The sequence below is a fragment of the Rhinoraja longicauda genome, unplaced genomic scaffold (genome assembly GCF_053455715.1).
Source record: "Rhinoraja longicauda isolate Sanriku21f unplaced genomic scaffold, sRhiLon1.1 Scf000049, whole genome shotgun sequence".
Taxonomy (NCBI): Eukaryota; Metazoa; Chordata; class Chondrichthyes; order Rajiformes; family Arhynchobatidae; genus Rhinoraja; species Rhinoraja longicauda.
Window position 1 is genome coordinate 479,629 of NW_027601267.1, and position 132,897 is coordinate 612,525.

The window sequence follows — 132,897 nt, forward strand, 5'->3', positions numbered from 1 at the left end:
GCTGATCACTCTCAATCAGTACCCCGTTCCTGCCTTCTCCCCATACCCCCTCACTCCGCTATCCTTAAGAGCTCTATCCAGCTCTCTCTTGAAAGCATCCAACGAACTGGCCTCCACTGCCTTCTGAGGCAGAGAATTCCACACCTTCACCACTCTCTGACTGAAAAAGTTCTTCCTCATCTCCGTTCTAAATGGCCTACCCCTTATTCTTAAACTGTGGCCCCTTGTTCTGGACTCCCCCAACATTGGGAACATGTTTCCTGCCTCTAATGTGTCCAATCCCCTAATTATCTTATATGTTTCAATAAGATCCCCCCTCATCCTTCTAAATTCCAGTGTATACAAGCCCAATCGCTCCAGCCTTTCAACATACGACAGTCCCGCCATTCCGGGAATTAACCTAGTGAACCTACGCTGCACGCCCTCCATAGTAAGAATATCCTTCCTCAAATTTGGAGACCAAAACTGCACACAGTACTCCAGGTGCGGTCTCACCAGGGCCCGGTACAACTGTAGAAGGACCTCTTTGCTCCTATACTCAACTCCTCTTGTTATGAAAGCCAACATTCCATTGGCTTTCTTCACTGCCTGCTGTACCTGCATGCTTCATTTCATTGACTGATGCACTAGGACACCCAGATCTCGTTGAACTCCCCCTCCTCCTAACTTGACACCATTCAGATAATAATCTGTCTTTCTATTCTTACTTCCAAAGTGAATAACCTCACACTTATCTACATTAAACTGCATCTGCCATGTATCCGCCCACTCACACAACCTGTCCAAGTCACCCTGCAGCCTTATTGCATCTTCCTCACAATTCACACTACCCCCCCAGCTTAGTATCATCTGCAAATTTGCTAATGGTACTTTTAATCCCTTCATTCACAAAATGCTGGAGTAACTCAGCAGGTCAGGCAGCATCTCGGGAGAGAAGGAATGGGTGACGTTTCGGGTCGAGACCCTTCTTCAGACTGATGTCGGGGGTGGGACAAAGGAAGGATATAGGTCGAGACAGGAAGATGGAGGGAGATCTGGGAAGGAGGAGGGGAAGGGAGGGACAGAGGAGCTATCTGAAGTTGGAGAAGTCGACGTTCATACCACCGGGCTGCAAACTGCCCAGGCGAAATATGAGGTGCTGCTCCTCCAATTTCCGGCGGGCCTCACTATGGCACTGGAGGAGGCCCATGACAGAGAGGTCAGACTGGGAATGGGAGGGGGAGTTAAAGTTCTGGGCCACCGGGAGATCGGTTTTGTTAATGCGGACCGAGCGCAGGTGTTCAGCGAAGCGATCGCCGAGCCTGCGCTTGGTTTCACCGATATAAATAAGTTGACATCTAGAGCAGCTTCGTCTAAGTCATTAATGTATATCGTAAATATCATATCATATATATACAGCCGGAAACAGGCCTTTTCGGCCCACCAAGTCCGTGCCGCCCAGCGATCCCCGTACATTAACACTATCCTACACCCACTAGGGACAATTTTTACATTTACCCAGCCAATTAACCTACATACCTGTACGTCTTTGGAGTGTGGGAGGAAACCGAAGATCTCGGAGAAAACCCACTGCACATTTGTCCATACTCTCCCATCTATTGCCAGTTCAGATATCTATCTTCAGTGCGTTATGATGTTTGGGACAAAGACCCATCATTTATTTATTTGCCTCTGTACTCCACAATTTGAGATTTGTAATAGAAAAAATCACATGTGGTTAAAGTGATCATTGTCAGATTTTATTAAAGGGTATTTTTTTACATTTTGGTTTCACCATGTTAAAATTACAGCTGTGTTTATACATAGTCCCCCCATTTCAGGGCACCACAATGTTTGGGACAATAGACAATAGGTGCAGGATTGGCCATTCAGCCCTTCGAGCCAGCACCACCATTCAATGTGATCATGGCTGATCATTCTCAATCAGTACCCCGTTCCTGCCTTCTCCCCATACCCCCTGGCTCCGCTATCCTTAAGAGCTCGATCTAGCTCTCTCTTGAATGCATTCAGAGAATTGGCCTCCACTGCCTTCTGAGGCAGAGAATTCCACAGATTTACAACTCTCTGACTAAAAAAAGTGACACATGGCTTCATGGGTGCTTGTAATTGCTCAGCAGTGTTTAATTGCCTTCTTAATGCAGGTATAAGAGCTCTCAGCACCTAGTCTTTCCTCCAGTCTTTCCATCACCGTTGGAAACTTTTATTGTTGTTTATCAACATGAGGACCAAAGTTTTGCCAATGAAAGTCATATAAGCCATTATGAGACTGCGAAACAAAAATAAAACTGTTAGAGACATCAGCCGAACCTTAGGCTTACCAAAATCTTCTTAATGATGGTTGGAACATCATTAAGAAGAAAGAGAGCACTGGTGAGCTTACTAATCGCAAAGGGACTGGCAGGCCAAGGAAGACCTCCACAGCTGATGACAGAAGAATTCTCTATATAATAAAGAAAAATCCCCAAACACCTGTCCGATAGATCAGAAACACTCTTCATGAGTCAGGTGTGGATTTGTCAATGACCACCACTGTCCGCAGAAGACTTCATGAACAGAAATACAGAGGCTACACTGCAAGATGCAAACGACTGGTTAGCTGCAAAAATTGGATGGCCAGGTTAGTTTGCCAAGAAGTACTTAAAAGAGCAACCACAGTTCTGGAAAAAGGTCTTGTGGACAGATGAGATGCAGATTAACTTATATCAGAGTGATGGCAAGGGCAAAGTATGGAGAAGAGAAGGAATTGCCCAAGATCCAAAGCATACCACCTCATCCGTGAATCAGCAAGACAATGATTCCAAACATACTGCTAAAACAACAAAGGAGTTTTTCTAAGCTAAAATATGGTCAATTCTTGAATGGCCAAGTCAATCACCCGATCTGAACCCAATTGAGCATGCTTTTTATGTGCTGAAGAGAAAACTGAAGGGGACTAGCCCCCAAAAAACAAGCATAAGCTAAAGATGGCTGCAATACAGGCCTGGCAGAGCATAACCAGAGAATACACCCAGCAACTGGTGATGTCCATGAATCGCAGACTTCAAGCAGTCTTTGCATGCAAAGGATATGCAACAAAATACTAAACATGACTACTTTCATTTGCATGACACTGCTGTGTCCCAAATGTTATGGTGCCCTGAAATGGGGGGACTTTGTTATTATCCACAGAGGACGCCATCTCTCTGGCTCTTCACACTGTCCTGACTCTCCTGGAGAGACAGGGCACGTACGTGAGGATGCTATTCATAGACTATACCTCTGCCTTCAACACGGTCATCCCCACCAAGCTCACCACCAAACTCCACCAGCCAGGCCTCAGCTCGTCGTTATACGACTGGATCCTGAATTTCCTGACGGAGCGACTGCAGGCAGTGAGACTGGGCCCGCACCTGTCCTCCACTATCACCCTGAGTACCGGCACACCACAGGGCTGTGTATTGAGCCCCATGCTCTACTCCCTCTTCACACACGACTGTGTTCCTGCATTCGCCATCAACACCATTGTTAAGTTTGCAGACGACACAAAGGTGATCGGGCTGATCACCAACGATGATGAAACACACTACACAGCGGAGGTGCAGAACCTGGCGGACTGGTGCTCAGATAACAACCTGTCTCTAAACACCTCTAAGACTAAGGAGCTGATCATCAACTTCAGAAGGTCACATAATGGGGAATACGCTCTGATTTGTATCAACGGGGACAGTGTGGAGTGTCCAGCTTCAGGTTCTGGGCACACACATTTCGGAAGACCTCACATGGTCCACTAACACCGCTGCGCTGGTCAAGAAGGCACAGCAACAACTGCTTTTCCTAAGAACACTGAAAAAGACTGATCTGTCCCAACAGCTGCTGACGACCTTCTACCGCTGTACCACAGAGAGCATCCTAACGCATGGCATCTCTGTGTGGTATCTCAGCTGCACGGAGGCGGAGAGGAGAGCTCTTCAGCGGGTAGTCTACAGAGCTCAGAAGATTATCGGGATGCAGCTTCCACCCTTGGAGGGCATCTACAATACACGATGCCTCAGGAAAGCCACCAGCGTTCATAAAGACTCCTCACACCCCTGCAACAGTCTATTCGAACTTCTACCATCCGGCAGACGTTACAATGCCTTCTACGCCCACACCTCCAGACTTAGGAACAGCTTCATCCCCAGAGCCATAGCTGCTCTGAACCGGTCCTGCTGAGTGCCCCCCCCCCATGAACTGTCTCCTTCGGATGGTCACGTCGCACAGCGACCCGGCACAGACCTACTTGCACTTTATACTGTTTTAACTGTTTTCTAATTTTGTTTCTCTGGGTTGTCTAAATTTCTCTTGATTAGCTAACTAATTTATTACATCGAATGGAAGTCGCATTCCCAATCTCGTTGTACCCCTGTACAATGACAATAAAGATATATTGTATTGTATATTGTGTTGTATTGTATTGTAAACACAGCTGTAAACACATGGTGAAACCAAAATGTATAAAAATGGCCTTTATTAAAATCTGACAATGTGCACTTTAACCACATGTGATTTTTTTCTATTACAAATCTCAAATTGTGCAGTACAGAGGCAAATAAATAAATGATGGGTCTTTGTCCCAAACATTATGGAGGGCACTGTCAGTCTCTTAAACATTGCTATCATATCTGCTTCCACCACCTCCCCCACAGCACGTTGCAAGCAGTGACCTCTGTGTAAAAAATCTTGCCGAACCCATCTCCTTAAACTTTCTCTTTATCTTTCAACCTCTGCTGGAAATGAATAGATGTTAATTGCACCACAGCTCAATTACTGCACATAATTATGGTCACCACAAGATGTTACAGCATGTGCAAAGCTGCTGGGGATCTACAAAGGTATGTGGAGACTGGGAATTGTGGCCATAAGGTCAGATTGGGATGTTTTCTATGGAATAGAGGAGACAGAAGGAGATTTACAACATTGTGAGATGCTTAGATCCAGTAAAACAGGAAGGAACTATTTCCTTGGCACAGTCAAAAGCCCTGGTAGGGATTTAAAGTAATTACCACAAGCATTCAAGGGGAAAAAATATGAAAAACAATTCACTCAAAGCATCTCATATTTGACTTGGGCAGCTTACAATCCAGTGGTATATTGATTTCTCTAACTTCACGTAACCCTTGCATCCCCTGTCTCCGTCCCTCCCCCACTCTAGTTGTCATACTAGCTTCACTGTCGTTCTGTTGAGTTCTGTCCGTATAACTCGTTATCACCAATCCCACAGCCAACAATGGACCATTGTGGGCTCAACCTTTTCTTGATTATTGTTGCTTTCTGCATTTCTTTCATTCATTTGCCCTAAGTACCATCTATATCTATTGTTCCCCTTTCCCCTGACTCTCAGTCAGAAGGGCCACGACCTGCAGTCACCTATTCCTTTTCTCCAGATGTTGCCTGATCCAGCTTTTTGTGTCTGTCTTCACCGAAAAAAACACATTTCCCAGAAATCCTATGCAATAACCAAGTAACCGTATTGAGCGCCGACTGAAGATGAGGTAGCTCATGCTGGGAACAGGATGAAGCACACAGCTCCGTCAACAAGCACAGACACAAACAACCGCACAGCCCACATGTCAAACTTCCTTCCACTCAACACAAACATTCCAGCATTTAAGATGTTTAACATCTTGCTTCAGTATTACCTCTCGTGTGCTGTCTCTCTGTTCATGAGATCCATTCCTTCTTCCTGCATAAAAAAGAAACCAAAGATTGTTTGAGTTGGGTTTGAGAAACAGGGCTCCCTGTTCACCTACTTTCACTTCACGGATCGCGATTCACAGTGGTGCAGCAGTAGAGTTGCTGCCTTACAGTGCCAGAGACCCAGGTTCCACCCTCATTATTGGTGCTGTCTGTGGAGTTTGCATGTTTGCCTGTGACCATGTGGGTTTACTATGGGTGCTCTGCTTTAACATACAACTAGTGTATAGGTATTTAGTTGGTCGGAGCAGACTTGGTGGACCAGAGGGCCCATTTCCATTCTGCATCTCAAAACAAAACTTCCATTACAATGAAGAGCTTTATATATTAGTCACTAGGAATGCTTCACTTGCTACAGGGAAATATAGGGCCCAGCTGGGATATATATTTTCAAATAGAGGTCCGTGAAATACAAACACTGTTTGCTTGGGTGGCATCTCTGAAATACCCAAGCCACAAATTCTTAAAAATGCATGTTTTGCTTTTCATTTATTGCATCTTTCTGACCTCTCAGAGTTATACAGCACAAAATCAGCCCTTTGGCCCAACTCACCCATGCTGACCAAGATGTCAATTCTGAGCTAGCCCCACTTGCCTGCGTTTGGCCCATAATTCCTGTAAATCTTTCCTATCCATGTACCTGTCTTTTAAATGCTGTTATTGTATCTGCCTCAAGTACCTCCTCTGGCAGCTCGTTCCATATACCCACCATCCTGTGTGAAAGAATTGTCCCTCAGGACCCTTTTTAATCTTGCTCCCTCTTCCTAGCATCCACAGCAGCCCTGCGATTCCTGACCTATTTCATGAATGCTCATGTCAGGAAGGGTTCTTTAGGAACCTAAACCTTTGTTATCTGGGGAGACCTACATCTGAACATAATAAGCTACGGGAAATATATCAATGTGAAGGGAGTCTGTGCAATGGGTCAGGTAGCTCATGAAGGATTTTAACAAGTACATTTAAGTCCATTGCACTCTAGACTTCTCAATATCCGATCAACAAACATTGTGGAAGTCAGTTTCATTCATTGTCTCTAAAATCTGTTGGTCTCTGACTGACTGTTGGAAAGGACAGCATTTTAACTTAATAATTTTGAAGGATTGCGCTGTTTTAATGACAACTGTAGAAAGTACAAGTTTGTAGGTTAATTGGCTTCAGACAAACTCTACATTTAACATGAAGGCAATTTATGGATTTCAAATGAGTCGGGGTATTCAACAAATCTACCAACATTTCATGATAGGCAAAAATGTCTTCTGACACTGCCAGAGTCTGAATCATTATTATATTCAACGTTGACATATTGTTGTATTGCAGGAGAATCAACGGGGAAAGGGATCAGGTAAAATGTTGAGCTGAGACCAATGATCAGGTCAGCCACAATCTCACTGGACGATGGAGTGAGATTGTCCAGTCTCATGATGTTGCAGTCATGTGGTCAACTCTGGCCACACTGTACTGTGACTGAGAGAAATGTGAAGCAACACATCAGCCACTGTCCCAGGGCATCTCAGATCTGGAGAATCAAATAACCCCATCCCTTGAATAAATGAATTTCTTTATTTCAACACATTGGAACAACTAACCAGAGCAGTGCCCTAATGCTGCCTGTCTCGCTGAGTTACTCCAGCATTTTGTATCTCTCTTTGGTGTAAACCAGCGTCTGCAATTCCTTTCTACACTGTGGACTGCTCACATGCTGAACCCAAATGTGACTGAACACTTGTTGCCAGGACTGAACCTTCTTGGCTTTGAGATGGTGTTGAAGTGTACCTGTTCCACTTTACCTGTTTGATCTGATGCAGCCTGCTGCTTGGGATACGAACAGGTGATGAAGGGACGATCTGGAAAAAGTAAATGTGAATACCCCAAATCTTTATTACAAATTATACAGAACACGTAATATTTAAAAATATATATATTCTTAGAGGATCTCATGCTGAGTAAGTGGAGAAAGGTTCAGGCTGGGGACAGAGCAGGTATTAACTTGAGATAAACAATTACACGGCCAAATAATCTCAAATGCAGCTCAGCAAAGAGCCGTCATTAAGCACAACTTCTCAACTCCGCCAACGCTGCTCCATTCATCTCCTCGGCCCTTCACTGCATTTCTGGCCCTGGTGTCTCTGGACAGCCACTTTGTGCTGCTCCCATGCTCACTGTGACCCGCACAGAAGGAATTTACTCTAATTTTGTCAATTGGTGGCTAAGATGACTGGATCTCATTACCAGATGTGCCTGGGGGAGAACATGATAGATGATAAAGGTTGATAAAGACACTGCGGCAATGTCTTTTAAATGAACTTTTGAAATGAATAAATGGGCAGGTGAAATTTAATGGTGAGTTGTGAAGTGGTATACCCTCGGCAGAGAGAATAACAAAAGACAACAAAGTCGAAATGGCAAAGATCTTCAGTGTGCAGGAACTGGATGAGTTCTAAATCTTGAAGGGCAGGTGCAAGTAAAGTTCATAAAGTGAACGAGATCTTGGGATTTATGTGGAGCAAGAAAATACAATGTTTTGTTACAAAACACGCGATAGACCACAGCTTTGGTCACCACATCCTTTGGTAAGACTTCTACAGGAGATGCAGAAAAGGATATTTCTTGGGATGAGGGAGTCAGCGAAAAGGTGAAGCGAGGTTGTTCCCCTTGGAACAAAGATGGTTGGGAGGAGGCGTATGAAATCATTACTGGTTTAACGACGGTACAGGAAAGGATGTTGTTCCATTAGCTAATGGTTCAAGGTCTGTAGGCACATATTTTAAACTCAGGGCAAAGGATACTTGTGAAATGCGATTAATTTATTTCTAAAAAGTAATTCTTTATAATTTGGAACTCATAATCTCTGTTATTTATAAAACATAAGTGGTCCAATTAGTAAGTTTGCAGGTAACATAAGCATTGGTGTTGTGGATGGTAAAGGCCATCAAAGATTACAGCAGGATATCGATCGATTGGAAATTTGAACAGAGAAATGGCACGGAATTTAATCCATACGTGTGAGGTGATGCAGATTGGGAGGTCAATGCCAGTCAACCCCAAGTTAGAGAGAGAGGGTGGGGGGTATGCTTCCGAGAAAATAGTCATGTCATGCTTGGATTTATATGAAAAAAATTGAGTTTATTTATTCTTTTAATTTTACATGTTCCGTGAGAGTGGATTTTATTCCTTATCTCAAATTTTGGGATAGTGATTTCTGAATTCTGCAAGAATTCCATAACCCAGATGGCCAAAATGCAGCAGTTGCCTGTCTACAGTAAATGGCAGGACCCTTGGGAACATTGATCTTAAGATGCAAGTCCATAGTTTCCTGATAGTGGCAACGCAATAGATAGGATGCCAATGAAGGCATATGGCATTCTTTCAAAAATAAAATTGATAAATAGATCAGTCCGATGAAGTGGCCTCACTGGAAAAGTCGCCTATCCATTTTCTCCAGGGATGCTGCCTGACCCGCTGAGTTACTCCAGCCTTTAGTGCTCATTTTGTCCAACCTCTCCTTCTAGCTAATCATTCCAATCCAGGCAACATTTTGGTAAACCTCTTCTGCTGAAGTCTGAAGAAGGATCTTGACCCGAAACGTCACCCATTCCTTCTCTCCAGAGATGCTGCCTGTCCCACTAAGTTACTCCAGCATTTTGTGTCTATCTTCGGTTTAAACAAGCATTTGCAGTTCCTTCCTACACATCGAGTATAAGAGATGTAGTTGTATAAAAGTTTAGTTAGGCCACATTTGGACTATTGCGTGCAGTTCTGATCATCACATTAAAGCTTTGGAGAAGGTGCAGAAGGGGTTTATTTCCATTTTTCCTATCATCTTTCTATCATTTCCCATCCATTTTCTTCAAAGATGCTGCCTAACCTGCTGAGTTACTCTAGCATTTTTTTTTCCGATCTAACCAGCATCTGCAATTCTTTTTTATTCCATTTGGACAAAATGGAATTATTTTTCCTCGTGCTTGATAAAGTATTTAAAATTATGAGGGTAGACAATCAAAGTCTTTGTCCCAGAGTGAATGCCAATACTAGAAAGCACAGGTTTAAGGTGAGATATGTGCTTTTTCCTCTGGGAGGTGTCTGGAATGCAGGGGAAAGTGATGGAAGTTGATATGACAGAATCATTTAAGAGGCATTAGGTCAGGTACAGTGCTCTCCATAATGTTTGGGACCAAGACCCATCATTTATTTATTTGCCACTGTCCTCCATAATTTGAGATTTGTAATAGAAAACAATCACATGTGGTTAAAGTGCACATTGTCAGATTTTAATAAAGACCATTTTAATATATTTTGGTTTCACCATGTAGAAATTACAGCAGTGTTGATACATAGTCCCGTCTCCCCCCCCCCCCCCCCCCCCCCCCAATTTCAGGGCACCATAACGTTTGGGACACAGCAGTGTCATGTAAATGAAAGTAGTCATGTTTAGTATTTTGTTGCATATCCTTTGCATGCAATGACTGCTTGAAGTCTGCAATTCATGGACATCACCAGTTGCTGGGTATATTCTCTGGTGATGCTCTGCCAGGCCTGTATTGCAGCCATCTTTAGCTTATGCTTGCTTTGGGGGCTAGTCCCCTTCAGTTTTCTCTTCAGCATATGAAAGACATGCTCAATTGGGATCAGATCGAGTGGTGATTGACTTAGCCACTTAAGAAGTGACCATTTTTTAGCTTTGAAAAACTCCTTTGTTGCTTTAGCAGTATGTTTGGAATCATTGTCTTGCTGTAGAATGAACCACTGGCCAATGGGTTTTGAGGCATTTGTTTGAACTTGAGTAGATAGGATGTGTCTATACCCTTCAGAATTCATTCTGCTACTCCCATCAGCAGTTGTATCGCAATGAAGATAAGTGAGCCAGTACCTTCAGCACCCATACATGCCCAGGCCATAACAGCCCCACCACCATGTTTCACAGATGAGGTGGTATGCTTTGGATCTTGGGCAGTTCCTTCTCTCCTCCATACTTTGCTCTTGCCATCACTCTGATATAAGTTAATCCCTTGAAGACAGAAGCAGGGGAATTTATTATGGGTAACAAAGAAATGGCAGACAAGTTAAACCGTTACTTTGGATCTGTCTTCACTGAGGAAGATACACACAATCTCCCAAATGTTCTAGGGGCCGGAGAACCTAGGGTGATGGAGGAACTGAAGGAAATCCACATTCGGCAGGAAATGGTTTTGGGTAGACTGATGGGACTGAAGGCTGATAAATCCCCAGGGCCTGATGGTCTGCATCCCAGGGTACTTAAGGAGGTGGCTCTAGAAATAGTGGAAGCATTGGAGATAATTTTTCAATGTTCTATACATTCAGGATCAGTTCCTGTGGATTGGAGGATAGCAAATGTTATCCACTTTTTAAGAAAGGAGGGAGAGAGAAAACGGGTAATTATAGACCAGTTAGTCTGACATCAGTGGTGGGGAAGATGCTGGAGTCAATTATAAAAGATGAAATTGCTGAGCATTTGGATAGCAGTAACAGGATCATTCCGAGTCAGCATGGATTTACGAAGGGGAAATCATGCTTGACAAATCTACTGGAATTTTTTGAGGATGTAACTAGGAAAATTGACATGGGAGAGTCAGTGGATGTGGTGCACCTCGACTTTCAGAAAGCCTTCGACAAGGTCCCACATAGGAGATTAGTGGGCAAAATTAGAGCACATGGTATTGGGGGTAGGGTACTGACATGGATAGAAAATTGGTTGACAGACAGAAAGCAAAGAGTGGGGATAAATGGGTCCCTTTTGGAATGGCAGGCAGTGACCAGTGGGGTACCGCAAGGTTCGGTGCTGGGACCCCAGCTATTTACGATATACATTAATGACTTAGATGAAGGGATTAAAAGTACCATTAGCAAATTTGCAGATGATACTAAGCTGGGGGGTAGTGTGAATTGTGAGGAAGATGCAATAAGGCTGCAGGGTGACTTGGACAGGTTGTGTGAGTGGGCGGATACATGGCAGATGCAGTTTAATGTAGATAAGTGTGAGGTTATTCACTTTGGAAGTAAGAATAGAAAGGCAGATTATTATCTGAATGGTGTCAAGTTAGGAAGAGGGGATGTTCAACGAGATCTGGGTGTCCTAGTGCATCAGTCACTGAAAGGAAGCATGCAGGTGCAGCAGGCAGTGAAGAAAGCCAATGGAATGTTGGCCTTCATAACAAGAGGAGTTGAGTATAGGAGCAAAGAGGTCCTTCTACAGTTGTACCGGGCCATGGTGAGACCGCACCTGGAGTACTGTGTGCAGTTTTGGTCTCCAAATTTGAGGAAGGATATTCTTGCTATTGAGGGCGTGCAGCGTAGGTTCACTAGGTTAATTCCCGGAATGGCGGGACTGTCATATGTTGAAAGGCTGGAGCAATTAGGCTTGTATACACTGGAATTTAGAAGGATGAGGGGGGATCTTATTGAAACATATAAGATAATTAGGGGATTGGACACATTAGAGACAGGAAACATGTTCCCAATGTTGGGGGAGTCCAGAACAAGGGGCCACAGTTTAAGAATAAGGGGTAGGCCATTTAGAACGGAGATGAGGAAGAACTTTTTCAGTCAGAGAGTGGTGAAGGTGTGGAATTCTCTGCCTCAGAAGGCAGTGGAGGCCAGTTCGTTGGATGCTTTCAAGAGAGAGCTGGATAGAGCTCTTAAGGATAGCGGAGTGAGGGGGTATGGGGAGAAGGCAGGAACGGGGTACTGATTGAGAGTGATCAGCCATGATCGCATTGAATGGCGGTGCTGGCTCGAAGGGCTGAATGGCCTACTCCTGCACCTATTGTCTATTGTCTCATCTGTCCACAAGATCTTTTTCCAGAACTGTGGTTGCTCTTTTAAGTACCTCTTGGCAAACTGTAACCTGGCCATCCTATTTTTGTGGCTAACCAGTGGTTTGCATCGTGCAGTGTAGCCTCTGTATTTCTGTTCATGAAGTCTTCTGCGGAAAGTGGTCATTGATAAATCCACACTTGACTCCTGAAGAGTGTTTGTGATCTGTCGGACAGGTTTGGGGATTTTTCTTTATTATAGAGAGAATTTAATGTAGTTTAATGTAGATAAGTGTGAGGTTATTCACTTTGGAAGTAAGAATAGAAAGGCAGATTATTATCTGAATGGTGTCAAGTTAGGAGGAGGGGGAGTTCAACGAGATCTGGGTGTCCTAGTGCATCAGTCAATGAAAGGAAGCATGCAGGTTCAGCAGGCAGTGAAGAAAGCCAATGGAATGTTGGCCTTCGTAACAAGAGGAGTTGAGTATAGGAGCAAAGAGGTCCTTCTACAGTTGTACCGGGCCCTGGTGAGACCGCACCTGGAGTACTGTGTGCAGTTTTGGTCTCCAAATTTGAGGAAGGATATTCTTGCTATGGAGGGCGTGCAGCGTAGGTTCACTAGATTAATTCCCGGAATGGCGGGACTGTCGTATGTTGAAAGGCTGGAGCGATTGGGCTTGTATACACTGGAATTTAGAAGGATGAGGGGGGATCTTATTGAAACATATAAGATAATTAGGGGATTGGACACATTAGAGGCAGATAACATGTTCCCAATGTTGGGGGAGTCCAGAACAAGGGGCCACAGTTTGAGAATAAGGGGTAGGCCATTTAGAACGGAGATGAGGAAGAACTTTTTCAGTCAGAGGGTGGTGAAGGTGTGGAATTCTCTGCCTCAGAAGGCAGTGGAGGCCAGTTCGTTGGATGCTTTCAAGAGAGAGCTGGATAGAGCTCTTAAGGATAGCGGAGTGAGGGGGTATGGGGAGAAGGCAGGAACGGGGTACTGATTGATAGTGATCAGCCATGATCGCATTGAATGGCGGTGCTGGCTCGAAGGGCTGAATGGCCTACTCCTGCACCTATTGTCTATTGTCTATTGTCTATAATTCTTCTGTCATCAGCCGAGGAGGTCTTCCTTGGCATGTCAGTCCCCAGAATTCTTCTGTCATCAGCCGTGGAGGTCTTCCTTGGCATGTCAGTCCCTTTGCGATTAGTAGGCTCACCAGTGCTCTCTTTCTTCTTAATGATGTTCGAACCAGTTGATTTTGGTAAGCCTAAGGTTTGGCTGATGTCTCTAACAGTTTTATTTTTGTTTCTCAGTCTCATAATGGCTTCTTTGACTTTCACTTGCACAACTTTGGTCCTCATGTTGATAAACAGCAATAAAAGTTTCCAAAGGTGATGGAAAGACTGGAGGAAAGATTAGGTGCTGAGAGCTAGAAACATAAAAATTATACATAGAGCTAAACAAAGCTCTCTTACACCTGCATGAAGGAGGCATTTAAACACACCTGAGCAATTACAAACACATGCAAAGCCATGTGTCCCAAACATTAAAGTGCCCTGAAATGGGGGGACTATGTATAAACACAGCTGTAATTTCTACATGGTGAAACCAAAATGTATAAAAATGGCCTTTAATAAAATCTGACAATGTGCACTTTAACTGCATATGATTTTTTCTATTAGAAGTCTCAAATTGTGGAGTACAGAGGCAAATAAATAAATGATGGGTCTTTGCCCCAAACATTGTGGAGGGCACTGTCTATGAACAAGCAGGACTGGAGGGCTGTGCACACTCACTGCAGCCTTGTGTTTCTGGGCACTGGAATTACCATACCAAGCCGTGGCACAACCAGTGAGGCCTCTAGTGCACCTCAATAGTCAATAGTCAATAGTCGTTTATTTGTTACATACACATAAATGTGTAGTAAAATGAAACATTACCCGCAGTTGAACAATAAGACCAATAAGATTAATCAATAAAAATGCAATAACACATACAATCACAACTAACACCAAACAAAAAGAAACATCCATCACAGTGAGTCTCCTCCAGTCCCTTCTCACTGTGATGGAAGGCCAGAATGTCTTTTTCTCTTCCCTGCCGTCTTGTCCCGCGGTCAGGCTGTTGGAGTTGCCACGTCGGGGCAGTCGGGGCTCCCGATATTGAAGCCCCCGCTGGGCGGTGAAAGGTCCGTGGCGGGCCGACCCAAGCCCCGCGATTTGGGGCGGGCGAACACGTTGCCTCTGCCACTGCCGGAGCTCCCGATGTCGGCCCCCAACCAGGGGCCTGCGGGCTTCCGACGTCCACACGGCCCGCGCCGGAGCCTCCGGAGACGAGTCGCAGCCGTTCCCGCAGCATTCGCAGGCAGCCAGCGCCGCAGGTGGTGAGTCCGGTCCGTGGGCTCTGCGAACCAGAGCCCCAGGTGGTCCCAGGAACATGCTGAACCTCCGCAAAATTAGAGTGCTGGCAAACCTTCTTTGTGATTACATCGACATGCTGAGCCCAAGACAAATCATCAGATAAAACACCCAGGAATTTGAAGCTGCTACCCTCCACCGCCAAACCACCAATGAAAACTACCATGTAGTGTCCGACATCGATTCTTCTCCATGGATTGTCACTTGTCGTTGTGGGAAAGCTTGTGTGGTCATACAAAATGGTTATACAAAATGGCGGCACTGCCCTAGCAGCTGCCGCTCACCTGCGGTCCATTTGTCTTTGTGTTTTTGTTGTTTGTTTTTTTTTTGTCTTAATTGTAGTTGTGATGTGGTGTTTTTGTGTTTGTGTACTGTGTGTGTATGTAGGGGGAGGGGGAAACTAACACTGTAAATATGTGTCCCTTCCGAACGGAGACCCGACCTTTGTTTTCTGGGCCGTGTCTCCGTTCCTGCTGCGGCCTACCATCGGCCCAACTCCTGGAGCTGTCAGCCTCCAGGGCTCTGGTTCGCAGAGCCCGCGGATCGGACTTACCACCACCGGAGCCGGCCGTCTTCGGAGGCTGCGGGAGCAGCTGCGACTCGCCTTAGGCTCGGGCCGCGTGGATGCCGACATCGGGAGCTCCGGCAGCGGCAGCGTGTTCGCCCGCCCCGGATCGCGGGGCATGGGGCGCGGACATTTCACCGTCCGGCGCGGCCTAGGATGGCCGCGGGATATTTCTCTGCTGGGCGGGGGCTTCAATGTCGGGAGCCACGACCGCCCCGACGTGCAACAACAGCGGCAGCAGCGTGTGCGCCCGCCCCGGATCGGACTTATCATCGGCGGAGCCGGCCGTCTTCGGAGGCTGCGGGAGCGGCTGCGACGCGACGCGCCTTGGGCTCGGCCCGCTGTGGACCGTCCGGTGCGGCCTGCAACCACAACAACCTGACTGCGGGCGAGGACAGCGGGAGAAGGGAAAGACATTGTGGCCTTCCATCACAGTGAGGAGAGAGAGGACTGGAGGAGACTCACTGTGATGGATGTTTCTTTGATGGATGTTTCTTTTTTTGTGTGTTTTTGGGGTTGGGTGGTTTGAGTGCCTGTTTGATGCTTTTATTGTTGGACTGTGTTTTTGGGGGTTTTGGGGTGTGTGATTTGAATGCCTATTTAATGCTTTTATTGTTGGACTGTGTTTTGGGGGGTTTTTGGGGTTGGGTAATTTTGGGTGCCTGTTTAGTGCTTTTATTGTTGGACTGTGGGTGATTGAATTAACATTTTGTTCAAGATGGCCGCGCCGTTGTGTTTGGCTGCCTGCCACTGTATGTTTCTTTTTTTTCCTGGTCAGATGTGCAGCACTTTGGTCAACGTGGGTTGTTTTTAAATGTGCTATACAAATAAATTGACTTGACTTGACTTGACTTGGTCCTGAGATCCTGAGAGCGATGCCGTCTGGAGCTATGCTCCTGGTAGGGTCACCTATGGTGGTATGGTCGAGGGGGAGGTCCCTGACAAAGAGCAGTTCAACCAAGACCACACGGTGGAACAGGTGGAGGATGATGGCTGACTTTATTGGAGAGTCACAAAAGCTGGGAAGGCAGATTAAGGCTGCAGCAGAAAAGGGTCCCCCAGGTCGTCTTGGACTCCATGCCACTGGATCCTGACTCAGATCCATCAAGGACCCTGTGGTGGCTGTCTGTGCACCAGTCTCCCCACGTTAAACAAAGTCACGCACAGGCATCCGACCCTATGGAGAGGCCAGTCATACTCGCTTCGAGTGACCGCCAATGATGATAGAATAGAATAGTTAGAATAGTTCCTTTATTGTCATTGTAACATGAGCCATGTACAACGAAATTGTAAAATGTCAGCCAGTCAGTGCACCATTCAAACATTTCTAAAAGCTAACGATACATACAAGGTAAAATATTTTAAAAAAGATAAACAACTAAAATAAATATCATGAAAATAGCACGCATAAACACCCAACCCTACATCCTTCTGTCGATTCCACAGTCTCTTATTATGTATCGCCCCTGCGTTCCTTGGCGGCTACATTTAGTGCCTTTATAGCAGTGGGGTAAAAACTATTTTTAAGTCTGTTTGTCCTTGTCCTTGTAGATCTGTACCGTCTGCCTGACGGTAACAGTTCAAACAGGGAGTGTCCGGGGTGGGAAATGTCCTTTATAATACTCTGGGATTTTTTGATGCAGCGGGAACTGTGTAAGTCCTCCAAGGTAAGTAGAGGGCAGCCGACAATCCTCTGGGCGTTGTCAATGGCCCTCTGGAGCGCTTTCCTCTGAGCCGCTGTGCAGCTGGTGTACCATACGCATACACAGTATGTTAGGATGCTCTCAATGTAGCACCGATAAAAGGACAACAGCAGTCTCTGAGTGATGTTATTCTTCCTGAGCACCCTCAGGAAGTGCAGTCTCTGCTGGACCTTTTTCAGCAGCGCAGAGGTGTTCACGCTCCACGTCAGGTCCTCCTCAATATGGATTCCCAGGAAGCGGAAATCCGCCACCCTCTCCACACAGTCCCCTCTGATAGTTAATGGTACCATGTCCGTTTTATTCTTTCTGAAGTCTATTATTATTTCCTTTGTCTTTAAGGTGTTGAGGAGCAGGTTATTTTCTCCACACCACACTGTCAGCTGCTCCGCCTCATCCCGGTAGGCGTACTCGTCCCCCCCGGTGATGAGTCCCACCACCGTAGTGTCATCCGCAAATTTGACAATGGTGTTGCTGTGGTGGGCGGGGGTGCAGTCATGTGTATAGATGGTGTAGAGCAGGGGGCTCAGCACGCAGCCCTGTGGAGAGCCGGTACTGAGGCTGAGGGCCGTGGATGTGTGATGGCCCACTCTGACTCTCTGGCTGCGAGCTGACAGGAAGCTATTTATCCACATGCAGGTGGAGTGTGGAAGTCCCAAGTCCCCCAGTTTGTCCACCAGTTTATGGGGAAGGATGGTATTAAAGGCAGAGCTGTAGTCCACAAAGAGCATCCGCACGTAGCTCCCCGGCTGCTCCAGGTGGAACAGTGCAGCATGGAGGGCTGTGGCTATAGCGTCCTCTGTGGATCTATTCGCTCTGTACGCAAACTGGTGGGGGTCAAAGCTTCGGGGCAGGAGTGATGTGATATGACCCCGGACCAGTTTTTCAAAACACTTCATCACCACTGGTGTGAGTGCGACTGGCCGGTAGTCGTTGAGGCTGGAAATGTGGGGTTTTTTGGGCAAGGGGACTATGATTGCGGACTTCAGACAGGATGGAACAGTGGACTGGGCCAGAGACTGGTTGAAAATCCTCGTACAGACTCCAGCCAGCTGGTCAGCGCAGTCCTTCAGCACGCGTCCAGAGACGCCGTCGGGTCCAGTAGCCTTCCTTGGATTGATGGCCCGCAGCGTGCGCCTCACCTCATGCTCCTCTATCTTGAGGGTTAGGCTGCTGTGGACCATGTGGTGTGATATGGCTGTCTCGGGTGGCTCCACTTCAAAGCGAGCAAAGAAGAGGTTCAGCTCCTCTGCCAACGAGGCGTCACCTTCAGCAGCTCCAAGGTTGGTCTTATAGTTGGTTAGATACTGGATCCCCTGCCACACCTGCCTGCTGTTGTTACTGTCCAGGTGGTCCTCTATCTTCCTCCTGTAGTCTAATTTGGCCTCTCTGATGCCTCTCTTCAGGTTAGCTCGGGCCATGCTGTATAAAGCCCTATCGCCAGACCTAAAAGCAGTGTTCCTCTCTTTTAACAGCCGCTGGACCTCCCGGGTCATCCAGGGCTTCTGGTTGGGGTAGACCCGGATGCGTTTGTCCACTGTGACAGTGTCCATGCAGTTTTTAATGTAACATAGTACACTGTCTGTGAACACCTCCAGGTCCCGGTGTTCAAACACATCCCAGTTGGTCCTGTCGAAGCAGTCCTGCAGCTGCTGAGATGCACCATCAGGCCAAGTTGTGATGGTCTTTGTGATGGTAGGAGCGGTTTTCCTGAGGGGGGCATATGCAGGAATTAAAAACAGGGACATATGGTCCGACTGACCCAGGTGTGGTAGTTGTCTAGCCCTGTAGCCCAGCTTGATGTTGGAGTAGACCTTGTCCAGTGTGTTAGCTCCTCTTGTAGCACATTTAACATGCTGATAGAATTTGGGGAGCATTTTCTTCAAGTCCGCGTGGTTAAAGTCCCCTGCTATGATGTGAACACCGTCAGGATATATGCTCTGTTGACTGCTAGTGCTACCATACAAATATCCGATAGCCGAGTTAGCATTAGCATCCGGTGGTATGTACACAGCAGTTATCATGACAACAGTAAACTCTCTAGGGAGATAAATGGGCCTGCATTTAACAGTCACATACTCCAGGTCCGGGGAGCAGTGACTGTCTACAATCACTGTGTTTGTACACCAGGTGTTGTTCACGTACACACAGAGCCCTCCACCTCTGCTCTTACCAGAGTCTCTTGTCCTGTCATGACGCTGTGCTGTGTAGCCTGCTAGCTCGATAGCAGAGTCCGGAATGAAAGAATGAAGCCAGGTCTCCGTGATCAACAGGATACAGCTGTCCTTCACGGCGTTGTTAGCTGCAGTCTGCAGCCTAAGTTCATCCATCTTGTTAGCGAGGGATCTGGCGTTCGTTAGAAACAGGCTGGGAAGCGGTGGTTTCAGTGGCTGCCTCCGTAGCCTGACCAGAGCGCCGGCCCTGCCGCCTCGCTTTTGCCTTCTCTCTCTGCGCCGCCTTCGCCTCCTCCCCGCGGGGATGGTGATCCACGGAGAGTCGGGGCTCCTCGCTATGTCCGCCGGGATCTTGTATGAGCGGACAAACTCGGCGGTAACCCCCCATTCGCGACCGGCTCCAATCCTAAGAAGATCCTGCCGGCCGTAGACGTTGTTCGCCCGACAGTAAGTACACAGGGCACAAAACAACACGCACACATACACACACACATACACAAAAAACACGAGCACTGACCGGGAGGACATCGAGCCGCTGCAACTGTGTGCGCCGCCAAAAACTGGACTCCGACATCCCTTTTCTGAAGTCAATGATCCTTGGTTTTGTTGATGTGGTACCACTCAACCAGATGTTCTATCTCTCTCCTGTACACTGATTCATCAGCACCCTTCAGCAATGCTGTTAGTGAATTTGTAATTGGCATTGGAGCTGTGCTTAGCTACAGTCGGGGTGAAAGCATAGAGCAGACGCATAAAAACACAGAATGAGCTGCAACTGTGTTGATGGTCCGTGAGAAGATGCTTGTTATATATCCGCACTGATCGGTAACAACATTTCACTGAGTGTGAGGGTCGGTTTAATTTAATTTGGTTTATTAATTGTCACATGTACGGAGGTACAGTGAAAAGGTTTTGTTGCATGTTAACCAGTCAGCGGAAATACACGATTATAATTGTGATTGGGGCGTGGCTGTGTTCTGCAGCTGCGGCTCACCGGCAGTCTCTCCGTTTTTTTTTTGTGTTTTTTTTGTCATTGTTGATGTTAAATGTACGTTTTGTTTTATTTTTAATTCTGTGTATGTAGGGGGGTGGTGGGGGGGTTGGGGGAAACCTTTTTTTAAATCTCCTCCTCAACGGAGATGCGACCTTTACCGTGTCGTATCTCCGTTCGCGCAACGGCCTAACAACGTGGAGTCGGCGGCCTCCAGCTGGGATCGACCTCGAAGACTCCGGTCGCAGGGCCTGGACTTACCATCTCGGAGGTTTCGGCCGTGGGCCCTGCAGACCGCAACATCTGGAGTTCGCAGGTCCCTGGCTGGCGACCGGCTTTTGGGAGCTCCAGCCGTAGCAGCTTCGACCGCCCCGAAGCACGAGGCACGATCAACCCGCCCGCAGGCCCTTCATCGCCCTGCGTGGCCTGGCCGTGGCACTTTACATCGCCCGGTGGGGGCTCAGGACTCTCATCGCCCTGCGTGGCTCGGCCGCGGCATTTTCCATCGCCCGGTGGGGGCTCAGGACTTTCATCGGCCTGCTCGGCTCGACCCTGGGACTTTCCATCGCCCGGTGGGGGCTTCAAGGGGTTGGGAGCCTCGATCGCCTCGTGGCGCCACGGGAGAAGAACGAGGAGGAGATAAGACTTTGCCTTCCATCACAGTGAGGGTATGCCTAGAGCAATCACTGTGATGGCTGTTTTGTGTAAAAAATTGTATCTGTGTGTCTTGTGTTCTTTAATGTCTACTGCCGGACCCTGACGTGAGAGGACGCTGGCGTTGATTATTCGCCGCTTTTCCGTCAGGATAGTTTGTCTGTTTGTCTGTTTGTTTCTATGTTAATTGTATTTGTAAAGCGCTTTGTGCATGTGTTAAGGCGCTATATAAAATAAATATATTATTATTATTATTATTATAATCGAGCCATTCACAGTGTACAGATACATGATAAAGGGAATAAAGACCTTTGAGTTCCTACATCAATGGGCTCAAGAACGTTTTTTTAGATATGTATAGCAATGACTTGAATTTCAAATATGACCAATGAACACACGGGAAATAAAGCTGTGTGTCAGGTGAATAAATCTCTGTTCTCTCAGAGGCTTTACCTGACTGTGTCTGTCTTTACCTGACATGTCTCTCAGTGTCTTTACCTGGACGTGTCTGGCTTTACCTGGCCGTGTCTGGCGTGATCTGGCCGTGTCTGGCTTTACCTGGCCGTGTCTGACGTGACCTGGCCGTGTCTGGCTTTACCTGGCCGTGTCTGATGTGATCTGGCCATGTCTGGATTTACCTGTCCGTGTCTGGCATGAACTGGCCGTGTCTGGCATGATCTGACCGTGTCTGCCATGATCTGGCCGTGTCTGGCTTTACCTGGCCGTCTGGCTTTACCTGGCCGTCTGGCTTTACCTGGCCGTCTGGCTTTACCTGGTCGTCTGGCTTTACCTGACTGTCTGGCTTTACCTGACTATGTCTGTTCACCACCGTTGTGCTGTTCCTCCGGTTGCGCAGAACGTCTGGTTGAAAAATCTGAGAGTTGTCACTAATGAAAAGAAACAAGGAAACATGAGGAGGATATCACACACACGTCACCAAACCCTACAAATAGTTCGGATTCACTTACCGGTTGACCAACGTTAAAAGAAAGTTCATAAGTGATAGGAGCAGAATTAGGCCATTCGGCCCTTCAAGTCTACTCCGCCATTCAATCATGGCTGATCTATCTTTCCCTCTCAACTCCATTCTCCTGCCTTCTCCCCATCACCCCTGGCACCCATACTAATCAAGAATCTAACTATCTTTGCCGTAAAAATATCCATTGACTTGGCCTCCACAGCCTTCTGTGGCAATGAATTCGACAGATTCACCATCCTCTGACTAAAGAAATTTTTCCTGATCTTCTTCCCATAGGAACGTCCTTTAATTCTGTAGCTATGACCTCTGGTCCTAGACTCTCCCACTAGTGGAAACATCCTCTCCACATCCACTCTATCCAGGATTAAGGTTGGATTTAAGGCCTGGTGTATTCACATCAATCTGAAACAAAATACTTTTAAAAGGACTTCAAATAAGTGGCAAAAGCTGAGCTCTGTGGAGATATTGTCATCAGTGCAGTGGCAGACCACTGATATACAAGTCCCTGAGAAACAGTAGGATGAAGCCACTCTGCCCCTTATGTCCACTCTACCATTGAAATGTTGAAAGATAACTTTCTCCATGACAACCATCTTCACCTCGAGATGTTTGTTATCAGGATTCGTGGATTTATCATCTTTCAATTCCATTCATTTTTTAACTAGTGCTAACGTCTTTGGTCTTCCTCCCGAAGAACTTGTACATCTTCAATGAAGACAGAAAAAATACGATTAATTTTTCTGCCATTTCCTTTTACGCTAATATAATTTTTATTAATCAATCACTAAACAAATGCAATATTCATGAAATTTCCAGTCCAAGAATAATGCGTTAAATCTATAGATGATTAAAACCTGGCCATGGACACTAACTGAATGAGTGATGGTCAATTGGCACCTGTGTCCAAGGTAGAAGGACATTTAAGGAAAAGGGTTATAAAGTTATCTGGAAACACAGATGGTCTGAGTCTTAGGTCGTAAAGTCGTAGCTAAACTGCACAGAAACATGGCAATTACTAAGCCAAATGTGTATCTAATTTGTCAACCTGCCTCGGATTGCAAGGATTTTCCTTCGGGAGCAGCGTCCCGTGAATCCAAGTCTCGGTCCTTACTGCAGTCCACAAAGATCAAACTTGAATTGGTCTGATTTCCCCAACAAAGCCACAACACCACAAAATAACCCCCCCCCCCCCCCCCCCCCCCCCTCTGTGGTAACATGTTCCAGTACTGCACCATCCCCTCTCTGAATTGTTCAACTACAATGGCATTTTTTTATTTTCCTCCCAATATGGACATTTCCACATGTCCCCACATAGCCCGATATTCCAGATCTTTGCCCACTCACATAACCCGTTTACATCTCTTGCTTCTTTACAACTTTCAAGCTTCTTTACAACTTTATTTTCTAACTTGTAGCTTCAGCTAATTTAGAACCATACATCCATTCAGCTTAAATCTAATGAATAAACAGTGTTAGAAATTGTTTTATAGGATGTTCAAAATTGAATTGTTGCCTGGAATTTAAAACCCTCCCCAGACCAAAGTCTCAGCTGAACATACACAATGATTTAATCCCAACACCTCTTGTCTGGAGGATTTCAAGATTCATTATACTTAGAAACATAGAAAATAAGTACAGGAGTAAGCCATTCGGCCCTTCGAGCCTACACCACCATTCAATATGATCATGGCTGATCATCCAGCTCAGTAACCTGTACCTGCCTTCTCTCCATACCCCCTGATCCCTTAAGCCACAAGAGCCTCATCTAACTCCCTCTTAAATATAGCCATTGAACTGGTCTCAACTACCTTCTGTGGCAGAGAATTCCACAGACTCACCACTCTCTGTGTGAAGAAATGTTTTCTCATCTCGGTCCTAAAAGACTTCCCCCTTATCCTTAAGCTGTGACCCCTGGTTCTGGACTTCCCCAACATCGGGAACAATCTTCCCGCATCTAGCCTCTCCAACCCCTTAAGAATTTTATATGTTTCTATAAGATCCCCCCTCAGTCTTCTAAATTCCAGCGAGTATAAGCCTAGTCTATCCAGTCTTTCTTCATATGAAAGTCCTGCCATCCCAGGGATCAATCTGGTGAACCTTCTCTGTACTTCCTCTAAGGCTAGAATGTCTTTCCTCAGATTAGGAAACCAAAACTGCACACAATACTCCAGGTGTGGTCTCACCAAGGCTCTGCACAACTGCAGCAGAACCTCCCTGCTCCTATACTCAAATCCTCTTGCTATGAATGCTAACATACCATTCGCTTTCTTCACTGCCTGCTGCACCTGCACGCTTGCTTTCAATGACTGGTGCACCATGACACCCAGGTCACGTTGCATCTCCCCTTTTCCTAATTGGCCACCATTCAGGTAATACTCTGCTTTCCTGTTCTTGCCGCCAAAGTGGATAACCTCACATTTATCCACATTATATTGCATCTGCCATGCATTTGCCCACTCGCCTAATCTATCCATGTCACTCTGCAGCCTCCTAGCATCCTCCTCGCAGCTAACACTGCCACCCAGCTTCGTGTCATCTGCAAACTTAGAGATGTTGCATTCAATTCCCTCGTCCAAATCATTAATATATATTGTAAATAACTGGGGTCCCAGCACTGAGCCTTGCGGTACCCCACTAGTCACTGCCTGCCATTCCTAATCTTTGCTTCCTGTCCGCCAACCAATTCTCTATCCACCTCAACGCTGAACCCCCAATACCGTGTGCTTTAACTTTGTACACCAATCTCCTATGTGGGACCTTGTCGAAGGCCTTCTGAAAGTCCAGATATAACACATTGGCTGGTTCTCCCTTATCCACTCTACTAGTCACATCCTCGAAAAATTCTATAAGATTCGTCAGACATGATTTGCCTTTCATAAATCCATGCTGACTTTGTCCGATGATTTCACCACTTTCCAAATGTGATGCTATCACATCTTTAATAACTGACTCTAGCATTTTCCCCACTACCGATGTTAGGCTAACTGGTCTATAATTCCCCGTTTTCTCTCTCCCTCCCTTTTTAAAAAGTGGGGTTACATTAGCTACCCTCCAATCCTCAGGAACTACTCCAGAATCTAAAGAGTTTTGAAAAATTATCACTAATGCATCCACTATATCTGGGGCTACTTCCTTAAGCACTGGGATGCAGCCTATCTGGCCCTGGGGATTTATCTGCCTTTAATCCATTTAATTTACCTAACACCACTTCCCGACTAACCTGGATTTCCCTCAGTTCCTCCATCTCATTAGATCCCCGGTCCCCTGCTATTTCCGGCAGATTGTTTATGTCTTCCTTAGTGAAGACAGAACCAAAGTAGTTGTTCAATTGGTCTGCCATCTCCTTGTTCCCTATGATCAATTCACCTGTTTCCGACTGCAAGGGACCTACATTTGTCTTAACTAGTCTTTTTCTCTTCACATATCTATAAAAGCTTTTGCAGTCAGTTTTTATGTTCCCTGCCAGTTTTCTCTCATAATCTATTTTCCCTTACCTAATTAAGCCCTTTGTCTGCCTCTGCTGGACTCTGAATTTCTCCCAGTCCTCTGGTATGCTACTTTTTCTGGCTAATTTATATGCTTCATCTTTTGTTTTAATACTATCCTTGATTTCCCTTGTTAGCCACGAATGCACTACCTTTCCTGGTTTCCCCACCGACCAACACCAGACCTTTATCAGCAGCACCATCACGGACCTCATCACCTCCGGCGATCTACCCCCCAGTGCCTCCAATCTCATAGTTCCCCAGCCCCGCACGGCCCGATTCTACCTCCTACCCAAAATCCACAAACAGAACTGTCCCGGCAGACCCATTGTCTCTGCCTGCTCATGCCCCACCGAACTTATCTCTACCTACCTCGACTCCATCCTATCCCCCCCCCTGGTTAAATCCCTCCCCACCTACGTCCAAGACACCTCACACGCTCTCCATCTCCTCGATAACTTCCGGTTCCCAGGCCCCCACTCCCTCATCTTCACCATGGATGTCCAGTCACTCTACACTTCCATCCCCCACAAGGATGGTCTCGAAGCCCTCCGTTTCTTCCTCGACCGTAGAACCAGCCAATCCCCATCGACCAACACTCTCCTCCGCCTAGCAGAGCTGGTTCTTACCCTCAACAACTTCTCCTTTGACTCCTCCCACTTCCTCCAAACCAGAGGCGTAGCTATGGGCACTCGCATGGGCCCTAGCTACGCCTGCCTCTTTGTCGGGTACGTCGAACAATCCCTGTTCCAGACGTACACTGGCCCCATCCCCGAACTCTACCTCCGCTACATCGATGACTGCATTGGTGCTACCTCTTGCACCCATGCAGAACTCACTGACTTCATACACTTCACCTCCAATTTCCATCCTGCCCTTAAATATACCTGGACTATCTCCGACATCTCCCTCCCATTTCTGGACCTCACCATCTCCATCACAGGGAACAGACTAGTGACGGACATTTACTATAAACCCACTGACTCGCACAGCTATCTGGACTACACTTCTTCCCACCCGGTCCCCTGCACAAAGTCTATCCCCTACTCCCAATTCCTCCGTCTACGCCGCATCTGCGCCCGGGATGAGGTGTTTCACACTAGGGCTTCCGAGATGTCCTCGTTCTTCAGGAAACGGGGCTTCCCCTCCTCCATTATAGATGAGGCTCTCACTAGGGTCTCTTCTACGTCCCACAGCTCCACTCTTGCTCCCCCTCCCCCACTCGCAACAAGGACAGAATCCCCCTCGTTCTCACCTTCCACCCCACCAGCCAGCGGATCCAACATATCATCCACCAACATTTCCGTCACCTACAACGGGACCCCACCACTGGCCATATCTTCCCATTCCCTCCCCTCTCTGCGTTCCGCAGAGACCGTTCCCTCCGTAACTCCCTGGTCCACTCGTCCCTTCCTACCCAAACCACCCCAACCACGGGCACTTTCCCCTGCAACCGCACAAGATGCAACACCTGTCCCTTTACCTCCCCCCTCAACTCCATCCAAGGACCCAAACAGTCTTTCCAGGTGAGACAAAGGTTCACCTGCACCTCCTCCAACCTCATCTATTGCATCCGCTGCTCTAGATGTCAACTCATTTACATCGGCGAAACCAAGCACAGGCTCGGCGATTGCTTCACTGAACACCTGCGCTCGGACTGCATTAACAAAACTGATCTCCCGGTGGCCGAGGACTTCAACTCCCCCTCTCATTCCCAGTCTGACCTTTCTGTCATGGGCCTCCTCCAGTGCCATAGTGAGGCCCACCGAAAATTGGAGGAACTGCACCTCATATTTCGCCTGGGCAGTTTGCAGCCCAGTGGTATGAACGTCGACTTCTCCAACTTTAGATAGTCCCTCTGTCCCTCCCTTCCCCTCCCTCTTCCCAGATCTCCCTCTATCTTCCTGTCTCCACCTATATCCTTCCTTTGTCCCGCCCCCCTGACATCAGTCTGAAGAAGGGTTTCGACCCGAAACGTCACCCATTCCTTCTCTCCCGAGATGCTGCCTGACCTGCTGAGTTACTCCAGCATTTTGTGAATAAATCGATTTGTACCAGCATCTGCAGTTATTTTCTTATACTACCTTTCCAAACTGGGATGAACAATTGTTGTAGTTCATCCATGCGATCTTTAAATGCCTTCCATTGCATGTCCACCGTCAACCCTTTAAGTATCAATTGCCAGTCTATCTTGGACAATTCACGTCTCATACCCTCAAAGTTACCTTTCTTTAAGTTCAGAACACTTGTTTCTGAATTGTATAAGAAAATAACTGCAGATGCTGGTACAAATCAATTTATTCACAAAATGCTGGAGTAACTCAGCAGGTCAGGCAGCATCTCGGGAGAGAAGGAATGGGTGACGTTTCGGGTCGAGACCCTTCTTCAGACTGATGTCAGGGGGGCAGGACAAAGGAAGGATATAGGTGGAGACAGGAAGATAGAGGGAGATCTGGGAAGGAGATGGGGAAGGGAGGGACAGAGGAACTATCTAAAGTTGGAGAAGTCGATGTTCATACCACTGGGCTGCAAACTGCCCAGGCGAAAATTTAGGTGCTGTTCCTCCAATTTCCGGTGGGCCTCACTATGGCACTGGAGGAGGCCCATGACAGAAAGGTCAGACTGGGAATGGGAGGGGAAGTTGAAGTGCTCGGCCACCGGGAGATCAGTTTGGTTAATGCGGACCGAGCGCAGGTGTTCAGCGAAGCGATCGCCGAGCCTGCGCTTGGTTTCGCCGATGTAAATGAGTTTCTGAATTGACTTTGTCACTCTCCATCCTAATGAAGAACTCCACCATATTATGTTCACTCTTGCCCAAGGGGCCTCGCACAACAAGACTGCTAACTAACCCTTCCTCATTACTCAATACTGACTAAATGACGACTTCTTATTCTGAAACAATGTAAGCCTTTCAAGACCACTCGGTATTGTATACCAATAAAAATCAACTCTTGTTTTTCCAAACCTCAGCAAATATCGACCCAGTCAGAACACAAATTTTTTTAAATTTTGAGAGGGACGGACAGAGTTGACGTGGGTAGGCTTTTCCCTTTGAGAGTGGGGAAGATTCCAACAAGGGGACATAGCTTCAGACAAAGGTTTAGGGGTAACATGAGGGGGAACTTCTTTACTCAGAGGGTTGTGGCTGTATGGAATGGGCTTCCGGTGGAAGTGGTGGAGGCTGGCTCGATTTTATTATTTAAGAGTAAATTGGATAGGTATATGGATAGGAGGGGATTGGAGGGTTATGGTCTGAGTGCAGGTAGATGAGACTAGGTCAGGGAGAATGGTCGGCGTGGACTGGTAGGGCCGGACAGGCCTGTTTCCATGCTGTAGTTGTTATATGTTATATGTTATATTCATCACAGGACGCACAAGCAGCTCAACCCACGAATCACTCTGGTGGGCTCCTGTGAACTATCTCCAGAATGCAAGAAGTTCCCCACTTTAGTTATATCAAACTACACAATTTACTTCATACCTCAATGTACCATACACTAGAAACATAGATAATAGGTGCAGGAGGAGACCATTCGGCCCTTCGAGCCAGCACCGCCATTCAATATGATCATGGCTGATCATCCCCAATCAATAACCCGTGCCTGCCTTCTCCCCATATCCCTTGATTCCACTAGCCCCTAGAGCTCTATCTAACTCTCTCTTAAATCCATCCAGTGATTTGGCTTCCACTGCCCTCTGTGGCAGAGAATTCCACAAATTCACAACTCTCTGGGTGAAAAGGTTTTTTCTCACCTCAGTTTTAAATGGCCTCCCCTTTATTCTGTGGCCCCTGGTTCTGGACTCGCCCAACATTGGAAACATTTCTCCTGCATCTAGCTTGTCCAGTCCTTTTATAATTTTATGTTTCTATAAGATCCCCTCTCATCCTTCCAAACTCCAGTGAATACAAGCCTAGTCTTTTCAATCTTTCCTCATATGACAGTCCCTGGTAGGCAAACATTTTCCTTTTGCCAATTCCATTCACTTGCATATCACCACCCTCATTACGCCATTAATGGTTACATCCCCATAGCATGGTTTCATTCTAAAATATTCTCCCTCAACCCTATCCCCAAATCCTTCATCCCACTATTCCAAATTGCCTCCAATACTCAATCCCTTCCATCCTTCTCCCAAATTCCCCCCGCCACTCTTTTTGATTCTCCCCAAACCTGTTGCCTTGAAACAGTGAATGTGAACTCACTTCAGTTTTAACACAGGTTCCATTTCTACTAATATCTTTGCAAAGTTCCTCATAGAAGGACAATGATCTATGTGTAGGCTCCTTTCTCTCTCCCTTGTGTTCATTATGCCACCTTTCTTGCAATCCTGTATCCGGGTTAACATGTAAAGCAATTTCTGCTGTGTAACAATCGAGCCATTCAACAGTTCTGGCATCACAATGAGTGATGTTCTGCATATTTGACATCCATCCAGCAACGTTCAAAAGCACCTTGAAATCACGAAGCAGTTAGCAACAGAAGCAACCACAACTGCAGTAGGACCTCCTTGCTCCTAAACTCAAATCCTCTCGCAATGAAGGCCAACATGCCATTAGCTTTCTTCACTGCCTGCTGAACCTGCATGCTTATTTTCAGTGACTGATGAACAAGCACACCCAGGTCTCGTTGCACCTGGGCTAGACGCAGGAAAAATGTTCCCTATGTTGGGGGAAACATAGAAAATTGGTGCAGGAGGAGGTCATTTGGCCCTTCGAGCCAGCACCGCCATTCTTTGTGATCATGGCTGATCATCCATAATCAGTAACCTGTGCCTGCCTTCTCCCCATATCCCTTGATTCCACTAACCCCTAGAGCTCTATCTAACTCTCTTTTAAATTCATCCAGTAAATTGGCCTCCACTGCCTTCTATGGCAGAGAATTCCACGAATTCACAACTCTGGGTAAAAAGTTTCTTCTCATCTCAGTTTTAAATGGCCCCTGCTTCTGGACTCCCCCAACATTAGATAGTTAGATAGAGAGGAAATGGGTGACGTTTCGAGTCGAGACCCTTCAGTCTGAAGAAGGGTCTCAACCCAAAATGTCACCCATTCCCTCTCTCCTAGATACTGCCTGACCTGCTGAGTTACTCCAGCATTGTGTGATACCTTCGATTTGTACCAGCATCTGCAGTTATTTTCCTAAACAAGGACCTCACATTTACCCACATTAAACTGCATCTGCCATGCATCTGCCAACTCACTCAATCTGTCCAAGTCACCCTGCAACCTCCTAACATCCTCTTTGCAGTTCACACTGCCACCCAGCTTTGTGTCATCTGCAAATTTGCTAATGTTACTTTTAATCCCTTCATCTAAGTCATTAATGTATATTGTAAATAACTGCGGTCCCAGCACCGAGCCTTGTGGTACCCCACTAGTTACTGCCTGCCATTCAGTAATCCCTACTCTTTGATTCCTGTCTGCCAACCAATTTTCTATCCATGTCAGTACCCTACCCCCAATACCATGTGCTTTAATTTTGCCCACTAAACTCCTGTGAGATTCCTGTGAGCTGTGAGGAAGATGCTATGAGGTTACAGGGTGACTTGAACAAGTTGTGTGAGTGGGCGGATGCATGTCAGATGCAGTTTAATGTGGATAAGTGTGAGGTTATCCACTTTGGTGGTAAGAATAAGAAGGCAGATTATTATCTGAGTGGTGTCAAGTTAGGAAAAGTGGACGTACTACGGGATCTGGGTGTCCTAGTCACTGAAAGGAAGCATGCAGGTACAGCAGGCAGTGAAGAAAGCCAATGGAATGTTGGCCTTCATAACAAGAGGAGTTGAGCATAGGAACAAAGAGGTCCTTCTGCAGTTGTACAGGGCCCTAGTGAGACCGCACCTGGAGTACTGTGTGCAGTTTTGGTCTCCAAATTTGAGGAAGGATATTCTTGCTATTGAGGGCGTGCAGCGTAGGTTTACTAGGTTAATTCCCGGAATGGCGGGACTGTCATATGTTGAAAGACTGGAGCGACTAGGCTTGTATACACAGGAATTTAGAAGGATGAGAGGGGATCTTATCGAAACATATAAGATTATTAAGGGGTTGGACACTTTAGAGGCAGGAAACATGTTCACAATGTTGGGGGAGTCCAGAACCAGGGGCCACAGTTTAAGAATAAGGGGTAGGTCATTTCGAACGGAGATGAGGAAAAACTTTTTCGGTCAGCGAGTTGTAAATCTGTGGAATTCACGGCCTCAGAAGGCAGTGGAGGCCAATTCTCTGAATGCATTCAAGAGATAGCTAGATAGAGCTCTTAAGGATAGCGGAGTCAAGGGGTATGGGGAGAAGGCAAGAACGGGGTACTGGTTGAGAATGATCAGCCATGATCACATTGAATGGTGGTGCTGGCTCGAAGGGCCGAATGGTCTACTCCTGCACCTATTGTCTATTGTTTATTGTCTATTGTCCTATGTGGGGCCTTATCAAAGGCTTTCTGAAAGTCCATTTACACTACATCCACTGGCTCTCCCTTGTCTATTGTCCGAGTTACATCCTCAAAAAATTCCAGAAGATTAGTCAAGCATAATTTCCCCTTCGTAAATCCACGTTGACTCGGAACGATCCTGTTCCTATCCTCTCCAAATGTTCTGCAATTTCTTCTTTTATAATTGACCCAGCATCTTCCCCACCAATGATGTCAGGCTAACTGGTCTATAATTTCCCGTTTTCTCTCTCCCTCCTTTCTTAAAAAGTGGGATAACATTAGCTATCCTCCAATCCACGGGAACTGATCCTGAATCTATAGAACATTGGAAAATGATCACCAATGCATCCACGATTTCTAGAGCCACTTCCTTAAGTACCCTGGGATGCAGACCATCAGGCCCTAGGCATTTATCAGCCTTCAGTCCCATCAGTCTACCCAACACCATTTCCTGCCTAATGTCAATTTCCTTCAGTTCCTCTGTCACCCTGGGACCTCTGTCCACTAGTACATCTGGGAGATTGTTTGTGTCTTCCTTAGTGAAGACAAATCCAAAGTACCTGTTCAACTCATCTGCCATTTCCTTGTTCCCCATAATAAATTCACCTGCTTCTGTCTTCAAGGGACCCTCATTTGTCTTAACTATTTTTTTCCTCTTCACATACCTAAAGAAGCTTTTACTATCCTCCTTTATATTCTTGGCTAGCTTACCCTCGTACCTCATCTTTTCTCCCCGTATTGCCTTTTTAGTTATCTTCTGTTGCTCTTTAAAAGAGTCTCAAATCCTCTGGCTTCCCGCCCATCTTCACGATGTTGAAAATATTCAGAACAAGGAACCACAGATGCTGGTTTTCAAAAAAAAGGCAGAGTACTAGAGTAACTCAGTGGCTCCGGCATCTTGGGATAACATGGACAGTTGCAACGAGACCTGGATGTGGTACTACATCGGTCACTGAAAGTAAGCCTGCAGGTTCAGTAGGCAGTGAAGACAGCTAATGGCATGTTGGCCTTCATTGCGAGAGGATTTGAGTTTAGGAACAAGGAGGTCCTACTGCAGTTGTACAGGGCCCTGGTGAGACCGCACCTGGGGTATTGTGTGCAGTTTTGGTCTCCTAATTTGAGGAAGTATATTCTTGCTAGAGTGCAGCGTAGGTTTACCAGGTTAATTCCCGGGATGGCGGGACTGACATATGATTAAAGAATGTGTCGACTGGGCTTGTATTCACTGGAATTTAGAAGGATGAGAGGAGATCTTATAGAAACATATAAAAATTTTAACGGATTGGATGGGCTATATGCAGGAAAAATGTTCTCCTTGTTGGGGGAAACAGAATTATAGAAAATAGGTGCAAGAGGAGGCCATTTGGCCCTTCGTGCCAGCATCACCAATCATTGTGATCTTCCATAATCAGTAACCTGTGCCTGCCTTCTCCCCATATCCCTTGATTCCACTAGCCCCTAGAGCTCTATCTAACTCTCTTTTAAATTCATCCAGTAAATTGGCCTCCACTGCCTTCTGTGGCAGAGAATTCCACAAATTCACAACTCTGGGTAAAAAGTTTCTCCTCACAGTTTTAAATGGTCCTTGGTTCTGGACTCCCCCAACATTGGGAACATTTTTCCTGTATCTAGCTTGTCCAGTCCTGTTATAATTTAATACGTTTCTATAAGAACCCCTCTCATCCTTCTAAATTCCAGTGATTATAAGACCAGTCTTTCTAATCTTTCCTCAAATGACAGTCCCACCATCCCGGGGATTAACATCGTGAACCTATGCTTCACTGCCTCAATAGCAAGGATGTTCTTTCTTAATTTAGGAGACCAAAACTGCACACAATACCCCATTGGAAAATGCTCTAAACAGTGCATTCAGAAAGTATTGAGACCCCTTCTCTTTTTCCACATTTTGCTATGTTGCAGCAATATTTTGAAATAGATTAAATTCTTTTTTTTATCATCAATCTACACACAATACCTCATAATAAAAAGCGAAAACAGGTGTTTAGAATTTTTTGCAAAGTAATTAAAAAGAAATAACTGAAATATCACATTTACATAAGTATTCAGACCCTTTACTCAGTACTTTGTTGAGGCACCTTTGGCAGCGATTACAGCCTTGTCTTCTTGGGTATAATGCTACAAGCTTGGCACACATGTATTCGGGTAATTTCTCCCATTCTTCTCTGCAGATCCTCTCAAGCTCTGCAAGGTTGGAATGGGAGTGTCGATGCACAGCTATTTGCAGGTCCCTCCAGAGATGTTCGATCGGGTTCATGTCCGGGCTCTGGCTGGGCCACTCAGGGGCATTCACAGACTTGTCACAAAGCCACTCCTGCATTGTCTTGGCTGTGTGCTTAGGGTTGTTGTCCTGTTGGAATGTGAACTGAGGTCCAGAACGCTCTGGAGCAGGTTTTCATCAAGGATCTCTCTGTACTTTGCTCTGTTCATCTTTCCCTCGATCCTGACTAGTCTCCCAGTTCCTGCCGCTGAATAACAACCCCACAGCATGATGCTGCCACCACCATGCTTCACCATAGGTATGGTATTAGCCAGGTGATGAGCGGTGCTGCTTGGCATTCAGGCCAAAGAGTTCAATCTTGGTTTCATCAGACCAGAGAATCTTGTTTCTCATGGTCTGAGAGTCCTTTAGGTGCCTTTGGGCAAACTCCAAGTGGGCTGTCATGTGCCTTTTACTGAGGAGTGGCTTCCGTCTGGCCACTCTACCATAAAGACTTGATTGGTGGAGTGCTGCAGATAGAGTTGTCCTTCTGGAAGGTTCTCCATTTTCACAGAGGAACTCTGGAGCTCTGTCAGAGTGACCATCGGGTTCTTGGTCACCTCCCTGACCAAGGCCCTTCTCTCCTAATTGCTTAGTTTGGCCGGGCAGCCAGCTCTATGAAGAGTCCTGATGGTTCCAAAGTTCTTCCATTTAAGAATGACAGAGGGCACCGTGCTCTTTGGGACCTGCAATGATGCACAAATTGATTTATACCCTTCCGCAGATCTGTGTCTTGACACAATCCTGTCTCGGAAGCCTACGGACCATTCCTTCATCTTCATGGCTTGGATTTTGCTCTGACATGCACTGTCAACTGTGGGACCTTATATAGACAGGTGTGTGCCTTTCCAAATCATGTCCAATCAATTTAATTTACAACTGGTGGACTCCAATCACGTTGTAGAAACATCTCAAGGATAATCAATGGAAACAGGATGAACGTAAGCTCAATTTTGAGTGTCACAGCAAAGGGTCTGAATACTTGTGTAAATGTGATATTTCAGTTATTTCTTTTAAATTACTTTGCCAAAATTTCTAAACACCTGTTTTCGCTTTTTTATTATGGGGTATTGTGTGTAGATTGATGTAAAAAAAAAGAATTTAATCCATTTTAAAATAAGGCTGTAATGTAGCAAAATGTGGAAAAAGTGAAGGGGTCTGAATACTTTCTGATTGCACTGTATATTCTACATAAATTATATTTGTAAGGTGTCAAAATTGTTACATTTAGTTATATTTGCGGATGACACAAATTTATTTTGTTCAGGGAAAAACATGAAGCAACTTTTGGACACAGTTAAAGGGGAATTGGAAACCCTAAAGAAGTGGTTTGATACTAATAAATTGTCATTAAATCTAAGTAAAACAAAATTTATTGTGTTTGGAAATGGAAAAATAAATTCGGAGGTAACACTTATGATTAATGATGTAGAAATTGAAAGAGTATATGAAAATAAATTCTTGGGAGTGATAATAGATCATAAGCTCTGTTGGAAACCTCCCATAAAACATATCAAATCAAAACTGTCTAAATCCATTGCAATACTAAGGCCATCTTGAATCAAAATTCACTATTTATGTTATATTGCTCACTCATTATTCCATATATTACATACTGTGTGGAAGTATGGGGAACGCCTACAAAACTAGCACTAATTCAATCTTTATATTGCAAAAAAGAGCTATAAGAATTGTCAATAAGGCTGGTTATAATGACCTAACCAATCCATTATTTATGAAATCATATGCCCTTAAAGTTATGGACCTAGTAGACTTTAAAACCCTGCAAATAATGTTCAGAGCAAAAGAAAATATACGTCCTGACTGTATCCAAGGTGTTTTCAGTGAGGAAGAACAGGTATCATCAGGGGTAATTATTTATTTGAAAAAATGAGGGTAAGAACAAATGTGAAAAATAGATGTGTGACTGCTAAAGGGGTCAATTTATGGAATAGTTGCAAAAATGAATTAAAAGAGCAGTAATATGTGTAAATTCAAGAAAATGTTCAAAAATATTATATTTGAAAGATACAAAATATGTGATCAGCACTGGGAAATGACTGACATGACAGAAATGATGGATCTTGACTATATTTGTGTTTCCTTCTACATTTTGTTTATCTGCTTCTGACTTATGATGTTGTGTTTTTTTTAAATTATATTTTGTTAAGTATTAAGGGTAGGCACAATAAGCTTTGGCTTCTGCCTTCACCTTTTTTTTCAGTCAGAAAATATCATGTGTGATTATATTGTTTTATTTTTGACTCAATGATTTTGCACTATTTGACTTTCACAACCGTATGGTCAATCTTTTGTATTGTATTGACCAGAAAATAAATAAATAAAATATATATTTTTTTTTAAATGATCACCAATGCGTCCATTATTCACAAAATGCTGGAGTAACTCAGCAGGTCAGGCAGCATCTCAGGAGAGAAGGAATGGGCGACGTTTGACCTTCGATTTGTACCAGCATCTGCAGTTATTTTCTTACACTACAATGCGTCCATGATTTCTAGAGCCACCTACTTGAGTACCCTAGGATGCAGACCATCAGCCCTCAGTCCCATCAGTCTACCCAATACTATTTCTCACCTTATGCAGATATCTTTCCATTCTTCTGTCTCCCTAGATCCTCTGTCCTCTAGTACATCTGGGAGATTGTTTGTGTCTTCCTTAGCGAAGACAGATCCGAAGTACCTGTTTAACTCTTCTGCCATTTCCTTGTTACCCATAATAATTTCACCCGTTTCTGCCTTCAAGGGACCCACATTTGTCTTTACTAATCTTTTTCTCTTAAGCATACCTAAAGAAGCTTTTACCGTCCTTCTTTATATTCTTGGCCAGCTTACCCTTGTACTTCCATCTTTTCAGCCCGCATTGCCCGTTTTGCTACCTTCTCATGTCCTTTGAAAGTTTCCCAATCCTCTGGCTTCCCGCTACATTTTGCTTTGTTATACATCTTTTCGTTTAGTTTTATTCCCCTTAGAATCTTTCTTCCTCTTTGGAATGAAATGATCCTGCATCTTCTGCATTATGCCCAGAAATCCCTGCCATTGCTGTTCCACCGTCATTCCTGCTAGGATCCTTTTCCAGTCGACCTTGGCCAGCTCCTCTCTCATGCCTTCATAGTCCCCTTTGTTCAACTGCAACACTGACACTTCTGCTTTAACCTTCTCCCTCTCAAATTGCAGATTAAAACTAATATTGTGGTTACTACCTCCACTACCTTTACCTTGAGTTCCCTTATTAAATCTAGTTCATTGGACAATAAATCCAGAATTGCCTTTTCTCTGGTAGGCTCCAGTACAAGCTGCTCTAAGAATCCATCTCGGAGGCACTCTACAAACTCCTTTCTTGGGGTCCAGAACCAACCTGATTTTCGCAGACTACCTGCATAATGATGAAAAAAATACAGAGCGGAGGCGCAGAACCTGGCGGACTGGTGCTCTGATAACAACCTGTCCCTAAATACCACCAAGACCAAGGAGCTGAACATCAACTTCCGTAGGTCACATAACGGGGAATACGCCCCGATCTTTATCAACGGGGACAATGTGGAGAGAGTGTCCAGCTTCACGTTTCTGGGCACTCACATTTCGGAGGACCTAACATGGTTGGTCAAGAAGGCACAGCAACGACTGTTCTACCTAAGAACACTGAAGAAGTCTGGTCTACCCCAACAGCGGTTGACGACATTCTACCGCTGCACTATAGAGAGCATCCTAACACATGGTATCCCTGTGTGGTACCTCAGCTGCACGGAGGCAGAAAGGAAAGCTCTTCAGCGGATAGTCCATAGAGCTCAGAGGTCCATCAGAACACAGCTACCAGCCTTGGAGGGCATCTACAACACACGATGCCTCAGAAAAGCCACCAGCATCCACAAAGACTCTTCACGCCCCTGCAACAATCTGTTCGAACTCCTTCCATCAGGCAGACGATATAAGGCCTTCTACGCCCGCACCTCCAGACTCAGGAACAGCTTCATCCCCAGGGCCATAGCTGCCATGAACCGGTCCTGCTGAGCCGGATGGTCAAAACGCACAGATCTACTTGCACTTTATTCTGTCTAAAACTGTTACAATTTGTTTCGTTGGGTTGTTGTTGTTTAAGTGAATACTGACTAGCTAATTAAATTATTGCATCGTATGGGAGGCGCATTCCCAATCTCGTTGTACCCCTGTACAATGACAATAAAGATATATTGTATTGTATTGTAATGAAATCCCCCCTAACCACATTACCTTTGTTATATGCCATTTTAACTCCTGCTGCAACTTACACCTTATATCCAGGCTACTGTTTAGGGGCCTGTCGATAGCTCCCGTTAGTGTCTTCTTATCTTTACAATTCCTCAACGCTATCCACAGTGACTCTACATCGTCAGTCCCTATGTCACCCCTCCCAAGGGACTTAATTTCATCCCTCACCAACAAAGCTATCCCACCTCTTCTGCCCACCTGCCTGTCCTTTCTATGGGACGTATACCCTGAATATTCAGTTCCCAGTCCCGATCCTCCTGCAGCCATGTCTCTGTAATCTACACAATGTCATATCTACCAATCTCTAACTGAGCCTCAGTTAGAGTCCAGAACCAGGGGGGGTCAGAGTTCAAGAATAAGGGGTAGGCCATTTAGGACTGAGACGAGGAGAAACTTTTTCACCCAGTGTTGTGAATCTGTGGAATTCTCTGCCTTAATCTAACTCTCTCTTGAAAACATGCAGTGAATTGGCCTCCAGGCTACTGTTTAGGGGCCTGTCGATAGCTCCCGTTAGTGTCTTCTTATCTTTACAATTCCTCAACTCTATCCACAGTGACTCTACATCGTCAGTCCCTATGTCACCCCTCCAGTGGCTAATGGAATCAAGGGATATGGGATAAAAGTAGGAACGTGGTACTGATTTTAGATTGGCCATGATCATATTGAATGGCTCGAAAGGCCGAATGGCCTACTCCTGCACCTATTTTCTACGTGACATTACAAGTCGGGATGCTCTTCTGAGTGCGGTGGGGGAATTCATGTTCCCGTCTCCATCACAGGGGACAGACCTCCAGTCTGTGGGTCTGCTACAAACCAACCGATTCCCATGCGATCTGGACTCAACCTCCTTCCTCCCTGCCTCTTGCAGAGACAATTTCCATCTCTCAAACCCTCCATCTCCACCCATGTTCCCAAGATGAGTCCATACTAAGACATTTGGGAAGTGTATTTTTAATAAACGTGGTTCCTCACCCACCAGTGTCTTTTATCATATCATATCATATCATATATATACAGCCGGAAACAGGCCTTTTCGGCCCTCCAAGTCCGTGCCGCCCAGTGATCCCCGTACATTAACACTATCCTAGGGACAATTTTTACATTTACATTTACCCAGCCAATTAACCTACATACCTGTACGTCTTTGGAGTGTGGGAGGAAACCGAAGATCTCGGAGAACACCCACGCAGGTCACGGGGAGAACGTACAAACTCCTTACAGTGCAGCACCCGTAGTCAGGATCGAACCTGAGTCTCCGGCGCTGCATTCGCTGTAAAGCAGCAACTCTACCGCTGCGCTACCATGACTAGTTCTGCTCGCCCTCCCCTAGCCAGAACAAGGATAGCCTTCTCCTATCACCTGTCACCCCACGAGCCTCCACATCATTCTCCAACATTTCAGTCACTTCTAACATCTTCCCATCCCCACCCCTTTCCACTATTGACTATTCCTTCTGCAAGTTCACTCATGCCATCCCACACAAAACCCACTGCCTATGTAGGAGGAGATGTAACACATCTATATACCTCCTTCACAATTCTTCAATGTATTTGTCTCATACCTTTTGTCTTTTCATATCCGGCCTGTGTCCTACAATCAAAACTCCCCTTCACCTGTATCCTGTTACCTGCCAGGCTTTGTCCTGCCCTTCTTCTCTTCCAGCTTTCTTTCCCCCCCCTCCCCCCCACAATCACAATCAGTCTGATGTAGGGTCCCGACCCAAAATGTCACCTATCCATGTTCTCCAGAGATGTGGAGGAAAGAACTGCAGATGCTGGTTTAAATCAAAGGTAGACACAAAAGGTTGGATTAACTCAGTGGGACAGGCAGCATCTTTGGAGAGAAGGGTGACATTTCGGGTCAAGACCCTTCTTGAGAGACTCTGTCTGACCCGCTGAGTTTCTCAGGCACCGTCATTTTGTCTAAAACCATTAATTCATTTCTGAACTTATGAATGAAATGGAATGCCACAAATTGTTGATAAGAGTCTGGCTTTATGTTTTACAGTCTGACGTGAGAGGACGCTGGCGCTATTTGTTCGCCGCTTCTCCGTCAGGATAGTTCGTCTGTTTGTTTTTATGTCATGACTGTTTTTGTAAAGCGTATTTGAGCACTTGGAAAATCGCTATATAAAATAAATGTTTATTGTTATTATTATTATTATTATTATTAAGCAGGTTCATGATGGCCCTTTAAATATCTAGATTCACAGACAGCAACAAGCACACAGCAATGGGCACAAGTATCTCCAGAGTGCTAGCAGAAGGTTCCAATCAACAATCCTTCATCCACATGCCATGAATCTCATGCCTTATACTTCTCCTTTCCCTTTTCACTGATTACACAAATATGCTGAAAAAGAGAACAGAAAAACAGGAATCAATTGGGGCAGAGAGTATTCTCCATCTGTAAAGAAACATGTTGCTGAGCACAATCAGTACTGATATTTGACCATTTGGTGAGAAGAGAGCCAACACTGCACCAACACTGAAAGAAGGTGGGGGTGCTGCCTTCACCTCGCAGAAAGATAGATAGCAGAATTAAACAGCACAACGTCCAAGGCAGCCATTTCTGGGATTCCTGCTGCCAAACACAGCAAGTAGAGAAACACGTGCACAAATGAACATATGGCGAGGGCATTTTGGATTGCTTGTACCAATTCTCAGTGTCGAGAACCAGTGGAAGCTGGACAGATTGTTCATCATTTTTTTCTATTACAAATCTCAAATTGTGGAGTACAGAGGCAAATAAATAAATGATGGGTCTATGTCCCAGACATTATGGAGGGCACTGTAGATTACATATAAATACACGTGGGAATGCAATTGCTCCAACAGCTAGCAGTCTCAATTGGTTGAATAGCCTCTAACATTTCATAAAGGTACTATGACCCTGAAACGTAGTTTTCTCTCTACCTATGTTCTCAGACCTGTTGAGTGTTTCCAGCATTACCTGTCAGTATAGGTATAATATCAGACAGGGAGCAGCGAGGAATGGGAGGACCCAATATCATGATTGTGAGTTTGGATAAAGTTGAGCCTGGCCCCTCAACCCCTACAGGCATCGATCCAGAGAGCAGCACAGATCGCTCCCAGCTTTCCATATTGCATCAACACAGGAGTGTTGGTTCGGGCAACCTCCAGGTTGTGGTGTCCCCATGCTTCTGCTGTCCTTGTCCCTCCTACAGTTGGGGTTGGGAGGTATTTTCTAAGGAGTCTTCCCAGCATCTTGTGTTTTTATTGTGATTTAGTTTAGAGATACAGCATGGAAACAGTCCTTTGGTGCACCAAGTCTATGCCAACCATCGATCTCCTGTTCACACGAGTTCTATGTTGTGCCACTTTCTCATCCACACTAGGGGCAATTAACCTACAAATCACACATCTTTGTAACTTGGGAGGAAACCGGAGCACCGAGGAAAGTAGATTTCCAGTATCCATAAGTTTTTCCTTTGTAAACCCAAGGATCTCATCTTTAATTAAAATAAAAGCAACAAATGCATGCACAATGATGCCAGCAGTTAATAAATCAAGAATCTACAATTATGAATTAGTCTCTACTTACATTCAAATCCCTAAAGTATTCATTATAATCAAGCGCGTATCCAACCACAAATTTGTCAGGAACTTCAAATCCAACAACTGAAAGAAAAGTTCTTAGTTAGCGACACATTTAGGAATGATAAAGAACAAGATGAGGCAATGTCAGTAAAGATGGCAATAACTGACCCCACCCTCTCGGCTTGACATTGACCCCTTCACCAACGTGACTGACACTGCCAAAACATTACAATTAAATGTCCCTTCTGTAAAATTCATCCTAACCTGCTCCATGCTGAATGAGCAGAGACGAGGAGAGCTCCATATAAGGCTCTACATGGTGGTAGGTGGGGAAGGAATGCGGAGACAAAGCAGGCACGTTCTAAATGACTGGCTTCTTCCTCGGTTTCTCTTTTGTTACTAATTAAGATCATAGATTAGCCATTGTCACATCAATTGGCAGAACAGGCCAAGAGTCACATGACCTCCTGAACTTATTCTTCTTTGTTCCCCTATTTCCCCAAGTCTCTGATCCAGAAATATTATGGCATTTAATATGTTCTTTAAAGGATGCAAATTAATTTTTAAATCGATTTTATTTCATATTGGATCAGTAAGTAGTGACTCCAAACAGGAATTCATGGTTTGAAGCTTGGAGCCAGGGTTTGAGGTGTGAGGGATGGGTTTGTGTCTCCACTGGGCCAGTGCTTCATCCCAGTTAAAGCAAATAAAATAGTGACTTAACAATACTCACAATCTGGCCGATACCCAACGCTTCGTGGAGTTCGTTTAACCAGCAGACTAATAAAAGGAGAGTGCAATTGGAATGATGCAGCAACACTGACAGATATTACTGATACAACACCTCAGACATCAGCGAGATGGACAATTAAAAAATGTACATAACTTTTACGACTTATGCCAGTTTGATCATTTCAAGATAAACATTAGTATTAAATCAGCCCTCTCCACATTGGAAGGTAATTAATGATGAGAAGCCATGGGCTAGTTCTGTTACTGTACGTGTGGTGGAGCAACGCACATGTCATATTTACAATAAATGTGGTGAAACAGCGTCTTTAAACTGCTCAGTGAGTGACAGAAAGCTGAACCACTCCGCGGGCAAGGCAGTGTTCAGCACGAGTTCTGGATGAATGAGTGCAGAGTGGGGTAATTAGATGATGAAGTGCTCACTGGATCTAGGTACAGGATAACAATCCCCGATCCAAGTCGGATGGTGAGTGTAACACCAAGTCCTTATCCCATGCTACTCACTCACCTCACCACCTTCACCATGTTGGGTTTATATTCTTGCAACATGTTCAGCAGAGTTTGCATTGTTTTGCCCGTATCAATAATATCCTGTGAATAAAAGCAGCGTTATGAGCTGATGCACACAAAGCAAAACCCACCTTCATCTGAGTAACTCCCTTCTCATCCCTCTGCCAAGCCTGCATCACTGATACTACTCCACTCTTCTTCCTGATTACTCTCTGGTCAGTGAACCCGAGGTAATGACACGGATGAAGAGACTGATCCTTCTCCATCAGAACTGATTTAGTGGCCACTGCCCCCTCCCTGTCTGTGCACGTGTGTGCTGTAGTCACCTCACACCACCACAGCCCACTCACACTTCACTCCCCCACAGGTGAGAGTGCCCCAAGCTCCAAAATGTCTACTAATTCTAAAACAAGGAACTACAGATGCTGGTTTACATAAAAAGACACAGTACTGGAGTAACGCATTGGGTCACACAAACCTTTGGTCACCTAAGATAATTACTCTGTATTTACCTCAATATCCTCGTTTGTTGAGCAGCAGTATTGGCTTCATAGAAGGAAACAATGATGGTGGAAGGTTCGAGGCCTGTGACTAGTGGTGTGCCTCAGGGATCAGTGCTGTTTGTAGTTTATATTAATGATTTGGATGAGAATGTACAAGGCATAATTAGTACGTTTGCTGATGACACTAGAGTAGGTGGCATTGTAGACAGTCAAAATGGTTATCAAGAATTACATCAGGTTCTTTATTAGCTGGGCAAGTGGGCTGAGGAATGGCCAATAGAGTTTAATGCAGATAAGTGTGAGGTGTTGCATTTGTGGATGTCAAACCTTCACAGTGAATGGCAGGTCCTTGAGGAGTGATGTCGATCAGAAGGATCAAGGAGTGCAGGTACATAGTTCCTTGCAAGTGGCATCACAGGTAGATAGGATGGTCAAGATGGCTTTTGGTACATTGGCTTTCATCAGTCATGATACTGAGTATAGGAATTGGGATGTTACGTTTTTAATTGTACAAGACGTTGGTGAGGCTGCATTTGTATTGTGTTTAGTTTTGGCACCATACTATAGGAAGGATGTCATCAAGCTGGAAAGAGTGTTGAGAAGATTTATGGAAATGTTGCCAAGACTAGTGGCCTGAGCTATAGGGAGAGGTTGGGAAGGCTAGGACTTTGTTCCTTGGAGTGCAAAAGAATGAGGGGTGATCTTATAGAGGTGTATTAAATAACTAGGGGGATAGGGTGAATGCACAGGGACTTTTACCCAGAGTAGGGCAATCAAGAAGCAGAGGACATCAGTTTAAGGTGAGAGGGGAATGATAACCTGAGGGGCAACTTTTTCATTCAGATGGTCATAGGTGTATGGAACGAACTGCCAGAGGAGTTAGTTGAGGCACATACAATAACAACAGGTACGCACCAGGCAATTGGCCAAATACATATATAGGAAAGATTTAGAGGGATATAGCCGGGTGTGGACTCATTGGGTCCAAATCTCTCCTGCAACCCTCCGTCCAAACCCCTCCTGCGGGCCCGGAAACCCTCCCCCAACTGACGACACTCACCCACTCCATCCACCCTCAATGCCCCTTAAAACTCCCACGGGGTCAGGGGCTGGCGAGTGGGGAGAGGAAAGGGGAGATGGCCGTGAGTAGGAGAGCTCTACCCCCCCCCCCCTCATTGGCCCCCCTCCGAGCCTTGGTTCCTGTATGCCTCAATTCACAAAACTTGCTAGACATTGAGAAGGGTAAGGCTTTTGATGAGTGCAAGTTTCTGTGCTGATGTGATGTCTTCACAATTTCGACAGGCTCCTTGACAAACAGTCCGATTGCCCAGGGTCACACACGAAGAGGAACCTTGTGTAGATAAGTAGATAAATAGTGACCACAAAACAGTCGGGATGAGTGCCACTGACCCTAATGTAAAACACTCTGTCCAGGAGGGGCAATATAGCAAATGATGTAATCTTGTACTATAGTGATAGCCTGGAGAGCAGGGAGGGTCACCATGGTGACCATTAAAACCCCCAATAAACCCACCCCTTTTGCCAGGGAGTGCGGGCCTCTGTCACGGCAGACAGGAGCTGACGTCCAGTCCCTGCTAGCAGCCGGCTGCGTTGTTGTTCACCCCCTTGTCTGTGGCCCGAGGTCCAGGGGGTTGGATATGGTGCGGGGGTCTGGTCGGGCTCTCTCACCGCACAGGCAGCATTTGGACTCGGCCGCAGCGATGCGTCACCGCCAACTCCCCGTTAAAGGCATCATCATACGCAGACTTTAAGACGCCGACAAATATATGTGCCTGCAAGCTCCAGACCCGAATCGTCACCGATGCTTGTTCCCCAGAGCTGCTGCCTGACCCCCTGAGTTACTCCAGCCGTATTGTGTCTTTTTAAAATACATATATTCCCCACCTTTGCACTTAATGTCAGCTGGCGTACTTTGCAAAAGACGAATTAGCTGGTCCCATTTTGCTGGCGATAAATTCAAGACAAATAATGATATAATTACTTTATGTGGGGTTCTGCAGCTTTACTCAATTATCCCGATCCAGTTGTATCAGATATTCCGCATTCATTAATCTTCAATAAATTCAATTAGATAGGCAGAATATTGTGAAAGGGGGGGAGCGCATTTATTAAAGTTTCAGCTGGACAGCTCAGCAGCCCCCCCTCCTCATTGGCCGCCATTCCCGTCACTCTGGCGGGCCCCCCCATTGGCCGCCACTCCCGTCACTCGGGCGGGTCCTATTGTGACGGCGATTGCCAGGGTAAGTTGAAAAGTGATTTTTTAGACTTTAAAATGTCAATAACTTTAAGAACATAACACTAATTTGAATGAAACTTGGGTAATACAATGGTACAGTACAATGGCGAGTAAGTTGGGCCTAAAATTGTCACGCTATCAAATGGCACAAACATACGGAGGAACACACATACGGAGGAACAAACAAGATAGTAATATATATATAGATAGATGGGCCAAACGCAGGCAAATACAACTAGGTTAGATGGGGCATTTTGGTCAGTCGGCCTGGACGAGTTTGGCCGAAGGGCCCGTTTCTGTGTTGAATGAATCTATGGAATTTCATGGGCCACTAATCAAAGTTGAAAGCATGGTAAAAATGCAAACAACTCATTAGCTTGTTTATTTGCTCACAGCATTCAATGGTCACTGATTTCACAGTAAACAGCCTTTCTCACTCACGACTGAAACTGCAAAAGCATTCACCAAATCTGCTCTCTACCTCTTCAGCAAAAGTGCAGACAGTCCCATTCATCTAAACCATTGAGAAGTTCCAGGTCTGCATTCACCTGGGTGGATTTGAAGTGCACCCTCTACTATTTTACTCTTTAACTCATAGATAACTTCAGGAACACAACCCCAATGTCATGAGACAAGCAATTCACAAGAGAGAAAGTTACCCTGATTGTTCCAGTATTTCTAGAATCACATTATCTCTGTCCATTACTGCAGCTCTGTGAAGAGTGCACAGGATCACACACGGGGGGAATTTGTACTCTCGAAGCAACACAATCTCAAACATTCATTACCAAAAGCAGCAGAGATTTAATAGAAAGAAAATTACTGACCTCAACAATTAATACATTCTGTCTCCCATGGGTGGATATGAAGAGGGCAAGAAAGAAAAATAGTTCAATATCAGAAACATGTAACTTCCCAACAGAGGCATGACCAAGCAACATGCACACTAATCATGCAATAGTTCCACCAGTATCCTCACATGTGCAGGAAGTCACAAGTGTTGGAGTAGCTCAATGGGTCAGGCAGCACCTCTGAAGACATGGACAGCTGATGTTTCATAAGCATAGGCCATTCAGTGCAGCAGCCTCAACAAGTTGTTTGTAATAAAAGTCAGCTGAATCTATCTTGGTTAATTTTTTGACGATGATCAGCGTATCTAATCCACCCTGTTCGCTGATGATCCCATCTCCACACACAGGATGAGTTCAATGGGACTTGGTTCCAGACGGCTGCATAACGTGGATGAGACGGCATCCGAGATGCCCTCTTTCATTAGCAGGGCGCTGAACACAACAGCAGGGAAGCTCTGCTCCAACTGCAGGCCACGTGCCAGCATGGAAACAATGGGCTGAATGGCCCGTATTCCATGTTATAGGATTCTGAAGATTAATGAACAAGCCTAGTGGACGAACCATTTTAAACACGCTAACATGTTAGCATGATTTTAAAAAAACTTCAAATGCCAACCCCAGCCGCCACAGGTGCTTCCCTCCACACCTGCAAACATTGTCACACCTTTCCAGTCAAGGTAGAGAGGTCATCGCCACCGATCACTTTAATCTCTCCTGTCGACTGATCATTCTGCAAATTAAAACAAATTACATTGGATGGAATTGTAAGAATACTGTTTTAACAGTTACAGTGCAGCGTAGGTTCACGAGGATGGCGGGACTGTCATATGAGGAAAGATTGGAAAGACTGGGCTTGTGTTCACTGGAGTTTAGAAGGATGAGAGGGGATCTTATAGAGACGTTTAAAATTATAAAAGGACTGGACAACCTAGATGCAGGAAAAATGTTCCCAATGTTGGTGGAGTCTAGAACCAGGGGCCACAGTCTAAGAATAAAGGGGAGGCCATTTAAAACTGAGGTGAGAAAAAACTTTTTCACCCAGGGAGTTGTGAATTTTGTGGAATTCTCTGCCACAGAAGGCAGAGAAGGCCAATTCACTGGATGAATTTAAAAGAGAGTTAGAGCTCTAGGGGCTAGTGGAATCAAGGGATATGGGGAGAAGGCAGGCACGGCTTACTGATTGTGGATGATCAGCCATGATCACAATGAATGGTGGTACTGTCTCGAAGGGCCAAATGGCCTCCTCCTGCACCTATTTTCTATGTTTCTATGATTGGGGGAAGGTGAGATAGCTTGTGTTATACGGACAGGCACATTGTTCATGTTCTGTTCATTTTGCTGGACTTGTAAGCTCCCAATACATGATGTTCAGGGTTTCAATTAGTCATGAAACATGGAAACAGGCCCCTCGGCTCGTGCTGAGCAAGATGACCCCAGCTCTTGTCCTATCAGCAGCCACAGGCCAAAGGGTCCCCAGGAGTCACTGCATTTCTCCTAAAATTCTTTGAGCACATTCATGAATCATTATTGAATGTAACGAGAGCCTTGAAGCTCGGCACATTGGCCCAAGGGAGCACACTTGTGCCACCAGGTCAATGATAACATTTTACCAGTGCCCTTTTACCCTGGAGCCTCGGAGACTGGGGATGAGGGTTGACCTATAGAGGTTTATAAAAGAGTTTCAGATTCATTTACTAAAGTTGTTTCTCTTGCAGGACTTTCAAAAATAAAGGTCTTCTTTAATAGCTACAAGTTGTTGTTTGTTACCGCAAACTAAAAATACTAAAAGCTGTGTGTTACTGTTTTTTAATTGTGCATCATTGCACAAGTGTCAATAGAAGTGATTCTTGTCAATCACTGAAATAATAGTAAAGAGATGGTGTTGTCTGATTACTGCAGGGAGCTTACATGGAAACAGTTTCTTTCTTTATATTTTTTTAATCTAAGACAGCAGATTTATCCTCGTCCATTTGTAAAGTGAAGTAACTGATGTGGTTCTCTAGTTCCCCGTTGAAATCACGTTAAAGGCAATTCAGCCCCACATAACACAAAAATTGTTCCCCAATTCATCACTCGCATCATGTCCAGTGGAAACATGTGTAAACCTGTAGTGTAGATGGGCATAGAGACAAAATGAAACATAGAAAATAGGTGCAGGAGGAGGCCATTTGGCCCTTTGAGCCAGCACCGCCATTCATTGTGGTCATGGCTGATCGTCCCCAATTAATAACCCTTCTCCCCATATCCCTCAATTCCACTAGCCCCGAGAGCTCTATCTAACTCTCTCTGTAATCCATCTAGTGATTTGGCTTCCACTGCCCTCTGTGGCAGAGAATTCCACAACTCTCTGGGTGAAAAAGTTTTTTCTCACCTCAGTTTTAAATGGCCTCCCCTTTATTCTAAGACTGTGGCCCCTGGTTCTGGACTCGCCCAACATTGGGAACATTTTTTCCTGCATCTAGCTTGTCCAGTCCTTTTATAGTTTTATATGTTTCTATAAGATCCCCTCTCATCCTTCTAAACCAGTGAATACAACCCTTTTAGTTTTATTCCAACCCTAACTACTCTTGTCAGCCACGGTTGCCTCCTACTCCCCTTAGAATCTTTCTTTCGCTTTGGAATGAAATGATCCTGCGTCTTCCGGATTATGCCCAGAAATTCCTGCCATTGCGGTTCCACCGTCATTCCTGCTAGGAACCCTTTCCAGTCGACCTTGGCCAGCTCCTCTCTCATGCCTTCATAGTCCCCTTTGTTCAACTGCATCAAGAGATAGAGCTCTTAAAGATAGCGGAGTCTAGATAGAGCTCTTAAGGATAGCGGAGTCAGGGGGTATGGGGAGAAGGCAGGAACGGGGTAATGATTGAGAAGGATCAGCCATGATCACATTGAATGGCGGTGCTGGCTCGAAGGGCCGAATGGCCTCCTCCTGCACCTATTGTCTATCACTGACACTTCCGATTTAACCTTCTTCTCAAATTGCAGATTGAAACTAATCATATTATGATCACTACCTCCAAGCGGTTCCTTTACCTTGAGTTCTCATTAGACAACACTAAATCCAGGATTGTCATTTCTCTGGTAGGCTCCATTACAAGCTGCTCTAAGAATCCATCTCAGAGGCACTCTACAAACTCTTTCTTGGGGTCCAGAACCAACCTGATTTTTCCAGTCTCCCTGCATATTGAAATCCCCCATCACCTCAGTGGCATTACCTTTCTTACATGCAATTTTTAACTCCTGCTGCAACTTACACCCTACATCCGGGCAACTATTTGGGGGTCTGTAGATAACACAAATTAGCCACAGTGACTCTACCTCGTCAGTCCCTATGTCTTCCCTCGCAATGGACTGAATTTCATCCCTCACCAGCAGAGCTACCCCACCGCCTCTGCCCACCTGCCTGTCCTTTCTATAGGATGTATAACCCTGAATATTAAGTTCCCAGGCCCGATCCTCTTGCAGCCACGTCTCTGTAATCCCCACAATGTCATATCTACCAACCTCTAACTGAGCCTCAAGCTCATCTACTTTACTTCTTATTCTTCGCGCATTCATATACAATACCTTTAATTCCTTACTCATCTCACTTTTCACATCGATTCCTATTACACTTGGCCATACTCTCCTATCCCTTTGTGAGCTTTCTTTCCCGTTAATTCTGGGGTCATTAACTATCCCTTTACTCTCTTTCCCTTTAACTCCATCCTTGACTATCCCATTTGACCCCCCCCCCCCCTCCCCCCGTTATTTAGTTTAAAACCACCCGTGTAGCAGTGGCAAACCTGCCTGCCAGAATGCTGGTCCCCCGCCTGTTAAGGTGCAATCTGTCCCTTTTGTACAATTCCCCCTTATCCCAAAACAGATCCCAGTGATCTAAGAATCTAAATCCCTGCTCCCTGCACCAGCTCCTCAGGCACACATTCAGGTCGTGTATCTCCCTGTTCCTGCTCTTGCCAGCACGAGGAACTGGAAGCAAACCAGAGATAACCACCTTGGAGGTCCTGCTTTTCAGCATTTTTTCAAACTCTCTAAAGTCACACAGCAGAATATTCATCCCCTTCTTTCCAACATCGTTTGTGCCTATATGCACTACCACTTCTGGCTGTTCACCTTCGCCCTTGCGGATTTTCTGCACTCTGTCCGTGACATCCTGGATCCTGGCACCAGGGAGGCAGCACACCATCCTTGAATCCTGGAGTAACTCAGCGGGACAGGCAGCATCTCTGAGAAGGAATGGGTGATGTTTCGGGTTGAGACCCTTCAGACTGAAGTCAGGGGAGTGGGAGATACCAAGATAAGGAACTGTAGGGTGTGAAAACGAGACAAAGGGGATGGAGTCTCATTTTCATACCACCTGCTTCCTTATCTCTGTACCTCCCTCTCCACTGACTTCAGCCTGAAGGGTCTTGACCCGAAACGTCACCCATTTCTTCTAACCAGAGATCCTGCCTGTCCCCCTGAATTACTCCATCATTTTGTGTCTATCTTTGGTTTAAACCAGCATCTGGAGTTCCTTCCTGCACATGTAGAAGGCCATGTTGGTCAGCATGGATACAGTGGTGCTTTGATTGCTATGTACCTCTGACTCTATTCTAGGTGTGGTCAATAGGCAATAGACAATAGGTGCAGGAGTAGGCCATTTGGCCCTTCAAGCCAGCACCGCCATTCCATGTGATCATGGCTGATCATTCACAATCAGTACCCCGTTCCTGCCTTCTCCCCATACCCCCTGACTCCGCTATCTTTAAGAGCTCTATCTAGGTCTCTCTTGAAAGCATCCAGAGAATTGGCCTCCACCGCCTTCTGAAGCAGAGAATTCCACAGATTTACAACGCTCTGACTGAAAAAGTTTTTCCTCATCTCCGTTCTAAATGGCCTACCCCTTATTCTTAAACTGTGGCCCCTAATTCTGGCCTCCCCCAACATTGGGAACATGTTTCCTGCCTCTAATGTGTCCAGTACCCTAATAATCATATATGTTTCAATAAGATCCCCCTCATCCTTCTAAATTCCAGTGTATACTGGACGGAGTGCACTGGTGTAAACTTGGATTCTCTAAAATGATGAAGGGGTCTTTGTAAGTTCCAAAGACCTTCTTTTGAACTCCATTCTCCAGCACAATACATACAGTCCTGTGCCGCCAGAGGTGCTGCCTGACCCACTAAGCTCCTTCAGCATTTTGGCATCTGTCTCCCACATAGAACGACATGGGTCTTTGGTGAGACCTTGCTCTGTGGAAATATGCGGTCACCTTTACTGCACGCTGTAGGGTGGGGCAGCGGTAGAGTTGCTGCCTCACAGCGCCAGAGACCCGTGATTGATCCCGACTACAGGTGCTGTCTGTAAGGAGTGTGTACGTTCTCCCCGTGACCTGCGTAAGTTTTCTCCGGGTGCTCTGGTATCCTCCCACACCCCAAAGAGGTACAGATTTGTAGGTCAATGGGTTTGGTAAAATTGTAAAGTGTCCCTGGTGTGTAGGATAGCGTTAGACAATAGGTGCAGGAGTAGGCCATTCGGTCCTTCGAGCTAGCACCGCTATTCACCGTGATCATGGCTGACCATGCACAATCAGTATCCCGTTCCTGCCTTGTCCCCATATCCCTTGACTCCGCTATCATTAAGATAAATTAGTGTGCGGGGATCACCGGTCGGCGCGGACTTAGTGGGGCGCAGTTTCGGCGCAGTATCTCTAAACTAAACTAAAGCGCAGAAACAGGCCCATCGAGTCCACACTGACCAGTGATCCCCGCACATTAACATGAGTAGGACAGGTTTAGAGGTCCATCAGGAGCTAAACTATTTTCACAGCACCTCCCAAATCTGAAACTCCAAAAAAGGCCAACATGCTATTTACACCCTCAACATTTACCACGCCCAAAAAAGTTTTGAAATTAATGCACAAAAATACCCAGACCCCAACGTTGCTGATCTGAAACCTTTTTAATTTAAGTAATCATCTTTGGATTCCTCTTACTGAAACCCATAACCGCTCACGTTCCCACAGTAATGTCTATTTTAAAAGGCTTCCCATTCACTCAACATCCAGATTTTTTCCCCCCATATTTTTTCATATTTCAGATACAGCGCGGAAACAGGCCTTTTCGGCCCACCAAGTCCGCGCCGCCCAGCGATTCCCGCACACTAACACTATCCTACACACACTAGGGACAATTTTCACATTTACCCAGTCAATTAACCTACATACCTGTACGTCTTTGGAGTGTGGGAGGAAACCGAAGATCTCGGAGAAAACCCACGCAGGTCACGGGGAGAACGTACAAACTTCTTACAGTACAGCACCCGTAGTCAGGATCGAACCTGAGTCTCCGGCGCTGCATTCGCTGTAAAGCAGCAACTCTACCGCTGCGCTGATCTCCAGGGAGCACAAATATCCTCATCTGAACATTCCCTTCACCCATTTCCTGTCATCGTCTCACATTACACATCGTCTCACGTCTCACATCCGTATCCAGTTCGTCGATAGTAGCTAAGGAACTGAGAGCCTAGAACTGATATCTGCATACTCCACTGGTCACATCCTTACAACCCTTCTTCAATTAATTTTTCCATGTGATAACCAAAAACCTTCAATCTCTGCTAACACAAATGCCATGAGCTCTTTACATGTGCACCAGTCTTGTGTGGCACCTTGTCAAGTATCTTCTGGAAATCACATCTACAGATTCCACCTGGTCGATACATCCTACAACCATCCTTGATTCTAAAAATGAATAGGTTTACCCTGCCACTTACATGTTAACACTAATAGATTTGTTAAACTTTACATAAAGTCATTGACACTGCCCAATAATGTTATACCGTCCTGTTATTTTTAAATAATGGATTCTAGCATTTTCCTGACAGTTAAATGTTTCTGGCTGATGACTGTTCATCTTTCTCTCTCTGCAGATACTGACTGACAGCTGAGTATATCTAGCATTTTCTGTTTTCATTTCAGATTTGCAGTATCTATGTTTTTTTGCATTAGCCTAACAAGGTTGTGGCTCAATTTTCCCTCTATGTAAACAAAGTCATTAAAATGCGACAAGACCCTAGCTTAAACATAAGAGACAGCAGATTCTAGACTCCTGAGCAAACACAAGGTGTTGGAGGAACTCAAGCAGTATCTGTGGAGGGAAATGGACAGTCAACATTGTGAGTTGGGACCCTTCTTCAGATTTCAGACACTAGCTTGATTTAGAGATGTCATCACTGGTTCAGTTCCCTGAACTCCCTTCCCCAGACCACTTTTAACATCCTCCCCATGGATTAAACTGACCCCCACCAAGACAGGCAAGAGATGGACTGTAGACGCATATCCAGGAAGTAACACTCACATCTATTCAATAATAAGACAACATTACTGGGAAAACCAAAAAGATAATCAGTTGTACATTGTGCCAAGGAGTAAATAATTGATTAAAAATGCTTACATAGTAACTCTTTAAGCGAATGAACTCCACTGTCATGGGGATTGATTGGTCACTGTTGCGACTCAAGGCTTTGATATAATCTAAAAGGTCAGCAAAAAACTTATAACCACCCTTGAGCACACAGAGAGCAACAATGTGATGGTCCCCCATGGCCTTCATTATTTCTTTTGCCAAACGCTCTGTCCTGTGGACACAAAACAGATTTGCATTCACAACTTTGATTCATTCTAAAATTAGTCCTGTTGAACTCAACATGGGAAGACAAGATTTAGTTCTTGAGCAAGATCAGGTCCCAGCATAGACTGAGCATTTACATCAGAAAGACGCTGCCTCTTTTGGGGAAAATGGAGAAACACCACAATAAGCAGCAACTGAAATTGTAGATGGTCTTAAATAAAATCCAAATTTATCCATTTTAACCATTCATTTCAGTAATAAATGAACAGAGCAGTTGAAAATACAGCAATTGACCTTTTTGTAACAACCAACACCCTCAGAGACTGCACTTTTACCAATGGCAGTATAACAACCCATTACACAAATTGCGATTTAAGCACAGTAAAATCTTGCATCCAGCAAGATAATGGATGCAATCCTAATGCGGCAAATGGGATTAGCCTAGATAAGCATGATGGTTAGTATATACAAAATGGACCAAAGGGCCTGTTTCTATACAGTGTGACTATGGAGCATTCTTGTACCCGGTTACAATTGTGCACACCAGTTTGAGTTAAACTTTTAAGTGCTACCTGTCCAATGATATTTTTCACAGAACAGGATCAGACACTTCAGCCTAAGACATCTATGTTGAACACGATGCCAAATTAAACTAGTTCCGTAAGTCTGCACGCGATCCATATCCCTCCATTCTCTGCATATTCAAGTACCCATCAAAAAAACTCATAAATGCCACATTTTTGACATTTGACATTTCCACCATGGGGAAAAGGTTCTATCTGCTCCATCTACCCCTTTGATTCAGGCAGCATCCTGGCAAAGCACTCTCTCTGGCCTCTATTCTTCCTGGAATGAGACAACTCAAACTGCACACACTAATCCAAGGGCATCCTAACCAAAGTCCTATAAAGCTGCATCATGACTTCCCGATTCTTATACTCAATATCCAACCATATGCCTTCTTTACCACTTTGTCCACTTCTGTTACCACTTTTATGAGCTATGAACAGACCCCAAGATCTCTATAGATAACTAGACCAAGTGGACCCGTTGGGCGCAAACCTCTCCTGTATTGGTGCAGCACCTTGTCCTCCCCCACTCTCCTCAACCCCCCCTCCCCTCAACCCCCCTCCCCTCAACCCCCCCTCCCCTCAACCCCCCCCTCCCCTCAACCCCCCCTCCCCTCTCCCTTCTTCCCCACTCCCCCCTTCCCCCTCCGTTCCTTTTAAACTTTAAAATGTGAATAACTTTAGATTTTTTATTTTTTTTAGATTTAGAGATAGTGCAGAAACAGGCCCTTCGGCCCACCGGGTCCGCGCCGCCCAGCGATCCCCGCACACTAACACTGTCCTACACCCACTAGGGAGAATTTTTACATTTGCCCAGCCAATTAACCTACATACCTGTACGTCTTTGGAGTGTGCGAGGAAACCCACAATTTTAGCACCACCTTAATAACCATTGTCCTGGCGACTGATAATGAAAAGTTTTATTTAAATTGATCTTATAATTTTAAAGTTAGAGATTTTAAAGTTTAAAAATCACCTTTCAATTCGACTTCTTAAAGGTACTCAGCGTGTGACGTCACAATGGGGGCACGTACGACTTTAATTGCATTTCCCTCCCCTCTCCTCCAAACAAGATGGCCGCCCTCTCAGTGGCTCCCTCTCCCCCCTCGCCGACACCCGGACCCGGGGAAGGTTCCGAGCAGGAGGGAGATGGTCGTCCACCCCGTCCCCATTGTCTCCTCGAGCGTCCACTTCAACCGACGGCGTCGTCGAGTCTCTACTCCCGCCCGGGCCCAGCGCCCCGCACCATCCTGGTGCTCCCTCCTCCTCCCTGCATGCTCGGTAAGTGCCTTTTGCCGTCAACAGCTCCACAGAGGGGAGTGGACGTGGGGGCCGAGTGGGTGGAGGGAAGGGTGGGGGTAGGAGGGGGGGTGAGGGTGGGGGGAAGAGAGATTGGGGGAGGCGGGGGAGGAGAGAGAGTGGGTGGTGGGGAAAGGGGGAAGAGTGAGAGTGGGGGGCTGGGGAGGAGAGAATGGGGGGAGGGGGGAGGAGAGAATGGGGGGGTGAGGGGAGGAGAGAATGGGGGGTGGGGGAGGAGAGAATGGGTGGGGTGGGGGGAGGAGAGAATGAGGGGGTGGGGGGAGGAGAGAGTGGGGGAAAGGGGGTGGTGAGGAAAGGGGGTGGGGGAGAGTGAGAGTGGGGGAGGAGAGAGTGGGGGGGGAGGGGGAGGAGCAGAGAGTGGGGGTGGGAGGGAGAGTGGGACTGGGGATGGGGGGGTGGTGTTGGGGGGGGTGTTGGGGGGAAGGGGACAGTGGGGGTCAGGGAAGAGAGGAGAGTGGGGGGGAGGGGGAAGGTGGGAGGAGCAGAGAGTGGGGTGGGAGGGAGAGTGGGATGGGGGACACAGAGGGGGTGGTGGGGGGCAGGGGGGTGATGGGGGGAAGGGGGACAGTGGGGGTAAGGGAAGAGGGGAGAGTGGGGGGGAGGGAGTGGGGAAGGGAGGGAAAGGGGGAGAAGGTAGGTGGGGAAAGGAGATAGTGAAAGTGAAAGGGGGAGGAGGGGGTGTGGGGGGAGGAGAGACGGGGTGTGGGGGGAAGAGAGTGGGGGTGGGGGGAAGGGGGCAGTGGGGATCAGGGGAGAGTGGGGGTGGGAAAGAGGGGAGTGGGGGGGAGGGGGGCAGTGGGAATGGGGGGTGGGGCGAGTAGGTAGAGGGGAGGGTGGGGGTAGGAGGGGGGTGAGATTAGGGGGTAGAGAGAGTGGGGGAGGCGGGGGTGGAGGAGAGGGGGGGTGGGGGAGAGTGAGAGTGGGGCTGGGGAGAGAATGGGGGGTTGGGGGAGGAGAGAGTGGGGGAAAAGGGGGGTGGGGGAGAGTGCCAGTGGGGGTGGGAGGGAGAGTGGGACTGGACAGAAGGGCAGGGTAGGGTGGGGAGGAGGGAAGAGGGGGGGTGGGGAGGAGGAGGGGTGGGGGGGAAAGGGACAGCATGGGTGGGGGGGGTGGTGGGGGGATGCGAGAGTGGGGGGTGGGGGGAAGGGGGACTGTGGGGAGTCAGGGAAGATGGGGAGAGTGGGGGATAGGGAGGGGGGGGGATGAGTGGGGGGTTGAGGGTGCTACACCAATACAGGAGAGGGCTCTGGGTCCAGGGCTCCTCAGTCATACCCTGTCCCCTTCCCTGTAACCTTTCTATGAGGAAAGGGCCCAATGGGTCCACTTGGTCTAGTCTATCTATATACTGAAACTCTCGTTTGTTATCTTGTTTGTGACTGAACTTCAGCCAAAACGGTACACGATAGCGTAACAATTTTAGGCCCCACCTTACTCACCATTGTCACTTTAGTGATAATGCAAGTAGTTTTATTGAAATCGATGTTATATGTTTTAAGTTATTCACATTTTAAAGTTTAAAAGGAGGGGAGGGGGAAGGGAGGAGGGAGTGGGGAGAAGGGAGGGGGGGTTGAGGAGAGAGGGGAGGACAGGGTGCTGCCCCAATGCAGGAAAGGTTTGGGCCCAACGGATCCACTTTATCTGGTATATTACTAAAACTCTCATCTTGTATATATATTTGATTATTTGTTCCTGAAATACAGCTCGAACGGTACACGATAGCGCAACAATTTTAGGCCCATCCTACTCACCATTCGCCTGTGGTCTCGATTGCTCAGGTTTTCTTACATTTTAAAAGCAATTAACTTAATAACATTTAATAAATGCGCCCCCCCCCCCCTGGAGTGCCCCGCGCCTGACCTTCCTCCCGAGGTGCAGTGCGGCGGCATAGGGTCAAAGAAGATGGCCTTCGCCGTCGAGCTGCCGCTGCAGGAGAGGTTTGTACCCACCGGGTTCACGGCTCACTCTGGCTGCCCGGGCCAGGGTGGCTCGCTCTCCCTTTTCCTCTCCCCCTCGTCCGCTCACGACCCCGGGGAACTCCCCCGACCGGCAATGGTTCCACGGCTCGTCAGTTGGGGGAGGGTTGCCAGACCCACAGGAGAGGTTTGGACTCAATGGGTCCACGCCCATCTAGTTCAGATTAAATACAGATCGCCTACCTTGTACCAACTGTTCGTTTATCTTCAGGCATCTGCTATCACAACCTCATCTTCCTTTGCTGAAGCTCTCTATCAGTTTCTCATCCATTTTACTACACAAAGATTCAACCAGAACAGCTGATGGGGAGATTGCAAAAATACATTCCTCCAATTGAAATAATTTGATAGGGTTGCCCAGAAGAGTCAGTGATTGATGTTGCCCTGTTGCACACTCATGCCATCTAGAGACTGGTCAGAATTATAAAATAGTTCATTGAGACTATGCAGCAAAGAAAGATAAATATACATTCAACATTCTGCCATTCTTTATTCTCTCTCCTTGCTGCCCCTTCCTACATGCATGACTACACTTTTCCGAATGACCACTTTTATACCCAAACATCCAGACTATTTGTGCTTCCTGGAGTCTGAAGCTTTTTGCCTCATGAAAATCGCACGGACAATGTTTGTATTATTTGCTGATTTCTTTATCATGCCCCATACAGTTAAATCTAAATCATTAATATTACAAAAAAAGCAACTATGTTGGGCACTGTAAACTGCACTGGTAACAACAGCCAACCATTCACAAAATGCCGTCAATTTGCTTCCGCCAGTGAGCTAATTTTGGGTCCGATTGCCCACTCTGCCTCACATCCCAAGGGCTTTTGCTTTCTGGCCAGCCTGCCAGGTGAGATCTTATCAAAAGCCTTCCTCAAAATTCATTTCTGCAGGGAATGGGTCAAGGAAGTTGTATTTTTCAAGGAAACCAGGAATTGGTGTGGGGTGGGGTGAACCGACAAAGCAGAAGGGAATAGATCACGTGAGGAATGAGCAATGGTAGGTATGAGCTTGAGAGGAGCTTACACATTAGAGCAGAGCTGAATCAATGAAGGAAATGAAAATTAAATAAAATTGAAAATATGCAGATTATCAGCAGATCAGGGGGGGGGGGGGGGGAAGAAGCAGAGTTAATGATTGAGGTCATAGGTTTGATTAGAACCAGGAAATGTTTGAGATACAAAATGTTTAAATTTGCAGAGAAGCAGTTGGGAGAGGCAAGGAGTACAAGGGGCAAGGTTTCTGATGAGGGCATAGTTGAGGCAAGAGAGAAAGAAAGAAGTAGGCGCAAAATGCTGGAGTAACTCAGTGGGTCAGGCAGCATCCCTGGAGAGAAGGAATGGTCTCGACCCAAAAACGTCACCCATTCCTCTCCAGAGATGTTGCCTGTCCTGCTGAGTTACTCCAGCATTTTGTGTCTATCTTCGATTTAAATCAGCATCTGCAGATCTTTCCTACACAAAAAAGAATGAGTAATCTGTTGAGAAAGGAAAGAAAAAGTGGTAAATAACAAAAGACATTAGAGACATAGAGACAAACAAAGTTGAATATTACAAGCAAACAAAAAATACATGTTATTATTGAACTCAGCAGCGACACAGCATTTCACAGCCACTAGAAGAACATGATATGAAGTTATCCTTTTATCACATCCGAACTATACTCATCAGCGATCGCCTGCTATAAACCCAGCTACATCTGTGCCACTGCCAGAAGAAGGATGTGATCATGATTGTCTATTGCTTGTGGAAGCAAATGCCACTTCCCGTCTGGACTTGGAGTTATTCGATTGATAATCCTGACCTGGTCCCATTTACCGATGGCTCTTTACAACGACCTAGCGATGACAGATTATTAGCAGGATATGCGGTGGGTCACGCCACACCAAGTACTGAAGGCATATGCTTTACCATCCGGAACGCCTGCTCAGGCAGCTGAGCTGTATGCCCTGACTCGTGCCTGCATATTGGCAAAGGATCAAAGTGCTAATATCTACACCGATTCTCGCTATGCGTTTGGGGTTGTACATGGGTTATGGACAAATAGAGGATTCATCACATCAAGCATGATAAACTGGTCTTACATTTATTGGATTCTATCCAATCGCCACAGCAAATTGCAGTTATTAAATGCGAGGCTCATACATCATCGGATGATAATGTATCAAAGGGAAACAGATCAGCTGATCATGTAGCCAAACGACTGCCCTCAGGCAAACCCCGCAATTACAAGCGGTTAAAATTAAATCTGCAGCAGAAGGAAAGCTCCCGGTTAGCATTGCCAGAGCCTAGCATCACCCCAGGAAAAGAATTCCTGGAGCAAAGCAGGGTGTTATCAAGACCCCATTGTCTGGGTCCACCCTGATGGTTGGGTCGTTTGCCCCAGGAGCCTATTTTTGTCCAGCAATGGTATGCACCAGGTATATCAGTCATAATTGATAAAGTTGCAAGAACATGTCTGGTGTGTCAACAAAATATTAGAGGGAAGACGCCTGCAAAATTCAATCACCTACCACAACCTGAAATGCCTTTTGGGAGTTTGCAAACTGATTTTGTACATATGCCCGCAGCAAAGGGTTTTAAGTACATTCTGGTCATAGTTGATATGTTCTCCAGATGGGTGGAAGCACACCCCACAAGAAGGGATAATGCAAGGACGGTAGTCAATATTTTAATGAAAGAAATAATACCTAGATACGGGATCCCCATGAGAATAAACAGTGACAGAGGAACTCATTTCACCAGTAAATTAGTTCAGAACCTGTCGAAAGCTCTTGGGTTCCAGTGGAAATTACACACACCATATCAACCACAGTCCTCAGAGATGGTAGAAAGAGTAAATGGAGATATAAAAGCTATTTTGGCCAAAGTATGCCAGCAAAATAGGTTGTCGTGGCCAGACACCATGCCCATAGTGATGAATGCCCTGAGAAATCAGAAAAATAGAAACACAGGCCTAACACCTCAAGAGATTTTGATGGGGCGACCTCCGATGACTCCTGAGAAGGTAGCCCTAATTTGGAATGATGAAAAATCCTTAAGATATGCTCAAACCATGTGTGAAACAGTTGGCAAAATCTATGAGAAAGTTAAACAGGCACAGGTCCCTCCGGCAGAAGGAAATATTCACCCGTTTAAACCAGGAGATCAGCTTTATGCGCGAGCAATGAACAAAGATTCTTTCTCTCTTAGATGGAAAGGACCATCAAGGATCATGATGCGTGAGCAATGAACAAAGATTCTTTCTCTCTTAGATAGAAAGGACCATCAAGGATCATGATGCTGTTAACAACATGAACAGCAGAAAACCCCAATTGGGTACCAGCCACCAAATGTAAAATGCATCACTCAGACGGAACCCTCGAGAAGGAAACACAAGGATTCTCAGGGCAGCTTGTACTGGAGCCTACCAGAGAAAAAGCAATTCTAGATTTAGTGTTGTCCAATGAACCAGATTTGATAAAGAGAACTTGAGGTAAAGGAACCGCTTGGAGGTAGTGATCATAATATGAATAGGTTTAATCTGCAATTTGAGAGGGAGACAGTTAAACTGTCAGTGTTGCAGTTGAACAAAGTGACTATCAAGGCGTGAGAGAGGAGCTGGCCAAGGTCGACTGGAAAGGGATCCTAGCAGGAATGATGGTGGAACAGCAATGGCAGGAATTTCTGGGCATAATTCGTAAGATGCAGGATCATTTCATTCCAAAGCAGAAGAAAGATTCTAAGGGGAGTAGGAGGCAAACGTGGCTGACAAGGGAAGTTAGGGATGGAATAATACTAAAAGAAAAGATGTATAACATAGCAAAGCGTAGCAGGAAGCCAGAGGATTGGGAAACTTTCAAAGGGCAACAGAAGGTAACAAAACGGGCAATGCGGGCTGAAAAGATGAAGTACAAAGGGAAGCTGGCCAAGAACATAAAGAAGGACAGTAAAAGCGTCTTTAGATATGTTAAGAGAAAAAGATTAGCAAAGACAAATGTGGGTCCCTTGAAGGCAGACATGGGTGAAATTATTATGGGTAACAAGGAAATGGCAGAAGAGTTGAACAGGTACTTCGGATCTGTCTTCACTAAGGAAGACACAAACAATCTCCCGGATGTACTAGAGGATCTAGGGGGATAGAGGAACTGAAAGAAATTTGCATAAGGCGAGAAATAGTATTGGGTAGACTGATGGGACTGAAGGCTGATAAATCCCCAGGGCCTGATGGTCTGCAACCCAAGGTACTCAGGGAGGTGGCGCTAGAACCAGTGGACGCATTGGTGATCATTTTCCAATGTTCAATAGATTCAGGATCAGTTCCTGTGGATTGGAGGATAGCTAATGTTATCCCACTTTTCAAGAAAGGAGCGAGAGAGAAAACAGGGAATTACAGACCATTTAGCCTAACATCGGTGGTGGGGAAGATGCTGGAGTCAATTATTAAAGAGGTAATAACGGTGCATTTGGAGAGCAATAAAAGGATAAGTCCAAGTCAGCATGGATTTATGAAAGGGAAATCATGCTTGACTAATCTTCTGGAATTTTTTGAGGATGTGACAAGTAAAATGGATGAAGGGGAGCCAGTGGATGTAGTGTATCTAGACTTTCAGAAAGCCTTTGATAAGGTCCCACACGGGAGATTGGTGAGCAAAATTAGAGCACATGGTATTGGGGGTAGAGTGTTGACATGGATAGAGAATTGGTTGGCAGACAGGAAGCAAAGAGTAGGAATAAACAGGTTCTTTTCAGAATGGCAGGCAGAGGCGAGTGGAGTGCCGCAAGGCTCGGTGTTGGGGCCACAACTATTTACCATATATATTAATGATTTGGATGAAGGAATTAGAAGTAACACTAGCAAGTTTGCAGATGACACAAAGCTGTGGCAGTGTGAACTGTGAAGAGGATGTTAGGAGGTTGCAGGGTGACCTGGACAGGTTGAGTGAGTGGGCAGATGCGTGGCAGATGCAGTATAATGTAGATAAATGTGAGGTTATCCACGTTGGTGGCAAAAACAAGGAGGCAGATTATTATCTCAATGGTTAGGCGAGGTAAGGGGAAGTGCAACGAGACCTGGATATCCTTGTACACCAGTCACTGAAAGTTGGCGTGCAGGTACAGCAGGCAGTAAAGAAAGCTAATGGCATGTTGGCCTTCATAACGAAAGGATTTGAGTCTGGAATCCTGCAATGGGCCTCCCAATAGCTCCCCATTGGTTGCAGGATTTAGTTGAAGATCCATTACATACATGAAAGGCCACTCACCGGTCCATGATTAAACCATGAGGAATAAATACTCGCTCCAGATCGTTAGAATAATGTTTCGGGATACAAAACAGATCGAGGTCATAACCTTGCTCATCGTCAGTAATCTGAAAAACAAAATCCTTCAGATCTATACAAACAGAAGTTCTTACCAGTGTGGAAATTTAGCAAAACATTGAAGGTAGACATAAAATGCTGGAGTAACTCAGCAGGTCAGGAAGCATCTCAGGAGAGAAGGAATGGGTGATGTTTCGGGTCCAGCCCTTTCTTCAGACTGATGTCAGGGGAATGGGCGGGACAGAGATGGAATGTAGTCGGAGACAGGTTGACTAGAGGGAGAACTGAGAAGGGGGAGGGGATAGAGAGGGAAATCAAGGGCTATCTGAAGTTAGAGAAGTCAATGTTCATACCGCTGGGGTGTAAACTGCCCAAGGGAAATATAAGGTGCTGTTCCTCCAATTTGCGCTGGGCCTCACTCTGACAATGGAGGAGCCACATGACAGAAATGTCAGATTGGGAATGGGAGGAGGAGTTGAAGTGCTGAGCCACCGGAGTTCTCTCACTAGCAAAACACTGAAATGTGTCTAAAGCTTTTGAGAATAGTCGGCAAATGGGGCTAGCTTTGACGGATATTTTAGTCGGCATGGATGTTGGGTCAAAGTGCCTGTTCCTATGCTGCACAAGTACAGGGCGCAGCGATAGAGTTGCTGCCTTACAGCGCCAGAGATCCGGGTTCCATTCCTGACTTTAGGTGCTGTCTGTTCAGTTTGTACGTTCCCCCTGTAACCGCGAGGGTTTTCTCCGATTTCTTCGGGTTCCTCCCACACTCCAGACCTACAGGTTTATAGGTTAATTGACTTGGTATAAATGTAAATTGTCCCTAATGTGTGTGGGATGGTGTTAATGTGCGGGGATCGCTGGTTGGCGCGGACTCGATAGGCCAAATGGCCTGCTTCCGCACTATCTCTAAACTATACTAGTGAATGAATTTGTACGATTCAATGCACTGCTCCAGCTTTACAGCTGAGGAAGAACTAACATATTTCACATTTGATACAAGAGGCTATTAGACCCATCAAGTCAATGCCAGCTCACAGAGTCGTCAAGTCAATTTTATTTGTATAGCACATTTAAAAACAACCCACGTTGATCAAAGTGCTGTACATCTGATTAGGTACTAAGGAAAAAATGAAACATACAGTAGCACGCAAACAAAACAGTTCACAACGCCTCCTCAATGAGCCTCAAACGCGAGGGAGTAGAAATAGGTTTTGAGAGAGCCACCGATTCGTGTCATTCCGTGTCACCTCTTTCACGTTCACTCGCACCTGTGACAGTCTCCCATCAATCCCCCATAAATGGGTCAATTTACAGTTGCCAATTGATTTTTGGGTGTGGAAGGAAACCAAAGGGGGTGCGGCATGATGCAACTACAGACAAACAGTACTAAAGAATCGAACCCGAATCACGGAACAATGAGGCAGCTGCACAATATCGCCGATGAGGGTTAGGAAATGTTATAGGGAACCCGAACCAGGCGGGCAAGTCTGGGCAAGAAAAACAAATCCCGCGCTGTACTCGACCGTCAGCGGTTGCTGCCTTGGAGACCCGGGTTCGATCCTGATTACGGTGGCTGTCTGCATGTAGTTTGCACGTTACCCCGTAACCGAGATCTTCGGTTTCCTCCCACATTCAAGACGTATAGGTTTGTTGGTTCATTGGCTTGGTACAAGTGCAAATTGTCCCTAGTGTGTGGAGGGTAGTGTTAACGTGCGGGGATTGCTGGTCGCTGCAGACTCGGTTGGCCGAACGGCCTGTTTCCGCACTGGATCTCTATACTAAATTAAGACCGCATTCTCCATGAAGAAAAATACATTCTGCACCCAACGCCCCCGATTCCTGACCTTGGACATTCATTCATCCACCCAATAAGCTCTATAGGACCGCAGCCAGGGCTGTGCAGAGGCGGCGGCCACGGAGACCAGGAGCCAAGGCCGGGGTAATGTTCACCCACCCCGGCCGGCCGGCACCCACGGACTGCCCGAGCCGTTAGGCCTCACCCACCCCGGCCGGCCGGCACCCACGGACTGCCTGAGCCGTTAGGCCTCACCCACCCCGGCCGGCCGGCACCCACGGACTGCCTGAGCACAGCCTCGGGGGCCGGGTTGACCCTTGGGGCCGATGCTGGAGCTACAGCGGGACAGGCTGCGTCTCTTCAGGCTGAAGAAGGGCCTCGACCCGAGACAATCTATCCTTGTCTTTACTTTTATTTATAATGAATGATCTCTTGCTATCCACGTTGCTGCTGGAACACTCTAAATTTCCCCGGTGTGGGGCAAATAAAGGAATATATTATTAAACGTCGCCCATTCCTTCTCTCCAGAGATGGTGCCCGACCCGCCGTTACTCCAGCACTTTGCGTCTGTCTAAACCAGCATCCTAATGGCGGCCGCCCTCACCCCGCCCTTAACACAGGACACCTGCACCTCGCCAACTCCCCCCTCCCCGGCCACGGCGCCAGTGGCAGCCCGATCCTTCACCCCATCTCCGGGCCTGGCCACCACTCACCACCACGCAGCTCCTCGCCGCCGCCGCCATCCCGCCCGCTCTCTCTCTCTCTGACTCACTCTCTCTCTCTCCTCCCCCCCCCCTCTCTCCTCCCCCCCCCCTCTCTCCTCCCCCCCCCTCTCTCCTCCCCCTCCCCTCTCTCCTCCCCCCCCCCTCTCTCCTCCCCCTTCTCTCCCCCCTCTCTCTACCCCCCTCCCCTCCTCTCTCTCCCCCCTCCTCTCTCCCCCCTCCCCCTCTCTCTCCCCCCCTCTCTACCCCCCTCTCTCTACCCCCCTCTCTCTACCCCCCTCCCCCTCTCTCCCCTCCCCCACCTCCCCCCTCTCTCCCCTCCCCCCAATCTCTCCCCTTCCCCTCTCACCATCCCTTCCCCTCTCTCACCATCTCTCCCCTTCCCCTCGCTCCCCATCCCCTCGCTCCCCATCCCCTCTCTCCCCATCCCCAATCTCTCTCTCCCCTCCCCCAATCTCTCTCTCCTCTCCCCCCCCCACAGGCCGCTGCCCACAGCCCGGGTACAGGCCCTGCCCCACTGCCCGGGTACCCGCCCCACCCCACCCCACTGCCCAGCAACAGACCGCTGCCGACTGCCCGTGTACAGGCCGTGGCCCACTGCCAGGGGGACCCGCCGCTGCCCACTGCCCCTCTCTCCCCTCCCCCTCTCCCTCCCCCTCTCTCTCCCCCCCTCCTTCTCTCTCCCCCTCCCCCTCTCTCCCCTCCCCCCTCTCTCTCCCCTCCCCCTCTCTCCCCCCCCTCTTTCCCCCCCCCTCTCTCCACCTCCCCCCTCTCTCCACCCTCCCTCTCTCTCCCCCCTCTCTCCTCTCTCCCCTCCCCCAATCTCCCCCCTCTCTTCCCCCCCCTCTCTCCCCATCCCCAATCTCTCTCTCCCCTCCCCCAATCTCTCTCTCCTCTCCCCCCCCACTGGTTGCGGCCCACTGCCCGGGTAAAGGCCGCGGCCCACTGCCCGGGTACAGGCCGCCACTGCTCGGGTACAGGCCGCGGCCCATTGCCCGGGAACAGGTCGCGGCCCACTGCTCGGGCACATGCCACTGCCCAATGCCCGGGTACATGCCCCTGCCCACAGCCCGGGTACAGGCCCTGCCCCACTGGCCGGGAAACCACCGCCCAGCAACAGGCCACTGCCCGGGTACAGGCCGTGGCCCACTGCCCGGGTATCCGCCCCACCCCACTGCCCAGCAACAAACCGCTGCCCATGTACAGGCCGTGGCCCACTGTACGGGACAGGCCACGGCCCATTGCCCGGGTACAGGCCGCTGCCCACGTACAGGCCGTGGCCCACTGCCAGGGGGACCCGCCGCTGCCCACTGCCCGGGTACAGGCCCGCAGCGCACTGCCCACAGCCCGGGTACAGGCAGCGCCCACTGCCCGGGTACAGGCCGCTGCCCACTGCCCGGGTACAGGCCGCTGCGCACTGCCCACAGCCCGGGTACAGGCCCTGGTCCACTGACCGGGTACTGCCCACTGCCCGGTTACAGGCCGCTGCCCACTGCCCGGGTACAGGTCACTGACCGGGTACAGGCCACTGCCCGGATACAGGCCGCTGCCCGGATACAGGCCGCTGCCCGGGACCCGGGTGTAGGCTGCTGCCCGTGTACTGGGTGTAGGCCGCTGTCTAGCCCGCGGTTCCTCAGCGGGACGGGACCGGCGCCCGCTGACCATCACCCGGGATGGGACCCGCGAGTGGGGGTTCTTCTCCTGTGGGCCGGAGCCGGGCTGGGAACCTGTGAGCGGTTCCCAAGTAGCTCTGTGGGCCCAGAGTTCGGAGCCGCTGGCAGTACGTTAACCGCCTGCGGCTTAGTCATAACTGGGTCAGGCCCTGCCCCCTGAAGCAGTTCCACCTGCGGCTGGAGCCTTGGGGCGCAGCCTTAGGACCACAGGTGGACCTTCTTCTGCGGACCCCAAACAAAAATTGGGAGGGGAGAAAGCTGGAAGAGAGATAGGGGCAGTACAAAGCATGGCTCAACTGCTCCACCAGCTTTCTCTCCCCTTCCACAATCAGTCTGAAAAAGGATCCCAACCCAAAATGTCATCTATCCATGATCTTCAGAGATGCTGCCTGACTGGCTGTTACTCCGGCACCTTATTTTGTTTAGTGCTAAGAGGTTAAACAGACTTAGATAGTGTTCTCTGAAATTATGACAGGAATTGATCGGATAGACAAGCAGAACTTTTTTTCCAGGTGGGAAATATCAGACTAGAAGGCATAGCTTTAAGGTGAGAGGGGCAAAGTTTGAAGCAATTGTTTGTTTACACAGAGGGTGGTATCTGGAACACATCACCAGAGTGGTGGTCGAGGCAGATACAATTGTGGCATTTAAGACACTTTGTGTAGGCACATGGATATGCAGAAAAGGAAAATGAAATATGTGAAGGCAGATGTTAGTCTTGATATATTTGAAACAGACATTGTGGGCTGAAGGGCCTGTTCCTGTGCTCCTTTTCGGACTAGAGTTAGGGAAAAGGGAAATGAAAGACATAGACAGTGATGCAGAGATATAGACCAATTGAATAAAAGATATGCAAAAAGGTAACTTAAAGCTAAAGGAAACAGGCCACTGTTAGCTGCTTGGTAGGCGAGAACAAGAAGCGCTGGTGTGACTTGGGCGAGGGAGGGATGGAGAGGGAATGCAGGGGTTACTTGAAATTAGAGAAATCAATATTCATACCATTGGGTTGTAAGATGGCCAAGCAAAATATGAGATGCTGTTCCTTCAATTTGCATTTAGCATCACTCTGACAATGAAGGAGGCCTCGGACAGAATGGTCAGTGTGGGGATGGGTTTTAAAGTATTTGGCAACTGGGAGATCGGGTAGGTCCAGGTGGACAATGAAGGTGTTCAGCAAAACGATCGCCCAGTCTACATTTGGTTTCGCCGCTGTATAAGAGTCCACATCATGAACAGATACAGTAGATTCGGTACACCACCCATGAGGGTGGTGAATCCTTTTAACACACTGCCTGGGTGGTTGTGGATGCAGATACAGAAGTGGCGTTTTAGAGGCTTTTAGATAGGCACATGGATATGCAGGAAAGAGGGATATGGATCACTTGCTGGGCATCTTGTTTGGCACAGACATTGTGGGTTTAGTTACTGTAGTCTGAACTTCACTAACAAGCACAAAACAAATTTAAGACAAAACACTTTTATTAAAAACATTCACTGACAAGTGATGTGGGCACAATTAACACTGATACTTAAACTGAGAATACTAAATACATAAAAATGGGAATGTAGCAATATTTTTGGTGCATTTTGTCAAATGTCAAAGGCAATTTTATCTCAACTAGGATTCAAAGCTTCAATATCTGACATCAGTGAACATTTTACAATTTCAATCCTAATTTCCATTATGCATTCCAACACTGCATGCAAACTGAATCACTCTTAAACATTTACTAAAGAGAAAATTTCTGGAGATTTAATGAAACTTTTCCAACTCTGATCTACAGCTAATACAGACGCTACACGGTAGTCTTGGGAACAAAGGTGAAAATTTCCAAACACTGCATAAATGATTCAATGAGAAAAACTAGTGGTTCAAAGGTAGGCAGACCATGCACTCCAACTCTAGGCTTTATACCAAAACTGTAACATTGTAACTGTAACATTGATTTCTAGTTAATGAGCAGCTTTAAAATTATTAACTTTACATGATTTTGGTAAAGCCACTTGCATGTTTAATGTCAAAAAGATCTGATGTAATGTGCCTTACAAGCTGACTCTTCCCAAATCTTGTCACCATATCCTTTCATGCTTAGGTGACAGGCATTGTTGCCAAGTCCAGTATCTACTGTCCATTTCAACTGTAAGGAAATGGAGTAATAGTGTGGTAACAGACCCTTTGGCTCAACTTGCCCAACACTGGTCAACATGTCCCAGCTACACTAGTCCCACCTGCCTGCACTTGGTCCATATCCCTCCAAACCTGTCCTATCCATGTACCTGGGTAGCTGTTTCTTAAACGTTGGGATAGTCCCTGCCTCAACTACCTCCTCTGGCAGCTTGTTCCATATACCCACCACGTGGATCTGATTCTGGATCAATATTCTTTCCGATGGGTTGATACAACTGAGGGACTTGCTCAGCTATGTCAGAGGGCAGAAAGGAGTCAACCACCTTAATGTGGGGCTGTGGGCACAGGCCCAGAGAAAGAAAGGCCAACCTTTCCCTGCGGGACATTGGTGAACTAATCCAGTTTCAATGCTAGTCTAAGTGTTCTCTCGTGAGATTTAAACTGCATTCATCTTTTATCAGTCACTACTTTGGATTAGTGTTCAGTATGACAACCATTGTCAAAATCTTTAACAGTAACTTCTTTTCAAGAAGAGATCGTCTGCATAGCAGCAAGTAACTATAATTGGTAAAACTTAGCAAAAATGGGCAACATCCTCATGCAGAGTGCACTGGACACAAATAGTATTTGCATCCAATGAAATGTTTTCAGTTTATGGACAATATTAAAATCAACAGTAAATAATCCCCCTTCCCCCCGGATTGGAAATGTTAATGGAAAGAACTGACAAAATCAGAAAATTCACCCCATCGTATGGAATGATTCTTGCATCCCATTTTCATCCAAGTTGAACATAATCTTCCTATTTCATATTTAAGGCACTTAGATGTCTGTTAAATGGAAACTTTATCTGTAAGAGTGTAAATAGCCAGTATAAATTCTGGTCGTTTTTGGCAAACAAACATGCTTCCAATTTTACAAGATTATAAAAAGCTGCAGACCTTATTGCATGCTACAAAATGCAATTTATTAGCTATTTCACCATTAATGGACTTAGCTTTAGATCTGCTGAACAAGGTTCTCAGATTTAGGTCAATAAATAAAATCAAGTGCACAGGACGACAAAAGTTTTTAATAGGGCAAATACTGCTATATCGCACGGTTCCACAAAGCTAATTGGATACAATGCAATTGATAAATTATGAAGCACAATTGGTATGAAACAGGCCTGAGTGGTTATGATGTGTTTTCGATCGGGAATTAGAAAACCACTTAAAATTTACTTTAGAAATTGAGCAGCATAAGAAAAGTCATCTTGGATAAATAGCTTTTCATGTAGCCTCCTCACTAATCAGACACGTTCTTCTCTTAAGAATACAACTGCTACTTTCATCACCCGAAGCCGTTTAGGAGTGGTGGATGAAGAACCGTTAAAGGCTTTCGAAGCGGAATTAAAAGGGAGACAGCATAATTTAGAGAATTACAGGGAGAGCAGGGGAATGGATGATGGGATACCGAGCCAGCATGAACTCAATGATGACAGATACAGTAACAATTTCATCATTTAATACATCTTCATTTGATTTGAGTTTTTCATTTACAACCTCCAATCATGACAACATCAGACTAATTAATTGAATCTTTATATAAAACATGGACACCTGCAACACTGGCTGAAAATTAACAATAGCCCAGCTATGACAAAGGAAATCTAACAGATGTAATTTGTAAATATGAATAATGTAAAATCTATACATGAACCATACCACCACCTGAGAGACGATCTAAAATAATGCCTCATTGTTCAGCACAATTGCCCAGGTGGAGAGAGATGTTTGTAGGATAATGAAGGGCAAATTATTCTGTTCACGAAGGTTATGAATGTGTTGTTTCACAAGGCAGTATTGAAGGAATGTGGATAAATGACAGACGACAAAAATTGGGGAATGGTTATTTTGCGTAATTTGACGAAAGCCACCAGAGGTTGCGAGTCTGTACTATAAAAGAGATAAACTCAACCAGGACAAGGCCAATCACTTTCAAACAGAAAAGAGCAACAAAAGGACAAATAGGTGAGGGATTAAGAACAATAAACACAAAGTATGTAGCTGGACTGGGCCATCGTTCACTTAATGCAGAAATAAAAGAACATGCCAGTAACCTGGAATGTAGCTGGACATGCTGCAAAAGGCCTTTACATTTGAAGTGTTCTGACTACTTTAAATCAGGCGAATCTAACCTCATCTTTAATAGGCCAAACAACAATAGACCTCCATCTTTTCCTCCATCAGCACTGCTTTAAAAGCAATTAACATGGGCGAGGGAATTCTAAAAAAAATTACTGCTGGTATATGGATCTGTTAATGCCACAATCTGTTGAGTTTTTGCCATAACAAATACTTTCTTCTAAGAGTGGAGCATTAAAGAGCATAGAGAATGAAGACTTGTTTAAACAGTGTGGGGAGAATGGAACTGGACTAGGTTGCCATTAAAGGGCATGCACAACAAAACTAGACTTGGACTGATAAAGAGGATGGAGAATAAAAGTTAGATATTAAAAGGGAAGAGGGAAGAAGAAAGGGCTCAATAGCCTGTTCCTACGATGGGTATTTTTGAGATTTCTTTCACAACTGTGCCAGATGGCTTAGCCCTTAACAGCTTCCTGTTTCCTCCTCCTGCTATAGAACAATCTATGATCCCATTTTGCGGGATGATAGGCCATGGATGATGATCCAAAGATGACGAGTACAGTTATCTAATGGTAAACAATCTCACCTTTGGGGAGTATTCTCGAAGAACAAATCACAATATATTTAAGCTCTTCTTGTATTTAATTACTGTGAGCCACGTCAGGAACAAGTCAAGTACAAGCCCCTTTCATTATCAACTCTTGGATATTAACCATGAAGTTCAAAAAGGGCAGGCTAGATTAGTCTTTACACAAGGATAACCAACGTCCCAGCCCTTGCCATAAATAAGTTGCATTATGAAACGTGTGATAAAAATTTGCACCCACAGTTGTGAATTGTTATCTCGGAGATAACTGAAATATATCTGGTGCTGGGATGAAGCTCTCTTTGGACCCTATTCTTGGGAAATTTGAAACCAAAATCAAGGAAACCTGATGATTCTATCCACTGTCCTCCACATCAGTGCTCCTCCGTGTTCAATGAAGCAACATTGAAATTAGTAAAGGCAGAATGGTTTGCACATTGGGGATTTCAGTGCCCAACCTCACTAACCAAACTGGGAAACGTGAACCAAAAAGGAGAATTTAAGAGATATAGTGATGGTGACTGTTCAATATCTTTCCCCTGCAATCACAGGAGATGCAACACTTGCCCCTTTACCTTCCATCCAAGGACCCAGTCTTTCCAGATTAAGCAGAGGTTCATTTGCACCTCCTCCAACCTCATCTACTGTATCCACTGTTCCAGGTGTCGACTTCTCTACATCGGCGAGACCAAGCGTAGGCTGAATGATCATTTCGCTGAATGATCGCTGAACGATCCTCCGCTCAGTCCGTCATAACTTACCTGATCTCCCGGTTGCCCAGCACTTCAACTCCCCCTCCCATTCCCAATCTGACCTTTCTGTCCTGGGCCTCCTCCATTGTCAGGGTGAGGCCCAGTACAAATTGGAGGAACAGCACCTCATATTTCGCTTGGGTAGTTTACACCCCAGCAGAAGGAACATTGATTTCTCTAACTTTAAATAGCACTTGCTTTTCCTCTCCATCCCCTCCCCCTTCCCAGTTCTCCCACTAGTCTTACTGACTCCGACTACATTCTATCTTTGTCCCGCCCATTCCCCTGACATCAGTCTGAAGAAGGGTCTCGACCCGAAACGTCACCCATTCCTTCTCCCCAGAGATGCTGCCTCTCCAGCATTTTGTGTCTACCTTCAATATCTGAGCACATTTGACGAATGCCATCAAGAAACCCTATAAAACGAAGGTCAATGGACATTGATAGGAAAACATTCCAATAATTAATGTCATACTTCACAAAGGTGATCACTACTCACTCATCCCATCCCCAGGCCATTGCTGCAGGAGTTCCTCAGGTCAGTATCTTAGGTTTAACCATCTTTAGATTGTTCCTGATGATTAGAGAATGTTCAATCCCATCTGAAACTCTTCAGCAAATAAAACAGCCTTTTGGCATATAACACAGGCAGAGGCTCATAAGGCAAATAACATTCACTCCACTGCAGGGTCAGGCATTGGCCGTCTCCAATAAGGGTGCTCGCAAATTCAATGGCATTAAATCTTCCCCTATCAACAACCTGGGGTCACCATTGACTCGGAACTCTGCAGGACCAGCCATCTCGATATTGTAGCTATAAAAATGCCAGATTCTATGCAGATTGCACCCACTCACACCCCCATTGCTACTCAATCAGCTACAAGACAAATTCTGGAGAGTGATGACACATTCCCAACTTGTCTCGATGAATACAGCTCCAAGAAAACAGGCAGCTGAGACAAAAGTGTCCACTGAAATACTATCCCATTTACCATCCTTAACACCCATTCCCTTCATCACCAACACACTTGTGTTCCATTTACAAATTGTATTGCAGTTACTTCACAATGTATCGCAAATGCACAACTTCCACATTTAAGACCAACAAGAATTCAGGCACCACGACCTGCAGGTTCCCTTATTGACATAGACATATACTAAATGTTCTTTATTGTCGCCCAGTCTAAATTCTGGAACTGTGGGAGAATGTGCAGCAGTTGAAGATAGTACCTCATCATCACCTTGTCAAGGGCAGTAAGGGGTGGATAATAAATGCTGATAACTCAAAACAATAAAAACATTAAAAAAATCATGGTTTCTTCTTTCACCATAGCTTGCAATAATTTGGCAGGCAAGCTTAATGAAAGCATTACAAAAATACTGGGCAATATTTCCACAAAATCTTTAAAACTGAGTAACACATCTTCATTACTTTCAGGATTTCAAGTAATGTTTTATAATGGGAAACCAAGGAATGTGTTGAAGGGCCTGTTACTGTGCTGTTCTATTCTATGTTTTACGAGCACAAAGGCTTGCAATTCCCCATTGCAGTGTGAATTTAATAGCTCGAAGTGAACACAGAAATTCAGTTTGAGGAAAGCAACTCGTAGTTATTAAGTTCTTTCACCGTATTATCTTTTATCCTGCAAGGGTAAAGATTTCTTTATTCATGTTGGTCACCCAGCACAATTATTAATGTGAAACAGTACTACTGCAACACTCCAAAAACTCAACTCCCATGATGTGCTGTCCTCCTCTGGCAGATTGAATTATAATACTTTCTGATTTGAGTGTGATTTAGGAGCTTTAATGTATTATTCCAATCAAACTGAGCTTATTAATAGATGAGATAGCACGGACTGCACAGTATTCATTGCCTGCCAGCTGGTGCGGGGTCACTGGGAGAGCTGCTGTTTTACAGTTCCAACAACCAAAGTTCACTCAACCAGTGCTGTCTGTGTGGGGTTTGCATGTGCTCCAGTTTCCTCCCATATCCTGAAGACATGTGGATTGGTCGGGTAATTGGGCACAAGTATTGTGGAGATGCGTGGTAGAATTGATGAGAATGTGGAAATAATAAAATGAGTGTCTGATAGCGCTCTGATAGGTGAAATAGCCCATTTCCATGCTGTATCACTACAATTCTAATATAACAGTGGAAGCCAACAAAATCACTAGCAAACATCTGGCATAATAAAATTTATATTTTTATATTTGAACGCATTATAGCTTTGTAATACGTGCAATGCAATTGAAGTTATAAAGTTTGTTAAAGTGTTAAGGAGTACACGCATTGTACCCGGCATTACAAATCCTACATGTAATAACCTTATAGACCAGCCTACCACATGAAACCTTGTCAAAGGGTTTGCAAGTATCAATATAGACAACATCTATCGCCATGCCCTGGTCATCGCTTCAAAAAAATTCCGAATTTGAGAGAAACGATTCACGAATGACCACCCCTAGCCCAAACACAAACACATCGTGTACCTCAGAATCCCTTCCAATAACTTGCCCACCAATAAGGCTTACTGGTCGGACGTTCTCTGGCTTTTCCTAGCTGCCCTTAAATAAACATTAACCACCCTCATGTCTTCCAGTGCCCCACCTGTGACTAACAAAGATACACAAATCTCTACTAAGGCCTCAGTAAACTTCTCCCTCGCTTCCCACAACATCCGAGGATACACCAGGGATTTATCCACCTTTATGCATCTTCTCCATCATAACATTGTTATGCTCCAGGATATCACTACTCTCTTTCCTGAACTCACAGTTTTTCTCCAGAGTAAGTACAAATTAATTTAAGACCTTGCCCGATTCACTTTGCTTCACACAAAGATTATGTACTGATCCTTAAGGTGTATAAATGGGGTATAATAAAAGATAAGGAAAACAACCCGGGTTGAGATGCAACGTAAACAGGCCATAATGCTTGCAAGGAAAGAGTTTTATTCATCATCTGATCCAAAAAGAATAGAATCATGCCTGAACCTTGTAGGTTTCTGGAGTGACCGACTTGCACGGAACCACTGATCAAGCTGGCCCATGTCCCCATGTGTGGCAGAAATACAGAAAGTAAAGAGATGGCTAAGAACTGATTTAAGGTAGTCAAACGGTCTCAAGATCCATTTTTTAGTGTTTTCTGATCTGTCATTAACTTGTCACCAATACCACCAACCCCTTCATGCTGCAGAGGAAAGTTACCAACACAGCACATTTACAATTAGATGTCTTTGTAAAGTATGCACCACGGATGGCAGGACTTTCATATGAAGAAAGACTGGATAGACTCGGTTTGTACTCGCTGGAATTTAGAAGATTGAGGGGGGATCTTATAGAAACTTAAAAAATTCTTAAGGGGTTGGACAGGCTAGATGCAGGAAGATTGTTCCCGATGTTGGGGTAGTCCAGAACAAGGGGTCACAGTTTAAGGATAAGGGGGAAGTCTTTTAGGACCGAGATGAGAACTTTTTTTTCACACAGAGAGCGGTGAATCTGTGGAATTCTCTGCCACAGAAGGTAGTTGAGGCCAGTTCATTGGCTATATTTAAGAGGGAGTTAGATGTGGCCCTTGTGGCTAAAGGGATCAGGGGGTATGGAGAGAAGGCAGGTACGGGATACTGAGTTGGATGATCAGCCATGATCATATTGAATGGCGGTGCAGGCTCGAAGGGCCGAATGGCCTACTCCTGCACCTATTTTCTATCTTTCTAAGTCTGAATTAACTGTATTTGTACATTTAAATTTATACCAAACTCATTCCTGCCATTGTGTGCTTGTAAAAAAGTGATTGCCTCCAACTGTTTTGGGAAAGAGCAAACTACAGAATATTTTAGGTTTATAAAGTAAAAACTCTGCCGGAAATAGCAGGGGACCAGGGGTCAAATGAGATGGAGGAACTGAGTGAAATCCAGGTTAGTCAGGAAGTGGTGTTAGGTAAATTGAATGGATTAAAGGCCGATAAATCCCCAGGGCCAGATAGGCTGCATCCCAGAGTGCTTAAGGAGGTAGCCCCAGAAATAGTGGATGCATTAGTGATAATTTTTCAAAACTCTTTAGATTCTGGAGTAGTTCCTGAGGATTGGAGGGTAGCTAATGTAACCCCACTTTTCAAAAAGGGAGGGAGAAAGAAAACGGGGAATTATAGACCAGTTAGTCTAACATCGGTAGTGGGGGAAATGCTAGAGTCAGTTATTAAAGATGGGATAGCAGCACATTTGGAAAGTGGTGAAATCATTGGACAAAGTCAGCATGGATTTATGAAAGGTAAATCATGTCTGACGAATCTTATAGAATTTTTCAAGGATGTAACTAGTAGAGAGAATAAGGGATGTGTTATATCTGGACTTCCAGAAGGCTTTCGGCAAGGTCCTACATAAGAGATTAGTATGCAAACTTAAAGCACAAGGTATTGTGGGTTCAGTATTGATGTGGATAGAGAACTGGCTGGCAGACAGGAAGCAAAGAGTAGGAATAAACGGGTCCTTTTCAGAATGGCAGGCAGTGACTAGTGGGGTACCGCAAGGCTCAGTGCTGGGACCCCAGCTATTTACAATATATATTAATGATTTGGACGAGGGAATTGAATGCAACATCTCCAAGTTTGCGGATGACACGAAGCTGGGGGGCAGTGTTAGCTGTGAGGAGGATGCTAGGAGGCTGCAACGTGACTTGGATAGGTTAGGTGAGTGGGCAAATGCATGGCAGATGCAGTATAATGTGGATAAATGTGAGGTTATCCACTTTGGTGGCAAGAACAGCAAAGCAGACTATTACCTGAATGGTGGCCGATTAAGAGAAGGGGAGATGCAACGAGACCTGGGTGTCGTGGTACACCAGTCATTGAAAGTAGGCATGCAGGTGCAGCAGGCAGTGAAGAAAGCAAATGGTATGTTGGCATTCATAGCGAGGGGATTTGAGTATAGGAGCAGGGAGGTTCTGCTGTATGTACAGGGCATTGGTGAGACCACACCTGGAGTATTGCGTACAGTTTTGGTCTCCTAATCTGAGGAAAGACATTTTTGCCATAGAGGGAGTACAGAGAAGGTTCACCAGATTGATTCCTGGGATGGCAGGACTTTCATATGAAGAAAGACTGGATAGACTCGGCTTGTACTCGCTGGAATTTAGAAGATTGAGGGGGGATCTTATAGAAACTTACAAAATTCTTAAGGGGTTGGACAGGCTAGGTGCAGGAAGATTGTTCCCGATATAGGGGAAGTCCAGAACAAGGGGTCACAGTTTAAGGATAAGGGGGAAGTCTTTTAGGACCGAGATGAGAAAGTTTTTTTTCACACAGAGAGTGGTGAATCTGTGGAATTCTCTGCCACAGAAGGTAGTTGAGGCCAGTTCATTGGCTATATTTAAGAGGGAGTTAGATGTGGCCCTTGTGGCTAATGGAATCAGGGGATATGGAGAGAAGGCAGGTACGGAATAGTGAGTTGGATGATCAGCCATGATCATATTGAATGGCGGTGCAGGCTCGAAGGGCCGAATGGCCTACTCCTACACCTATCTTCTATGTTTCTAACTCAGAACAAGACTAAATAAACCATGATATCTAATATTAGTCCAAGCAAGCCAAGGATAACTAAAGCATTTTACCAGAAGCATAATTCATTCAGACTAAAATTTCATAGCCTAAAGATCCAGGTGCTGGTAAAATTAAGTAAAATATTCACCTGGGCATGTGGTAGAACACGTGAAATTGAGACATCAGTAATCCGATTCTATTAAGCATCAAGGACAATCAAAATATATTTAAACAATTAATATTTTGTCTAACACCTAACCACCGACTGAGACAAACACAGTGCATCCAATGTTGACACAAACGTTTTGCTGCAAATTATCCAGGCACCCACTTCTAACACCAATATGGTAAGAAAATCAAGACTGTTCGCTCATCAGAAGTAAATTAATCCTCTAGTATCGTTTCATTTTAAATGCAAACTTTTACAGTTTATACAACTTAACTTTGAAGGAAATCACAATACAAAAAGAAAATTAACATGGAAATAATGCACCTTACAAAAGCTGATCAATAGTCAAAATCATCATTTTTTCAGCAAAACATTTAACACACACTTCAACATCTACACTAAACCATGATTTAATCAATGCCAATTGGTGAGGTTATTGCAAAAGTGTGTTTATCAGAAGACCAGGCCACATTTTATTGAATAAATTAGACCACGGTAGACAATAAGACTGCAAGCTCAGTCAGCGATTTATGAAAATCCATTACATTCCACTCAATAATAACTGGAACAATTTCTTGCAGTAGATATTAAAACATCGGAACTGTCTTATCTACTCTTTGTATCCTAGATTTCTAGCAATTATTCCCAGATGGTGCAGGAGAACTGGTTCACAAAGACTCAAGTTTTACCATCTTAGGAGACACACTCAATTTACAATTGTGCGAGGAAGTAGTTTGATTTTCAGCCCGACACCTGGCTTTGCCGAGCATAATCCCCTACCACTACCAACATCTGTACCACTTCACTAAACAAGGACTATTGTTGAGAACAGCATTAAAACCATAAATTCTTATTGATCAGGACTACAAACTTGAAAACCAGTGCTAAATCAAGGTGTTGGTGAAAATGTCTTTTTTTAATCACTGAACTGGAGATTTTAATTTCAAACTCTTGAACTCCAGGTGTGTCAAAATCACAAACATGTTAAGCCGTGTTTCCTCTCAGAGCATTCATGACGCAGAGTACAGGCAAGGCAACATGCCCCATGGAGTTAAATTCACCAAAACAAATAAATTCAGAAGGATGTAATAGATATTCTAATAATCCACTTCCGGAACATCCCAGAAAAAAACAGGTATATTAGCTATGCTATTTCACTATATTATTTCTACACAGAGGAGTATTGCCAGGATAATTTTTTCTTGAAAGATCTTTGGATTGTTTTTAAGGTCTTCACAACCTTATTCGCTGTTTAAGCTTAATATTCCACTCCTCTTCTACTCAGTCCACAGGCATTTTCATGGCACTTTCTGTATCCAAGGTTCCTTTAGTTTTTCTGTTCAACAGAAGGGGAAAAAACAGTTTGCTAATGTTACTGGCATTGCGGTCTGTCTGACAACCCATACAGCATGCATGATTACCTCTAGAGATTCAGGCATCCATTTAATCAGAAGGAATTTGAATGCATTTTTCTATACCTCTTCTAAGACCTAATGAACAAACAAAAAATGACTATTACTTAATGTTTTTAAACTTAACTAATCTATCAGCACTGATATATATGAATGCCATATTTTTCCCCTCTTGCAAACATCTCCACCACAAACTCAAAGCAAGGCCTTCAGAAGGTGCATACTCACTCGCGGCAGTCAGGCTTCCCTTGCAAGTTCAGTGTCTGTGTCTCAGTGGACATCCATCAGCAATTGTATGTATTTAAATTCCACCCTTTTCTCCCACCCATAAAGGTTCAATCACCTGCCTTGAAAATGGATGTTTCATGACCGGCCATTGACAAATATATTTCAGATAGAACCATGCCCTGACCAGAGGCCCAACATCAAAGAGATCTGGGTGTCCTTGTTCATCAGCCACTGAAAGTAAGCATGCAAGTACAGCAGGCAGTGAAGAAAGCTAATGGCATATTGGCCTTCATGACAAGAGGAGTTGAGTATAAGAGCAAAGAGGTCCTTCTGCAGTTGTACAGGGCCCTAGTGAGACCACACCTGGAGTACTGTGTGCAGGTTTGGTCTCCAAATTTGAGGAAGGACATTCTTGCTATTAAGGGAGTGCAGCGTAGGTTCACTAGGTTAATTCCCGGAATGGCGGGACTGTCGTATGTTAAAAGACTGGAACGACTGGACTTGTATACACTGGAATTTAGAAGGATGAGAGGGGATCTTATTGAAAGATTATTAAAGGATTGGACACGCTAGAGGCAGGAAACATATTCCCAATGTTGGGGGAGTCCAGAACCAGAAGCCACAGTTTAAGAATAAGGGGTAGGCCATTTAGAACGGAGATGAGGAAAAACTTTTTCACTCAGAGAGTTGTAACTCTGTGGAATTCTCTGCCTCAGAAGCTCCATCACACCACCAAAAGCCCTAAAACATTACACTTCTTTTGCATTGTAAGCAAGCTGTTTTGACATGAAGAAATTATCATTCCCCCCCCAAGTATTTTAATATTTATTAAATGATCCTCAAAGAGTCACATTCCTCCCCATTTACCTCTCGATGATCAGCTTCTTGCTCTCTTGCGCAACGTGAGACACTTTCTCTTTCTTCGTCCTCCTCATCCCGCTCATCATTTCCACTGTGGTTTTTACAATAAAGCCTGTAAAGTAAATTATTTCACTCTCCAAAAACACTCATACTTGGCGTTCAGTTTTCTATATTCAAAATCTTATAACTCTTTAAAATGTCTCACGATAATTAGCAAAGCATCAATTTCTTCACTGAGACCAGCAAAGTGCAGTTAATTCCAGCCTATTGGAACTTGATAGATTTTGTGTACAGACAACTTGTAAAATCAGAATTTCTTCCAGAGAAAATAAAAACCCTGGATGCTGCAAGTTTGAACTGAGAGAGAAAACCTGGCAATACTTGAGTCAGATAACCCCCGAGAGAGAAATACATTTAACGTTTCAAATTAATAAACTTTTGTTAGAGCTGAGAAAATGAACATAAGGAGGTTAAGATGTAAGAAAATAGGGAAAGGATAACAAAGAAAAACACCTATAAGGGTGGGAGACAATAGACAATAGGTGCAGGAGTAGGCCATTCAGCCCTTCGAGCCAGCACCGCCATTCCATGCGATCATGGCTGATCACTCTCAATCAGTACCCCGTTCCTGCCTTCTCCCCATACCCCCTCACTCCGCTATCCTTAAGAGCTCTATCCAGCTCTCTCTTGAAAGCATCCAACGAACTGGCCTCCACTGCCTTCTGAGGCAGAGAATTCCACACCTTCACCACTCTCTGACTGAAAAAGTTCTTCCTCATCTCCGTTCTAAATGGCCTACCCCTTATTCTTAAACTGTGGCCCCTTGTTCTGGACTCCCCCAACATTGGGAACATGTTTCCTGCCTCTAATGTGTCCAATCCCCTAATTATCTTATATGTTTCAATAAGATCCCCCCTCATCCTTCTAAATTCCAGTGTATACAAGCCCAATCGCTCCAGCCTTTCAACATACGACAGTCCCGCCATTCCGGGAATTAACCTAGTGAACCTACGCTGCACGCCCTCCATAGTAAGAATATCCTTCCTCAAATTTGGAGACCAAAACTGCACACAGTACTCCAGGTGCGGTCTCACCAGGGCCCGGTACAACTGTAGAAGGACCTCTTTGCTCCTATACTCAACTCCTCTTGTTATGAAGGCCAACATTCCATTGGCTTTCTTCACTGCCTGCTGTACCTGCATGCTTCCTTTCATTGACTGATGCACTAGGACACCCAGATCTCGTTGAACTCCCCCTCCTCCTAACTTGACACCATTCAGATAATAATCTGTCTTTCTATTCTTACTTCCAAAGTGAATAACCTCACACTTATCTACATTAAACTGCATCTGCCATGTATCCGCCCACTCACACAACCTGTCCAAGTCACCCTGCAGCCTTATTGCATCTTCCTCACAATTCACACTACCCCCCCAGCTTAGTATCATCTGCAAATTTGCTAATGGTACTTTTAATCCCTTCATTCACAAAATGCTGGAGTAACTCAGCAGGTCAGGCAGCATCTCGGGAGAGAAGGAATGGGTGACGTTTCGGGTCGAGACCCTTCTTCAGACTGATGTCGGGGGTGGGACAAAGGAAGGATATAGGTCGAGACAGGAAGATGGAGGGAGATCTGGGAAGGAGGAGGGGAAGGGAGGGATAGAGGAGCTATCTGAAGTTGGAGAAGTCGACGTTCATACCACCGGGCTGCAAACTGCCCAGGCGAAATATGAGGTGCTGCTCCTCCAATTTCCGGCGGGCCTCACTATGGCACTGGAGGAGGCCCATGACAGAGAGGTCAGACTGGGAATGGGAGGGGGAGTTAAAGTTCTGGGCCACCGGGAGATCGGTTTTGTTAATGCGGACCGAGCGCAGGTGTTCAGCGAAGCGATCGCCGAGCCTGCGCTTGGTTTCACCGATATAAATAAGTTGACATCTAGAGCAGCTTCGTCTAAGTCATTAATGTATATCGTAAATATCATATCATATATATACAGCCGGAAACAGGCCTTTTCGGCCCACCAAGTCCGTGCCGCCCAGCGATCCCCGTACATTAACACTATCCTACACCCACTAGGGACAATTTTTACATTTACCCAGCCAATTAACCTACATACCTGTACGTCTTTGGAGTGTGGGAGGAAACCGAAGATCTCGGAGAAAACCCACGCAGGTCACGGGGAGAACGTACAAACTCCTTACAGTGCAGCACCCGTAGTCAGGATCGAACCTGAGTCTCCGGCGCTGCATTCGCTGTAAAGCAGCAACTCTACCGCTGCGCTACCATGCCGCCCTAAATAGCTGGGGTCCCAGCACCGAACCTTGCGGTACCCCACTGGTCACTGCCTCCCATTCCGAAAGGAACCCATTTATCCCCACTCTTTGCTTTCTGTCTGTCAACCAATTTTATATCCATGTCAGTACCCTACCCCCAATACCATGTGCCCTAATTTTGCCCACTAATCTCCTATGTGGGACCTTGTCGAAGGCTTTCTGAAAGTCGAGGTACACCACATCCACTGACTCTCCCCTGTCAATTTTCCTAGTTACATCCTCAAAAAATTCCAGTAGATTTGTCAAGCATGATTTCCCCTTCGTAAATCCATGCTGACTCGGAATGATCCTGTTTCTGCTATCCAAATGCTCAGCAATTTTGTCTTTTATAATTGACTCCAGCATCTTCCCCACCACTGATGTCAGACTAACTGGTCTATAATTACCCGTTTTCTCTCTCCCCTCCTTTCTTAAAAAGTGGGATAACATTTGCTATCCTCCAATCCACAGGAACTGATCCTGAATCTATAGAACATTGAAAAATGATCTCCAATGCTTCCACTATTTCTAGAGCCACCTCCTTAAGTACCCTGGGATGCAGACCATCAGGCCCTGGGGATTTATCAGCCTTCAGTCCCATCAGTCTACCCAAAACCATTTCCTGCCTAATGTGCCTAATGATAAGGTTTACTCTACAAATTGAGAGGGGAAGGGAAAATCGGAAGTGTCAGTATTACAGCATAGCAAAGGGGATTACAGAGGCATGAGGCAGGAGCTGGCCAAAATTGACTGGAAGGAGGCCCTAGCAGGGAAGACGGTGGAACAGCAATGGCAGGTATTCCTGGGAATAATGCAGAAGTTGCAGGATCAATTTATCCTAAAGAGTAGGAAAGATTCTAAGGGGAGTAAGAGGCACCCGTGGCTGACAAGGGAAGTCAAGGACAGCATAAAAATAAAAGAGAATAAGTATAACATAGCAAAGAAGAGTGGGAAGCCAGAGGATTGGGACTATTTTAAAGAGCAACAGAAGATAACTAAAAAGGCAATACGGGGAGAAAAGATGAGGTACAAGGGTAAACTAGCCAATAATATAAAGGAGGATAGTAAAAGCTTTTTCAAGTATGTGAAGAGGAAAAAAATAGTCAAGACAGAAGCAGGGGAATTTATTATGGGGAGCAAGGAAATGGCAGACGAGTTGAACCGGTACTTTGGATCTGTCTTCACTAAGGAGGATACAAACAATCTCCCAATGTTCTAGTGGCCAGAGATCCTAGGGTGACGGAAGAACTGGAGGAAATTCACATTAGGCAGGAAAATGTTTTGGGTAGACTGATGGAACTGAGGCTTTGGTCAAGAATAAATCCCCAGGGCCTGATGGTCTGCATCCCAGGGTACTTAAGGAGGTGGCTCTAGAAATTGTGGACGCATTGGTGATCATTTTCCAATGTTCTATAGATTCAGGGTCAGTTCCTATGGATTGGAGGGTAGCTAATATTATCCCACTTTTTAAGAAAGGAGGGAGAGAGAAAACGGGAAATTATAGACCAGTTAGTCTGACATCAGTGGCGGGGAAGATGCTAGAGTCAATTATAAAAGACAAAATTGCGGAGCATTTGGATAGCAGTAACAGGATCGTTTCGAATCAGCATGGATTTACGAAGGGAAAATCATGCTTGACTAATCTACTGGAATTTTTTGAGGATGTAACTAGGAAAATTGACAGGGGAGTGCCGGTGGATGTGGTGTATCTCGACTTTCAGGAAGCCTTTGACAAGGTCCCACATAGGAGATTGGTGGGCAAAATTAGAGCACATATTATTGGAGGTAGGGTACTGACATGGATAGAAAATTGGTTGACAGACAGAAAGCACAGAGTGGGGATAAATGGGTCCCTTTCAGAATGGCAGGCAGTGACTAGTGGGGTACCGCAAGGCTCGGTGCTGGGACCGCAACTATTTACAATATACATCAAAGACTTGGATGAAGGGATTAAAAGTACCATTAGCAAATTTGCAGATGATACAAAGCTGGGTAGCAGTGTGAACTGTGAGGAAGATGCTATGAGGTTGCAGGGTGACTTGGACAGGTTGTGTGAGTGGGCGGATGCATGGCAGATGCAGTTTAATGTGGATAAGCGTGAGGTTATCCACTTTGATGGTAAGAATAGGAAGGCAGATTATTATCTGAATGGTGTCAAGTTAGGAAAAGGGGACGTACAACGAGTTCTGGGTGTCCTAGTGCATCAGTCACTGAAAGGAAGCATGGAGGTACAGCAGGCAGTGAAGAAAGCCAATGGAATGTTGGCCTTCATAACAAGAGGAGTTGAGTATCGGAGCAAAGAGGTCCTTCTGTAGTTGTACAGGGCCCTAGTGAGACTGCACCTGGAGTACTGTGTGCAGTTTTGGTCTCCAAATTTGAGGAAAGATATTCTTGCTATTGAGGGCGTACAGCGTAGGTTTACTAGGTTAATTCCCGGTATGGCGGGACTGTCTTATGTTGAAAGACTGGAGCGACTAGGCTTGTATACACTGGAATTTAGAAGGATGAGAGCGGATCTTATCGAAACGTATAAGGTTATTAAGGGGTTGGACACGTTAGAGGCAGGAAACATGTTCCCAATGTTGGGGGAGTTCAAAACCAGGGGCCACAGTTTAAGAATAAGGAGTAGGCCATTTAGAACGGAGATGAGGAATAACTTTTTCAGTTAGAGTTGTGAATCTGTGGAATTCTTTGCCTCAGAAGGCAGTGGAGGCCAATTCTCTGAATGCATTCAAGAGAGCTAGATAGAGCTCTTAAGGATAGCGGAGTCAGGGGGTATGGGGAGAAGGCAGGAACGGGGTACTGATTAAGAATGATCAGCCATGATCATCTGAATGGTGTCAAGTTAGGAAAAGGGGACGTACGAGTTCTGGGTGTCCTAGGGCATCTGGATGTCCTAGGCCGAATGGCCTACTCCTGCACCTATTGTCTAAACCAAAAGCCACTTTCCAGTCATCTACATCTGGTGATTCAATTGCTCATCCAATATTTAAATGCTGCGAGTCTCTGCATTCTCTGTTTAGACAATGTGCTTCAGATTCAAGTACCAGCATTCAGAAATGCAAGGATGCTTGGCTGACCAGGTAAATTGAGGCTTTGGTCAAGAATAAGGACGCATGGGACAGGTATAGGCAGCTGGGATCAAGTGCATCCCTGGAAGAGTTTCGGGAACTAAGGAGTAAACTAAAAAAGGAAATCAGAAGGCAAAAAGGGGCCAGAAGACAGTTCTAGCAGATAGCATTAAGGACAATCCCAAGAGATGATATAAATACATAAGAGGGAAAAGGGTAACTAGAGAGAGAGTGGAACTCTTCTGGAATCAAAGCGGCCACCTCTGTGTGGAGCCACAGGAAATGGGCAAGGTCCTCAATGAGTATTTCTGTTCTGTATTTACCGAGGAGAAAGACAGGAGGATGGAAGAACTTGGGGCAATCAATGGAAGTGTCTTGAGAATTTGAGTATAGGAGTGAAGAGTCCTTCTGCAGTTGTACAGGGCCCTGGTGAGACCACATCTGGAGTATTGTGTGCAGTTTTGGTCTCTTAATTTGAGGAAGGACATCCTTGCTGTTGAGGCAGTGCAGCATAGGTTCACAAGATTAATCCCCGGGATGGCGGGACTGTCATATGAGGAAAGATTGGAAAGACTGGGTTTGTATTCACTGGAATGTAGAAGGATGAGAGGGGATCTTATAGAAAATTATAAATGGACTGGACAAGGTAGATGCAGGAAACACGTTCCCAATGTTAGGGGCGTCCACAACCAGGGGCCACAGTCTCAGAATAAAGGGGAGACCATTTAAAACTGAGATGAGAAAAAACTTTTTCACCCAGAGTTGTGAATTTGTGAAATTCTCTGCCACAAAAGGCAGTAGAGGCCAATTCACTGGATGAATTTAAAAGAGAGTTAGATAGAACTCTAGTAGCTAGTGGAATCAAGGGATTTGGGGAGAAGGTAGGCACAGTTTACTGATTGTGGACGATCAGCCATGATCATAATGAATGGCAGTGCTGGCTCGAAGGGCCAAATGGCCTCCTTCTGCACCTATTTTCTATGTTTCTGTGAGAGCAGTCAGTGTTACGGTCGAAGAAGTGCTGAAGGTACTATCGTGTATGAAGGTAGACAAATCTCGAGGTCCTGATCAGATATATCGGAAACTAGAGAGGAAATTGCGGAAGCCGTGGTTGAAATTTGAGAATCGTCTTTAAATACAGGAGAGATGCCGGAAGACTGGAGGGTGGCAAATGTTGTGCCTCTATACAAGATAGGCTGCAGGGAAAATGCTGGGAACTATAGGCCTGTGAGCTTAACATCTGTAGTCGGAAAGTTACTAGAGTATTCTGGCATTTGGATGGACAATGTCTGCTTAGGAATAGTCAGCATGGTTTTGTACGTGGATGGTCGTGTCTCACAAATCTGATTTGAGTTTTTTGAAGACGTGACCAAAAAGGGCGATGAGGGCAGAGCTGTAGATGTTGTGTACATGGATTTCAGTAAGGCATTCAACAAGGTTCCGCATGGTAGGCTGCTCTGGAAGGTTAGATCACATGGGATCCAAGGAGAGATAGCTGATTGGATAGAAAATTGGCTTCATGGATGGAAGCAGAGGGTGACGGTGGAAGGCTGCTTCATGGACTGGAGGCCTGTGACTAGTGGTGTGCCTCAGGGTTCAGTGCTGGGCCCGTTACTGTTTGTCATCTACATCAATGAGAACATGCATGGCAAGATTAACAAGTTTGCTGATGATACAAAAGTGGGTGGTTTTGCAGATAGTACAATACAATACAATACAATATATCTTTATTGTCATTGTACAGGGGTACAACGAGATTGGGAATGCGCCTCCCATACGATGCAATAATTTAATTAGCTAGTCAGTATTAATTTAAACAACCCAACAAAACAATTTGTAAGAGTTTTAGAACAGAATAAAGTGCAAGTAGATCTGTGCCGGATCACTGTGCGATTTGACCATCCGGCTCAGCAGGATTGTTCATAGCAGCTATGGCCCTGGGGATGAAGCTGTTCCTGAGTCTGGAGGTGCGGGCGTAGAAAGCCTTGTATCGTCTGCCTGATGGAAGGAGTTTGAACAGACTGTTGCAGGGGTGTGAAGAGTCTTTGTGGATGCTGGTGGCTTTTCTGAGGCATCGTGTGTTGTAGATGCCCTCCAAGGCTGGGAGCTGTGTTCCGATGGTCCTCTGAGCTCTATGGACTACCCGCTGAAGAGCTTTCCTCTCTGTCTCCGTGCAGCTGAGGTACCACACAGGGATGCCATGTGTTAGGAAGCTCTCTATGGTGCAGCGGTAGAATGACGTCAGCAGCTGTTGGGGTAGACCAGACTTCTTCAGTGTTCTTAGGTAGAATAGTCGTTGCTGTGCCTTCTTGACCAGCGCAGCAGTGTTATTGGACCATGTTAGGTCCTCCGAAATGTGAGTGCCCAGAAACTTGAAGCTGGACACTCTCTCCACACTGTCCCCATTGATAAAGATCGGGGCGTATTCCCCGTTATGTGACCTACGGAAGTTGATGATCAGCTCCTTGGTCTTGGTGGTATTTAGGGACAGGTTGTTATCAGAGCACCAGTCCGCCAGGTTCTGCACCTCCGCTCTGTATTTTGTTTCATCACTGTTGGTGATCAGCCCGATCACTGTTGTGTCGTCTGCAAACTTGACAATGGTGTTGGTGTCGAATGCAGGAACACAGTCGTGTGTGGTGTGCCGGTTCTCAGGGTGATAGTGGAGGACAGGTGCGGGCCCATTCTCACTGCCTGCGGTCGCTCCAGCAGGAAGTCCAGGATCCAGTCGCATAACGACGAGCTGAGGCCTAGCTGGTGGAGTTTGGTGATGAGCTTGGTGGGGATGACCGTGTTGAAGGTAGAGCTATAGTCTATGAATAGCATCCTCACGTACGTGCCCTGTCTCTCCAGGTGAGTCAGGACAGTGTGAAGAGCCAGAGAGATGGCGTCCTCTGTGGATCTATTTGCCCTGTATGCAAACTGATGTGGGTCCAGTGAGTCAGGGATGCTGGATTTGATGTGTGAGAGGACCAGCCTTTCAAAGCACTTCATGACTACCGGAGTTAGGGCAACCGGACGGTAGTCGTTCAGGTTGGTGATCTTTGCTTTTTTCGGCACCGGCACTATGGTAGCCGACTTCAGGCACTTGGGGACCGTAGCCAGAGATAGTGACAGGTTAAAGATCCTGGTAAATACCTCAGCCAACTGTTCAGCACAGTCCCTAAGTACCCTTGCCTTGAACTCCATCCGGGCCTGCAGCCTTGCGTGGGTTGACCCTTTGCAGAGCGCGTTGTACTTCCTGTGTGCTCAGTTGCAAGACCAGTCCCTCCGCCTCGGCTGGGGTTCTTCCACTCAAGGTGGTGTTGCCAGTTTCAAAGTGGCAAAAAAAGGTGTTTAGCTCGTTGATTAGTGTCATATCGCTGTGAGGGCAGGCAGGGCTGCTCTTGTAGCCAGTGATGTCCCTGACACCCTGCCACATGCTTCTGGTGTCCGTTGTGTTGAAGTGGTCTTCCACCCGTTGCCTGTGGGTGTCTTTGGCCCTTTTAATACCTCTGGTTGAAGATGGTTGTGAAAAATTGCAGCAGGAACTTGAACGATTGGCCAGATGGGCAGAGGAATGGTTGATGGAATTTAATGCAGAGTAATGTGAGAGATTGCATTTTAGGAGGTCTAACATGAGTGGGACCTACACAGTGAATGGTAAGGCTCTGGGGAGTGTTGTAGAACAATCTAGGAGTGCAGGTGCATGGTTCCTTAAGTCTAGTCGCAGGTAGATAGGGTGGTGAAAAAGGCATTCATGAAATTGGCCTTCATCCGTCAGAGTATTGAGTATAGAAGTTGGGAGGTTGCAGTTGTATAAGACGTTGGCGAGACCGCATTTAGAGTATTGTGTTCAGTTCTGGGCACCATGTAATAGGAAAGATATTGTCAAGCTTGAAAGGGTTCAGAGATTTACGAGGATGTTGCCAGGACGAGAGGGTGTGAGCTCCAGGGAGAGGTTTAGTAGGCTGGGTCTCTATTCCATGGAGCGTAGGAGGAAGAGGGGGGATTTTATAGAATAGATCGGGTGCATGCACAGTCTCTTGCCCAGAGTGGGGGAATCGGGGACCAGAGGACATAGGTTCAAGGTGAAGGGGAAAAGATTTAATAGGAATCCGAGAGGCAACCTTTCCACAAAGGGTGGTGGGTGTATAGAATAAGCTGCCCGAGGAGGTAGTTGAGGCTGGGACTATCCCATCATTTAAGAAACATGGATGGGACAGGTTTGGAAGGATATGGACCAAGCGCAGGCAAGTGGGACTAGTATAGCTGGGCCATTGTTGGCTGGTGTGGGCAAGTTGGGCCGAAGGTCTCCACACTGTATCACTCTATGCCTCTTTGCCCATTAATTTTGGGGCTGGCAGGCAAAAGGTGGAACCAGGTGAACAGGGAGATGGGCAGATTGAGCAGAATGGAGTGGGTGATAGGTAAAGGCATGAGGGGGAGAAAAGGATGGGCAGATGGAACCAGACAGAAAGAGGAGAGGTAGAGACTGAGGCTTGGAGGTGAGTAGAGGAAACAAGAAGATGCAGACATGGAATACGATAAGCAAAGAATGCGATCTGAAACCAGATAAGAAAGAGATAAAGGGAACCAGTTAAAGGGGAGGGGAGGGGGAAGGAGGGGGCAGAGAGAATGGGACAACCAGAAGGCAGGAGTGTGGGGGTGATAGGTAGAACCAGGTAAGAGGGTAATCAAAATGGATGATATATGTGGGGAAACCAGAAGGAAAGAGCACTGAGCAGAGAATACAGGTTACTTGAAGTTAGAAAATTCAATCCTCACATCATTGGGTTGTAAACTACCCAGACAGAATATGAGATGCTATTCTAGTTTGGTCTCTCCTTGGCTGTTGTGAAGGCCACTAACTGGTCAACGTGGGAGTGGGAAGGAGAATTGACATGTTAGTAATCAGGTAGTCAGGATAGGCATTGAGACAAAAGATAAATGAAAAAAGGGATCTTTATTCATATTCTATATGTAGTGTAGGAGAGTAGTGTGTTTGGCTGAACACACTATGGGAACTACACTCGCCCCCATCAGCAGGTGCAGATCCAGAGCCAGCAACATTATGGGGGACCCCTACCACCCCAGCAACGGACTGTTTCAGCTGCTAGGGTCAGGCAAACGCCTCCGCTGTCACGCTGTGAAAACAGAGAGGATGAGACAGAGTTTCTTCCCACAGGCCATCAGGACTGTTAACTCTCATATCACTAAGGGACTAATTTAATTTACTGTATTAATTTTTTTTGTGTTCATTTTTTTTTCTATTCTGTTTTGTAGTTTAGCACAATCCGCAGGCATTGCCACTTTCATTTCACTGCACATCTTGTATATTATGTATGTGACAAATAAACTTGACTTGACTCTACATTGTGAACAGTTCCATCCAAAACTGCAAGAAATTGTAGAAAGTTGTGGATGTAACCCAGACGATCACACAAAACAACCTCCCTTCCATTGACTTCATCTACACTTCATGCTGCCTTGGCAAGGCCACCAGCATAATTAAGGACTAGTCTCTCTCCTCTCCCATCAGGCAAGAGGTATAAAAGTGTGAAAATGCACACCTCCAGATTCAAGGATAGTTTCTTCCCAGCTGTTATCAGGCAACTAAAAGTCCTCCCATGAACTAGAGTGCAGTCCTGATCTCCAATCTACTTCATTAGAGAACTGTGAACTATCTTTCATCGGAGTCTATTGGACTTCAATGTTATATCTTGCACCAAGTGTTGTGCCAATGCACGACTTGATTGTATTCATGTATAGTCTTTTATTTGACAGATAAGCATGAAAACAAAAGCTTTTCAAGGTACCACGGTACATGTGACAGTCATAAACTAAATATTCATACGGATCATGTTATCCATTTATATGTGAGTTTACTATAAAATACTTATCACATGATGGTAGCACACAAAATTGGCAACCAATTGGAATACACTGATGCACAATGATATTTCACAATCATCAATGGAAATGTAATGGGAGAGAGATGCAAGTGGCAATAATAACAGCACAGAATAATAAATGTCACAGTATCCATTGGTAAAAGAAATTACAGGCAACAAGATTTTTATAAATAAGCTAACTAAGTATAACCTTTGGCAAGAGGAAAATGCATAATGATAAATAACTGTCACCAGTCGAATTCGGTACCTGTAGATGCCTCTGTCAAGATTCTCAATGAATTTAGCTCGATCTTCAACTGCACAGTGGTAATGGTAAGTCTTGATGCAAGCTTTAATTTCACAGCCAATAGTTGCACCTATTTGACTGCATAATGTACATTTCTGAAATTTAGAAAACAAACTGTTTAGAGCAAAAAATGAATTGCTGATAAGACAAATGAGCTACAAAGATACCCCAGCATGACAGACTACAATTGTTCACTGAATTCCTCGTAGTCTTTGTGTAAACAGTTTCAGTACTATTCAGTAAATTGTCTGAACATCAGAAGCAAACCATTTGATTATATCCTCACATTTAGTCATACAGAAGGAAACAGGCCTTTCGGCCACACTCGTCCATGACTCATTTAAGTGAGTCCCATTTGCCCTCATTTGGCATATATCCTTCCTGCTCAGGTCCGAGTCCTGATAACATCCTGGCAAATATTCTCTGCACTTTCCAGCTTAATGACATGCTTCATATAGTAGGGTAACAAGAACTGAACACAACACTCTAAATGTGGCTCACCAACAACTTGCACAACTGTAATGCAACATTCAAATTCTATACTCACTACCCTGACTAATGAAGGCCAATGTACCAAAAGCCTTCTTTATCACCCGATCTACCTGTGATGCAATTATTAGGGAATTGTGCAGTGCACTACTCAATCCCTCTGCTCTACAAAACTCCACAGGGCCCTACCTCACACTTATCTGCATTGAACTCCATCAGCCATTCTTCAGCCCACTTGTCAGAAGGTCATAAGTGATAGGAGTGGAATTAGGCATTTCTCTCCCTCCTAACCCCATTCTCCTGCCTTCTCCCCATAACCTCTGACACCTGCACTAAACAAGAATCTATCTATCTCTGCTTTAAAAATATCCACTGACTTGGCCTCCAACCTTCTGTGGCAAATAATTTCACAGATTCAACACCCTCTGACTAAAGGAATTTCTCCTCATCTCCTTCCTAAAATAACGTCCTTTAATTCTGAGGCTATGACCTCTAGAACTAGACTCTCCCACTAGTGGAAACATCCTCTTCAGATCCACTCTATCCAAGCTTAACACTATTCTGTATGTTTCAATGAGGCCTCCCCTCATTCTTCTAAACTCCAGCAAGTACAGGCCCAGTGCCGACAAATGCTCATCATAGATGAACCTACTCATTCCTGGGATTATTCTCGTAAATCTCCTCTGAACCCTCTCCAGAGCCAGCACATCCTTCCTCGGATATAGTGCCCAAAATTACTCACAATATTCCAAATGCGTCCTTACCAGCGCCTTATAGAGCCTCAGCATTACATAGAAAAATAGGTGCAGGAGGCCATTCGGCCCTTCGAGCCAGCACCACCATTCATTGTGATCACGGCTGATCTACAATCAGTAACCTGTGCCTGCCTTCTCCCCATATCCCTTGATTCCACTAGCCCCTAGAGCTCTATCTAACTCTATTTTACATTCATCCAGTGAATTGGCTTCCAATGCCTTCTGTGGCAGAAAATTCCACACATTCATAACTCTCTGGGTGAAAAAGTTTCTTCTCACCTCAGTTTCAAATGGCCTCCCCTTTATTTTTCCTGCATCTAGCTTGTCTAGTCCTTTTATAATTTTATACGTCTCGATAAGATCCCCTCTCATCCTTCTAAACTCCAGTGAATTCAAGCCTAGTCTTTCCAATCTCTCCTCGTATGACAGTCCCTCCATCCCAAGGATTAACCTCGTGAACCTACACTGCACTGCCTCAATAGCAAGGAGGTCCTTCCTCAAATTAGGAGACCAAAACTGCACACAATACTCCAGATGTGGTCTCATCTATACAACTGCAGGACTTCTTTGCTCCTGTACTCAAATCCTCTCAAATCCTTACTTTCAGTGACTGGTGTACAAGGACACCAAGGTCTCGCTGCACTTCCCCCTTACCTAATCTGACACCATTGAGATAATAATCTGCCTCCTTATTTTTTGCCACCAAAGTGGACAACCTCACATTTATCTACATTATACTGCATCTGCCATGTATCTGCCCACTCACTCAACCTGTCCAAGTCACCCTGCAACCTTCTAACATCCTCTTCGCAGTTCACACTGCCACCCAGCTTTGTGTCATCTGCAAACTTGCTAGTGTTACTTCTAATTCCATCATCCAATCATTAATATATATTGTAAATAGTTGCGGCCCCAACACCGAGCCTTGCGGCAGTCCACTCGCCACTGCCTGTCATTCTGAAAAGGTCCCGTTTATTCCTACTCTTTGCTTCCTATCTGCCAACCAATTCTCTATCCATGTTAACACCCTACTATGTGCTCTAATTTTGCTCACCACCCTCCCGTGTGGTACCTTATCAAAGGTTTTCTGAAAGTCTAGATACACTACATCCATTGGCTCTCCTTCATCCATTTTACTTGTTACATCCTCAAAAAATTCCAGAAGATTAGTCAAGCAGGATTTCCCCTTCATAAATCCATGCTGACTTGGACCAATCCTTTTACCGCTATCCAAATGCGTCGTTATTACCTCTTTAATAATTGACTCCAGCATCATCTCCACCACCGACGTCAGGCTAACCGGTCTAATAATACCCTGTTTTCTCTCTCGCTCCTTTCTTGAAAAGTGGGATAACGTTAGCTACCCTCCAATCCACAGGAACTGATCCTGAATCTATTGAACATTGGAAACATTGGAAAATGATAACCAATGCGTCCGTGATTTCTTGAGCCACCTCCTTGAGTACCCTGGGATGCAGACCATCAGGCCCTGGGGATTTATCAGCCTTCAGTCTACCCAATACTATTTCTCACCGAAAGCGAATTTCTTTCAGTTCCTCTGTCTCCCTTGATCCCCTGTCCACTAGTACATAACAGGTATAATAACAGGTATAACAGAGCTTTATTTGTCGTTCGGCACCGAACGAAACTACATAGCAGTCATAGAAAAAAAGAACACAAGACACATAACCCCAACACAAACGTCCATCACAGTGACTCCAAACACCCCCTCACTGTGATGGAGGCCTCTTGAAATAAATTGAGTTTGCTTTCTTTACTACTGATAAGGTCCCACACAGGAAATTAGTGGGCAAAATTAGAGCATATGGTATTGGGGGTATGGTATTGACATGGATAGAGAATTGGTTGGCAGACAGGAAACTAAAAGTAGGAATAAACGGGTCCCTGTCAGAATGGCAGGCAGTGGCGAGTGGAGTGCCACAAGGCTCGTCGCTGGGGCCGCAACTATTTACAATATATATTAATGATTCAGATGATGGAATCAGAAGTAACACTAGCAAATTTGCAGATGACACAAAACTAGGTGACAGTGTGAACTGCGAAGAGGATGCTAGGAGGTTGCAGGGTGACTTGGACAGGTTGAGTGAGTGGGCAGATGCATGGTAGATGCAGTATAATGTAGATAAATGTGAGGTTATCCATTTTGGCGGCAAGAACAAGGAGGCAGATTATTATCCCAATGGTATCAGATTAAGAAAAAGGGAAGTGCAACGAGTCCTTGTACTGAAAGTAACCGTGCAGGCACAGCAGGCAGTGAAAAAAGCTAATGGCATATTGGCTTTTATAACGAGAGGATTTAAGTATAGGAATAAAGAGGTCCATCTGCAGTTGTACAGGGCCCTGGTGAGACCACATCTGGAGTATTGTGTGCAGTTTTGGTCTCCTAATTTGTGGAAGGACATCCTTTGCTGTTGAGGCAGTGCAGCGTAGTTCACAAGATTAATCCCCAGGATGGCGGGACTGTCATATGAGGAAAGATTGGAAAGACTGGGCTTGTATTAATTGGAATTTAGAAGGATGAATTTAGAAACCATCGAGAGGGTGGATTCTTATAAGTACCTGGGTGATTCTACCTCAACAATAAACTGGACTGGACTGAAAATACCGATGTGCTATACAGAAAGGGCCAGAGCAGACTTTATCTGCTAAGGAGACTAAGGTCCTTTGGAGTGCAGGGGGCACTTCTAAGGACCTTCTACAACACGGTGGTTGCATCGGCCAAGGTTCCACATGGAAGGTTGATTAAGAAGGTTAAATCGTTGGGTATTAATAGTGAGGTTGCAAGATGGATTCAACAATGGCTGAATGGGAGATACCAGAGGGTAACGGTTGACAATTGTATGTCAGGTTGGAGGCCAGTGTCTAGTGGAGTGCCCCAAGGATCTGTGTTGGGTCCACTGTTGTTTGTCATTTACATTAATGATCTGGATGATGGTGTGGCAAATTGGATTAGTAAATATGCAGATGATACTAAGATAGGTGGAGTAGTTGATAGTGAGGTAGATTTTCAAAGTCTACAGAGAGACTTGGGCCTTTTGGAAGGGTGGGCTGAAAGATGGCAGATGGAGTTTAATGCTGATAAGTGTGAGGTGCTGCATTTTGGTAGGACAAATCAAAATAGGACGTACAGGGTAAATGGTAGGGAATTGAGGAATGCAGTGGAACAGAGGGATCTGGGAATAACTGTGCATTGTTCCCTGAAGGTGGAATCTCATGTGGATAGGGTGGTGAAGAAGGCGTTTGGTATGCTTGCCTTTATAAATCAGAGCATCGAGTATAGAAGTTGGGATGTAATGTTGAAATTGTACAGGGCATTGGTGAGGCCGAATCTGGAGTATGGTGTGCAGTTCTGGTCGCCAAATTATAGGAAGGATGTCGACAAAATGGAGAGGGTACAGAGGAGATTTACTAGAATGTTGCCTGGGTTTCAGCACTTAGGCTACAGAGAGAGGTTGAACAGGTTGGGTCTTTATTCTTTGGAGCGTAGAAGGTTGAGGGGGGACTTGATAGAGGTTTTTAAAATTTTGAGAGGGACGGACAGAGTTGACGTGGGTAGGCTTTTCCCTTTGAGAGTGGGGAAGATTCCAACAAGGGGACATAGCTTCAGAATTGAGGGACAAAGGTTTAGGGGTAACATGAGGGGGAATTTCTTTACTCAGAGGGTTGTGGCTGTATGGAATGGACTTCCGGTGGAAGTGGTGGAGGCTGCCTCGATTTTATTATTTAAGAGTAAATTGGATAGGTATATGGATAGGAGGGGATTGGAGGGTTATGGTCTGAGTGCAGGTAGATGAGACTAGGTCAGGGAGAATGGTCGGCGTGGACTGGTAGGGCCGGACAGGCCTGTTTCCATGCTGTAGTTGTTATATATTTGTTATATGTTATTTTCTATGGAGTGGTCTGCTGGAGCAGCAGCATCTTAGCGGCGGAAGGGAAGAGACTCGACAAGCTGGTCAGGAAGGCCAGCTCTGTCCTGGGTTGCCCCCTCGACTCAGTGCATGCGGTGGGAGAGAGGAGGATGATGGCAACGCTAACATCGCTGCTGGACAACAGCTCCCACCCCATGCAGGACACTGTCACTGCACTGAGTAGCTCCTTCAGTGACAGACTCCTTCACCCCAAGTGCATGAAGAAGAGATATAGGAGGTCCTTCCTTCCCGCTGCTGTGAGACTGTACAACCAGCACTGCTCCCAGCAGACGAGTCAACAATAACAGCACAGAAAACTGATGACAATTTATGTATCTTTTATTTATAATGAATGATCTCTTGCTCTCTTGCTATCCACTTTGCTGCTGTAACACTGTAAATTTCCCCGGTGAGGGACGAACAAAGGAATATATTACAAACGTATAAAATTATAAAAGGACTGGACAAACTAGATGCAGGAAAAATGTTCCCAATGTTGGGGGAGTCCAGAACCAGGGCCCACAGTCTAAGAATAAAGGGGAGGCCATTTAAAACAGATGAGAAAAAACTTTTTCGCCCAGAGAGTTGTGAATTTGTGGCCACAGAAGCCAGTGGAGGCCAATTCACTGGATGAATTTAAAAGAGAGTTAGATAGAGCTCTAGGGGCTAGCGGAATCAAGGGATATGGGGAGAAGGCAGGCACGGGTTACTGATTGTGGATGAACAGCCATGATGACAATGAATGGCGGTGCTGGCTCGAAGGGCCAAATGACCTCCTCCTGCACCTATTTTCCATGTTTCTATGATTGAATGGCAGAGTAGTCTTGATGGGCCGAAAGGCCTAATTCTATTCCTAAGACTTCTGAACATGAAAATGTTTTGATGATGATAATATAAATATTGACTGAATGGAAATAAAAACAATTATTAACTGTACAAGTTTTGTACAAGTTGTCTTAAAATACAAACCATTCTTTTGCCTCTTTTGATTTCTTGGATGACTGTTTTAATATCAAAATCACCAAAATCTTTTCTCGATGAAGTTGTGAGTTGGACAGTGCCAGAGGAAAATAGCTGAAATTAGAAGTACATTTCATTCAAATATTGCACAAGATGTAGTTACATTTAAATTAAAGATCTATGAGGATGGAAGTGCAGTTTATAGATTGTTTAAGTATTTGCAGTTCTTACAACAAAATCTTTATGAAATGCAAACAGTGGAAGTTCTTCACCAAAACCATATGAATTCACTGGTCGATGAAAAATTAATACAAAGAAATGTGAGGTGTTGCAATTTGTGAAGTTTAACAAGGGCAGGATCTACAGTAGGGCTCTGGGGAGTGTTTTAGGGCAGTGCATCGTGGAGTACATCGTTTCTTGAAAGTGGCGTCACAGTAGTAGTCAAAAATGCTTTCCTTTCGCCAAACTGAGAATCATACCTTTGCAGTCACTGCAGCCTACGGGTGTCAATCTGCCCCGCACCCAGTGTATGAGGAAGGATGTCCTTGGGTTGGAGGGGGTCCAGAAGAGATACAGCATGGAGTCAGGCCCTTTGGCTGACTGTCCATGCGAATTTTCCATCACCTATTCACAGTGGTTCTATGTTATTCCTGCCTATCTGCCTCAAGGCAGATGGACGCACTGCTGAGGCCCAGAGGAAACGCACTGCGCGCAAGGCCCGGGCTACCTCCACTTCCACTGCAGCACCCATCCACTTGTGTCCTACGTGTGGGCGTGCCTTCCGGGCCCGGATTGGCCTCACGAGACACTTCCGGACTCACAGTCACCAATCCTCCAACTAAAACCGAAGTCATGGTCATCTTCGAACCCGAAGGACAAACAATAACATATGTTAGTCCTACATCCACGCCCCCCACATTTGGGGCAATTTTACAGCAGCCAATTAACCTACAAACCTGCACGTCTTTGGGATGTGGGAAAAACCCAGAGCACCTGGAAGAAACCCTTCCGATCAAAGGAAGAACGTGCAAACTCCACAGGATTGAAGCTGGGTCTCCGGCACTGTGAGGCAGCAGCACTAACAGCTGCTTCGTTTGGCCACCCCTAGTTGCAGCAGTTCCTTTGACTTTTCCTGGAATTGAATGATTATGCAATTCGGCATGGTGCGAGTAAATTGGAAACACATACTTTCCCATGTACTGTCGTCAGATTTAATGCATTACTCTACCTACATCCTTTAGTGTGCTTTGTACATTAGTTGCTCTAATGTCTGCTATATGCAATCGGGACCCAAAGCAATTATAAAATAACAGAGGAAAACTGAGCTTTATTAGTGAGGACAGTCCCAAAATACACTGCAATATCTTCACAACTTCTGTTCCTTACCATGCATTTGTAATGTGCCGCAACTTTTTTAGCATTTGAGGTGTGGAGTTTTCCTCTGGTCTCATTTTCTTCATCTCCAGCATGGCAGAATCCACACTTTGGTCCTGTAATTGTGGGGCTGCTGCAGTGTGGAGATCGCTCCTGCTGCCAAGGGAAATAAAATGAAAACAATTATCTTTAAAGTAAAAAATTGCCTTAACTCCAAAACTAACACAATTAAAATGTGCGCCCAATGCACAGGGATTTATTTCTAGAAGATAATTCAAATGTAAAAAAGTATACTGAAGTTATACAGTGCCCTTCTCAGACCACACTTTGGGTACAGAACATACTTGCAACTTTCATATTAAGATCTCAGCTCAAGAATAATTGAACACATGCACCATTTTTCTATGGAAAATTGAAAACCAAGAGACAACCCGAGAAATAAAAAAGTCAAGTCAACAAAAGTCTGAATGGGACAGAATAATAAAGGATCTTGGAAACGTACGATTTTATTGTGCTGAAGAGTCTTCTTGTCCATGTTCCAGTTCTTGGCTGTTGTTGGTGTAGGTTACAAAACATTGCTTATCCACAAGCTAACCAAATTGAATACACCAAGGCTTTAAATCTGAGGCTATGACCTCTGACCCTACTCTCCCACTCGTGGAAACATCCTCTCCACATCCACGCTTGCCAGGGGTAGAGAACTTTAAAAACATTCCACCCACAGGGCTCAAGAAACAGTTGAGGCAGGAGGTAGTTGAGGCAGGGACTATCCCAACGTTTAAGAAACAGATATGTACATGGATAGGACAGGTTTTGGAGAGATATGGACCAAACGCGGGCAGGTGGGATTAGTATAGCTGGGACATGTTGGCCGGTGTGGGCAAGATGGGCCGAAGAGCCTGTTTCATGTCACTGTATGACTCTATGACTTGCACTTCCATTATACTCTCGATTAGTAACATGGGGCAGGTGTGTGGGGCAATGTAGTAAAGAGAAATTCTGTGTGGATGATCCATGTCAGGTTCTTCCGAGTGTCCATTAGTTCAGCAAAATCAATTCAGGTCAAGAAAATTTAAAAAACACTGAAACCTCTCGAAATGTTTCCACAGGTGCTATCAGACCCTGATTACTTCCAGGAATTTTTTATTCCAGACTAAGCACAAACAGCTAGAGCACAACAAAGACCGGAAAACATCCCAGCACAAATGTATAAATTATGATGAGCTAACTTGATCAAGTTTTTTGATGAGAAAGTAGAGAGTTGATGACGAGAATTTAGTTAATGTGATGCATATGAACTTCCAAATGGCAATGGAAAACAGCACAAAATATTTTTGATAGCAAGGCTGAAGGCTATAGTATTAGAGGTTGTGATAACATGGCTAACGAATCAGTTTCGGAACAGAAAATAGAGTCATGGTTACTGTTTTCCAGACTGGAGGAAGGTAGATACTGGTGTTCCCCAAGACAGCAGTCCGAAAAATAGCAATGAAATTTAATGCAGGAAAATGTGAAGTGATACATTTCGGTAGGAAGAATTAGAGACAAAATATAATACACCGCGTTAAATGGACATGGACAGGTGTTAAGGAGGATATAGGGTAGAAAAACAAGAAAATTAGATGAAGCTTAAAAAGCAAAGATTCATCCATAACTGTAACTTGTTTGATTGTGATCACATTTTAAGATGGACAAGGAGGGCTCGGAGTGCTTAAATACCAAGGAGTGACTGGCACCATTTTCCTTAAAGATGAGAATGGATGTGTCAATGGTATTTTAAATAATCAGTTCTCCACAGGGTTGGAGAAAGTGAAACAGAGAGCCAATAAAAGCAAGAGATTGAAGGTTGTTGGCAAAGGAACTAAAAGGCAGTATGTGGATTTCTTTCAATGTTATGATTGGTCACAATGTATAGTTTGTCAAGCTAGTGAAAGCACAATCAGTCAAAGGGAATTGGATCACAACTTAAGAAAATAACGGAAGACTGTGTGGTAAAGGGCAGAATAATTTTACAAACTACATTGCGTGCTAGAAAATTAACAAAAGGCTGAATGTGCTCAAAACACCTCTACCATTGTAGGTTATAAAAGAAAATTGGGTCATGGAGAATGAAATAAAGAGCAAAATGCATTAAACGCACTTCCTTCAAATATTATTTGATGATTCATTTACTCACATAGGAACTGCAACTCGTTTCATCTTTTCCTTGGGAGGACGCAGACATGTCATCATCAGACTCGACTTTTGAGTTAGGAAGTCTTCGTTTTCCTCTGGGTCCTCCCCGAACACCTCTACGATGACTTGTCGGACACATTGTCAGGTTTCCTGGGAGACCATCTCCATGGAATACATCAAAATCAATTACGTCACAATTAGAGAACAGCTGATTTCACTTCAAATCTTTCAGGTGCACAATTAATGTGCTACTTTTTCTGTGTATCTTCTCAAGACATGTCATTCAGAGGATAGCTAACCATTAGTTCTGCTCAGTTTATAGATGAGTGAACATATTAATGGGGCTGAGAATTTCCTCATTCATCAAATCAAAATTGACAATTAGGGATAAATGATAGGTTGAAATACCTTCCCAGTGTTGACTCCACCAGAGCACTAACCAAATACAGTAGCTAAACCTTAAACGGCCAACACTGCAGCAGGCATTGACATTTGTTTGAAATTTGAATTTCCTGTTTCCATTCTAGTGCAAAAAGCAGAAACTGAAATCCAAAAAGAAGCAAATGTCACAAAGTGAGATTGTGCCAGAGATGGCCCTCATGAAGTTAGATAGCAACCATTTCCCAATATGTTACCACATCCAAATGAGAACTGGTATGGGAACAATCCCAGCAGATAATACCACACAAGTACAACAGGTAGTGCAAGAGGGAAAATAAATAGTGAAGATTTAGTGTTAAATCTACAGAGAAATTGCAGATAACAAAAGTGCAAGGGACATGAGCAAGATTGGGAGATGGTTTGGATGATGGACTGTCCAACGTCCATGACTGCAATTTATTGTGCAGTTGTGCACAGCAGTTGCCCATTGCAACCCAAGAGAATATGGTGCATCTGGTAAATGTCACGGGGACACGCTGAATTTCCACAGCATCAATTGGGTCAATTTTAGTGACAATTAGCCTTTCTAATCAATGTAATGTTACACAGAAATCAACGTGGAAAAGAAATCTGGATTTAATTTAACAGATAACAATGAATTGTACCATTTTCACTGCAGCACTTACCCTCACTGGAATCCTCTGCACCTTCTTTATGCTTTTGGCAGAGAATCCTGTAGAGAAATATATTGAAGTGAAATGTATTGCATCTCACGAAAGAGTTAAACAAACATAAAGATAACAGGCCACCCAAAAGTGTAAGAGCAATGCATTCATTATACATACAAATATATCCCCCGAGATGGATCTTCCTTTATTTGAGCTTTATCAAGTTTTGCGCAATAGTAGTGGTAAGTTCTACGACAAGTTTTTACATCACATCCAATTGTCGCCCCTGGACGGTGACAGCATGAGCAGGTCTGTAATAAGGACAGGACAATGAAGACATGCAACCATCACTAGTGTCTCAGTGCAACAAATAAAGATAGATACCAATAGTAATAGTCTTAGCAGTAACAAGATTGGAAAAGAATACTCAGACTTGGTCTACTTTCTTGGTTCAATGAACGTGAAGACTATTGTGCCTAGCTGCATCACAGGTGTTTTAGGATGGGTAACCTTTCTTTAGTGGTTGTAAAATTTGGAACCTCTCTGCAAAACCTGGCAAGTCTTAGATTCTTGAGGTTTAGGGTTGGTTGGCGAGATGGGATCACTACTAATACTGTTGTTCTTTTTGCACGTCAGAAAATTGCCTACATATTCCTATTCTATCTGTCTTGTTGGGAGTGTGGATAATAATGGTAAATTGTCCGTGTGGTCATCAGATGTGAGAGAAAAACTTGAAGTAAAGCGGGGACAAACATTTCCGCAAGAACATTTGTCTCAGCCCTGTTCAGCTTTTTTTTTTTACCTTTTCTGTTTTTCTACAACAGAAAAGGTTAAAAAAAGTTAGACAGTTTGCAATCAAGCAGGGTGGGGACAAATATTCTTGTAGTAAGGTTAATGAGGGTCATGGGAAGAGTTTAAACTAGTTTTTGCAGGAGGAGGGGGAGGATAAGGAATCTCACATTAGTTTCAGAAAAGAGAGAGACAAATTGATATCCAAGTTTGAGGGGGTGGGTGGGGGGTGGTATGAATAAGCCTGGAAGAAAATAGAGTGTGAATGAAAAGGTTTTCTTGGCAGTACTCAATCCAACTAGTTCACTGACAATGAACTAAGAGCATAAACAGACATATGGGGCTATAAACTGCTCTTTAATGAAACTTGGCATTAGGATGGGCAGGATCGGCTTCAGCATTCAGATGAGGATGATACAGGAAGCATTACATTAGAACATAGAACTCAGAACAATACAGCACAAGAACCAGTAATCTGTGCTCGACATGATGCCAAACTGAACCAAGTCCTGCTGCCTGCATATGATCCATTCCCTGCATTTCCATATGCCAATACAAAAGCCTCTTGAACATCACCACTCTATCTGCCCTCACCACCACCCCAGGCAGTGCATTCCAGGTGCCCACCACTGTTTGCAAGAAATCTATCTTGCACATCTCCTTTAAACATTCCGTCTCCCACCTTAAAGATGTGATAGAATCGGAGGGGCAAGAGGTGGGGGTGTTGCATTGCTTGTCAGGGAGGATATCACAGCAGTGCTTTGGCAGGACAGACTAGAAGGCTCGATTAAGGAGGCTGTTTGGGTGGAACTCAGAAATGAGAAAGGTTTAGCAACACTTATAGGGGTGTATTATAGACCGCCAAATAGGGAACGAGAATTGGAAGAGCAAATATGTAAGGAGATAGCAGATATTAGTAGTAAGCACAGAGTGGTGATTGTGGGTGATTTCAATTTTCCGTATATAGACTGGGAATCACATTCTGTTAAAGGGCTGGATGGTTTGGAGTTTGTAAAATGTGTGCAGGATAGTTTTTTGCAGCAATACGTAGAGGTGCCTACCAGAGAAGGGGCAGTGTTGGACCTCCTGTTAGGAAATGAGATGGGTCAGGTGACGGAGGTATGTGTTGAGGAGCACTTTGGGTCTAGTGATCATAATGCCATTAGTTTCAATATCATTATGGAGAAGGTCAAATCTGGACCAAGGGTTGAGATTTTGGATTGGAGAAAGGCTAATTTTGAGGAGATGAGAAAGGATTTAAAAGGAGTGAAATGGAAATTGTTGTTTTATGAAAAGGATATAATAGAGAAATGGAGGATATTTAAAGGTGAAATTTTGAGAGTACAGAGTCTTTATGTCCCTGTTCGGTGGAAAGGAAAGAATAATAATTTGAAAGAGCCGTGGTTTTCCAGGGAAATTGGACACTTGGTTCGGAAAAAGAGGGAGATATACAATAAATATAAGCGGCAGGGAGTAAATGAGGTTCTTGAGGAATATAAAGAATGTAAAAGGAATCTTAAAAAGGAAATTAGAAAAGCGAAAAAAAGATATGAGGCTGCTTTGGCAAGTAATGTAAAAGTAAACCCCAAGGGGTTCTATAGATATGTCAATAGCAAAAGGATAGTGAGGGATAAAATTGGTCCATTAGAGAGTCAGAGTGGACAGCTATGTGCTGAGCCGGAAGAAATGGGGGAGATATTAAACAATTTCTTTTCTTCGGTATTTACCGAGGAGAAGGATATTGAATTATGTGAGGTAAGCGAAACAAGTAGAGTAGTGATGGAAATTATGAGGATTAAAGAAGAGGAGGTACGGACACTTTTGAAGAATATAAAAGTGGATAAGTCCCCAGGTCCTGATAGGATATTCCCTAGGACATTGAGGGAAGTTAGTGCAGAAATAGCAGGGGCTATGACGGAAATATTTCAAACGTCATTAGAAACAGGGATGGTGCCGGAAGATTGGCGCATTGCGCATGTTGTGCCTTTGTTTAAAAAAGGTTCTAAAAGTAAACCTAGCAATTATAGACCTATTAGTTTGACGTCTGTGGTGGGAAAATTAATGGAAAAGATACTTAGGGACAATATATATAATTATTTGGATAATCAAGGCCTGATTAGAAACAGTCAACATGGATTTGTGCCTGGAAGGTCATGTTTGACTAATCTTCTTGAATTTTTTGAAGAGGTTACCAGGGAAATTGATAAGGGCAAGGCTGTGGATGTTGTCTATATGGACTTCAGTAAGGCATTTGACAAGGTTCCACATGGAAGGTTGATTAAGAAGGTTAAATCATTGGGTATTAATAGTGAGGTTGCAAGATGGATTCAACAATGGCTGAATGGGAGATACCAGAGGGTAACGGTTGACAATTGTATGTCAGGTTGGCGGCCAGTGTCTAGTGGAGTGCCCCAAGGATCTGTGTTGGGTCCACTGTTGTTTGTCATTTACATTAATGATCTGGATGATGGTGTGGCAAATTGGATTAGTAAATATGCAGATGATACTAAGATAGGTGGAGTAGTTGATAGTGAGGTAGATTTTCAAAGTCTACAGAGAGACTTGGGCCTTTTGGAAGGGTGGGCTGAAAGATGGCAGATGGAGTTTAATGCTGATAAGTGTGAGGTGCTACATTTTGGTAGGACAAATCAAAATAGGACGTACAGGGTAAATGGTAGGGAATTGAGGAATGCAGTGGAACAGAGGGATCTGGGAATAACTGTGCATTGTTCCCTGAAGGTGGAATCTCATGTGGATAGGGTGGTGAAGAAGGCGTTTGGTATGCTTGCCTTTATAAATCAGAGCATCGAGTATAGAAGTTGGGATGTAATGTTGAAATTGTACAGGGCATTGGTGAGGCCGAATCTGGAGTATGGTGTGCAGTTCTGGTCGCCAAATTATAGGAAGGATGTCGACAAAATGGAGAGGGTACAGAGGAGATTTACTAGAATGTTGCCTGGGTTTCAGCACTTAGGCTACAGAGAGAGGTTGAACAGGTTGGGTCTTTATTCTTTGGAGCGTAGAAGGTTGAGGGGGGATTTGATAGAGGTTTTTTAAATTTTGAGAGGGACGGACAGAGTTGACATGGGTAGGCTTTTCCCTTTGAGAGTGGGGAAGATTCCAACAAGGGGACATAGCTTCAGAATTGAGGGACAAAGGTTTAGGGGTAACATGAGGGGGAACTTCTTTACTCAGAGGGTTGTGGCTGTATGGAATGGGCTTCCGGTGGAAGTGGTGGAGGCTGGCTCGATTTTATTATTTAAGAGTAAATTGGATAGGTATATGGATAAGAGGGGATTAGAGGGTTATGGTCTGAGTGCAGGTAGATGAGACTAGGTCAGAGAGAATGGTCCGCGTGGACTGGTAGGGCCGGACAGGCCTGTTTCCATGCTGTAGTTGTTATATGTTAAAGCCCTCTATATTTGACAGTTCTACTCTGGGAAAAAGGTTCTGACTGCCTCTCAAACAAAAAATTGCAGCCACTCTTCCTCTTGTACACATAGTTCACAATAATCAAGGCCAAGTTTCTGGAAAGTTTACATTCATAGAATTTACAGCACATACCAGTTTATTTCCCCTTTTTATTTCCTTCTTAATATCCTCAAGCAAGAAGCCTCCAAGAGTTTCATTCTCAGAATGCGAGGTCACTAGAGCAGATGAAAATAACTAGAAATAGCAAGAAAACACAATATCAGCTTTGTGTAGAACAATCTCACACAACGGGGCAACTTCCGGCAGAAAAGTTAAATTACGTTGAAATTCTTAGTTTAACACAAGGCATGTACTTGGCATGGAGATCATGGTCTCTTAAGAAATCATGAAAAATTAGGTCAGGGGCCAGACCTTCCAGGGAATGGTCTGGCCCCAAACAATGGTGCTCCTTCAGCATATAAAGGTTTAGGTTTATTATTACCTTGTCGGTAGAGTGAGAGTAGGTAGGTAGAGATTTGTGTGCTGTTCAATCATATCAGATAATACATACATGAATACAATCAAGCGAAACTGAAATACCGTAGATAGAGCAAAGAGAAAAATGCAGTGTGCCGAATATAGTTCTCAACATTGTAGCATAACAATCCAGAGAAAGAGATCAATGTCCACAATGGAGTAGAGGTGAATCAGAGGTACCCTAGCTAATGGAAGGACCGTACATACACCTCATAAACGAGGGGAAGAAGCTGTTTCCAAGGCTGGTGGGGTGCACTTTCAAGCATCTGTATCTCCTGCCCAATTGGAGCGTACAGGAAAGGTCTTTGGTTATGTTCACTGATCTCTCGGGGTGGCGTGAAGCGTAGATGGAGTCAATGGTAGGGAGTCTGGTCTGAGATGGACTGGGCTACATCAACAACTCTGCTCATTCTTGCGGTTTTGGGCAGAGCTGTTCCCATACCATGCTGATATGCAACCTAAGCGTGCTGGTGGATAAATCCCGGGGAACTGACCAGTTGTATTGTGGGACATTGGGGACGCAAAAAAAAGAAAATGGCTGGGGCCCTATCAAAGATTTTTGTGTCTTCGTCAGCAATGGGTGAGATACTTGAAGATGGCTAATGCTGGGCCTTTAACAAGGACTTCGAGGGAACTACAACCTTAGTGGGTCTTTCATTATGGTGGAAAGGTTCCTGGACAGGACTGTGACGGACAGTACCTATTTGCAGTTGAAAAGGCAAAGACTACTTGGGATCCAAGGAAAGATACCTGAATGGATAGAGAATTGGCTTCATGGAAGGGAGCAGAGGGTGATGGTGGAATGTGACTGGTGACTCCGGATTTGGTGCCGGGCTCATTACTGTTCGTCATCTGTATCAATGATTTGGATGGGAACGAACATGGCAAGATTAGCAAGTTTGCAGATGATATAAAAGTAGGTGGTATTGCAGGTAGTGAAGATAGTTGTAAAAAATTGCAGCAGGATCTTGATCTTTCTCTACAACAGTCCTCAAGGACCCGGTGAAGGACTTGCCCTGGTTAAACTTCCCAAAATACAAACGCTCACACGTAATTGAATTAAACTAAATTGGCCATTCCTCAACTCACTTGCCCAACTGATCAAGATCCAATGTAATTCTTGATAACTATCTTCACTGTCGACAAAACTGGGGAGTGTAATTGACCAGTAATTGTAGCCTTGGGATACAATATGTAGGTCTTTGAAAGATGCGACAAAAGTAGACTGAGTGAAGAAGGTTTGCTTTCATTGGACAAGGCAATAAGCCAGGAAGCTGGGATTTCCTATTACTGTTACACAATTTGCTGGTTAAGCCGTGTTTGGTGAACTATGTGCAGCTGTGCTACACTTTTGGAAGGATATAATTAACCTAGAGGAGGTGCAAAATAGATTCACAGGGATATTGCCTTTAGATGCAAAGAGAGTTCGAATGGATTGGGTCTTGTTCTCAATGTAGCCTTGGAGGCTGAGAGGCCACTTTAGAGATTTTTTAAATTATGATGAAAATAGACTGGGTGGATAAACAGTCTTTTATCCGTAGGGTAGGAGAATCTCAAACTGGACGGTATAGGATTAGGACAAGAGGGGAAAGATTTCAAGGGGAACTTGGTAACAGGTTTTTCCACAGTAGGTGGGTGGTATATAGAAAAAACTGATAAAGAGGGTTGTAGCGATGGGTACAATTACAGTGTAATTGGACGGGTACATGGATAGAAAAGATTAGAGGGATATGGGCCAAGCACAGGCAAATGGAATTAGCAGACTTAACAGTATTGACGGGTTGGGCCGAAAGGCCAGTTTCCTTGCTTTAAAACTCTATGAAACTCGATGGTCCCAGGTAGTCTTTGACTGGGTCCCAGGTACAGTCTTTGACTGGGTCCCAGTACATTTAACATGGCACAGTCGTCATCAGGCTGCTACCAAAATCAATGGCCAACTACACCCCATAGCATATCCCTACTTTCAGGTTCATCAAACTATCAGCAATTTTTAAAATTTATATATATTTTTAAAATTGTACATTACGTTACAATTAAAAGCAATTATGTTAATTGAGCTAAAAGGGTCTACTTACCATTCTTCACAATCATTCCAAGGGAGCCCGTTCTGCTTGCACCACATTAACTTAGCAGGCACAGTTCCTACCCAAGAGATACCTTCATGGACTTCAGCACAAAAATGAAGATAAGACCGACAGATAAGTGTCGGCGTGGAAGCTCTTCTCCACATCAAACTGACAACAGAAGGAAAATGATCCACAGGCATGTGCTCTCTTTTGATGTTTGTGATATATAATTGAATTAGATGAAAATATAGGTGATTTGACACCTACGATTGACCCAAACGACAGAAAAATTATCAGAGTTGTTGATAATGAAGGTTTTCAAACATGGTGACGGAAAAAGACTAGTTGGAAAAATGGGCAGTAAAATGGCGTCTAGAAATGAACCCGGACCAGTGCTCACTCTTGTCCTTTAGCGTTCAAATGACAAAACAAAGTATACCATGAATGGCAGGAACCTCAGGTGCACGGGATACAGGGGGTACTTGGCGTACAAGTCTATAGTTTGCTGAAAGTGGCAGCACAACTAGATACGGTGGTAAAGACGACATTTGCCTGTATGCACTGCCAGGGAAGGTGGTGGAAACAGGTATAATAGCACCATTTAAGAGGAATTTGGCCAGGCACATGAACAAACAAGGAATGGATGGATCTATACTAGATGGGATTAGTTCAAATTGGCATCATGATGACATAGACAATATGGGCCAAAGTCCTGTTCCTGGGCTGCACTGTTGAATCAGCAATTCAGATTAAATGCTACACATACTCAATGGGGCCAAGTCAATTTGACGTTTAACATACTGGAATCGGTAACGTGAGAACAAGTTATTCTTGACAAATTCTTGAACACTCATAGTTGCGAGGCTTACACAACACCAGTAACTCAACAACATAGAATAATCAGCACCTTACTCAATATCTAAAAGGTCTGAATATGGAAAAGCATAAACGATATCCTAAATTATTGATTAGATTGAAAAGCTATTATTGCTTGTCTATCTTACCATACATCTGTGATGTGCTGCCATCTTCTGGCTTTGGGCAACTAATAACTGGCCACAATGTTCCTCTTTATTTAGTTTACAGAACGCACATTTTGGCTGCCTTGAACCCCTTCGCTTTCCCTTTGCATCGGCTGCCATCATTCAAACGCCCTCCAACCAAAATTTCTTAAAAAGAAAAGTCGCAAATGAATAATTGGAATGGATTGGGAAGAGAATTTGACATATTTATAATATTTTTAAACTATTGGTATTTCAGGTGGTGCAGCTTTCTCGGATCCATTTTCCATTTGACCAATGCTGCAGAACATTTGAGTCATACATCACACAAAAATAGACATTTCAGCCCAACTTGTCCATGCCGACCAACATGCCCCATCGAGGCTAGTCCCATTTGGCTTTGTTTGACCATATCCCCCTCAACCTTTCCTTTTCACATATCTCTCCAAATGGCTTTTGGATGTTGTTATCGTTATTTCCTGCCAAAATGTTGCCCCTCACCATAAGCCTATGCCCTATAGATCTTGATCCCCCTAGCCTAGGAAAAAGACTCTACATTCATCCCTCAGCTTCCTGTACTTGAAAGGAATAAAGTCTAAGTCTGCCCAATGTGTCCTATAACTCAGGCCCTTGAGTCCTGGCAACATCGTTGTAAATCTTCTCTGCACCCTTTCCAGCTTAATTGCATCTTTCTGATAGCAGGAACACAATACTGGAAGTGCAGACTCACCAACATCTTGTACAATAACATAATGTCCCAACTTCAATTTTGAATCCTCTAATTGATGAAGGCCAGAGTGCCAAAAACCTTTTCCACCACCTAACATACTTGCGACACCACTTTCAGGTATGCACGGGATTCACGATGACTCAGTCTTTGGATACAGAACTGGCTTATGCACAAAAGACAGGGATGGGATGGAACAGTGTTATTCTGCGGCCTTTGGTGCTCTGCAATGATCTGTTCTCGGCTATCGCTTGTTTGTGATATATATAAACGACTTGTATGTAAATGTGGATAGATTTGTTAGTTGACACCAAAAATGGTGGCGCTGTAGAGCATGAGGAAGGCTGGCAGATAAATGACAGATGGAGTTTAATCTGAGGAAATTGAGGTGGTGCACTTTGGGAGGTTGAATGCAAAAGGAAAGTACACAATTATTGGCAAAACCCTTAACAGCATTTACGTACAGACCTTAGATCCAAATCCATAGCTCTCTGAAAGTAGCAACACAATTAGTGTTAAAGAAGGTGTATGGTAAGCTTGCCTTCATCAGTCAAGACTTGAATACAAGTGTCAGGATGTCATGTTGCAGTTTATATTACTTTGGTTAGGATGCATTTGGAGTACTGCGTAGTTATGGTTCATTACCCTAACTTTAATGGGATTAGACAGGATCCTGCAAAAAATGATTATATTTGTTATTTGCAGGCAATTTGTCTGGAAATTGGTTATTTGTAGGCAAAGGATGTCTGGAAATTGGTATGCTTCCAAAGGTGTGACAGTGAGAGCACAAGATATGCATGTCCCTGCTTTTAGTGAAAGCAAGGCAGATGGAACTTTGGATGATGAGATAGAATTGAGCCTCTGCTCAGGAAAAAAGGAGGCATGGATCAGATTTTGGCAGCTAGAATCAAAAGTATCCCTCAAGTATAGGGGCTTGAAGGTCATGTTTAAGTAGGAAATCAGGACAAAAAAGGGGCTCAACATGGTTGTGGCAGATGATCAAGAAGAATCCAGAGATTTCATTTATATAATAATAATATATTCCTTTATTCATCCCACACCGGGGAAATTTACAGTGTTACAGCAGCAAAGTGGATAGCAAGAGATTATTCATTATAAATAAAAGTAAAGACAAGGATAAATTGTATTCCTTAACTGTTACTGTTGACTCGTCTGCTGGGAGCAGTGCTGGTTGTGCACTCACAGCAGCGGGAAGGAAGGACCGCCTATATCGCTCCTTCACGCACTTGGGGTGAAGGAGTCTGTCACTGAAGGAGCTACTCAGTGCAGTGACAGTGTCTTGCAGGGGGTGGGAGTCGTTGTCCAGCAGCGATGTTAACTTTGCCATTATCCTCTCTCCCACCGCCTGCACTGAGTCGAGGGGGCAACCCAGGACAGAGCTGACCTTCCTGACCAGCTTGTCAAGTCTCTTCCCTTGACCAGCAGCAGACCACTCCATAGAAAAGGAAAAACGGTAACGGGAAAGCATAGGGCACCTCAGAAACTAACGTGATCATCTACGTGCGGAGCCGTAGAAGGACAGGGACCTCAAAGAATATTTGCTTGTTTTTGCCATGAAGATTGCCATAAAGGTTAATGAACTTGGGAAAGTTAATGAGGACAGTCCATATTGTTTTCGAGGAGTTACTACGTGCCCTAAAATGTATGATGGTAGATAAATTTTCTGAGCCTAGTTAGATACATCCAAGGACACTGTATGAAACTGGAGAAGCAATTGCATGAGTCCTAGTTGAGAGATTTGAATCATCATTAGGCAAAGGTGAGGTGGAAGGTGGTGATATTACGTCTCTATTTGAGGACTGCAAAGAAAACCCCAGGAATTACAGACCTGTATGCAGAACATCTACAGTTGGAAAGTTACTCGAGAGGATTCAAAGGGTTAAGATATACATGCATTTGGAAACTCACAGGCCAATTAAGGCTTGTCAGCATGATTTTAGGCATGGGAGACCATGTCCCAGAAATTTGATTTGATGTTTTTTTAAGTAAATTTGATGAGTGCAGGGCCCACATTCCAGTAAACATCTTCTTCACTCTCCAAAACCTCCACATCTTTCCTGTATCGGGATGACCATAACTACACACAATACTCGAAATGCAGACTAATCAAAATTTTAAAGCAGTGACAAGACTTCCTGGCTCTTTTAGTCAACCATCAACCTATGAAGGCAAGTATGCCAGACGACTTGTTTATCACTTTCTACTTGTGTTGCCATTTTCCGGGAGCTATAAAAAAATCAACAAAGTGCTCACTCAGGATCAGTCCTGGACAAAGCCACACTGGCTATTTTGATTAGTCCTTGTCTCTCCAAGTGATTGTTAATACTATCAATCAAAACTATTTTTTGGCAATAATTTTTCTTCTAGTGATACTTGGCTCAAAGGGATATAATTACCAGACCTGATGCCTTTCTTTTTCCATCCTCCAACAACATGATATCTCACTTGAGACCAGCAAAGATTTAAAAATCTCAACCAGTCTCTTTTCTTGCCTCCCCTTAGCAGACTGGGGATTTCAGCCGTGGGGATTTATTTACCTTTCAGCTCACTAAGTCATCAAGGACATCGGAAATCATTGAAACATAGAAAATAGGTGCAGGAGGCGGCTATTTGGCCCTTCGAGCCAGCACCGCCGTTTATTGTGATCATGGCTGATCATCCACAATCAGTAACCTGGGCCTGCCTTTTCTCCATACCCCTTGATTCCACTAGCACCTAGAGCTCTATCTAACTCTCTTTTAAATTCATCCAGTGCATTGGCCTCCACGGCCTTCCGTGGCAGAGAATTCGACAAATTCACAACTCTCTGGGTGAAAAAGTTTCTTCTCACCTCAGTTTTAAATGGCCTCCCCTTTATTCTTAAGACTGTGGCCTCTGGTTCTGGACTCCCCCAACACTTTTCCTGCATCTAGCTTGTCCAGTCCTTTTATAATTTTATACGATCTAAAAGATCCCCTCTCATCTTTCCAAACTCTAATGAATACAAGCCCAGACTTTCCAATCTTTCCTCATATGACAGTCCCTCCATCCAGGGATTAACCTCGTGAACCTACGCTGCACTGCCTCAATAGCAAGGACGTCCTTCCTCAAATTAGGAGACCAAAACTGCACACAATACTCCAGATGTGGTCTCACCAGGCCCCATACAACTGCAGAAGGACCTCTTTGCTCCTGTACTCAAATCCTCTCATTATGAAGGCCAACATGCCATTTGTTTTCTTCACTGCCTGCTGTACCTGCATGCTTTCAGTGACTGGTGTACAAGGACTCCAAGGTCTCGTTGCACTTCCCCTTTACCTAATCTGACACCATTGAGATAATAATCTGCCTCCTTGTTTTTGCCGCCAAAGTGGATAACCTCACATTTATCTACATTATACTGCATCTGCCATCTCACTCAACCTGTCCAAGTCACCCTGCAACCTCCTAACATCCTCTTCGCAGTTCACACTGCCACCCAGCTTTGTGTCATCTGCAAACATGCTAGTGATACTTCTGTAATTCCATCATCCAAATCATTAATATATATTGTAAATAGTTGCAGCCCCAGCAACGAGCCTTGCCTGCCAAGGAATCCCCAAGGAACTGAGGAGGAAATACAGGGGATGCTGGTCGGGAGTAAGACGACGTGCGGAGAAAAGGTACAAGCCATACTTGCCTTCCATCACAATGGGGAATGTGAGGTCACTGGCTAACAAGATGGACGAGCTAGCTGCACTAGTGAAGACCCCGAGGGAGTACCGAGAGCAGTATGATGCGTTTCACGGAGACATGGCTCCACGAGGACATCCCCAAGTTCAACGCGAGTGTGGACGGCTTTCAGACTGTTCGAAGAGACAGGGACTGCAGAGTGGCAGGTGTAAGGGTGGGGGACTTGCTATTCTCGTTAACAATAAATGGTGTGGGTCTCCATCCATGCTATATGCCTACGGAATTGTGATGACGCCATCCCGCTGCACGCGTGTGATGTTATCCAGTCACCACGAAACCCTTTTTCAGTCAGAGAGTTGTAAATCTGTGGAATTCTCTGCCTCAGAAGGCAGTGGAGGTCAATTATCTGGATGCTTTCGAAAGAGCTAGATAGAGCTCTTAAAGATAGTGGAGTCAGGGGTTATGGGGAGAAGGCAGACACAGGGTACTGATTATGAATGATCAGCCATGATCACATTGAATGGCATTGCTGGCTCGAAGGGCTGAATGGCCTACTCCTGCACCTATTGTCTATTAATGGATTTGATGGTGGGGCCTCTACCCACCCTCCCCCCTGCTCCCCAACAGACTCCCTCAATCCCCCTGGTCCACTTCCTCTGCCCTTTCTTTGTCGTGCCTGGCCATCAAGGCTGAGCAGACTCCGCCCAAGCAAAGCCACAGGTCTCAATGGTGCCAGCCAGTTGTGCGGAGTATTCCAGCATATCTTCAACCTGGGCTTGGAGGGTTCCTGTGATGTGGAAGACACCCTGCCTGGTTCCTGTACCAAAGAGGACGCCCCCAGCTCATCCAATGACAGACTGGTGGCGCTGACTTCACACATCATGAAGTCCCTGGAGAGGCTGGTGCTCACTCACCTGCTACTCCTGTTTAAACCCTACCTGGACACCCTGCAGTTCGCTTACCACACAAAGATGGGGGTTGAGGACATCATCATCCACCTGCTCTATCGTTTCTATGCTCACCTGGATAAGCCGGGAAGCATTGCAAGTCATGTTTTTTTACTTCTCCAGTGCTGTTCACACCATCCGGCCTGCACCAGGGAGCAAACTGACGAAGATGCGGGTGGATGCTCCATTGGTGTCCTGGATCTCCAACTATCTGGCTGGACGACCACTGTATGTCAGGCTACAGAACTGTGTCTCGGACATGATAGTGAGGAACACAATCCCCCCACAGGAGACGGTCCCCTCTCCCTTCCAGTTCACCATCTACACCTCTGACTTCAGATATAACTCGGACTCCTGCCACCTGCAGGTTTCTGATGACTCTGCAATTGTGGGCTGCATCAGTGAGTGGCGGGAAGCTGAATACAGGCATGTAGTCAACGACTTTGTTGAGTGGTGTGGGCTGAATTACCTGCAGCTCAACACCGACAAGACTAAGGAGTTAATGGTGGACTTTAGGAGGAGAGGAACACCCCTGTCCCATTTCCATCAATGGAATCATCAGTGGATGTGCAGTTTACTAGGGAGTACCAACACCTTGGACAGTACACGGGACTAGTTCAGTAACGCTGAGGCCCTGTATAAGAAGGGACAGAGCCGCTGTACTTTTTGAGAAGGCTTCGCTCCTTCAACGTCTGCAGTAAGATGCGGCAGATGTTCTACCAATCGGTGGTAGCCAGTGCCATCTTCTTCGCTGCCGTGTGTTGGGACAGCAGGGTGAAGACCATGGACGCCAATAGGATTAACAAACTCATCAGGCAGGCTGGCTCCGTCCTGGAGCTGAGTTCGATTTGTGGGAGGTAGTCTTGGAGGGGAGGATGCTCCACAAACTGTGGAGCATCCTGGACAATACAGCTCAGTCCCTCCATGACACACTGACCAACCTGAGGAGTACCTTCAGCAACAGACTGGTTCCATTAATATGCAGGACCAAACTGTACAACTCCTCCCCTTCTGTCGTGGTAGACTGAGACCCCACCCCAATCTTTGCACATCCCCAATCCTTTCCACTCATCACTTTAATTCCATGTTTTTTGTGTTTTTATGACTGTTGGCAGTTCAATTTCCCTCCTGGAATAAATAAAGTTCTATTGTTTCGTAAGTACTAGAATTTCTCTTCCCCTTCACTGGATCTCCCAACTACCAAGTTCATTCCCTTAAAAAATACCACAGAAAATGGATGGGCCTTAACTTCTGTGTGGTACCTTGTCTGATTTAGTAAGGCATTTGACAAAATATTTACTGGTCTGTCTTGGTCAATCCGTTTAGTTACCCCTCAAAAAACACATTTGTGAGATACAATTTCCCTCACACACCTTTCAGATGTTCCCTGAACATCTCCCGTTTCTTCAAATGTACCTTAATCCCATAGAACTGTCTGCATTAATTTCCCTACCACCTCTGACCTGAAGAAGGGTCTCGACCTGAAACGTCACCCATTCCTTCTCTCCAGAGAGGCTGCCTGTCCCGCTGAGTTACTCCAGCATTCTGTGTCTATCTTTAATTTCCCTACGATTTATTCACAAAATGCTGGAGTAACTCAGCAGGTCAGGCAGCATCTCGGGAGAAGGAATGGGTGACGTTTCGGGTCGAGACCCTTTTCCCTACCACTGGCCTGTTGTTACCTCCTGCCTTTCTCAAATCAAGGAACATTAGCTATCCTCCAGAATTCTAGTACCTCACTTGTTGCTTTAGAAGATGCAAAAGCCTGTCAGGGACCCAGCTATATTCTCCCCTGCTTCCATTATAATCCCGAAATCCTAATGACCGTTATCAGTGACCCACAATGGAATGATTTCTTGTAAACGGAATTAAGTTTGATTATGATGATGCCTTTCAATAAATCACTTCTATTCAGACTAGTTTAGTTTTGTTTAATTATTGTCACGTGTACAGTGAAAAGCTTTTTGTTGTGTGCTATCCAGTCTCAGAAAAGATTACATCAAGCCGTCCACAGTAAAGGATAAAGGGTACAAGATAAAGTCTGAATAAAGATAGTTCACAGGTCTCTAATAAGGTAGATGGGAGGCCAGGCCAGGCCAGGCCAGGCCCCCACTCTAGTCGGGGTGGCGGAGAGGGACGGTGGGGAGCCGGGGAGGGACGGCTCCAGCGCGGGCGGGCGGCCGAGCCACGGCGGCGGCTGCAAACAAGGGTAATGAGGAGGAAGCGCGGAATCGGGCCAGGCGGCTCGGGCTGACCATGGCCCGGCTCGAGACTGTAGGGGTCGAACTACAGGCTTTAACCACCCGGGATCCCAAAGCACAGCCTCGATGGCCCGAACGGCGTCCTGTTACTGAAAGGAAACGAAATAAAACAGCGCGGGGCAAACGACGGCTGTGGAGGCGGGAGCGGGGCCCGCGGCCGCGGGGGACCATCCGCCCGGTGGCAGGAGGGAGGCCTGGCGCTGCCCGTGGCCCGGTGCAAGGAGGGAGGCCTGGCGCTGGCCGTGGGAGGCCTGGTGCTGGCCGTGGGGAGGGGGAGGCCTGGCGCTGGCGGTGCCCGTTGGGGAAGTGAGTTGGGGGGGCCGGACCGCGGACACGGAGCCGCCGCGCCAACACTTACCGCTCACGCTCCACTCAGGCCCAGCTGCGCGCGCAGTCACCGCTCAATCCGCGTGGGCCACGCCGACTGACGTCACGGCGTTCTGCGCGCAATGCCCGGGTGACGTCACGCCGCGGTGGCCAGGTAGAGCAAAGATACAAGAGGAGCAAGATAGACCACTCGACTCTAAAAAACGTAGTATGTCAATAGGTCATGGGTACATTTCAGCGCCATTTTAGTAGGCAGATTCTGTGTGCTGGAGTGCTGAACTCTGCGATTTCTTCGCATATAAAATGTTTGCAAACAATTATTTTTGTTCATCTTCTTGGATAAGTTGATAGTTGACATTTATAACTATTTCTTGAAGAGTTGCTGCTTTGTGATCTTTAAACTTTGGATGTTACTGATCGACTATTTGCACCAGAGATCCACTCTGTGTCAGGCCAATTGATCATATTTAATGAACTGTTCTTCTTTGCTTTCTCTGTTCATTTTAGGCATTTGCAAACAATAGAGCTCTACTGTATCCACAATATAATTGAAAAGACATTTAACTTTAGACAGAGCCAGGAAAATTTGAATTGATGAATTGATTAGTTAAAAACCCCTTGACAGCCCCTAAAATGACCAATGCTGCCTAATGTGGTATAGAAGCATGAGTCCAATTCAAATAGACACAGTGGTGAAGTAAATCACTGGGTCAGGCAGCATTTCTGGAGAAAAAGGATGGGTGATGTTTCAGGTTGGGACCCTTCTTCAGACAAGGGGGGGGGGAGGTTTTCTTGCGTTTGAGGCAGCAGAAATTATGTAATGCCCTCCAGGCACTGTAGCCAGTGCAATGTGCTGTTGTCAAGGGCCGTGAGGTCTACCCCTCCACCAGGGGGATGGAGGACAGTGCAGTCGAAAATGACGTGCTGCGGTTTGCTGGTCTGCACCACACACGCAGGCTGCTGATGAACGCAACCCCCAACGATGCATGTTGGCATTGAACCGGCTGACCCCTGTGAGGAGCCGTTGACCCACTCTTTACGGGGCATGTCCGAGCCTGGTGGGGCTGTGATGTTCGGTGCGACAGTGAATTGAGGAGGTCGCGATGTCTGTTCCCAGCTGGTTCTCCATGCTCCTAGTATGTTGAAACCGGAGCCACAGAGGGTCGCTGCATGATGGGAGAAAGGGTGACGAGATGACAGGCTTTGAGGTCCCAGTTGCTGTGAATCCTGGGCAAGGTGGTGCAAAGGATGTTTGGCTTCCGATGGGGCCTTGCACACCAGCCTATGAGTGAAGAACTCTCTGCGGCTTGGTGGGTGCGATACCTGCGAGCACCGGCCGGAGGTCTGTTGGAGTAGAGCGTAGGCAGCCAGTGATGATCCACATGGTGTCGTTGAGGGTGGCGTCTAGCTTGCTAGTATGAGCGCTGCGGCGCCATGCTGGGGCAGCGTACTCAGCGGCGCTGTACAAGAGTGCAAGAGTACTGGTTCGAAGAGTAGATGTCCTGGCGCCCCATGGCCAAGCAATGCAGGAGGTTGTTGCGTGCCGAGACTTTAGCACGGAGAGCTTCAAGGTGTTGCTTGTCGGTCAGCTGCCGATCTAGTTTCACGCCAAGGTATGTAGGAAATGGGTTATAGGGTAGGGGTGACCCATTGATGGTGATGGTTAGCTGGCATTGAACTTCCTAGTTGTTCAGATGAAAGGCCGTTGTGGTGGTTTTTGCCATACTCAGTTTTAGTCTCCAGGTCTTAAGGTAGCCTATGATATGGAACTAGCCGTATCTCTAAATCTAAAAAATCTAAATCTGAAATCTAGCCACAAGTTCTATATCCGCCGAGAGCACATCCTCAACATTTGACCAGCTCTTGTCCGAGTGCAGTAGGGCCAAGTCATCTGCGTATCCATTCTGGCGCAAGGTCGTGCATGGCAGATCGCTGATATAGGGATTGAAGAGCATGGGGGCCAGTACCGAGCCTTGGGGGACTCCGTTTCTTAGGCGTCGCAGTCGACTAGATTGTCTGTTGTTGGTCATGAGTATAAAACTGCAGTTGGCAAGGATGTTGGTAAGGAACCGCACTAAATGACGGTCAGGGATGGTTCGGAGGAGCTTCAAGATCAAGCTCTGGTGCCACACAGTATCATAAGCGACGGTGAGGTCCACCAGTGTGATGCCCGCCTCGTGACCCTTTTCGATACTGTCTTCGATGTCATTGGTCAGCTTGACTATTTGGTGGGTGGTGCAGCGTCCATGCCGAAATCCGGCTTGTTCAGCGGGTAGGTGAGGTTCAATGATTGGATCGAGCCGGGCCAGGAGAAACCGTTCGAGGAGCTTGTACGGGACACGGAGGAATGAGATGGGCCGATAGTTCCTTGGGTCATCCGCAGGCTTGTTTGGTTTTGGTAGCGCAATGACTGTGGCTTTCCACCAGATCTTCGGAATGGACTGACCAATGAGGCAAGAGGAGTAAAGAGGGGGGAGGTGAAGAGCTGGTATAAATCAGGACCTGATCTTTTCATTGGTTAGCTGATATGTGAAACAGTGCAACCCAATATATCTCGCACACAAAATTATATAAATCTTACCATGAATGACAGAAATAAAAAGTGTGTAGGAAAATAACTGTAGATGCTGGTTCAAATCAAAAGTATCACAAAATGCTGGAGTAACTCAGCGGGTCAGGCAGCATCTCAGGAGAGAAGGAATGGGTGATATTTCGGATCGAGGCCCTTCTTCAGACTGATGTCAGGGGAGGGGGCGGGACAAAGATAGGTCTTCAGTGTGTGACGTCACAATGGGACCCGTGCGCCTGTGAGATAAGCTCACGCTCCCCACCCACCCCCGTATTCAACGTGTGACGTCACAATGGGACCTGCACGTCTTCAAGAGATGAGCTCGCCCCCCCCCCCCCCCCACCCCCGGACCTTTAACTAATGCACTCCCCCCCCCTGACCTTTAACTAATGTGCTCCCCCCCCCCCCCGGACCTTTAACTAATGCACTCCCCCCCCCCGACCTTTAACTAATGCGCTTCCCCCCCCCTCGACCTTTAACTAATGCACTCCCCCCCCCGACCTTTAGCTAATGCGCTCCCCCCCCCCCGACCTTTAACTAATGCGCTCCCCCCTCCCCCCCCCCCCCGGACCTCGCATCTGACATTCCTCAGATCGGGCAGCGCTGCCCGCTGGGAGGTGTAGTCGCCGTCGCCTCTCCCGCTGGGGGGGAGGGGATGCGGCACTTGCCCGACTGACGGGAGTGCCTGCCAATGAGCGTGCGGGGTGATGAGAGCTCTGCTGCTGCTCTCCCCTCCCCCCCCCACTCTCCCTTGCACGCCCGCTCGAAGTTCCATTGGTCCGCTCACCACGGCGGACATTGGCTCCGCCCTCTCTGTTTGCGCCTGATTGGGCCGGGTCCCTACGTGGGGTGCAGTGTTTGGCTCCGACCTCCCGCTTGATGCGGGTGGAGCAGTTGCTTCGGGCTGACACCTACTGCTGTCGCCGACAGTCCACCGCTCGCTGCTGCTGGTTGACGACAGGCTCCAACATCGCACAGAGGGCAGCTTAAATCATATACAGACGAAAACAGACGGGAGATGGTCGGACTGATGGTCCATTCATATTTCCCTTCCGTCCCTTCAACCCACGCACGGCGTCCTTGAGTCCCCCCTCCCACCCGGGCCCAGCGCCCCGCACCGTTACCGCACACAGGCCGCAATGTAGCGGGCAGCTTCTTCTCCTCCTCCTTCAGCGGCCGCTTCCACGGACGGCCCTGTCGCAACTTCAGAAAGTTGGCGGCCTCCTCACGCTCCGCCATGTTGTGCGCGCATACCGCCACGCCTCTCTCCCCTCGCTTCTCCCCCCTCCCCCAGACCCGCCGGCCCGCCTCAAGTAGTCCCACCTCCGCCTCCCACCTCCCGCCTCGAGTAGTCGCACCTCCGCTGCCCGACTCGAGTAGTCCGGCGCTCCCTCCTCCTCCCTGCATGCTTGCCTTTCGCCGCCAACCAATCCACGGAGGGGAGTGGACGGAGGGGCCGAGTGGGTGGAGGGAAGGGTGCGGGTGGGAGGGGGGGGGTGAGGGTGGGGGGATGAGAGAATGGGGGGTGGGGGGAGGAGAGAGTGGGGGAAAGGGGGTGGTGGGGAAAGGGGGTGGTGGGGAAAGGGGGGGATGAGAGTGAGAGTGGGTGAGGAGAGAGTGGGGGAGAGTGGGACTGGGGAGGGGGACAGCGGGAGTGGGGGTGGTTGGGGGAAGAGAGAGTGAGGGTGGGCGGAAGGGGAACAGTGGGGGTCAGGGAAGAGGGAACAGTGGGAGGTAGGGGGAGGGTGCGAGGAGCAGAGAGTGGGGGTGGGAGGGAGAGTGGGACGGCGAGAAGGTTGGTGGTGGGGGAAGAGTGGGGGTGGGAGGGAGAGTGGGACTGGGGAGGGGGTTGGTGGTGGGGGAGGAGAGAGTGGGGGTGGGGGGGAAGGGGGACAGTGGGGTCAGGGAAGAGTGGGGGGAGGTAAAGGGGGAGAAGGTGGGTGGGGGAAGGGGACAGAGAGTGAAAGGGGGAGGAGGGGGAGTGGGGAAGGGGGTGGTGGTGGGGGAAAGAGTGGGGGTGGGGAAGAGGGGACAGTGGGGGTGGGGGGGAGGGGGACAGTGAGAGTGGGGGTGGGGCGAGTGTGTGGAGGGGGGTGTGGGTGTAGGAGTGGGGTGAGGGTGGGGGGAGGAGGGGTGGAGGAGAGTGGAGGGGAAAGGGGGGGTGGGGGAGAGTGGGGTTGGGGAGGAGAGAATGAGGGGGTGGGGGGTGGAGAGAGTGGGGAGTGGGGGAGGAGAGAGTGGGGGAAAGAGGGGGGGTGGTGGGGAAAGAGGGGTGGGGGAGAGTGCTTGTGGGGGTGGAGGGAGAGTGGGACTGGGGAGGAGGGCACAGTGCGGGTGGGGAGGAGCAGGGGTGGGGGGAAGGGGACAGCAGAGGAGGGGGGTGGTAGTGGGGGGGAAGGGGGACAGTGGGGGTCAGGGAAGAGTGGGGGAGGTTGGGAGGAGCAGAGAGTGGGGGTGGGAGGGAGAGAGGGACTGGGGAGGGGACAGCGGGGGAGGGGGGGATGGTGGTGAGGGGAAGAGAGAGAGGGGGTGGGAGGGAGTGAGGGAAAGGGGGGAAGGTGGGTGGGGAGGAAGGGGACAGTGAGAGTGAAAGGAGGGAGAGGGTGGGGGAGGAGAGAGGGGGTGTGGGGGGAAGGTGGTGGTGGTGGGGGAAGAGAGTGGGGGGTAGGGGGGAATGGGGACTCTGGGGGTCAGGAGAGAGAGGGGGTGGGGGGGAATGGGACAGTGAGAATGCTGGTGGTGAGAGTGGGTGGAGGGTACGGGTGGGGGGAGGAGAGGGTGGGGGGAGGAGAGAGTGGGGAGAGGAGAGGGTGGGCGGAGGAGAGGGTGGGGGGAGGAGAGGGTGGGGGGAGGAGGGTGGGGGAGGAGAGGTTGGGGGAGGAGAGGGTGGGGGAGGAGAGAGTGGGGGAAAGGGGGGTGGTGGGGAAAGAGGGGTGGGGGAGAGTGCTAGTGGGGGTGGGAGGGAGAGTGGGACTGGGGAGGTGGGCACAGTGCGGGTGGGGAGGAGGAGGGGTGGGGGGAAGGGGACAGCAGAGGAGGGGGGGTGGTGGTGGTGGGGGGGGGAAGGGGGACAGTGGGGGTCAGGGAAGAGTGGGGGAGGTTGGTAGGAGCAGAGAGTGGGGGTGGGAGGGAGAGAGGGACTGGGGAGGGGACAGCGGGGGAGGGGGGATGGTGGTGAGGGGAAGAGAGAGAGGGGGTGGGAGGAGTGAGGGAAAGGGGGGGAAGGTGGGTGGGGAGGAAGGGGACAGTGAGAATGAAAGGAGGGGGAGGGTGGGGGAGGAGAGAGGGGATGTGGGGGGAAGGTGGTGGTGGTGGGGGAAGAGAGTGGGGGGTAGGGGGGAATGGGGACTCTGGGGGTCAGGGGAGAGTGGGAATTGGGGGGAATGGGACAGTGAGAATGCTGGTGGTGAGAGTGGGTGGAGGGTACGGGCGGGGGGAGGAGAGGGTGGGGGAGGAGAGAGTGGGGGAGGAGAGAGTGGGGGAGGAGAGAGTGGGGGAGGTGGGGTGGGGGAGGAGAGAGTGGGGGAGGAGAGAGTGGGGGAGGAGAGAGTGGGGGAGGTGGGGTGGGTGAGGGGTGGAGGAGAGAGGGGGGTGGGGTAGAGTGAGAGTGGGGCTGGGGGAGAGTGAGAGTGGGGCTGGGGGAGGAGAGAATGTGGGGGATGGGGGAAAGGGGGTGGACGGGAGGAGAGAGTGGGAGAAAGGGGGGATGGGGAGAGTGAGAGTGGGGCTGGGGGAGGAGAGAATGGGGGGGAGGGGAGAGTGGTGGAAATGGGGGTGGTGGGGAATGGGGGAGTGGAGGAGAGTGCGATTGGGGGTGGGAGCGAGAGTGGGACTGGGGACGAGGGCAGGGTGCGGTGGGGAGGAGGGGTGGGGGGAAGGGGACAGCAGGGGTGGGGGGAGGAGGGGTGGTGGGGATGAGAGAGTGGGGGTGGGGAGAAGGGGGAAAGTGGGGGTCAGGGAGATGGGAGAGTGCGGGGTAGGGAGGAGGGGGGATAAGGGTGATTGAGTAGGAGGTTGAGAGTGCTACACCAATACAGGAGAGGCTTTGGGTCCAAGGCTCGGTCACACCCTCTCACCTTCCCTGTACCGCCTTTAATTGCGCTCCCCCTCCCCTGGAGGAGCACGGCACCATAGTGAATGAGAAAGAAGATGGCCACTGGCAGGACGATGTCAGTGGCTCCCTCTCCCCTTTCCCCCTCCCCCCCTCCCCAACCCCATTCCCCACCCCATTCCCCCCTCCTCACCCACCCCACCCCTCTCCACCCCCGCCCCTCCTCTCCCCCCATTGCGATTCATTTTATGTTTTTTAAGAGACAATTTATTTTAAAGAAAAAACGCGATTTCCCCAGGTCACAATGGAAACCCTTGGAGGGGAGTGTAGGGGTGGAAGGGGGGTGAGGAGAGAGTGGGGGATGCAGGGGTGGGTGTGGATGGGTGGAGGAAAGAGGGGGGTTGGGGAGAGTGAGAGTGGGGCTGGCGGAGAATGAGAGTGGGGCTGGGGGAGGAGAGAATGTGGGGGGTGGGGAGGAGGGGAGAGTGGGGGTGGGGGGGGAGGAGAGAGTGGGGGAAAGGGGGGGAGAATGAGAGTGGGGCTGGGGAGGAGAGAATGTGGGGGGTGGGGAGGAGGGGAGAGTGGGGGTGGGGGGGAGGAGAGAGTGGGGGAAAGGGGGGGGAGAATGAGAGTGGGGCTGGGGAGGAGAGAATGGGGGTGGAGAGAATGGGGGCGGAGAGAGTGGTGGAAAGGGGGGTGGTGGGGAATGGAGGGGGTGGACGAGAGTGCGAGTGGGTGTGGAAGGGAGAGTGGGACAGGGGAGGAGGGCAGGGTGGGGAGGAGGGAAGAGTGGGGGTGGGGAGGAGGGGTGGGGGTAAGGGGCAGCAGGGGTGGGGGGGAGGAGGGGTGGTGGTGGGGGGAGGAGGGGTGGTGGTGGGGGGAGGAGGGGTGGTGGTGGGGGGATGAGAGAGTGGTGGTGGGGGGCAAGGGGGACAGTGGGGTTCAGGGAAGATGGGAGAGTGGGGGGTAGGGAGGGGGGGATAAGGGGGATTGAGTAGGGGGTTCAGGGTGCTACACCAATACAGGAGAGGCTTTGGGTCCAGGGCTCCTCGGTCACACCCTCTCCCGTTCCCTGTACTGCCTTTAATTGCGCTCCCCCTCCCCTGGAGGAGCACGGCACCACGGTGAAGGAAAAAGAAGATGGCCGCTGGCAGGACAGTGTCAGTGGCTCCCTCTCCCCTTCCCCAGAGTGAGTGGGGCTGGGGGAGGAGAGAGTGGGGGAGTGGGGGAGAGAGTGGGGGAGAGGGGGGTGAGTGGGGGGGGAGAGGGGGAGGAGAGAGTGGGGGAGAGGGGGGAGTGGGGGAGAGGGGGGGGAAGTGGGGGAGAGGGGGGGGAAGTGGGGGAGAGGGGGGGGGAAGTGGGGGTGGGGGAGAGGGGGGGTGGGGCTGGGGAGGAGAGAATAGGGGGGGTGGGGGGATGAGAGCGTGGGGGAAAGGGGGTGGTGGGGAAAGGGGGGACGGGGAGGAGAGAGTGGGGGGAGGGTGGGAGGAGCAGAGTGGGGGTGGAAGGGAGAGTGGGACTGGGGGAGGGGGGGTGGCGCTCCCCCCCCTCCGACCTTTAACTTATGCGCTCCCCCCCCACCGTGCGCCGCCGCCCGTCCTCGAGTCTGACATTCCTCAGGTCGGGCAGCGCTGACCGCCGGGAAGTGTAGTCGCCGTCGCCTCTCCCGCTCGGGGTGGGGAGGGGGGGGGGGGGAGGGACTGCGGGATGGTGGGGGAGTGTGGGGGAAGGGGGACAGTGGGGGTGGGGGGAAAAGTAGTGAGGGAGGGGGACAGTGGGGTGGGGGAAAAGTGGGGGTGGGGGAGAGGGGGACAGGGGTGGGGGGGAGGGGACAGTGGGGGTAGGGGGACAGTGGGGGGGGAAGAAGGGCAATGGGGGTGGGGAAGAGGGGGGAGGGGGACAGTGAGAATGGGGGTGGGGAGGAGAGATTGGGGGTGGCGGGAGGGGGACAGTGGGGGTGGGGGGAAGGGGGACAGTGGGGGTGGGGGGAAGTGGGGGAGGGGGACAGTGAGAATGGGTGGGGCGAGTGGGTGGAGGGGAGGGTAGGGGGGGTGTGAGGGTGGGGGGGAGGAGAGGAGCGGGGGTTGGGGGAGGAGAGAGGGGGAATGGGGGAGAGTGAGAGTGGGGGAAAGGGGGTGGTGGGGGAGAGTGAGAGTGGGGGGTTGGGGAGGAGAGACTGGGGGAAAGTGGGGTGGTGTGGAATGGGGGTGGGGAGAGTGATGCGTGGGAGAGAGAGTGGGACGGGAGGAGGAGGGGTGGGGGGAAGGGGCTGCAGGGGTGGGGGGGATGGGAGAGGGGGTAGGGGGACAGTGGGGGTCAGGGAAGATGGGAGAGTGGGGGGTAGGGAGGGGGGATAAGGGGGATTCAGTAGGGGGTTGAGGGTGCTACACCAATGCAGGAGAGGCTTTGGGTCCAGGGCTCCTCGGTCACACCCTCTCTCCTTCCCTGTACCGCCTTTAATTGCGCTCCCCCTCCACTGGAGGAGCATGGCACCACAGTGAAGGAGAAAGAAGATGGCCGCTGACAGGATGGTGTCAGTGGCTCCCTCTCCCCTTTCCCTTTCCCCTCCCCCACCCCATTCCCCCCTCTCCACCCCCCCCCCTCTTCCCCCCATTGAGATTCATTTTTTTTTTTTAAGACAATTTATTTTATGGACAAATTCTGTGGAAGGAATTAATTTAGAGGGAAATTAAAAGGAAAATGTAAAGTGGAGACTTTGCAGGTTTGCTTCAAGAGACTTTATTGCATGATATCATGGAGAGATGGCGGCAGTTAACTGCTCACCAGTTCTCTGACTTCACAGCAGAATTAGCCGACAGTTATATACTATCTACTACATGGGTACCAATTATTTCATTAGTCATAACATACTTTTTGTTTATGTCAATCTTATTTAACAACAGATAGTTAATACAAATCAAATACAATACAAGGGCACCTTGACATTATTCCATCTCACTTTTTAGGCGGACCACACCACCATCAAGCCAATCATAAACCCACACCACCATCAAGCCAATTATAAACCCCCCCCCGTTTACAGTAACATTTCTATGCCACTAGCGGTAGGGGGCGCGGGTGGTCTACTGTAACTTCTCAAAGGAAAACAAGCTTCCTTATCTCTTCTACTATTTCATGTTTACATTTACCATCCACCCTCCAACATTCCTACACAAGAGGTAATACGTCTAATCTTACTTTGCCGATTCCCACGGACCTCTTCTACACCTGGTCAACGAGAGATACCAATTGTCACATCCAGACGTTGCCTTTCGTTACCTTGTTCAATTCCAATCAAAATTAAGTAAGGATATTAATATTTTCTTCCACACTGCCTGTCCCGCTGAGTTACTCCAGTATTTTGTGTCTACCTTCAACAAGGTATTTGATATGTTCACAAAATGCAGGTCAGCAGGTCAGGCAGCATCTCGGGAGAGAAGGAATGGGTGACGTTTCGGGTCGAGACCCTTCTTCAGACTGATGTCAGGGGGGCGGGACAAAGGAAGGATATAGGTGGAGACAGGAAGATAGAGGGAGATCTGGGAAGGAGGAGGGGAAGGGAGGGACAGAGGAGCTATCTGAAGTTGGAGAAGTCGACGTTCATACCACCGGGCTGCAAACTACCCAGGCGAAATATGAGGTGCTGCTCCTCCAATTTCCAGCGGGCCTCACTATGGCACTGGAGGAGGCCCATGACAGAGAGGTCAGACTGGGAATGGGAGGCGGAGTTAAAGTGCTGGGCCACCGGGAGATCAGTTTTGTTAATGCGGACCGAGCGCAGGTGTTCAGCGAAGCGATCGCCGAGCCTGCGCTTGGTTTCGCCGATATAAATAAGTTCACATCTAGAGCAGCGGCTGCAATAGATGAGGTTGGAGGAGGTGAGGGTGAACCTGTCTCACCTGGAAAGGCTGTTTGGGTCCTTTGATGGAGTTGAGGGGGGAGGTAAAGGGACAGGTGTTGCATCTCGTGCGGTTGCAGGGGTTGGGGTGGTTTGGGTAGGAAGGGACGAGTGGACCAGGGAGTTACGGAGGGAATGGTCTCTGCGGAACGCAGAGGGGAGGGGATGGGAAGATATGGACAGTGGTGGGGTCCCGTTGTAGGTGACGGAAATGTTGGTGGATGATATGTTGGATCCGCTGGCTGGTGGGGTGGAAGGTGAGGACGAGGGGGATCCTGTCCTTGTTGCGAGTGGGGGGAGGGGGAGCAAGAGCGGAGCTGCGGGATGTGGAAGAGATCCTAGTGAGAGCCTCATCTATAATGGAGGAGGGGAAGCCCCGTTTTCTGAAGAACGAGACATCTCGGAAGCCCTAGTGTGAAACACCTCATCCCGGGCGCAGATATAACAGTATAACAGTATAACAACACTTTATTGTCATTCGGTATAAATACCGAACGAAATTTCAGCAGTCACAACAAAAAAGAAAAGAACACAGGACACCCGACCCCAACACAAACATCCATCACAGTGACTCCAAACACCCCCTCACTGTGATGGAGGCAACAAAACTTCCCCTCTCTTCCCCCCGCACCCACGGACAGGCAGCTCGACCCCTACCGAGGCAAACGACACGCACAGCCCCCGCAAGGGGATGGAAGGCCCCGCGGCCGAGCCGCCCCGGGCACCGAAACGTCCCGCGGCCGCACCGGGCGATGTTAAGTCCAGCGGCCGAGCCGCACCGGGCACTGAAACGTCCCGCGGCCGAGCCGCACCGGGCACTGAAACGTCCCGCGGCCGCACCGGGCGATGTTAAGTCCAGCGGCCGCGCCGCGCCGCGCCGGGCACTGAAACGTCCCGCGGCCGCACCGGGCGATGTTAAGTCCAGCGACCGAGCCGCACCGGGCACTGAAACGTCCCGCTGCCGAGCCGCACCGGCGATGTTAAGTCCAGCGGCCGAGCCGCGCCGGGTGATGGAAGGCCCCGCGGGCGAGCTGCGCCCCGGGGAAGAGACCTAATAAAAGAAAGGTTTCCCCACACCCTACACCACACATACACAGCCAAAAACAGAAACAAAAACCATCCCAACACCGACACAAACAAAAAAAAAGAAAAAAAGACAACAGACTGCCAGAGAGCCGCAGCCGTTAGGCGCAGCCAACTCCTCCCATGCGGCGTAGACGGAGGAATTGGGAGTAGGGGATAGACTTTTTGCAGGGGACCGGGTGGGAAGAAGTGTAGTCCAGATAGCTGTGCAAGTCGGTGGGTTTGTAGTAAATGTCCGTCAGTAGTCTGTCTCCTGTGATGGAGATGGTGAGGTCCAGAAACGGGAGGGATGTCAGAGATAGTCCAGGTATATTTAAGGGCAGGATGGAAATTGGAGGTGAAGTGTATGAAGTCAGTGAGTTCTGCATGGGTGCAAGAGGTAGCACCAATGCAGTCGTCGATGTAGCGGAGGTAGAGTTCGGGGATGGGGCCAGTGTACGTCTGGAACAGGGATTGTTCGACGTACCCGACAAAGAGGCAGGCGTAGCTAGGGCCCATGCGAGTGCCCATAGCTACGCCTCAGGTTTGGGTATTTGATATGGTTCTGTATGGTTGCGACATGCTGCAAAGATCGGTGTTGGACCCATTGGTGTTCATGGTTTATAAGCACTGATTTGGATGCGATTGCACAAGACTTGATTAGTAAGTTTATAGATGACGCCACAACAGGTGGTATAGAAAACATAGAAAATAGGTGCAGGAGGCCATTTGGCCCATCGAGTCAGAAATGCCATTCATTGTGATCATGGCTGATCATCCACAATCAGTAACCTGTGCCTGCCTTCTCCTCATATCCCTTGATTCCAGTAGTCCCTAGAGCTCTATCTCTCTTTTAAATTCATCCAGTGAATTGACCTCCACTGCCCTCTGTGGCAGAGAATTCCACAAATTCACAACTCTCTGGGTGAAAAAGTTTTTTTTTCACCTCAGTTTTAAATGGCCTCCCCTTTATTCTTAGACTGTGGCCCCTGGTTCTGGACTCCCCCAACATTGGGAACATTTTTCCTGCATCTAGTCCAGTCCTTTCATAATGTTATATGTCTCTATAAGATCCCCTCTCGTCCTTTTAAACTCCAGTGAATACAAGCCCAGTCTTTCCAATCTTTCCTCATCCGACAGTCCCGCCATCCCAATAGACAGGGTATCGTAGACAGTACATGGACACAAAATGCTGGAGTAACAGCAGGACAGGCAGCTTCTCTGGAGAGAAGGAATTGGGTGACATTTCGGGTCGAGACTCGTCTTCAGACTGATGACACTTCTCAGGAATTACAGCAGGATCTTGATCAGCTGGACAAATGTTTTAATTCAGATTAATTCAGATAAAGATAAGGCGTTAGATTTTGGGTGAGTTGCCACAGCAGTAGTTGAGACAGGTACAATGACATTTAAATAATAGGTACATGGATAGAAAGGTTTAAAGCAAAGGGAAATTGGACTAGCTTAAATGGGACATCTTGGTCAGCCTGAAGGAGTTGAGATAACAGGCCTGTTTCCATGCCGTATGACTCCGAATGTAAATCTCCAGACGACAAATCACAGAAAAGACCCAAGAAGACAGAAATATTGATGGACACAAAAATTATGAAGGATACAGGGTGGAAATATGGTTTTGAAGTAGGCAGGGCAGGCTTTT

At 46.6% G+C, this 132,897-nt stretch overlaps 2 protein-coding genes and 1 long non-coding RNA gene across 7 annotated transcripts; all 3 read right to left on the bottom strand.

Moving 5' to 3' along the window:
• Window positions 1–5,651: 5,651 nt before the first annotated feature.
• On the bottom strand, window positions 5,652–21,883 carry LOC144612506 (uncharacterized). The gene is made up of 3 exons (XR_013549682.1): window positions 21,799–21,883; window positions 7,500–7,556; window positions 5,652–5,701 (listed from the first exon to the last, which is right to left on the bottom strand). It is a non-coding gene; the product is annotated as an uncharacterized LOC144612506 (long non-coding RNA).
• An 18,258-nt stretch (window positions 21,884–40,141) lies between these two features.
• On the bottom strand, window positions 40,142–66,236 carry LOC144612504 (hypoxanthine-guanine phosphoribosyltransferase). The gene is made up of 9 exons (XM_078432088.1): window positions 66,142–66,236; window positions 63,574–63,680; window positions 54,290–54,473; window positions 47,521–47,586; window positions 46,833–46,850; window positions 43,244–43,326; window positions 42,719–42,765; window positions 41,990–42,066; window positions 40,142–40,777 (listed from the first exon to the last, which is right to left on the bottom strand). Exons 1-9 carry the CDS (start codon window positions 66,169–66,171, stop codon window positions 40,730–40,732), a joined length of 660 nt encoding a protein of 219 aa, XP_078288214.1. The 5' UTR covers window positions 66,172–66,236; the 3' UTR covers window positions 40,142–40,729.
• Window positions 66,237–69,291: 3,055 nt separating this feature from the next.
• phf6 (PHD finger protein 6) lies at window positions 69,292–119,734 on the bottom strand. 5 transcript variants are annotated; one of them, XM_078432091.1, is made up of 12 exons: window positions 119,692–119,734; window positions 111,730–111,894; window positions 108,276–108,377; window positions 104,100–104,233; window positions 103,941–103,987; window positions 102,875–103,035; window positions 100,711–100,851; window positions 99,334–99,438; window positions 93,153–93,286; window positions 81,634–81,739; window positions 80,548–80,616; window positions 69,292–80,462 (listed from the first exon to the last, which is right to left on the bottom strand). In XM_078432091.1, the coding sequence occupies exons 2-11, from the start codon at window positions 111,868–111,870 to the stop codon at window positions 80,599–80,601; spliced, it is 1,089 nt and encodes a 362-aa protein (XP_078288217.1). In that variant the 5' UTR covers window positions 111,871–111,894; window positions 119,692–119,734; the 3' UTR covers window positions 69,292–80,462; window positions 80,548–80,598. The 5 variants fall into 5 exon arrangements, with proteins under 5 accessions (XP_078288217.1, XP_078288216.1, XP_078288220.1 ...); XM_078432090.1 differs by having other exon boundaries at window positions 100,711–100,854; XM_078432094.1 differs by lacking the exon at window positions 119,692–119,734 and adding an exon at window positions 110,735–110,825 and having other exon boundaries at window positions 100,711–100,854; window positions 111,730–111,853.
• Between the last annotated feature and the right edge of the window lie 13,163 nt (window positions 119,735–132,897).

Excerpts from the sequence above, each read along its gene's own strand:
- LOC144612504 (XM_078432088.1), bottom strand. The coding sequence starts at position 66,171 with ATGGCGGCGGCGGCGAGGAGCTGCGTGGTG. Across the intron at positions 42,766-43,243 it reads AACATGGTGAAGGTGGTGAG|TCTGCTGGTTAAACGAACTC; the intron begins GTGAGTGAGTAG and ends TCCTTTTATTAG. Across the intron at positions 42,067-42,718 it reads CGTTGGGTATCGGCCAGATT|TTGTTGGATTTGAAGTTCCT; the intron begins GTGAGTATTGTT and ends CTTTTCTTTCAG.
- phf6 (XM_078432090.1), bottom strand. The coding sequence starts at position 111,870 with ATGATGGCAGCCGATGCAAAGGGAAAGCGAAGGGGTTCAAGGCAGCCA. Across the intron at positions 103,988-104,099 it reads CCATCTCGGGGGATATATTT|GATTCTCTGCCAAAAGCATA; the intron begins GTATGTATAATG and ends ATTTCTCTACAG. Across the intron at positions 100,855-102,874 it reads AAACGAGTTGCAGTTCCTAT|CAGGAGCGATCTCCACACTG; the intron begins GTGAGTAAATGA and ends TTCCCTTGGCAG.